Source organism: Toxorhynchites rutilus, chromosome 2 (genome assembly GCF_029784135.1).
Source record: "Toxorhynchites rutilus septentrionalis strain SRP chromosome 2, ASM2978413v1, whole genome shotgun sequence".
Classification (NCBI taxonomy): Eukaryota; Metazoa; Arthropoda; class Insecta; order Diptera; family Culicidae; genus Toxorhynchites; species Toxorhynchites rutilus.
In genome coordinates this window covers 292,458,506-292,595,159 of record NC_073745.1, presented here as the reverse complement: position 1 = coordinate 292,595,159, position 136,654 = coordinate 292,458,506, and the positions used below count along the sequence as shown (strand labels likewise).

General features: G+C 38.0%; 2 protein-coding genes across 5 annotated transcripts; one reads left to right on the top strand and one right to left on the bottom strand.

Annotated features, from left to right (window-relative positions):
* The first annotated feature begins 17,508 nt into the window (after nucleotides 1-17,508).
* LOC129771826 (sodium/nucleoside cotransporter 1-like) lies at nucleotides 17,509-132,717 on the top strand. 4 transcript variants are annotated; one of them, XM_055775894.1, is made up of 10 exons: nucleotides 101,692-101,784; nucleotides 103,010-103,086; nucleotides 109,103-109,247; nucleotides 109,327-109,377; nucleotides 109,627-109,813; nucleotides 129,451-129,637; nucleotides 129,699-129,852; nucleotides 129,913-130,526; nucleotides 130,592-131,100; nucleotides 131,161-132,717. In XM_055775894.1, exons 3-10 carry the CDS (start codon nucleotides 109,209-109,211, stop codon nucleotides 131,241-131,243), a joined length of 1,824 nt encoding a protein of 607 aa, XP_055631869.1. In that variant the 5' UTR covers nucleotides 101,692-101,784; nucleotides 103,010-103,086; nucleotides 109,103-109,208; the 3' UTR covers nucleotides 131,244-132,717. The 4 variants fall into 4 exon arrangements, with proteins under 4 accessions (XP_055631870.1, XP_055631867.1, XP_055631868.1 ...); XM_055775895.1 differs by lacking the exons at nucleotides 101,692-101,784; nucleotides 103,010-103,086 and adding an exon at nucleotides 17,509-17,733; XM_055775892.1 differs by lacking the exon at nucleotides 103,010-103,086 and having other exon boundaries at nucleotides 101,661-102,155.
* LOC129766962 (uncharacterized) lies at nucleotides 75,601-79,809 on the bottom strand. The gene is made up of 2 exons (XM_055767559.1): nucleotides 77,872-79,809; nucleotides 75,601-77,799 (listed from the first exon to the last, which is right to left on the bottom strand). The coding sequence occupies exons 1-2, from the start codon at nucleotides 79,807-79,809 to the stop codon at nucleotides 75,601-75,603; spliced, it is 4,137 nt and encodes a 1,378-aa protein (XP_055623534.1).
* Nucleotides 132,718-136,654: the final 3,937 nt, after the last annotated feature.

Genomic DNA, 136,654 nt, shown 5'->3' with positions numbered 1-136,654 from the left:
GGCGACATCCCGGACCGAACTTCTCGGATCACGTCTAAACTGCTTAACTACGCGCTTGTGATCTTTTTCTCTGACGGAGCATCCATTTTTGTCGTCCTTCACCTTCCGGTCGATGGTTAGGTTCTCGAAGTATCGTTTTAGTACTCTGCTGACCGTGGATTGGACGATTCCCAGCATCTTACCGATGTCCCGATGTGACAACTCCGGATTCTCGAAATGAGTGTGCATGATTAATTCACGACGCTCTTTTTCGTTCGACGACATTTTTCCAAATTTACGAAAAATTGACAGTGAAGCATGGCCAACGTGATCTATACACTCTTATCTTATCTTATAAGCGAAAGCTGAAGATATAATTCCTAAAAATTAAATTTCTACAGCGTTTTTTCCGTGATGTAATTTCATGTGACACACCCTTTATGATTCAGAACAGTAGTTTTGTTCTTTATCGCTAAACATTAAGGCCCATTTATACGTTGCTAGTAGCTGACTTCACAATGAGCAGCTATTGACCCGGTGAACTCGCTTGACAAATGGTTGACTCGCCTTGTCCGTTCACACAATGTGAGCTGCTGGCAAGAAATTAGATACTACGGCACGGGTTTACCAGAGATGCCAGGCGATTTTTCAAATGTCCATCAAATATTCAGAAACAGCAATCAGGTCCGAATTTGTCAGATGATTGATCCGAAATCGACTTCTTTATTGGCAGTTTTCGTCTTAGGTTTTCAGTTGAATTTATCATAACACAATTTTATCGCGAAACACGCACTGGCCGTGTTTAAAAATACTTTGTGCTGAATTTCTTTGAACTGAAGGTATCCGAAAAAAGCAGAAAGAAAAAAGGATTCGGGCCAGGAATTGGATTCAAAGGAAAGGAGCAACAAATACAATATTGAAGGAACTCTACGATGATGATCCCCGAGAGTACAGAGCAGTGTTGAGAATAACACCTGAAAAAGTGAAAAAACTGTTGGATTTAATTGCTCCACAAATACAACGCCAAGATACACTCATGAGGGTTGCTATACCTACAAGAGTGAAACTAGAAATGATGTGCCTTTCTTCTAGAATATCGTTCAGATTATTGTCGATATTTTTTAGAATCTCGAAAGCATCCATAGCTAAAATAATTCTGAAAATATGTGATGCTACAAATATCAGTCTAAAAGATTTTTCAAAATTTGATTTATTTCGCCTTGACAGCAGCTTCGTGTACTAATTTGTGAAATTAAAATGATAGTAGATTTGCAGGAGGAATAAATACGCGTCAAAAACTAAAATAATGAATGAAAATCTACTTTTTTAAATCGAATATGTATTCTGTTTCTTAGAACAATATTTTTTTTGCAAGTTGTGAGTGAATTTTGAATGAAAATTGTGCCCGATAATGATTTTATATTTAGATTCCCAAGAAAACTATCTCAAAAAGAAAACGTGTCCCGCCAGCGTGCAAAACAAAATAACAACGATTTCGTTTAGGAACTATGAGGGTTTTATTTGTTTTTCCAATAATTTTCAAGTTTATAAATATCTTCGCATATTTTCAAATATCTTAAAAATAGAAAAAAAAATCTTTACATTTGGCATCCCTGATTCGAGCGCTAAATTCTGTTTTGACGTTTTGAGGGATGCGAGTGCGAATAAATTCAAAAAACTTTGAAGTAGCTCGCACGCCGAATCACACATGACACTAACTGGCATGATGTGTTCACACGGTGTGAGTAGCTGCACTGCAGTAACTGGCTAGACCGACTCGTATGCTTACTCGCACCGTCTGAACGTCTGAAAACATGATTCAAACCTTCTGCAACTGTAGTATTTTTCCAACTAATTGGCTTTAATTTGATATGTCGACCATCTGAATCGGTCCAGTAGTTCAAAAGTTATGATTTTTTGAAAAAGCCATTTTTGGCAAAAATGGGAAAGAATGGATTTTTCGGACCACCCTAAAATGGAAATGGGCACCCTAACAAAACAATAAAAAATAAGGGTCTAATAATTTGCGATAAAAAAAGTCACAGGAGGGTTGTGTCCGAGATATGGCCGCATTGTTGACGTAGGATTCCGTTAGGTTATGTGTTGATTTTTGTTATTTTTGAAGAATTACGTCGTTTGATAATGATTTGGTAGCCCTGAAAAGGGCCGTTTTGTCTGGTTTTTGGATATTGTTTATTCGAGTGATGATGACAGAAGGATGCTAAACAGTCGTTGGATGGTGCGTATCAGATAAAAGATGTCGAAGTGGAATGAGATATGATGAAAACCATCCTCTGTGACCCTTGACGAGATGCTTTCTGTGTTATGCATGGATGAAATAAAGAAAAGAAACTCATGTAATATAAGATAATTACCAATACCGAACACAAGTATCGATTTTTCTCATCAGTAAAAACATGTTACTTTAATATAGACAACCATATTTGAAATGGAAAAAGGTATTTTTTTATAATTTTTATTTTTTGAGTGTTTATTTAACCCAATAAGAATTTTTATTGGCCTAACAACACCTAATACTATATGTAAAGCATATGAGAAATCACTTTTTCTTTTTTTTCACTTTTCCAATTTTTCTCGCCGTAGAAACTTTTCCTGGGTGAAAATGAACTCAACAAAACAGACAGCTTAAACCTAACGACCCGTTTCCGAGCGCGAAAACCCCTTGGTTTTAATTTAAGGAAATTGAAACAAATCGTTTCATATATCAAGTCATTTTTAACACAACTGCTACCATATACAATTTGACACTTACACTTGTGCTAAATTTGTCACAATACATGGTCGGTCATTGATATGAAATTTCTCCAAGAAACCAACATTAAAGTTCCAAATTTAAATTTTATTTGCAAGAATTAATCGTATTACTCACCTTACTTGCAATATAAAAATGCCCCCGACTTGCATATATTCGCAATGTTGATTTCTCCCGGGCTTCTTGGTTTTGTTGTCTCTGTTAGGGAACACATTTCGGTGCGAACAAAGGTTCCACCTACCTTCATGTATTTGCAATGCCGATTTCCCCCAGGCAGCTTGGTTTTGATGTCTCTGTTAGGGAACCGCCGCATGTGTCGTCAATTTCGACAAATCAGAAGTGGTAATTTCCGTTAGGATAGGGGTTGAGATTTTTTAATTGTTCGATAGTTATTTTCATGACATATTTAATTTACTTCAGTATAAAAAATTGTTATCAAGTGCCGGAATCGATTGACGCGAAAAGTTCATCAATCCATCATGAAATGACTGAGCAATAAGCGTATAAAATTGGACAGTTTTAACAATGTGTTCGATTTTAAATTTGTACCCCAATATGTTCCCGAAAGACGTAATCCTAGGTAAAAAAACTACCACTTTTGACGAAAATCTGAGTATCACTATTTCGGTTTGGCATGGAATGTCTGTATATTGACGTTCTATGTGAAAACTTGAGAGCGTCGATGATGTAAATGGGACTGGAGGATGATTATATCTTTCAACAATATGATGATCCAGAACATACGGCGAAAAACCGCAAGTATGCTTCCGATCGACCTGCAGTAAACCAGGAAATGACCACTCCAGAATCCCGATTTGAATCCAATTGAGAACCATTAGGCTATCCTACTCTTCCGGGATGATTTGGACCCACAGCACCTTCTCGTGGGAAGTGTATAAGCTATTGGTAATTAAGACCAAAAGAGGTAACATTGACTACTAATTATTTGTTTTGATTGGTTTTTGTAGAAATCATAAATCGGATTTTGTAACCTCAACCTCATTGTCTAGAAGAGACACAAAACTAGCAATAATAAGCAAAACAACTGAGCACATGACGCAAACGGCTCCCGCGACGGTACACGTTGACGACGATAGTGTGATGCTAACGCGAGAGCAGAATATGTTTGTCTTCGCTATACGAATCAGCCAATCACTATTGGTAGATCGGTTCTGTATGAGTTCGAGATGAGCAAATATCAGTTTTCCTTCGCGCCTCCAATCGCACTTTTCCTAGCCGTTGTCACTCGCAACAGAATAAGCCAACCGCAATCATCGCCTAATCGCGAAGATATGCCTTTCCCGTTAAAACTCTATAATGTTGATAGAAGGAAATATATCGAAGATTCCTACCGAGGAAAAAAGGAAACAAACCAAGGACCGAGCCGCAAATCAACCAAAATACATTCTAGTTGGTCTAGTCTCGAGTTAATCTAGTCACGGCTAGACTGTCAACAGTCTGCAATAACAGGAAACCGCAAATATTCCATCGTTAGAATGGGTAATTGTAACAAATCTTGCGCACAACAAGACAGTCGCCAGTGAACCCGCGCTCGATCACTCAATTTGGGTTACCCTAGGTTGTCCGCGACGCTCTAGCCAATTACGGGACAATTTTTGGCAGTCGAGACGGCTAATTTGCCCGGCCACTGGCGGTGTCTATTCTCACGCACTCTTGCGTCTTGGAACAGTGGGATATATAACCGAAATTTTCTGTCATTTCTAAATTTCCAGATTTTCTCGCAGGAATAAAATTGGAACCGTTGGTTCCGGTAGGGCATAGTTGAAATTTTCTTCCAAACATTGGAAAACACTACAAACACATCCAAATCAAGCGGAGGAATACTATCGTCTTCCCAACTTCACCGCTTCACTGCGCAAACTTCTACAATGTGCGATTCGCCGCCACTGAGTCTAGAAGGGAAGCGCTAGTTAACGCACAAATTTGTTTCAATTTCGGAAACGCATTTTCTAGTCTGAACTAGCCAGTCATGCGTAGGATTCAGACCTTGATTCGTTCAATTTAACATGTCTTTGACTGACTGGCTCAAGTGGTAATATCGCAATTACTCTGATTAAAATGATAATCAAATCAGCCCATACCCACGATTTTCTTATAAATAAGCGTTCATCGGTATTTGATCCAACATGAGCTTTTAATCGCTCCGATTAGCCTGCTGTCACCGCAAAACTAGCGTGAGCTTGATTCTCAACAGAACTGGTGTCTAGACGTTCAATTACGATATGCTCTAGTCGTTGAAGCGCATATTCCCAGTCAAAATAGACAATTGACTCCAAAGTCGTAGCTGATTTCGACGGGCAGCATCAGATCTACGATTGCATAATCGGTTTTCGTCTAGCACCTATATTCTCGCCTAGACAAACGTACGATTTTGCTATTTTACTATCATGACTGTGCGCAGCCTTTCAAGTCGATAAGCCGCGCTAGAAGCTAGGCGCGGTGATTTATCAAAACACAGATGCGCAGACGGGCGACTTCCGTTCAAGGTCTGCAACTTCGGTGTTATCACACAACAACTAGTTTTCTTTTCTAGACGAATCGGATCGTCCGCAATGTTTGCGTTTTTTCCGTTCGCTTTTTTTTTTGCTTTGGACAACTAAATCACTTTCATCGCCTATTTGATTCATTGAATCAAGTGTGAACAAGCTGTTGGGCCTATTTTCCTATTAAGACTATATTATTTGGAGAGTTTGGGAAGTTCAAGATCGTCGGTGACTGCTTTACTGCTCGGTAGCTTCTAGGTAAACTATTTATAAAATCCGTTCAAATATACAGTGGAATCCGTTTATAATGACATCGAAGGGAATCGATAAACGCGTCATAATAAGCGGACGTCATACAAAGCGTTTATTTTTCCAAAATATATATTTTATTCAGGCACATATGGCGTTAGCCTGACGGAGCCGGGAGTTCAATATTTTGGCAATTTTTATCTTACGACTATGTTAGTAATAGGTAACCGATTACTCGCGGTTGGCTCGAGGTTAGTATTACAAAGATTCTCATAATTGTGATGTTGCAGTACTCTGTACTCTGTAAGTGTAGCCGACACGGGATACTTCCTATTGGGGTGCAACTGATCATTAATCAGCGACGCCCGCCTTACAAAGCGTTTTGTTTCTTACAAAGAATTTGAAATGAAAACCGAACTTCGTTTGTAATTACGTCATAATAGTGAACCGATCGCGCTCTGTATTTCAATAGAGTTGTTGATTCAATAAGCATATTAACAACACCTTTAATAATCCCCTCTGTTTACCTATCACAGTTTCTGGTATAGGAATGAAGCATTTGAACGAGATATATATTTTTTATTTATCTGTAAAATTATCGGCTCATTTTCTTTATCATAAAATAATTCCACGCCGAATCAGTCGAAAAACAGTCGACTTTGACGCATCCCTCTACGATTTTTTCAAAAGCTTGTACAGAAGGTCGCAGTCACCCAAAGATATTAGGTTTACCGGTATGTTTCTTCGGTTTTACAACAGGTGGCGTAACTTGATTATTATTCCAGTGAATTAAATTTCGCTCATCTTTTCCAGTATATGTCAAAAAGTTGAAGCGTAAGCAACATAGTTTTTTACCACTTCAAATATGTTGAATTTCGTACCAACGAGAGTGTTTTTGTGGCAAGTGTTACTTCATTACTTCAATATAAAGAAAAAATTGTAGAAAGTCATCACATTTTGGTGGAAGTTTATGGTGATCATGCTCCAACTGAGCGAACGTGTTAAACGTGGTTTGCACGGTTTAAAAGTGGTAATTTTGTCTTGGAAGACGAAGAACGTTCCGGAACGCCAAAAAAGTTTGAGGATGGAGAATTGGGGGCTTTACTCGATCGAGATCCGTCACAAACGCAACTAGACCTTATAGATACACTTGAAGTAGCTCAGCAAACCATATCCGATCGTCCAAAAGCAATGGGAATGATCCGAAAGATAGGACACTGGGTGCCATATGAATTGAAGCCACGAGACGTCGAACGCCGTTTTTTCACGTGCGAACAACTGCCCCAATGGCATAAAAGAAAGGATTTTTTGCGACGAATCGCTACTGGCGATGGAAAGTTACGACAATCCTAAACGTCGGGTAACGTATGGATACCCCGACCATGCACCAACTTCGACGGCCGCGCGGAAGGTTTTGCTGTCTATTTGGTGAGACCAGCTGGATGTGGTGTACTATGAGCTGCTAAAACCGAATGAAACCATTACGGGGACCTCTACCGACGACAAATGATGTGTTTGAGCCGTGCACTTAAAGAAAAACGGCCACAAAACGAGCAAAGACACGATAAATTCATTTTGCAGCCCGACAATGCTCGGCCGCATGTCGCGAAACCGGTCAAAACATACTTGGAATCGCTGAAATGGGAGGTTCTATCCCACCCGCCGTATTCTTAAGACATTGCTCCGTCCGATTACTACCTTTTTCGATCGATGCAACGTGACCTGGTTGACCAGCACTTCTCCAATTTTGATGAAGTCGAAAATTGGATCGATTCGTGCTTAGCCGACAAACCGGCCGATTATTTCCGCAAAGGGATCCATGAATTGCCAGAAAAATGGGAAAAAGTTGTGACTAGCGATGGGCATATTGCGAATATTAAATATGTAACCAATGTTCCAGAATAAAGCATTAATTTAAAAAAAAAACAATCAATAAACATACCGGTACTCCTACACAATTTTAATTATCTTATTTTATTATCAATTATCACAAGAGGAGTGGCTTACAATATAATTCTTCGCTTGTATCCAAATTATATTCCGCTGTTACTCTGGTTTCTTCTTTTTGGTCGTAAACGTTTGAGGAGCACAAATTGGACCAATCAAAACGAAACACATCTCAAGAAAAATAAAATGTTATTCTTTGTGATATATGCACAGAAATATTTCCTATCACTTGATGCAAACATGTTTGAACGCTTATAACATTATAAGCTTTCATTTTTTCCTACTGATTCAGTGTTTCATTTACCCCCTATATATCCCGTTTAGACGTAGTCTTACGTCAAAATAGAATTTAGTATTCAAAATTTTTGAAACTCAAAAGCCTCCTTTCGATATTCTTCTATTAATTTTAATTGAAAAATTATTTCAATTTAAGAAAGTTTGACGTACAGTTGTTCATTACGTACGGAGATAATTTCTCGACATCCGCTAGTAGGATTACACAGCCATTTCCAACTAACATATGGTTCAGTTTAGTTAACCGGAGGTTGCTATTTTGGATTTCACAATTACCTCAGATGTCGATACTAATTTCAAGACATTTCTCTCGAAGTCGTTTTTTTCCTCGTACTTTCGCTATCGATATATTCTTTGATTTATTTAAAGATCTACTTATTCCACCTGCTATCCCTTTATTAAGAGAGAAAAACAATAAACTATTAACTGATAAGCCATTTTTGTTTTCGCAATAACGGAACAAAAATCTCGTTGTCGTCAACGTTATTTCCAATTGAAGAAATGAACTCCAAAACTAGAAGACTTTTCCGCTCCACTTTTCTCCCGCTCTTTTGTGATGATGAGTTATACGTACGAGAAAAAAAACTTTGTTTTGTATATAATTTATCAAATATATAATGGAAATTTGTAATCCCAAATCTTCCAGCAGAACATTTTTCTTTTTTTCAGAATTGGTACTACTGTCAGTCGTTTAAAACAAGTTACCTTTTTTTTTGCTCGGCGATTTTCATATGGATAATTTCATTGGTGGAAGATTGTGTGAAATTTTATGTTGCAAACAACATTTCTTGTTCCGAATCATTTTGAAAATGTGGCAGAATACATTTGGTGACTCAACTATGTCGAAAACACGAGGGGTGTTATAGGGCATTCAAAGACGGTCGAGAAGAGATGAACGATTTGCCACGACAAGGACGACCATCCACCTCTTGAACTGAAATAAATTATATGAATAGTCCATACAATTACCAATAGGTCATACATACAACGGAACTTTTTTTTTCTGTAAATGTGGCCAACTTCATTTACAGAAAAAAAGTTTCTCAAACAGTAGTTTTAACATAATAGAATATTAATAGTATTTTTTCAAAGAAAACATGAAAAAGTTGTTTTAGGAAAAAGAGCCCTTCTTCTGATTTATGGGAGACTTGTTGTTATTTATATGGACTACTCATACAATTTTCATTCGAAGTTTTGAAATATGTTTTTGAGAAATTATTTTTTTTAAATTTTGGTTTTTCCATCAATTGATTTTTTTTAAATTGTCTGATATTTTTCAATAAAAGACTAAACAATTTCCTATAGTTCATTCTTGTCCCGAAACTATGTGCAATTTCCTACATTTCATTCTTTGACCAAAATTTTGTAGGTGCCGTCATCCAGGGACAAATTGATCACCGGGATGAAATTGATCAATACTAATCAAAACAAACTGAAATTTTTGAAGGTATTATTCAACTAAGTTCAAAACATTTTTTTTAATGATACGTTCAATAATCATCTGTAGGATCTTTTCCTCAGTGGTTCTCATCGAATCGCTTGATAAATTATATAAAAAAAAATGTTTTTCTGAATCGCATTTTCGTTTCTATTTTGAAGCACGGCAAAGAAACATATTTTCAACACTTCGAAGCAATGTCAATAAATATTACTATTAAAACAATTGAGAAAAATCAATTCTACCAAAAAGCACCATAAAAGTGGTAGTGGCTACGTGGCTACTTTGTTACCTAACCAGACAACCAATGTTGCGAAACATTCAAAACATTTCATAACGTTTTGTGACTTTGGCATCAGTACTGGCTTTAAAAATAATTGCGTATTGATTTAACAAAATATTTCGGAAATATTTACATTTTTCTGAAAATCGTGATCAATTTACCCCCGGTTTACGGTATTATAGTTTTTTTTATCCCATTTGTTTATTTGTTTAGGCTCATTAGCAATTTAGCGGTAACGGATCCGAATTTTATCGTGTACATGTAACATTTTTTTTATCGTATTTATAAATTGTACATTACACAGTAGCCATTTTAGGCGTAAGAGTATTCCTTCTGTACCATTGCATTATATAGTAGTCATTTCGGCGTAAAATTCCTTCTATTCTACAATTGTTCAGTTTATCCGACAGCAGAGACAGTTGATATGATCATTGTTGTGTTATTTATAGCACAACTGACCGATGTTTTTGCAGAGCAGAGCAGTTGTATGGATGAATCGATCTTCAATAAAAATTTGTTATGTTGTGTCTGCTAGCTCGTTCGCAACTGAGGTTACATTTTTGTTTTTAAGAGGTTTTAAATTTCTTCAGTTCATTCTCCGTGATATCTCGGCATCTGTCCAATCACTACAACCTAAACGCGCATCTCTATCGCATTGGGCTTGCAGCAAACAATCTTCGTGATTGTGGCGATGGCTACCACGACATCGAGCATGTTGTCTGGTCGTGTATCCGGTTATATGCTGCCCGCTCTCAGCTTTCCATAGCATTGAGGGTACTAGGCAGACAATCGGATATCCCCGTCCGGGATATCTTAGGTAGCCGTGATCCTGATCTTCTGCTTCATCTATACCTGTTCCTCAGAAACGCCGATGTCAACGTTTGATGATGTTTCCTTCGTTGTGTCCCTGTTTCATATCCCTACTATCCGATCTATAAACTTTTACTTAGTCGCGGCAATACATACACACACTCTTTACGGATATACGGGTCAAAGGTTGTGCAGTCCACTGATCACTCAACAAGAGCCAAAGGTTGTACCGCTCATGACAACTCTACACGATCTGATGCTTGTGTCCTGGATTCCTCGAGTCAAGACGACGCACCACGCTAGATATGGGATACATACTAGGGGGCCGTTGCTGATTAATGGTCAGCTGCATCCCAATAGGAAATATCCCGTGTCGGGCACACGTACAGAACATTGGAGACAGCAACATCACAATTACGAAAACACTTGTAATACTAACCTCGAGCCAACCGCGAGTATTACTAACATAGCTGTAAGACAAACATTGTCGAAATATTGAACTCCCGGCCCCGTAAGGCAGACGCCATATGAGCCTTAATAAAAACATATATTTTGGATAAAAAAAAATGAGCCAAACTCGAGATACAAGGTACGACTGGATGGCTAGTAAGACTGATTGAAATCGTCCCTCAACTGGTCAGAGTTCGTGAAATGACTGGGAAAATAAGATGAAGTGTATGGGTAGCACCCATCAAAAGCAGTATATTAAAGTCGCGAATGAAGATAATGCTGTCCTCTTCCAATATTAGCTGCATAATTCGTCGTGAATACGTTCCTTACGGTCCAATAAAGACTAGTAAATTTTATGTCGATGCCTTCGAGCACCTATGACTCCGTATTTTCGTGTGCCTCAACATGTCATTGAGACCAAGGAACGAACAAGAAGTAAGTTCTAAAATTCATATTTCCTCGCTTATAATTCTCTGAACAGATTCTATTTGTAATCAGCATTTGAAAAACAGACGACTATCTTGCACATATCATCTATTGATTCCTCCTTGAAATATTTATCATGAGATGTCGACAGCCTTTCAAATCTCATACTCTTCTTGAATAAGTGATTATGAAGAAATATAATTTTAATTAAATAGTACAAAATTTATCCGTACTCATTATAATAATTGAATTGTAAGTTGCTCCTTTTTCCTTGATAAAAATTCAATGTCGTTCCAGTTCCCTCGTAAAGAACAATCAACCGTCAAAATAAAATGATAACAACGAACTCTGGTTCCTTCCAAACAAGTTCACTGACACTGGCGGTCAGAGACTGTTCTAGCAATCTATTAGATTTCGTCTGATTTGCATAGTTAGAAACGCCACCGCAGCACAGCCCCTCTCACCAATAAATCTGAGTCCCCTGGAGACTCGAGGACTGCAAACATTATCACATAAGTTGAAGGCGTTGCATCTTTCAAATATTCAGACGAATAGATGTTAGTTTTTTTTTCGACTGCCACACAGCTTGAAGTGCAATTTCCGTTCGTAATAGTACATATCCATCCATGCACACACAAACGCTACTTCATCCAGATAATTTCTGAGGCAAAGAAACTCGAATGAACTTGTTATGCTATTTCGGTAGCCACACGCAGTATCATTATTACCGACCACATCGTGAAACACCATGCGTTCTCACCCTTACCCACCTTACCCACATCGGAAACGAAGCCCTCTGGAGAAAAGTAGAAAAGTCAAATCACTTATAATTAATAGCTTTGACATGCATGTCTTGATGGATATAAACATTTCGCCTCGTTTAGCGGCGTGCCTGATTACACTGATTGAGTTAAAAGCCTATCATCAATATAGAGCGATCTGGCCGGCGGTTAGGCCGATTGGTGTCTAGAGCGTCTAGGCGTAACATCTTGTGCTGATGGGAAAATTGATGCCGATCAATTCTTCTCAACTTCTCTGAGCCAAGAAGGTGGTGGAAGTAGTCACCGATTCACCTGCAATCGGTTGGTGTAACTAGTTCAATATATCTATTAACATATACTCGTTTTCTTGAGAGATCTGTTATTGCAGGATAAAAACACAAAAAAAAATATTGCAAAAGCTTCGTGGATAGATGCATATTAGGGTGCCAATGAAAATGGTCATCTCTAATTTCAATAAGTTACCCCATAAAAAATGTTCACCACCTCGAAAAAACACCCTATGCCAAATATCAGCTCAATCGGACTTGAGGAAGAGTGGTGCAAAGCGGTCAAAGTTTGAGTTTTTTTGAAAATTGAATAATCACCCAAGGGGGGTGTAAAGGAAATCGGGGTTTTCGAAAAATCTATTTTGATGCCAAATGTCTTAAAATTGCATGAAACGTCGAGATCTAGTGTCAACTCGAAAAATATTTTTGTCAGAAATCGACACTCTGGGACTTTTACCGGAATACGAAACGAAACGTATGGTTTTAAGTGCCAATAAAAATAGTTATCTCGATTTTTCATTCGGAACTTGCTGCGAAATGTAGATTTGCACGATAATATACCCTATGCAGTATTAGTTCATTTAAACTTCATTTATTAGTGTCACAGACGTTAAAATTTGAGTTTTTTGAAAAACGAAAGATCACTGAAAATCGAGGTTTTCAAAAAAACAATGTTGATGCTAAATGTCTTAAAATTACATTACTAGTCAAGATTTAATGTTATCTCGTAAAAAAAATTTTGTCAAAAAATTGTATTATGACTTACTTCCATCATTTAAGGATCAAAACGTCCTGAGAACAATCGTATTATTAGTCCTCGGAAATAGCAGAATTTTCAATGAAATATTGCGTAATTGTAAACTTTTTTTCTCAAATCACATGCACTGGTACTGGGGGCCTTCAAAATATCATCATATCATCGAGAAAATAACGAAAATATGTTCGTTTCTATGAAGGTGAGAGAGTGAAAATGGCACACAAAAATATCACTTTTATTCATCTTTTCCGACATCATTTCACAAATAGCCACCGCACACTGTCACATTATACTCATATTCAGTGGGAACTCCACGAAAAGAACTGTTTTTAATTGACAAAAAAAGCTGAAAAAAGGGTTTTCACATGGATGTGGAAGGCAATTGAATGTAAACACAAGTATTGATGTTACAATGTGAAAAGTAGCTATGGCAGCGCATGCTATCACGCACACTACGCTCGTAAATTCTGCCATCTGCTCCACCTGATAATCCTTCTCATGGGAGACAAATTCCGTTTACACATATAAAAATCAACTTTGAAACAAAAAACGTGGTGAAATGAAATTCGAAAAAAATTAGTCACCAATAAAATAAAGTTTTTACTGAAAACAGAATACAAAAAAATATAAATTTTTCGTCAATAAAATTGAATTTCTCAAAAAAATCAGAACAAATGCTAAAATTTGAAAAATAAATCAGGACACCCCAACAACATCTCAAAAGCAGGACATGTCCTGCTAAATCAGGACAGATCGTATCCATAAGTTCTACACCAAATAATAGGGTTAGCTAGATATGACATTCAGGTTTACCTGATGATATTAATAGAAATATGTATTTCGATTTACATATATCAGGAATGGCCAAACGGTAGTCCGCGGTCTACCGGTCGCCCTCGTAGGTATTCCTAGGCGCCCGCCAGCTGGTCTAGGATAGTGTAACCTCCAAACGCAATTTATTAAATATCCTTCCACCTTTTGCCGTGATGTTTATGCAGACCTCAATGAAACATATTAGTCGTAATAGTAGATATTTCTTCATTAAAGTTTCCGTTCTAATATTTTCTTTCAGATTGGTAGTTATTTAATATTAACACATCCAGTTGTTCGAATAACTTGCAATAAAGCAATAAAAAATCACTAGGAACAATTTCAACAATGCTTTCTCCAGGCATATCATTCGGTAAATGACCAATTGAAAATGCTGGAAATATCCAGCATATGATTTCGAGAATCAATAAAAACAATTTTTTTTTGAGAAAAATTCGCCTTTGAAAACTGCGAATGTGAGTTTTAATGGAGTATTTTTTTTAAATTTAAGACTATGATAAGTAATGTGAATTATTTGTGCATATTTCTTACAAGAAATATAGTCATGAATAGAACTACAGTGAAGAATGAGAAATTATAAATTTCTAAAATTAAATGTTGGGTCCTGTTATGTAATTCTATATTAGTTGAACAGAATTTTTCTCGTTAACCCTATTTTGCTGTTATAGATAACGTCGAGTGAAAGCTGTCGGCATGATTTTTCGAGCTGTTTAGTTTGTTTGTAGCATTTCTGACGTTTTGTTTTGGAAAACATCTCGTTTCTAAATATGCAGTTCGCCAACGCTCGGGAAAAAACTCGATTCTATAGGATTCTATCGATTTACAAAATACGAAAATTTGTTCGGTGTGATAGTTATAGGGATCGAATCGACCGATCGATTTAATTCACATAAAAGGGGCCAATATTTCCAATAAAATGTTCTTATACCTCTACTGCCGTTCTACGCGTAGTTGTCCCATGGTACTTTTTGACAATTTTCAATTTTCTTCATAAAACGATGCTCTATGCCTAATCTTAAAACTTATTGTTTTTTTCCCCAACTTTTATAAAACCTCAAGTTCAATTGTCCCATGTTGATATTCTAGGCCTCACTGTCCCACCATGAATTTCTGAACACCTAATCAAGCTTGATTGATTCAAGTGAGGGAAACTTTTCTCATTTCATAAAATAATAGTTTACTGCATATAAAAAAAACCCGGTATATTGCTAAACTAAAATGCTTAAAACTTCTGATAGAACAATATGGTAGAAAACTTTGATTGCATTCTTCTCAGTTGTTGATTTTGGAACATGGGGCACTTATGCGTAGTACGTTATGCAGTCTAGGTAGTTGAGGAATATGATAATCATCTTGGGTGTGTTTTTATGGAAAATAAATGCTTTGTATGTTCATAAATGACATTTTCCTTAAAAAAATCAACGATATTGGCTGACGAGACTTTACAGAGAATAAACTTATTAATTATTTAGCAAACGATAATTATTTTAATTTCATAAAATGATTTATCGTTGAATATTCATTAGTATGACCTATGCTTTCCTTTGAATTAATCCTCCTATATTCGAACATACGGTCTCACAGACCGAGAACCAATAATGTTGTTTTGAAGAGGCTGAATTGAATGACTGTTGAAACTGAATGAAATTGTTCTGGATTTTTTTTTCATTTAATTATATCTTTTTTTTACTTTGAATAAACACAAATTACAGAAATACACAATAGCAAAATTGAAATTAAATTTTTAAAAATCTGTGACATTGAGCGCGAATAATTATTTTTCGCATGAGAACAGGAGGTTTAAAACTTGATTTTATCGTCAAGTACTAGATTCATTTCCTAATGACTTTTTGATGCAGTCAACGTTAGTAGACCGCAGCCTAACATTTGAACAATAAGTCGCCCGTAATTCCCAAAAGTTTGGCCACCCCTGACATATATGGTATGGATGGTAGGGTATGGAATTTGGATTAAATGTCGTTCTTTGGACTTCGAAAATTCTCGAAATCTGCAGTCATTTGGTGGTTATCTAAAGTTTCTGTTCGTGAAATATACACATCGAAAATTATATTCTGATGGATTCCGCTAATCTAAACCAATCCAGCACTATTTCGGCGTAACTCGCGCGACCAAATCCCCCGTATTGTCAGTCGTACCGAAACATAGCCGCGAACAAATATGCAACAACGAACCAAACATGCTGTTTTCCTCCCGTTTGTCAATAAAACCGTCTGCATCGCAACTATGGACGAATGCTGTTCTCGCGCTCTGCCGATGCTGGATGCGCACCGCAACAACTGGCAGGACCCAGACGACGTGTATGGTCATAAAGTAGATCGGAGACGACACGACGTTTTGGCGAAAACTCCAGACTGTGACTCGGATCCTGTCTAGCCAAAAATGAGTCCGAAACCTGGGCCAGACACATATATGTGGTTATAAAACGCCAAAATAATTAGCACAAACGAGAAAAGTGTGTGCTTATTAAAAGTGAAAAATAAACATGAATACAATCAGAAAATAAAAACAAACGAGGTTTTCTGTTTCGCTCATTCATGTTCCCTGATTCAACATTTGATTTTTCCTTCAAATGGGAACTGGGTGTTGCAATGAAACTAAAAATAAAAACAGAAGTAAAAAAAAACAAAACAGATCTTGCAGAAAATTGCCCGGCGCAGTTTCCTCCGGTTTGTCCCCATCCGAGAGACAGCATAAGAACTGGAAGTAACCGTCCAAATATCTGCACTGCGGAGGCTGGGGCACAAACAAATCTGGACAGACAGAACTTGTTAAATTAGGTGAGGACCAGTTTCAATTCAATTTTACGATTGTTGTTTTTGTCCTCACATCCTTTCGTTATGCATATGATGTTCTTATGAAGGTTCTTGCGTTCGACTTGTACCTAACATTCGCCCGCTCCAAGACATCGCACGATATGCGTGGACGCAATTCAAGTGCAGAAAATCATTAGTTGAATCACTTTTTCTCAGCCGGGTCAGATTTGTGTGTATTACATAAAACTATACACTTATTTCTCGCTGGGTTGTGACCGGTATCTCCGCGATGCTGTAGCACCAGTAGCCGGCTGCAAGTGAGAACGCTAGCAGACGGGCAAACCGCAGCACATAAAAGCTTTAATTAACTTGGATGAGATAAGTGACACTGACAATGGAAATGCAAGATGAATTCACCTTTTCCTGCCCGTGGAAAAATATGGACAGCAATTTATCAAACTTGTCCTCCCTTAATTGAGGGAACATTATTCGGGAATTGCGTGGTTTGAAATCGCAACCAGATTCGGGACCACATTTGTATCGAATCAGTAATTTGAACAGCAACCTCCACTCGCAGCATCTAGCAATTAGATGCTGTCGTTGGGTGAGACATCCATGATTAATTCATAGCTGCGCACCTATCGGTTTATCGGTTTTTCGCCTTGACGTATTCGAGATGCTCAAATTTCAGAATTCAGGTGGTTCCGCCATTGGGAGACGAGGTCAAAACACCAGTTTCGGACGAACTCGCACAAGCTCCGAAAAACTCCAGACGGTGATCGATTAGAAATTCTAATACGGAACATTTCAATTTCAGGTCCCAAGCAAACACGGAGGAGAAAAAGGTTCGCCGCATGTCAATCGCCTTTTTGCAAATTTCCAAAATCTCAAGGATCTGTAAACTATGGATGAGATTCTCGGGTCATCACTTCGCTGACATCCAAATGATCTCCGAAGATTCGGGAAAAAACGGTCTGATATATTCCAATGCAAATCAGCGTCTGGAGGAATGATTAACGAAAGCAATCGTAAACAATGTATTGAAAACAACAAGGCAAGAAACAAATTCAGCAGATAATGCGTGTTTAGTTGGGGTTCGGTGCGTGGCATTTCTTTATAATTCTGGACATGTGATTAGGTTGCTGCATTTTTTAAAGAATACAGTGGAAAGTAAGTCGATTATCATGTGTAGTATCATTTCTGTTTGTTTTTCTGTATAAGCACAATACATAAGTCTAATGACGATTTTCAAATGTTAGTGTTAGGTTAGGCTTCAGCGCAGACTATTGGATTCCTTTCCCCGGTCTTTCTCAATAGTTGCAATGAAATAAGATCGATTCATCCATACAACAATCGATCTTATTTCGACCATGGATCAATCTACATCGCTGATGATTGTTGCGTGGACGTAGTTATTATGTAACAACACAAAGATAGTCAATGAGGGCTCTGAGTTTTGAACTCACGATCGATCGCTTACTAACCGAACGCGCAACCAATGTGGCTACGAAAACCCCCTATTACAGGCTGAAAAGATACAGGTTTTCCTAACAATTACTGTCAAAAGGTTTCAGATACGCCTATCAAGACCGCTGCTGTGAAATGAACAGCGATACCTTAAATGAGCCACCTTGTTGTCGTACTATTAATCCCTATTTATAGTGACCTGGTCAATAAATGCAGAGAGCACTCCGTAGCTCCTTCTGCCCTTAGTTTTCATTCGTTGAAGATGAAAGATCCCAGTTTTTAATTTATTTGACCTCACAATTTAATACACTGTATTTTCATTTTGTACATTCAGTTACTAAAGGAATAATAAATTTCGCGCCAATTTCTCTATGGGATTAGCCACAGCCTCTCGAAATCAATTCAAACTTCGTGGATGTGATGACGTTTGTTAATCACGGATCTTTGTACATTATTTTTTCCACGAACATTTATGTGATTTTTTATAAATCGATGCAGCTAAAAAACGGAAATTCTACTGGAATGTGTTCAATGAATGAATTATGGGAAATTGTCTTTACATTTACATTTTTATGACTTTATTTTACATTTCACATTTTTTCATAAATTAATATTACTTAAAAACGGTAAATATAGAACATATTTAACATATAAGTAACTTTTGGGAAATTGTCTGCGGGAGCACCAAAACAAATCGCGTAATTTAGAGCAAATCGCGTGAATAAATTTTCATTGTTCAAAATCTGTAATTTTTACTTTTCTGATACATCAAATGCCTGGGGAAATAGTTTCTTAAATCAAATTATATCCTTTAAATGGGTAGGATGAGGTGGAATCCGGAACCACATTCTAACAAACCCACGAGAAACTCGACACTATTTGAGTTTTTTGATATCGATGTTCAAAAATGTGCACAAAATACCATTAAAGTCATTACCACCCTTTTCTTTCATTCATTTCATTATGCAGAAGATAACAATGAGTCAATATTTATCAGAGCATTTTTGAATAAAAGTTTGAATAGGTTAGATTCACATAGATATAAACATAAGTCTAAAAAATCTATAACTACAGAAATATAGTTGTAATAACTTTATAGCCAGGTGACCTTATATAGTATTTTATTGCCATGAGTACTCTCTTGGGAATTTCGTGTAGCTGCTGTAGTAAATTGATCTCATTGAGTGCTGAGCTCTGCTTAGGGAAGGGAATAGAGAACGGACAAGTGAATTCAGGCAAATGAAGTGGGCAAAATAATAACATAATTAATTCTAAGAAAGACATACGGGCAAACCATTTTTTGTGCGGAGGATAGGGACCGCTCAAAAAAGTCACATAAAAAAAATCGAGCAAAACTTCACCAGCAGCTTAAAAAAATCGTGTTCGGTACACATTTTGAAAAATATTTTTTTGTGCGATAGATAGGGACCGCATAAAAAAAGTTTCTCTCAAGAAAATAACTCAAATCCACGCCATTCACCGTTCAATTTCCTTTTGTTTCCCAGCTTTGCAATGGGACACTATGCCTTGTCGGTTGCGCAAGGCTGTTTTGTGCTTTTAGTTGCATGTCGAAACGTGTTGCTGTTAGAAATCAAGTCATGCAAAAACTTAGAAAAATTTAGAGCATTTGATGAGAGGAGGAGAATGATTTCAAAAGTGGATAATTGAGACGCAAATATACTTTTTTCGCACTGAAATGCATATAAACTATCGAAAAACGACGATAACTTCGTCAAATATGCTTCTTTTCATACACCGCACAAAAAAAACCGCACAAGAACAGAAAACCGCACAGAAAAAATCGCACAAAAAAAATCGCACAGAAAAGACCGCACAAAAACAGGTTTTACTGTATATGGATAACATAATATTAAGATCGCGACTACTTAAGCTATCACGATCTGACGTGTGTGGGTATAGCCTTTCGAACCTCTAAATCAGCCGCCAGTTAAATTGCATTTTCACATTACCAAACAACATGCTCGATTTCATGATATATTTGAACACATCTACATAAATTGTTAGTAGCAAGGTCTACACGATAAAAACGCGAATTGAGCACGAATTGATTGGACAACATACAATACAATAACTGATAAATGCCTATTATCGTCAAATGGAGAATAATTCATTATGCGCATCGACTCACATTGTGAGCTAACGCCCGAATGTAGGAAAAAAGATTGCTCGTAGCGTTGCACAGTAGGGCCGTTCTGAAAAAAGACGGTAAAAAATCTTTTCCCATCTTACCTTACATTTTAGAGCTTGGGTGTCTTCAGAAAAGTTGTTCAGAATGTTGTTTTGGTTAATTGGACGGTTTCATTTAAACTCTTATTAAGTTACAGTAAAACTTAAAAAAAAACTAACTTTTTATACTTACGATATAGTTGAGTTATGTCTTCGGCAATATTGTAGAACTATAAATTTCATGAAACTTTGCTGAAGATACACAATATCTATATATCATTCCTTCAGAGATATAACTGTTTTTTTCTGGGGAGACTATCTCAAAACAAGTTTTTAAACTTAAGTTATGCCTAAACTACATTATATCAACTCAACATGTTCCACAAAGTTTTGGATAACATGAAAATATATAACATCGCTGAAGACACTATTAGTATTAAATGACACCATTGCGATGTACAGTGGTTACAGTGGCATTTAGGCAGAGTAAAATCGAGTAAATTGCGCTGTAAAAAGTGGTATAAAAAGTGATGTTCCCGAGAGTTCCCGGGTTAGAAAAGCAGTTTTCCGTACACTCCAAACCCTGACGAACAAAATGACGTTGAGTATTGATGCACAGACATGCACATTTTTGAATAATTTTATGAATAAAAGTGACATGTTTGAGCTTTGTAACCACTGTACATCGCAATGGTGTCATTTAACACTAATAGTGTCTTCAGCAGAGTTATATATTTTCATGTTATCTAAAACTTTGTGGAACATGTTGAGTTGATATAATGTAATTTAGGCATAACTTAAGTTAAAAAACTAGTTTTGAGATAGTCTCCCCAGAAAAACAGTTATTTCTCTGAAGGACTGATAAATAGATATTATATATCTTCAGCAAAGTTTCATAAAATTTGCAGTTCTACAATATTGCTGAAAACATAGGTCAACTATCTCGTAAGTATTTTTTTTTTTTTTTTTTATCTGTATTATAGTGATTTTCAACTCATTTGGCTGGTTCGTCACTTTTACTTCCATTTTGGAAGAATGTCGGGAGTGAGAATTGAACTCGTGACCTTCAGCGTGAGAGGCATGGATGTTACCACTACGCCAGATCGCCTCCCATCTCGTAAGTATAAAAAGTTAGTTTTTTTAAATTTTTACTGTAACTTAATAAGAGTTTAAATGAAACCTTCAAATTATCCAAAACATCATTCTGAACAACTTTTCTGAAGACACCCGAGCTCTAAAATGAGAGGTAAGACGAGAAAAGGATTTTTACCGTCTTTTTTCAGAACGGCCCCACTGTGCGTTGTGGGGGAAAATGAGTGGTTAGTGAAATCGAATTAACATGCCCATTTTAATCGGCAAATTGTTAATTTTTTTACTATATTCACCGTTCATGTTTTAAGCGAAAAAATGTTGGATAAATTTCCTGTCTAATGGTGTACAACATGACATATATCGCAATAATATAATATGCGTTTGAAATCTCTTAATGAATCGTTACATACCTCATTTTCAATTTCGTAGAGTGACCCCCTATATAGAAATCAAAGACATAGTCCTACGTCAAAAGAAATCTGGGCGGAACCGTGTTCCTTTGAGCTTGAGCTGTGAGCTTGGGTAGACTGTACAATTCGTAGTTGCTCTCCGTGATTGACCTGAACCAATCAAATTGCACAACTGGGCGGAAACCGTGTTTCTTTGGACCGAAAAGTTATGCGTGCCTACGCCAGTAAGAAGAGTGCATCAGGTTCGGGATCTGACCATAAAGAATCGTCTCTTTGTACCATCCATCGTGCCAAGGTAAGATCGGGTCTGAAGACACATTCGGCAGGAGAAGCCGGAGTGGAATCAATCTCAGAGCTCATAAATCGACTATTGAGTTTCCATTCGGTGTGCGTTCCGGGTGACCAGTATTACACTGTTCGTCAAGGGATGATGGACGATGGATGAGACGAGGTATATAATTATTTACCGGAAAGTCCAGTAAAGAGGCGTTTTAACAAACCATTTATAAGTGTGGCATGCTTTTCTAGCCGATCGCATCCACTGACACAATGAATACCGCTATTTACGTCCGAGAGTGCCTGAATCGGCCCTATGATCCAGAAGCATGATTACTGAGTACTTTTTTCAAATTTGGCATCAGTGCACTACTCAAAGGACACGGTGGCCTGGTACCAATCCAACGAATCCCAGTTCATATCGAAGAAAATGAATCCGTCAAACTGTCCTCAGACGAGATCAATTGAGACTTGTGGGGGTCTTACCGAATACTTGAGAAAACATGTGAAACCAGCAGATTTCATCTTAAAACATTTTATGCCAAACGCTCGAAAAATCGAACAGTAACTTTTATAATTTTTCATGTTTTTGGAAAGTAACTATTTGGTAATGTTTTTGCACCAAACAACATACCATCAATTTCATTCAATTTTGTATAACTTTATTGGGCAAGAAATTTGATTAAAAACCAGTATGTCTAGGTGTTTCCAATGTTTGTTTTTTTTATTATTATTATTATTTTATTGTCATCAATCAAAATTGTACCAGTACATTCTTAATACTACTTAAAACTACTTACTTAAAACTGAAAAAAATAATCTAAAGAGAGCTGGCTGGATAATTTATCCGTTTAATTCAAAAGACGATTTTAACACAATTTTTTTATTTATTTATTTATTTCGTCAAACCAGTGTAGACTAAATATGCTGCCCAAATATTAGAGTGAAATTTAACTATATCTTATTATATTCAAATAGTCATTGAGCATTGACCTTGGCATGGTTACATCAATTAATTCACACTGTGTTCGTTACAGAGGCTCATCATACGATTAATAGGACTATATTTGGCATAATTCGTTCTTTTTTTTTTTATCTGTATTATAGTTACTTTCAACTCATTTGGCTGGTTCGTCACTTTTACTTCCATTTTTGGAAGAATGTCGGGAGTGAGAATTGAATCTATGTACAAAATGTTAGGGTTTCTCAGGTGCCTAATCGGTGCGTAAAAATTTAGGTTTCCTAATATTTCTTCTGAGTCCACTCGTATATAAATAGAATCATGACAGAGTTCCGACGTTCTTTTAAGCTTTTCATATTGATTAGCATGCAACGTGCCTCATATGGAAGGAGATGGTATGAAGACCAACCTAGTTTACGAAGTGCAAATAATAGAAATTGTTTTTGTACAGATTCAATTCCGTCTTCGTGTGAAGTTATGTAGGGGGACCATACAATACTACAGTATTCGAGGATTGATCCGACGTATGTTATATACAATGTTTTTATTGTGTACGGATCGTGGTAATGGTAACTAAAGCATTTGATGAAGCTCAACATATTATTTGCTCTATGGATGATTGTATTATAATGATCAACGAAGGTTAGTTTTGAATCTAAGACCACGCCTAAGTCTCTTACTCGTTGACATCTACTGATGGGTTGATTTCTCAGCTTAACACCATTATTCAATGATGTTCTTCTTCTCGTAAAAGTAATCAAAGTGCATTTCCTAACATTGAGCTGTAATAAACTCTTAGTGCACCAATTATAAACTATGTTAACTTCATTTTGGAATGTTTGAGAATCTTCATCATTCTTGATTTCCATGTACAGCTTCATATCATCTGCGTAGATAAGTGCAAACGTCACTAACAAATAAAATGAACAAAAGTGGCCCCAAATGAGAGCCTTGAGGAACTCCGGATGTAACAAATATTGGTTTTTAAATTTTCCCATTAAACCTTACTATTTGCGTGCGGTCAGTCAAATATGATTCTAGCCATTTCAATAGCTTGACTTCTATCCCTATTTTTTGAAGTTTAAGAAGCAGTAATGCTATATCAACACGATCAAAAGCCTTACTAAAGTCAGTGTATAGAGCTTCAACTTGATTACCATTATTTACCATTTGAGGCATCAAGCTTATTTAATGCGTCAAAAATTTGAATGTAATTTAGTTTTCTGACTCCAACATCACATGGAAATTCTGGAAGAAATGTAAAGAAGTCACGATCTCGGTCCTCCTCAGCTGTTTCAATATAAACTTCTTGAAAAAATGTTGCAATTTTTTTCTGGGTCATTCCCCACGGTATCGTCAAGGTGCATGCGTGATGGAAAACCATTGCTTTTTAATTTTGTTTTTATGTAATTAAAAAAAAATTTCGGGTTAGACTTTATGTCCGACTCTGTTTTTAAGTTGTAATCTTCAAAAGCGATTTTAACAGTTGAGTTGAGCTGTTCGCAAATGTTTAGATATTTTTCGAGATTAGCGTCAGATTTGTATTTCTTATAAATTTTATGTGCCTTCTGTTTTTTATTTTTTAGATTCTTTATGCTTTGATTAAACCAAATCGGATACTTTGAGTTTATATTTCTCCTTTTTCGTCTAGTTGGTATCTCCTCCTCTATAATTTCATTGATCATCGCGTAAAAAGTCGTCAATGTTTTCCACACTTCTAAATATATCCTGCCAATTGATATAGTTAAGCTTACACCTAATTGATTGGTAATTTGATCTCAATGAATAAACTCAATAAAATACAAATATATGTTGACTTTTCGACAGTATTACTTTGATACAAGAATACACATTGTGATGTTGGACAAAAATCATACGATTGAGCTTCCTGCGGGAAAATAACAGCCGGAGAAAGTGAGTGTTCGAAAAATCGAACGTTGGCCATAACCAACATTTTTGTTCTGTTGAATCAGTACCAACATATCTAACCTTCGCAGCACATTCTGGTTTATTTACTTTGGAAGACGGAAGGGTTTTTCATTTATTTTTGCATTTTCAATTGATAATGTTTGTATGTATCGATGAATTTACCAAATATTGCCGAAAAGTTACTTTTTTGATGATTCTAATGAGATTGCTGTTGTGAATATCCTTCCGGCAGATCATTTGGACGATCTTATCAACGAAAAAACCTTAAATTGTGATTCTTTCCTCCCAATTCTCAATACCATTGTTTTATGGCAGCATATTTGTGCTCTGCAGGTTTTGGAAAATGTTCGTTTTTTTGGGAAATGGATGATCGGAAAGAAATAATTCTTAAGCATTGACATTTCTCCACCACCAACAATAAGAATAACAGCAATAGGTTTCATTTTAAAAGAAAAAGCCTACCGGTATTCAGTGAAAAAACATGCAACAAGAAAGGTCACATCATTGATTCAGGTTTATACTTTCATCCATCTATGCTGGTTCGTCCCGGAATGTAAAATTAATACATTTATGAATGCCGTTGTTTGCTAATTGAAGTGGCTTTTGCTTTGCAATATGTTTGTACAATGTTTGGTTTATCGAACAGTCATTTCCCGAAAAAAGGATGATGGGAAAAAATAATTCTTAAACATTGGGGTTTCTTTAGCGTCAATAATCACAATTACACCAATGGCTTTCGTCAAAAAAATAATTGTTACGGTTTGTTCGTTAATGGATTAAACTTCACGAAAGACTGGAAATAAGTGGCCAAAAATATTGCAATCCAATCTGTGTCAAAGCTGACGGGCAGTCTTCGATCGAAAATTCGATAACTGACCAGTAATTGATTGGAACCTAATTTAGGATTGAAGTATTGTAATGAAATACTATAGTGAAAATAAAAGTGAAATATAAATTTAGTTTAGTTTGTAATTAAACATGTCACAAATTTATGAAACATTGTTAACGTGGATAACTGTACTTGTCCATGAATGGTTGAAATTATCCAAAAGCATTAAGACGTAGACAATATACTTTTTTTCCGTATGTCTAAATTGAAATCAAAAGGAACTTCCCCAGTGACATTCAACCATCAAAACTGCTCGTGCAGTACTTTTTCACTTGTCCGCCACAGATTTGACTTTCCAATCTCAAAAGTTCTCCTGATTAGCAATACATATAAATCTAGACTTCTCACTTGATCTCTCGGTCACCACTTGCGTCTTTTCGACATTTTTCCGGACTGTAGAACCCATCCGTCATCGACTGTTTACCATTTCAATAAATGCAATCGTTTTAAATTTTATTTGAATTCATCATCATTATGCCCAAATTTTCAGCCGTCTGCAATTCGTCTGCTGCGACATCCGACGGATGTCTGAAACGAACTTGCGATGACACTGCCGTTTATGATTTAGTTTCGTTTTTTTTTTCAATGTCTCCACTGGATGACACAGACATACGACGACCAAAAAGTCACCAAATTTCATCAGCCGCATTACGGACTCGTAAAAACAGTTACGAAGTGATGAAATTATTCTCATATTATATTTTATCTTCGATATAAAAGAAAATTTGGCTTTTCTGGCTGGTAGCGAGAAGCGCAAGACGATGTGCGAACGGGCCCGCAAATGCAAATGCAATTGCAGTTCACTCGATATTCACACGCTAGACATTGTCAATCATCGTCAATCAGACGACCAAAATTTGCACGTTGCAATGCTACACTTCCAAGCGAGAGAGGACAGAAGGCACCGGAGCAGTTCGCGAACGCTCCGAGGTCTTTTCCCGCTGCGATGAAAGAAGCGAAAAGCGTGGGGACAAATGTTGAGAAGTTGTCTCAACGTAGAAGTCGTACAACATAAGAACGGCAGAACAGAGCGTTAGAAAATCTTAGTGGAAGAACTTGTCTGGCAGTACCTGGACCGAACTGGCCAAGAGGCAGGAGACCTCTGGGTCTGGGTTTATGGTCCACACAAGTGTCAGCACACAGTCTGGGCCGTCCAGTCTGGGTCTGGGTCTGGGTGATTAATCAACAGCTCAGTCAGTCTGGCTGTCTGGCCGGTTTATTAAGTCGGTTACTACCGTGTGTGCCAGACAGACGGAGGCCGACCGGCCAGAATGAGCTCCAAGTTTCGCGGCGCACGGCGAGGCGCTGTCATTTACCCATTTATCCGTGGTGTAGGAAAATAGTTAGGAAGGTACCGAAAAGCACATCATGGAAGTCGGCGCGTGTGGAGCGCGGAGATATCGATAAAAGGCAAAGCAGAAACTACTTTACTAATCAATGAACGTACTTATCCGCGGAAAAAGAAACAACAGAGAAGCTGTTGATTTGTTTCTGTTCGCGCCTTGAGAACTAGTCTCTAATTGATGATCGACGGTGCTTCGATATTGGAATGGTAGTGAAATATGGAATGTTTTTCAAGCTAGGATTTAGAAAACAATCAAATTTACTTTTTCGAAAGAAATTCAAATTTGCTGACCCAATCAAGTGATTTTTAAAGTAGTATGCTTCTAAAAACACCCTATATAAGACTTTTCATTCCACGTGCTGGATAAAAGATTCAATTAGAATCCAAAATTTCCGCCCGTTTCACAGAAAACAGATCACATTTTTATGAAATAAAGTTAACATTAATAACTATTTTCACTGTAAACGAATTCTCATGATTTGCTTACCAATCGAATCTGAAATTCTCTAAGATTTGTTACAATTCGCTTACCTCTAAGCGGTTTAAATTCATGAAAACATTTTGTTTTGGTTGTTGAGTATTGTTTGATCACTCCACCAGTGTTTACCGAGTGATGATGACAGAAGGATGGTACGTATCAGATAAAAGATACCGAAGTGGAACGAGATATGATGAAAATCGCCCTCTGTGATCCTAGACGAGATGCCTCCTGTGTTATGGATGAAATAAAGAAATAAAACTCACCAATGTAATACAAGATAATTACCAATACCGAACACAATCATCAATTTTTCTCATCAGTAAAAACATGTTACTTTAATATAAATTATTATAATTTTAATGGAAAAGCTAATTTTCTTTTATAATTCTTACTTTCAGAGTGTTAATTCAACCCAATGCGAATTCTAATTGGACTAACAACACCTAATACTATATGTAGAGTAATCACTTTTTCTAATATTTCTTGACTTTTCCAATTTTTCTCGCCGTATAAACTTTCCTTAGGTGGAAATGAACACAACAAAACAGACAGCTTAAACCAAACGACCCGTTCTCGAGCGGGAATACACCTTGGTTTTTCATTTATGAAAATTGAAATAAATCGTTTTATATATCAAGTCATTTTTAACACAACTGCCACCATATACAAGTTTACACTTACATTTGTGGTTAATTTTTCACAACACATGATCGGTCATTGATATGAAATTTCACGAAGCAACCAACATTAAACTTCCAAATTTAAATTTTATTTGCTAGAATTAATTGAATCACTCACCTTACTTGCAATATAAAAGTGCCCCCAACTTTCACATATTTGCAATGCCGATTTCCCCCGGGCACCTTGGTTTTGATGTTTCTGTTAGGGAACACATTTCGGTAGGAACAAAAGTTCCTCCTACTTTCATGTATTTGCAATGCCGATTCTCCCCAGGCAGCTTGGTTTTGGTGTCTCTGTTAGGGACCCGCCGTATGTGTCGTCAATTTCGACCAATGATAAGTGGTTATTTCCGTTAGGATAGGGTTGAGATTTTTCAATTGTGCGTTGGTAAGTTTCATGACATATATTATTTCCTTCAATATAAAAAATTGTTATGGAGTGCCGAAATCGATTGACGCAAAAATTTCATCAATCCATCATGAAATGACTGAGCAATAAGCGTTTGAAATTGGACAATTTTTACGATGTGCTCGATTTTCAATTTTCATTTTGTACCCCAATATGTTCCCGAAAGACGAAATCCTATGTCAAAACATCTGGCATCCAAGAATTGTATTTGTTTCGCTCAGAGAGGTTAGATATTTGTTTTGCTACAGTCAGTGCAATCGTAGCTGCTGCTGCTCTCTGCGCTTTCAGTTGTTGCTCTGGCTCTGGCGCCGGCGTTTACCACGGCTTCTGGAATGGATATGTAGTTCTATGGTGATGACTCGCTGCTAGATAGATGAAACCCAAGATCCATGTAATAGATATTTTAAGGAGAAAATTGATTTCATGTAATGGAAATATTTCCGGAGTGCTGATTCGTCCGATCGAGGGATAACAGATTTCACAAGAATTTTAAACTACTTGTAATTCGTCACTCGCACTGTGAAAATTGAAGATAAATTGATTTTGTTGATACATACAATACCATTACTATCGATTGTTTAAGACCAAAAACGACGCTTATTATTTCTCTTCCATTTTTCATTTGTTTTTATGCGCTGTCGACACCTCAAGACATATCGACGATTGTCCCCTAGAAATTTCAGTTCATGTGACAATCAGAGTTCATTCAAGTGAGATCTCTCACGACATACGCCTGGTGGGATTGCAACAGCAAGGATTAAGGAACAATTTTGTGTCTCAGCGACCGTTAATCCGCTAATCAAACGTTTGGAGTTCGCCAATAAATGCGTCCGCAAGTCAATCCCGTTCTGGAAAAGGTGCTGTGGTCAGACGAAAGCAAATTCGAGCCTTTCGGAGCGAAACAACGACCCAGAGTATGAATTAAACGAGGAGTGGAGCTGCTTGACAAGAACGTTCAGAAGACAGTGGAACACGGCGGCGGCGGATCGGTGTCAGAAACCTGGTTCAGATTGATGGTAGGGATAGTGGGGGCAAATTCTTGTTTGGTAGTAAAACTATTGACTATAAATGCCGATTTGATAGTCATCTTATGTTTGAAGAATTTAATGACTTTTGTTTCACCCTGTACTTCAGTAGAGCTGTCGCATGTCAAAATATAAATAAAAACAGAAATTGCTCTCTCGATAGCCATTAGGCCGTAGTTCTGTACGCATGCTATCTAAGGATTTTCTCGTGAAACTTAATTTATTCAATCTGATATAGTGGACAGATCATCAGTTTAGACGACTGATTACATATTCTAGGAGAGGTGAACTTTGATGTTTGGGGGCAAAGTGGTCATAGGTGAATAACGACTTACAATGTTCTGTTTACTAAAGCTGATATACTGCATCACATTCTGTTCTTGAAGAGGATCCTGTTGTGGCTTGGACCTTGGATAAATATGCCACTCTAACTGAACTAAGCCTCATTATGCGGAACATTATGTGTTTCTTACAACGTTTTTGTATGCATGAGAAAGTTTAAATTGAAACTCTAGGCGAACAGGCCAAGCTTATTTCAAACATGTATCTACTATATCAAATATGATTTGAACAAATTTGGACGAAAAAACGCATAAATCTATCCCATTTAGCTTGATATGTGCGAGTGACCACTTTACCTCCAAGCAAAAAAAATCAGTATTTCACATTTTTTTCTAATAATGAAAAATATACTATTTTGAATTTTTATAGTAAAAGTCGTATGCTAATAAAGTATCAAGTTATCTGCAAAGAATATTAAACTTTTTTTCTGTTAAGGATTTTCTATGAATTTTTTGTAGATATATTGAAATAATTTTAGTACTAGTCGAGTAAGGACAAGTACCACAAATTCAAATAATGAACTATATCTGGTATTCGGCCTATTAGTGAATATTGACCGGATAGGCCGGATATTGTATAGTTACCGAATATCCGCTTCATCTTTAGTTCTTATACCTCTAAGTAATTTAAGAATATAATAATTTTCTTGGGTATATTTTTATGAAAAATAAATGCTTTGTATTTTACTAAATGACAATTTACTTAAAAAAATCAACGATATTGATTGATGAGACGTTACATAGTATTACTTATGAACTATTCAGTAACCGACAAATATTTTTATTTTAAAGAATAATTTATCATTGCATATTTATTGATTTTTGACTCATTAACGCTCCCATATTCGGTCTCACTCACCGAGAATCAATCATTTTGTTTCGTGAACAATAGAAAAATATAACAGTCTGCGACACTGCGAGCGAGTATACAAGTTATCATTTTACACGAGAGTGCAGGAGGGTTGAAACTTTGTTTTATCGTTTACATTCAATTTTTGATGACTTTTTGGTACAATCAACGTTGGTAGACCGCAGCTAACAAAATCAGTCACCCGTAATGCTCAAAAGTTTGCCAACCCCTGGTATAATGAATGCTGTCAAGTACATGTGGATCCAGTACAAAATTATTGATGTAAAATTCCAATATTGTTGTTTGTCAATATAAAATGTTTTTTTTACATCACTTCATGAAAAATTGTTAGAAACTACGGTCACCATGGAAAATTCTCAACTTAATTCAAAATCAGTTTCCAGCATAAGTGAGTAGAGGTTTCATGACTATTCAGATTTGTTGATGTTGATGTTTTTTTCAATTCGTTTATTTTTACAGGCTTAGTTACATAAGTTTAAAGGAGCCGAAATCTCAAATATATTTTTTAAAACTATATATAAACAATTTTCTTAACTCTATGTTTAGTAAGGTGGAAAACCGATTACTCGCGGTTCACTCGAGTTTAGAAGGGTGACATTTAATTGTTACAATGTTGATGATCACACTCAATTCTTAAATCTAATCGTATATCTATAGTATATTTACATTTCAACTTATTTTACTGTTTATAGCAAGAGGGCCAATTGCTCGCAATGAATTAAAAAGAGGGTATGAGGACATATAGACAATCACATACGATGATCGATAGCTTTCACACCTTGATCGCCCCGTCACCCATATTTGGGTGACGGGTGTATTTCCTGGGAGGCCCTGTCACCCAGATGTGGGTGACACTTCTCTCGTTCAAATTGAATAGGATTTTTAAACGGAATTTTATAGAATAGGCATTTAAATGTAAATATGGGTTATGTATGTAACGCCCGAGCGGTCTGGGGAACTTTTCTTTTTTGTCCTATCGAGAGAAACAACTGTTCTTCTCGATGTTCAACTATCAACCCTTTTATGTTTTCTCTCTAATCCTCGATCCCTCTGTGAGGATGTACAGAACTCTAAAAACGTTAGAACTAACTTACTGGCTACCTGCTATGTGTAAGGAATTTTCCACTTGCACAGTATGGAAAATTCCATCGTTCCTGTTGGAAAATCCTTGGTTGGATTCTCCCCTATCTTCAGTAGGAATCTTTCTTATTGTAAATACTTATTCATATTGAAATTGTCTGAGATGTTCTATTCGTGGGAGAGGGTCACTGCATCTCCCCCTACTCAATGAGTTTTAGGGGAAACTAGAAGAGTTTCCTATAAAATTGGTCTGTGAGGTTATTTTTATATATAACTGATTGTATATTATTTCAATTTTTGTGTGTTCTTCATTTGCTATGATATCTGTATTTATTTATCTCAACTCCCTCAATTCTGAAATTCCGCAATTCCAAATGAAAAATAAAATTATCATATCTCCATAAAAATTCCCAAACAGTTTTATCGATCAACATTGTAGAGCCTTCAAGCTACATTGAAAATATTTCCTCGCATACCCGCACAATTATTAAGATCCCCTTGTTTATTTTTTCATTTATTCTTTTATATATTAGAAGAGTGTGTATTGCTCTTCCAATCATTTTACTCGCATTTATTAATTTTCTTCGCATTTATATATTTTTATCTCATTTATATATTTGATCATGTAATTTTATCCCACATTTTCAGTTACTCCTGAACTTTCAAGTAAGTTCAATACATGCATGCCCTTACAGGAAAGAATTCCCGGCTTTCCAGCCCTTCGATCCATTCAAAAGCTATGATTGCGATTGATGGACACATTCTTGTTAAATTGGCTGTAGATTCCACTTTAAAGTGTGTTTGTGAAATTTGAAATCAAACCTGTTTAAATTATCGATAAATACATTTCCCCATCTTTCCCTGTTCATACAATTGAAGTATGGGAGATATGATTGTGTTTTCAAAACAGATTAAACAGTTCTTACAGAATTGAATAACCCTAGTTTTTTTCCTCGCATCTGCTGAATGCATCGTTTCGCATGCATCAGCGATTTCTCGTATTTTTTTAATAGTATACTTTTATCATTTTTTATATATATTTTTTTATAAAATTTTCTAACTATCTTAATTAGGTGCCACTTAGCTTTATTAACGTTTTCCTCCAACCAAAATCCTGCTAGAAGTTCGCCTTCTCATAATACTGGCATCATGATAGCGCACCCAATCCTGCCGGTCTGTAGTCACCGCCACTGACGTATCCCGATATTACGGTGTTTCCCTTTTTTGAATACATCACTGCCATCAAACCGGAACATGGTGGGGCGCCCATCCAGGAGACCTCATTCAGTTGTACAAAACAATGATATTATCAGTGTTAGAATATGGCAGTTTTTGCTTCCGATCAGCTGCCAGGATTCATATTCTCAAGCTGGAGAGAATAAAGGGTGTGTCACATCGAATTGCATCACGGAAAAAACGCTGTAGAAATTAAATTTTTAGGAATTATATCTTCAGCTTTCGCTTATAATCAGATAAGAGTGTATAGATCACGTTGGCCATGCTTCACTGTCAATTATTCGTAAATTTGGAAAAATGTCGTCGAACGAAAAAGAGCGTCGTGAATTAATCCTGTGCACTCATTTCGAGAATCCGGAGTTGTCACATCGGGACATCGGCAAGATGCTGGGAATCGTCCAATCCACGGTCAGCAGAGTACTAAAACGATACTTCGAGAACCTACCTATCGACCGGAAGGTGAAGAACGGCAAAAATGGATGCTCCGTCAGTGAAAAAGATCACAAGCGCGTAGTTAAGCAGTTTAGACGTAATCCGAGAAGTTCGGTCCGGGATGTCGCCAATAAGCTGAATTTGTCAAGTTCATTCGTCCAGCGGACCAAGCAGCGGGAGGGCCTGCGCACATACAAGGTTCAGAAGGCTCCTAACCGCGACGAAAGGCAAAACATGGTGGGGAAGACGCGAGCCCGGAAGCTGTATACCGAAATGCTGACGAATCCGCATTGCCTGGTAATGGACGACGAAACCTACGTCGAAGCGGGCTTTCGTCAGCTGCCGGGCCTGTTGTTCTTCTCCGCAGAGGACAAATTCAGCGTTCCGGAGGAGATTCGCAAGCAGAAACTATCCAAGTTTGCCAAAAAGTACATGGTGTGGCAAGCGATCTGCTCTTGCGGAAAGCGGAGCGCCCCCTTCGGCACGGTAAACGGGCAGGTTTACCTTAAGGAGTACCTACAGAAGCGCTTACTACCACTATTGAAGCAGCACGAGGGCCCGACCATCTTCTGGCCGGATCTCGCTTCGTGCCACTATTCAAAGGACGTGTTGGAGTTGTACGAAGCCAACGGGGTCACCGTCGTGCCAAAGGAAATGAACCCGCCCAACGCGCCGGAGCTTCGCCCAATAGAGAAATATTGGGCGATTATGAAGCAGGCCCTCCGGAAGAACCCAAAAGTTGTCAAATCGGAGGCGGACTTCAAGAGAAAATGGATTTCTGTTTAAAAAAAACTACAACCTGACGTTGTACAGAACCTTATGGACGGGGTAAAGAGGAAGGTGCGAGCATACGGGCTTGGGTTCGAAGTATGAATAAAAAGAAAATGCCAAAAGTTGTTTAGTAGTTTTTATTTTACTGTCTAAAATTTTCAAAAGGATCGGTCTACTGGGCGAATTTCTACAGCGTTTTTTCCGTGATGCAATTTGATGTGACACACCCTTTACAATATCGTTGCTTGCGTATAGCAATGGGGTGTTTGCATTCGACACATACGATGAGTCTCGAAGTCTTGGCAGGAGTACCCCCGCTTACTCTTCGATTCGACTCTTCGACTCTTCGAGAATTATCCTACAGATTTCTCATCCGTTGCAAGATCATGAATCCATTGGTGATTGATAACTTCGAAAATCTACTCCAACTGACTCCTCAGTCAAGTTTTATGTCTTTATACCATGATTTCCTTACCCATGAAGTGCACCCTTCACCGGGCATCTCCAACCAAGTTTGCTTCCCATACTTTTGCAATTCCTCTGTCAATTTTGATCTGTCCATGCGACAAAAAATCCATGGAATCCCAGATCATCTACGCTCCGATTCTATTCTGCCGATATTTTCGGCAGAATATGGGAAAGTTAGATCTGATAAAATGTTCTTTACTGACGGTTCATTCATAAACGGGTCCATTGGCTTCGGCATCTTCAATGAAAATTCCAGTGCCTCTTTCAAACTCAAAGATCCTTGTTCCGTGTATGTCGCTGAACTGGGTGCGATATACTACGCACTAGGGATCATTGAAACATTGCCCATCGACCATTATTTTATTTTTTCAGACAGGCTCAGCTCAATAGAGGCAATCCGTTCAATGAAAGTTGATAAACGCTCATCTCATTTCCTAACAAGAATAAGACATCTATTAAGTGTTTTGGTCGAAAAATTATTCAAGATTACCTTAGCATGGGTTCCCTCTCATTGCTCGATTCCGGGGAATGAGAAAGCGTACTCGCTAGCTAAGGTGGGCGCTTCAGAAGGCACACTTTTTGAAAGGCAAATTGCTTATTACGAATTTTTTCACATTCCTCGTCAGGTTACACTCGTTAGTTGGCAGCGCATGTGGAGTGGTGATGAGTTCGGTCGTTGGGTCCACACGATTATCCCTAAGGTCTCGACGAGTGCATGGTTCAAGGGATTGAATGTAGGTCGTGATTTCATTCGCGTGATATCTCGGCTTATGTCCAATCACTACAACCTAAACGCGCATCTCTATCGCATTGGGCTCGCAGCAAACAATCTTTGTGATTGTGGCGATGGCTACCACGACATCGAGCATATTGTCTGGTCGTGTATCCGGTTCCATGCTGCTCGCTCTCAGCTCTCTAGAGCACTGAGAGCAAAAGGCAGACAATCGGATATCCCCGTCCGGGATATCTTAGGTAGCCGTGATCCTGATCTTCTGCTTCATCTATACCTGTTCCTCAGAAACGCCGATGTCAACGTTTAATGATGTTTCCTTCGTTGTGTCCCTGTTTCATATCCCTCCTATCCGATCTATAAACTTTTACTTAGTCGCGGCAATACATACACACACTCTTTACAGATACACGGGTCAAAGGTTGTGCAGTCCACTGATCATTCAATCATTCAAAGGTTGTACCGCTCATGACAACTCTACACGAGCTGATGTTTGCGCCGGCTAGTGACCATTCTATACTGGATTCCTCGAGTCGAGAAGACGCACCACGCTAGATATGGGGTACAGACTAGGGGGCGTTGCTGATTAATGGTCAGCTGCATCCCAATAGGAAATATCCCGTGTCGGGCACAGGTACAGAGCATTGGAGACAGCAACATCACAATTACGAAAACACTTGTAATACTAACCTCGAGCCAACCGCGAGTAATCGGTTACATATTACTAACATAGTTATAAGGCAAACATTGTCGAAATATTGAACTACCGGCCCCGTCAGGTTGACGCCATATGAGCCTTAATAAAAATATATATTTTGGATAAAAAAAAAAAAATCAAACTGCTTCCATTTTAAGTTATTGCACTTGATCAACAGTTTTGCGTTGAGAGGAACCGTCTCTTCCACAGCATTGCCTTCCGTCACATGTTTCGTCTTATTCATTCTGGCTGTTGTAATATTTTTGTACCGTTTCGTTTAATCCAATCTGTTTTGATAGTTTCTATTCAAACGTTTTTTCACTTGGTGGGATAACCACTTCGATTCAGATTTTGGTTTTCTGGTTTTGCTTCCATACACTTTGGAAGATCCAATGTCACTTGACCTGCTGTCAAGTTAAAATTAGTTTTAACAAAAGTTAAAAAATTAGTGATCGTAATATTTTTTAACTTTTGTTCCACAATGTTTCTGATACTTTTTTTTCATTGATCATATTTTTGATTCGATTCTCGATTCGAATTTTCTTCTCACACTTTCGATTGAAATTGTTCCCTCACAAAAACAAAAGATCCTTCTTGATTCGAAGAATAAAATGCGCCGCGTACACTGAAATTGGTTGTCGATAACGCACTCGCGCTAGCATCCAAATAATCACTTAATGGGTGGGCTGCTGTCCCCACTTGGACAGCATCCCACCGCTGTCACCAAATGTAACGCCCGAGCGGTCTGGGGAACTTTTCTTTTTTGTTCTATCGAGAGAAACAACTGTTCTTCTCGATGTTTAACTACCAACCCTTTTATTTTTTCTCTCTAATCCTCGATCCCTCTGTGAGGATGTACAGAACTCTAAAAACGTTAGAACTAACTTACTGGCTACCTGCTATGTGTAAGGAATTTTCCACTTGCACAGTATGGAAAATTCCATCGTTCCTGTTGGAAAATCCTTGGTTGGATTCTCCCCTATCTTCAGTAGGAATCTTTCTTATTGTAAATACTTATTCATATTGAAATTGTCTGAGATGTTCTATTCGTGGGAGAGGGTCACTGCATGTAGAATAATAAAAAAATATAGTTTTCATACTACATACATACAACGGTTTTATTTAGCATTACCTATTGTAAATATGTTTCTATGTTCATCTGTAGGGTTGTTCCACATCAATAGCCTCTTTCCTGTTGACCGATTGGTCTGAAATTTGGAGCACGCCTTTATCTCTACTGCCGTTATAAAACTGCGTATTCCATGATCTTGAAAATGAAAGGGCTTGACTAGTAAAACACAGTTATTTATGAAAAATGTAAAACCAAAATGGCCGCCATAAAAAATGGGACTTTTTTTCAATTCATCAATATGAGCATCAAACGAAAGGGCTTGACTAGTAGAACATACTTATTTGTGGAAAATCACATTTTAAATTTACTGTTAAAAAATAATATCTTTATGTCGTCTATAGTAAGTTCTTCTAACATATCGTCCAGGTCTCGGAACTCGATGAGAGAATACTCGAAACATTTCTTCTAACGCTTCGCACTACAGGGAAACTTCGATATAACGTACCCTCGTTATAACGTACCATCGATATAACGTCACTCGATATAATGTACATTTTACCTCGATATAACGTACACATTTCCAAAGTGTAAAGGAAATTTTTTTTCAATATTTTTTTCTGATAGAACAATGAATTATCTGTATTGTGATGCTAAAACAAGTTTTGTACCTTCAATCAATCCCGAAATACAGATAGTTTTGTGATTCCTGATTCTAAATGAATCAAGCTTTAATCAACAGTACGAAGGGAAACATCATGAGAAAGGCTGGTTTCGTCTTCTGATTGAAGTTATTCATTAACTTTACTAAAACAGCAACACAATAATGTATTATAGAGTACGTTTGTGAGTAGTTGATTATGCTTCGATATAACGTACAATTCGATACAACGTACAATTTTGAAAGTGAAATGTACGTTATATCGAAGTTTACCTGTATTTCGTCGTCACTACTTTGGAACAAACAGGAGCCTACCTGAGTTGCGCAATTTTCTTCTCATTATCAGAAAATGGAACGTGCAACTTGCTACTTCTTTTAGCTTTTTATTTACCAAGCGCAAAGAACAATGAAAACAAATCACGTGAAAAGTCGGAGTTGCCAAATTGTTTATGACGGTTGTTTTCCCACAAAAGTGACATATGTTCTTAGTATGATATATTCACAGAATCTTCGCAATTTATTGAACAGAATATCCCATATTCTCCAATAAAATTGTTGTTATTCGACGTCATCGAATATAGCATATAAACCAAGTACGTTCGGTTGAATTTGGCAAAATTTGGGAAATTGGCAACGTTGCATAGTTGACTGAAAATTTATTTTTAATAGTTTTCTAATCAGCAGTCGGTTGATTTCGTTCGTATTCGACAGAAAAGTAGTCCTGCATCAAACCCGAATTCATTATTATTGCTGCCCGCTAATTTCTCTAGCGCACCGACAGTTGAATTTGGGCCCGCAAGAAACTCGTCCGAATCGCACTGGACGTCGAAAGTGTTACAAACATATATTTGGGACATGTAATCAAGGTCTAACCGGGCTAATACATCTCTCACCAGCACATTGGGTTGTCTTCCTCGGGCCCGAAGGGAGGTTTTCAAATTCGATCTGGCGACAAGATACACCTCGCACGACTAAACAACATGCTCGATGTCGTGATAACCCTGACCACAAACGCAGAGATTATTGCTGGCAAGATTGAAACGAAAGAGTAGCGCATCTAACGAACAGTGATTAGACATAAGTCGGGAGGAACGTATCGTTCAACTCTATTGAAAATATAAGAGGAGCCCCGAACACTTTCTAACATCAACCAATACTTCCTTTGCACAACGCTCGTAACAACATCAGAGAAAATTCTTCTCGGTTTTTCGTCAAACACCCGCTACCGAGCTGCCGAGAGGTGTTCGATTAGCGGCCGGTCGACCAGCTAAGCTACATACTCGCACTAAACGACGCACAGAAGATGATGCGGTGGAGAAAGGATGAAAGAGAGAGACGGTGGGAAAAGGCGAGAGAATCGCATCGCATGTTCCACAACATATCAGACGTGTGTTGCGTTTGTGCAACATTATAATAAATATGATTTTATGCGTCTGAATGTCTGGATGGAAAGGAAACAGCATCGCGCCCAAACATCGGTTGATGGTGGCTCAGAGGAGCGTCTCACATTGGGAAGCGCGTGTGGAAAGCAAATAAGATAAATAACTCCAGAACAGATGCACCCGAAGGGGCCACAAAACGTGGATCCCATTGGCGGAGCAACAGATGACGATGCTTCGGGATGCAATGCGAAGCAAGGTAGAAAACGAATTACGAATTGCAATGCTGAAAAGGAAACCGGGAAAGCCAATTCGGTAACTGGGCGACAACGCAGGGCAAGGTTTTTTTTTCGAGCTGCATGAGGATGAAACGTAATTACAAAGTAGTACCAGAACAGAAACGTGATAAATCAGAGTTGTAAATCTTACCAGCCTGTGTTATGTGTTGATGTCTGCATTAGTTTTTCAAATCATTAAATTAGTCAAATATTTCCCCGACTTAGGTGTGATTCGAGACCAGACGGAGCATTTTGTTTGCTAGGAATTTTCCGCGGATTGCATATATATTCATGATTTGTGAAACTGGGTCACCTTCCAGACACCACCGTATTTCAATTGGTAATAGACTCGCACCTAGTGCTCAAAACAAGTTTGAAAAATAAATTGCATTCGTCTGCGGCCTCGAATTAGGTGACATCTCGGAGAGCTCCTTGCTCGAATAGCTTCTTGTTTATTTCTAATTCAAATCAACTCTGTAACGATGATATGCATGTCACTGCCAGTACGACTTGTTTTGACCAAAGTGATGCGAATACTCTTACTATTACCGGTCATTACCGGCGTCTGCTGATTGTGTTAAAAAACGTGGTGCGGTGATCAGGGAAGATTGTAGGTTTCTGATTACAATTTCTAAACTGTCTTGCCGGACAGGTCCGGGTTGAGCAATCTGGCGAAGGATGAACAGGAGTGCGGCTATGGTTACTTTGTGGCATATCGTTTCGTTTGGAACTGAATCAAAATGGGCCCTGTCCACCCGAGCAGCAACCAATTACAAAATGAGAAACGCAATCAATTGAATTGCAATAATTTAAACTAAAAACATTTTCATAGGAATAACAAGCAATATATGTAGGTATTTTTTTATATTGCTACTTTGCCGTCTTCATCAATTAACATAGAGGTATGTCCTATCTTGATTGATCAGGAAGTTGATTGTTCAAATTTTTGTGAAGTGATTAAACGAATAGGCCGATATTTGTTGCAGATTTATTATCCTATTCCACTAAGGCGAGCCCTCTCGTAGCGGCAACATGTCTGTTGTGCACCAACTGCGTAATAAATACCATATCACGGATCACGGAAGAATTTGAATTGCAATCACACATTTTTCCTCTCACTTACTAATGTTTCACAGAAACATTCGTGTCTCGTGGATTCCATACATACTAATTGATGTAGTATTTCAATATTGTGGTATGAGCGTATAGTTTAGCTTAAATGGAAATGTATGCCTACATGTGCTTTTACGATAGTTCATGTCAATCTCTAGGCTGTTAAGAACATTCAAATACGTCGCTCTTGTGTTTTCATTATATAGTCACTGTTGTATAATATTGTTGTGGTTTCCAATTTCACATTTCTCAAACTCATTCCTCATGGTTTCATGAATATCTTAGCTCTAATTCGAATTTAGGGTTTCCAGCATGTGAACATGGCGTGTCTGTCACACTATGTACCATCCGTCACCATAAACCACTTTCAACGTTAATTTCATTTCAATTCATGCAAATATTAACGCTCCGGATACAAGTCCAGCTGTTATTTTCCTAGAGAGATATTATTTTTTCTTTTATTCAGGGGAAAATAGATGCAAACAGTTAAGAATTATTTGGACTCCAGAATGCATATTGACAGCACTGCCAGCTATAACTGTCTCGCCATACTCGTTCATTCCACCTTTTATGTATGCCCCTTTTATAGCAACCCGTGAGCTCGGTCTGAACTAGGTAGTGCGGACTGAATCAAAACGGCTGTCAAAAAAGATCCAATTGAAATGTCAAAAGAGATCCAACGATCCTAGGTAGTGCGGACTGAATCAAAACGGCTGTCAAAAAAGATCCAATTGAAATGTCAAAAGAGATCCAACGATCAGGAGTGTTATTTTTCTTACGATAATCAACACTATAAAAGAGGTATTGTTGTCAAGGGCAAAAGTAAGTAAAATTATTAAATGAACGAACTACATTTTTCCGTCAATTGTTTAATTAACCATTGCATCTCTAAAAGACCATCTCAGCCTTTCACTGAGCAACGCATTTTTAATGTCCCCTCTCTTTGTCATAACGTTTTTCCGAACGTAATAAAAACAAACAAAGTCAGAGTCACGTAAATGTTTACTCCTGCGATTTGGAAATATTCGATAAAAAGTGGAAGGAAGAGCTGCCAGATGATTTTTAAAAAAAGTCTGTAAAAACATGTGAATGTCTGTTAAAAATGTGGAAAAGTCTGTAAAAGTGTGCAGATCTATAGAAATGTCTTTTAACGTTAATTTTCACTTATTCATTAATACTTTGTACATCACGATGCACTTAAGATTGTATTCTGTATATATATATATATATATATATATATATATATATATATATATATATATATATATATATATATATATATATATATATATATATATATATATATATATATATATATACAGCCATTCCATGCCAAACTAATATAGTTGTTCTCAGCTCTTCGTCAAAAGTGGTAATTTTGTTCTTTATCGCAAAACATTAAACTCGTATTTTTTTAATTTGTCATTAGGGTGCCCATTTCCATTTTAGGGTGATCCCAAAAATCATTTTTTCCACTTTTTCCCAAAATGACTTTTTTCAAAAATTTATAACTTTCGAACCACTCAACCGATTTAGATGATCGACATATCAAATTTAAGCCAATGAGCTTTAATTGAGAAATATTTAACTTGCATATAATATGGATCCTATTTTTAATATGGATTGAAAGCTGAGAACTTTTGCATAAAATATCTCGATATCAGAGATGCTATTTTTTTCGTTTTTGAAATATGATTTTGCAAAACTAATCGATGGTTCGAAAAACAATTTTTCCCCATTTTTCCCACTACAAAAAGTCATAACTTTCGAACTATTGGACCGATTCAAATCATCGACATATCAAATTGAAGCTTACGAGATATATTTTTTAAAAAAATATTACTTTTGCGAAAAAATTGAATTTTGTTTTTGTAATTATGGATTGAGTTAGTTTTTCATAGTTTTCTCGGTTAAAGATAGGAGCGCTATATTTTTTTATATTTTTTATGGAAAGCTGAGGAGTATTTACTTAACATATCTCGATATCAGAGATGCTATAATTATCGTTTTTAAGTTAGAATTTTGTAAATTTAACATGTTTTAAGTCTTCGATCAATATTCATATGTGACTAAACTAGACCTATGCTACTAGAATCCAATCTTCCCGCAAGTGTGAGTTTTGCTTATTGGCTTCAATTTAATATATCGATCATCTAAATCGGTTCAGTAGTTCAAATGTTATGATTTTTTGCAGAAAGTTATTTTTGGACAAATGGGGAAAAATGATTTTTTTTTAAAATCATATTCAAAAACCGAAAAAATAGCAACCCTGATATCGAGATATGTTGTGTAAAAAATCCTCAGCTTTCAAGAAAAAATATAAAAATATATAGCGCCCTCTAGTCCAAAGTCATAAAAAAAATAAAAAACGACTACAATCAATAATTACTAAAATATAATTATGTATTTCGCAAGTTAAAATTTTTTTTTATAAAAGGCTAGATCAATTTTATATGTCGATCATCTAAATCGATTCAGTGATTCAAATGTTATTAATTTTCATTTGTCATTTTTGGGAAAAAGTGGAAAAAAATGATTTTTCGGACCACTTAATAACTTATGTGCTGTAAGTGTGTTTAAATGTTTCAACGATCTACACATACATACATACACATACATACACAAACATACGCGTTGTTAATTTTTATAAAACACAGTATTTCTCCGTTGATATATTGGACATCCACCAAGGCTTGCGGTCTTGTCGTTTTTATTTTTAAAAAAATGCAGTGTATATTTTCCATCCGCCATGCAAGGCTATACAAGTTTTAGACCACCACACGGCCATGAACCATGTCTGTCGTAACAATATCGAACAGTAACCCATATTTCGTCATAAGCAGACCCAAAAGCAAATGTAAGTTGTTGAAAATAGAATGAAAATTTTTATTCGATGTTGTTTAAATACATAGGTTGCATAGTCCTGACCCTAACTTAACTATTTTTCAATAAATCTCCTTGCATTTCAGCAAAACAATCTTGTCTAGAACAGAAAATAATTATCAGAGACAATTTTCGTTCAAGATTTTTCCTTACCTGCAGAGAATGCAATTCTCGCGTAACTTTTGAAAAGGTCCTATGTAACAAATGTAAACAAATCGAGTTAATGGATGCACGCTATTAGTTTTCAATCATTGAATGTATTACAAAAACAATCGTTCACGTATCTATCTTCTTCATCTTTTTGTCGCCGATACAAAAAATATCCAATGTACAGATTCGAATTTTAAGCACCCGGCTATTACTTCGGACGCCACTTTCCTCCGACGGCCGAAACGTCCGAAGTAACAAAGCAGTCAAAACAACTCGCAGTCGTACTTCGGTCGTTTTGGAATTTGTTTCTTACAGGTGTTGTTATCGATTTCAGTGCAATTCAACGAGTGATAACAATAGTAATCAGTCTTTAGAACGAAATGCTGATATTTGGATTGTTGTTTATTAGTTAGTTTCAAATTTTTATAGTGCAACGTAATATGTCCAATGTGCAAACGCGGGCAGTCAAAACGTCCAATGTAACATTTTTCGCTCCGAGGCTTCAACCTTAATCTCAAATCACGGAACAATAGTTACGATTGGTTTTACGAAGTTATTCTTGACAGCTAGTGGTGAAAACAGTGATAAAGATTGATAGCTTTTAAGACAATTCGCGAAATAATGTTCGGGTCTTCAACTACGTTTTTCTCGAGTTGGCGAAAATGTTACATTGGACCTTTTCAAAAGTTACGCGAGAATTGTTCATTAATTGTGAATAACCGTATCCTCTTTTTCGTCTGCAATGATGTCAAGGCAAAAGTACTTATGTGTATGAGTTCCAAACATCATACACACCAGATGGGCCAACAAGAAGGACTGCCGGGCCGCAGGTTGAGTATCGCTGGTCTAACGTCATGTGTATTGATATATACTAAATATAATAACTTTTCTGTATTAAAACTATGGAAAAATGTCATATGGTGAGTCAAATATTTTTGATGTGATGAATAGATGTGATGAATGTTTTACAGATATGTCTGTAAATTTACAAACATATTTGTAAATCTGGCATCTCTGGTGGTCTGAGAATTTATTGCAAGAAATCGCTTGAAAACATGCAAGAATTTGCTTGAGAATGAAGTGGATTGAGTCCGCACCACTTAGCAACGATCAGGAGTGTTATTTTTCTTATGATAATCAACACTATAAAAGAGGTATTGTTGTCAAGGGTAAAAATAAGTAAAATTATAAAATGAACGAACTACATTTTTCCGTCAATTGTTTAATTAACCATTGCATCTCTGAATTAGCATCTCAGCCTTTCACTGAGCAACGCATTTTTAATGTCCCCTCTCTTTGTCATAACGTTTTTCCGAACGTAATAAAAACAAACAAAGTCAGAGTCACGTAAATGTTTACTCCTGCGATTTGGAAATATACGATAAAAAGTGGAAGGAAGAGCTGCCAGATGATTTTTAAAAAAAGTCTGTAAAAACATGTGAATGTCTGTTAAAAATGTGGAAAAGTCTGTAAAAGTGTGCAGATCTATAGAAATGTCTTTTAACGTTAATTTTCACATATTCATTAATACTTTGTACGATGCACGTAAGATTGTATTCTGTATATATATACAGCCATTCCATGCCAAACTAATATAGTGGTTCTCAGATCTTCGTCAAAAGTGGTAATTTTGTTCTTTATCGCAAAACGTTAAACTCGTATTTTTTTAAATTTGTCATTAGGGTGCCCATTTCCATTTTAGGGTGATCCCATAAATCATTTTTTTCCACTTTTTCCCAAAATGACTTTTTTCAAAAATTATAACTTTCGAACCACTCAACCGATTTAGATGATCGACATATCAAATTTAAGCCAATGAGCTTTAATTGAGAAATATTTAACTTGCATATAATATGGATCCTATTTTTAATATGGATTGAAAGCTGAGAATTGTTTTACATAAAATATCTCGATATCAGAGATGCTATTTTTTTCGTTTTTGAAATATGATTTTTCAAAACTAATCGATGGTTCGAAAAACAATTTTTCCCCATTTTTCCCACTACAAAAAGTCATAACTTTCGAACTATTGGACCGATTAATATCATCGACATATCAAATTGAAGCTTACGAGTTATTTTTCTTTGAAAAAATATTACTTTTGCGAAAAAATTGAATTTTGTTTTTGTAATTATTGATTGAGTTAGTTTTTCATAGTTTTCTCGGTTAAAGATAGGACCGCTATATTTTTTTATATTTTTTATGGAAAGCTGAGCATTATTTACCTAACATATCTCGATATCAGAGATGCTATAATTATAGTTTTTAAGTTAGAATTTTGTAAATTTAACATGTTTTAAGTCTTCGATCAATATTCATATGTGACTAAACTAGACCTATGCTACTAGAATCCAATCTTCCCGCTAGTGTGAATTTTGCTTATTGGCTTCAATTTAATATATCGATCATCTAAATCGGTTCAGTAGTTCAAATGTTATGATTTTTTGCAGGAAGTTATTTTTGGGCAAATGGGGAAAAATGATTTTTTTTTAAATCATATCTAAAAAACGAAAAAATAGCAACCCTGATATCGAGATATGTTGTGTAAAAAATCCTCAGCTTTCCTCTAGTCCAAAGTCATAAAAAAATAAAAAACGACTACAATCAATAATTACTAAAATATAATTATTTTTTTCGCAAGTTAAATATTTTTTAATAAAAGGCTAGGTCAATTTTATATGTCGATCATCTAAATCGATTCAGTGATTCAAAAGTTATTAATTTTCATTTGTAATTTTTGGGAAAAAGTGGAAAAAATGATTTTTCGGACCACTTAATAACTTATGTGCTGTAAGTGTGTTTAAATGTTTCAACGATCTACACATACATACATACACATACATACGCGTTGTTAATTTTTATAAAAAACAGTATTTCTCCGTTGATACATTGGACATCCACCAAGGCTTGCGGTCTTGTCGTTGATGAAATTTATAAAAAAATGCAGTGTATATTTTCCATCCGCCATGCAAGGCTATACAAGTTTTAGATCACCACACGGCCATGAACCATGTCTGTCGTAACAATATCGAACAGTAACCCATATTTCGTCATAAGCAGACCCGAAAGCAAATGTAAGTTGTTGAAAATAGAATGAAAATTTTTATTCGATGTTGTTTAAATACTTAGAAGACATAGTCCTGACCCTAACTCCTCTCCTTGCATTTCAGCAAAACAGTCTTATCTAGAACAGAAAATAATTATCAGAGACAATTTTCGTTCAAGATTTTTCCTTACCTGCAGAGAATGCAATTTTTCATTAATTGTGAATAACCGTATCCTCTCTTTCGTCTGCAATAATTTTTTTTATTAATTTGTTTATTTTTACAGGCTCAGTTACTTAAATTTAAAGGAGTCGAATTCTTAAATATAATTTTTAAACTATATATATATATATATATAAACAAATTTCTTACATCTATGGTTAGTAAGGTGGAAAACCGATTACTCGCGGTGTACTCGAGTTTAGAAGGGTGACATATTTTTAGGAGAAGGATGGGATATAAGGAAATTGTAACAATGTTGATGAACACTCAATTCTTAAATCTATTCGTATATCTATAGTTTATTTACATTTCAACTTATTCTACTATTCATAGCAAGGGGACGAATTACCCGCAAAGGAAGGAAAGGAAGGTATAAGGATGTAGGGACAATCACACACGAAGATCTATAGCTTTAAGGAAAACATATATATGGGACATGTAATCAAGGTCTAACCGAGCCAACACATCTCTCACCGGCACTTTGGGCTGTCTTCCTCGGGCCCGAAGGGAGTTTTCTAAATTCGATCTGGCGACCAGATACACCTCGCACGACCAAACAACGTGCTCGATGTCGTGATAACCTTGGCCACAAACGCAGAGATTGCTGCTGGCAAGATTGAAACGGAAGAGTAGTTCATCTAACGAACAGTGATTGGACATGAGTCGGGAGAAGGTGCGAATAAAGTCCCGACTCAAGTCCAGACTTTTGAACCACGGTTTGAGGCTAACCTTAGGGATAATCGAGTGAAACCACCGGCCCAATTCATCTTCATTCCACTTGCGTTGCCAGTTGATATTTTTGCGAACTAAAGAATAAAATTCATTGAAGGCGATTTGACGCTGATATATATCGCCTTCAATTGCACCTACCTTTGCCAATGAGTCAGCCCTCTCATTACCCGGAATTGAGCAATAAGAGGGGACCCAGACAAAGGTAATGACATAACAGCGTCTGGATAAAGCACTCAAAATTTTTCGTATTCTCTCAAGGAAGTACGGCGAGTGCTTTTCCGGCCTCACTGAACGGATAGCTTCGACAGAGCTAAGACTATCCGTTACAATGTAATAGTGTTCAACAGGTCTTGAGGCGACGCTGTCAAGCGCCCAGTATATCGCTGCCAATTCAGCAATATATACCGAGCAAGGATTCTGAAGACTGTGTGAGGTGCTAAAAAATACGTTGAACACTCCAAATCCTGTGGAGTCATTCATAGAGGACCCATCAGTAAAGTACATATTATCACAATTGATACGCCCATACTTTGCATTGAAGATCGTAGGAACGAACCCCAATCTAAGATAATCTGGATTTTCATGGATTTTCTCCTTCATGAACAGATCGAAATGTACAGAGGAATTGATGTAGTCAGGGAAACAAACACGGTTGGGAATATACGAAGAAGGATCAACCTGCGTGGAGATGAATTCATGATATGAACTCATGAATCCAGAATGAAAATTTAGCTCGATCAATTGCTCAAAATTTCCGATCACCAATGGATTCATAACCTTACACCGGATGAGGAACCGAAGAGATAATAAATTGAAGCGATCTTTTAGTGGGAGTACGCCTGCCATAACCTCGAGACTCATGGTATGCGTTGAGGGCATATATCCCAACGCAATACGGAGACAAAGATACTGAATTCGCTCGAGTTTAATGAGGTGTGTTTTGGCAGCTGATTGAAAACAGAAACTGCCATACTCCATCACTGAGAGAATAGTTGTTCGATACAACATAATAAGATCTTCGGGATGGGCTCCCCACCAGGTGCCGGTAATTGTACGGAGAAAGTTTATTCTTTGTTGACATTTTTTACTCAGATACCTAATATGAGCCCCCAAGTACATTTGGAGTCGAACCAGACCCCAAGATACTTGAATGACATAGCATGAGTGATCGGTTTACCCAAAAGTTGAAGCTTTGGTTTTGCTGGTCTATGCTTCCTAGAAAAAGCCACCATCTCTGTTTTCTCCGTGGAGAATTCGATCCCTAGCCCAATGGCCCAGGTTGAAAAATTGTTCAAAGTATCTTGTAAGGGTCCTTGCAGGTCGGATTCGTTTGATCCTACGACAGACACCACTCTATCATCTGCAAGTTATCTTAGGCTGCAATTTTGTGTAAGGCAATTGTCGATGTCGCTTACATAGAAGTTGTACAAAAGGGGGCTTAAACATGAGCCCTGGGGGAGGCCCATATAAGAGACCCGACTTACTGCCGAATCTCCGTGAGAAAAGTTCAAATGTTTCTCACAAAGCAAGTTATATAACATATTATTCAATAGAGACGGTAGACCCCGAGAGTGTAATTTGTCTGACAAAACCTCTATTGAAACAGAATCAAAGGCCCCCTTTATGTCCAAGAATACTGAAGCCATTTGTTTTTTTCGGCGTAAGCCATTTGAATTTCTGAAGAAAGCAACGCAAGACAATCATTCGTCCCCTTGCCCCTGCGGAACCCGTATTGTGTATCTGAGAGTAAGCCATTCGTTTCAACCCATCGATCAAGGCGAAACAAGATCATTTTCTCCAACAATTTCCGTATACAAGACAGCATTGCTATTGGGCGGTACGAATTGAAGTCGGACGCGGGTTTTCCGGGTTTTTGAATAGCAATAACTCGTACTTGTCTCCAATCATCTGGAACAATATTATTCTCCAGAAACCGATTGAATAAGTTCAACAAGCGATGTTTTGCCACATCAGGGAGATTTTTCAACAAGTTGAACTTAATTCTATCCGATCCCGGAGCAGAATTGTTACATGAAAGGAGAGCAAGAGAGAATTCTACCATCGAAAACTCGGAATCAAGATCGCACATATCTTGTGGTATATCTCGAACAATTTTTTGCACAGGAGCGGAATCAGGACAAACCTTCCGTGCAAAATTAAAAATCCATCGATGTGAATATTCTTCGCTTTCATTCGTTGAAGAGCGATTTCTCATGTTTCGAGCCACTTTCCATAATTTTTTCATTGACGTTTCTCGTGACAAACCTCCCACGAAATTTCGCCAATAAGCACGTTTTTTCCCTTTGATCATGTTTTTAAATTGATTTTCAAGGTCCAAATACGTCTGAAAATTTTCAGGGGTTCCACGTTTTCGAAAAGCTTTAAATGCATTCGATTTTTCTACATAAAGCTTGGAACATATGCTATCCCACCATAGATTGGGAGGCCTTCGACGAATAGTGGAACCTGGGACGGGTTTCGTTTGACCGCGAACCGCGCTGTCATAGATCAAACGAGAAAGGAAGTTATACTCCTCCAATGGAGGTAAACCATCTCTGGAATTGATGGCTAGAGCAATCGCGTCCGCATATTTTTTCCAGTCAATGTGTCTTGTGAGGTCATATGCCATGTTTATAGATTCAGAAGAATTCGACCCTATGGTGATGGAAATTTTGATTGGCAAGTGATCACTACCGTTGGGGTTCTGGATTACATTCCACTTGCAATCTAACGATAGTGAATTCGAGCAAAGCGAGAGGTCAAGAGCACTTGGGTTAGCAGGAGGTTTAGGCACACGTGTTGTTTCCCCAGTGTTCAAAACGGTCATATTGAAGTTGTTACAAAGGTCATATATCAACAATGAACGATTGTCGTCGTACTGTTCCCCCCAGGCAGTTCCGTGAGAGTTGAAGTCTCCCAAGATCAATCGTGGCTCAGGAAGGAGTGAGCACATGTCATCAAGTTGTTTGCGGCTAACCGCAGCTCTCGGAGGCCAATACAAGCTGACAATACAGAGGTCTTTGCCTCTGATGTTTGCATGACAAGCAACAGCTTCGATCCCTCCAATAGGTGGAAGGTCAATTCGAAAAAATGAGTGGCACTTATTGATCCCCAATAGCACCCCTCCGTATCTGTCATCACGGTCCAAGCGTATAATATTAAAATCGTGGAAAGAGATATCATCTCGCGAAGAAAGCCAAGTTTCGGACAGAGCAAAAACATCACAATTGAAGTTATGAATTAAAAATTTGAATGTATCCAATTTAGGGATAAGACTACGACAATTCCACTGAAAAACAGTGATATCTCCGACCTCTCTATCTAAATTAGACATCAAGAGAGATAATCATTGCAAGGAGGGGCCATGTTTGCATCAATTGTTGCAAAATTGTCTTTAATACTGGAAGCATTGAGATGACAAGGGTTCTGATGGAGTCGGAAGCATTGAAACACTTGAAGATTTGATCCAAAAGGTCAGCCAACTTTATAAATCCCGATTGGGAAGTTGAGCTGGACGGAAAAACAGGGACAGTTGGGGTTTTTGATGTCCCCTCGAGTGCTGGGTCGTTCGAAGGTAAACTATTCCCACGGAAGCCAGGAGGAACCTGATTTTGCTTGTCCGCTGCACTCGATTTTTTAGGCAAGCTAGCTGGGGGTATCACCGGGGGGACTTGTTCTTGAACTTTGGGAGTGGTCACATTTTTGCGCCGGGGATTCCCTTTGAAAATAAACGGTGTGCCCCGCTAGCTGTGTCCGCTTCCATTTCATCAACTGGCAACGTGGAAAAGGTATTGTGTGTTGAGATTGGTTGTTGTTGTTGTTGGGCCAGTGGAGAAGCGCCCTTTAAAATTTCCGCAAAAGTGCGCTTCGAGTGTTCCTTTAAAGAGCGCTTCTGTTTCTCCCAGCGACTCTTGTAAGTTTCACAAGCTGAGAGCGCGTGTGGGGATCCTCCGCAATATGGACACTTATGTTCAGTCGCACTGCAGGATTTCCCCTCATGTTGCTCCCCGCAAGTGGCACAGCGCTCCTTGTTGGCACAATAATTTGAAGTGTGACCAACTGACTTGCATTTGTTGCAAGTCATGGGCTTTGGCACGAAGAGTCGCACAGGTAGTCTCAATTTGTCCACCATAACGTAGTCAGGGAGGGCGGCACCAGCAAAGGTGACTCGAAACGAGTCTGACGGCGTAAATTTAGTTTGGTCCCCATCATGGGAGAGTTTCCCGAGTTGGCGACAGTCCAAGATCTTTACTTCCATTGAGGGAAGCTTCTTGAACTTACCTTTTCCTTCTTTTTTTATTTGTTCGCTCGTCAGACCCGTTTCAGTTATCACCCCCTCAATTTCTACGTTATAGGAGGGTATAAATGTTCTATATTCGAGAGTGAAGTGTTGGTCAGCAACAATCTCGTTTGCGTGTTTCCGTTCATTCACGACAACCCGCAATTTGTTCGGTCTAACCCTGCGAATTTCAGATACAGAAGAGTATCTGGCCAGATCTTTCATGATCTGAATCACGTTAAGGCTTTTTCCTTTTGGTTTTGGCCGGAGGAAAACAACCCAAGGGCCAGTTCCAGGTGCATCTTCTGGATAAACTCTGACACGCGGAGCGGAGACAACAGAGGGAGAAGACGAGGACGAAGACGAGGACGAAGACGAGGACGAAGACGAGGACGAAGACGAGGACGAGGACGAGGATTGGGTTGGATCGGAAACATCAGAAGGGGGAAGCGAAATCGATGATGGGAGAGGGGGAGTGGAAGTAACAGTGGGTTCAGAAGGGAGGCTTGCTATTTTCTTAGAGGGGGGTTTGGAAGGATGAGCAGATTCGTCCCCAGAAGAATTATCTTCTTTTTGAGGGACTCGTTTATGTTTTTTCCCAGATCTTGTATGGGATTCATTATCGGAGATCTCCATCTCTGGAGATTCTCCACTATTCTCCATTTTACAAAAATTTGTGTCTTATTTTTAATCTATTATTGATTTTAACAATAATCTCAAAAAAAAAATGACAAAACAAACAAAAAAAATTATGATGATAATGTTAAGCAATGAACATATGAGTTGAATAATAATATTAATATTAAATATGTGTACCTTAATATAAAAGTTGTTTCGATACTGCGCTCTACTGCCCTAACCAGAGAGAGACAGAGGCTACGCGCTATGGATCAACACAATAGCGCAAGAATAGCTCACACGGTCACGCGATGATAACGTTAACGACAGCCACACGATGGCGATCCCGTTATGCCGATGTTCAACAGCCGCCAAGGGCTGCCAGCTGCAAGAGCGCTGCTTCCTTTGTTCCACTTCACAAAAGGTCAATTCGAAAGCGGACAGCAATGACCTTCACTCGTACACTATACCAATAGCACAATAGTAAAAGTGGCAACGCACAATACCGACACTGAACTTTACTCGTCAAGAGTTGGATAGCGAATATGAGTCTGCAATGATGTCAAGGCAAAAGTACTTATGTGTATGAGTTCCAAACTTCATACACACCAGATGGGCCAACCAGAAGGACTGCCGGGTCGCAGGTTGAGTATCGCTGGTCTAACGTCATGTGTATTGATATATACTAAATATAATAACTTTTCTGTATTAAAACTATGGAAAAATGTCATATGGTGAGTCAAATATTTTTGATGTGATGAATAGATGTGATGAATGTTTTACAGATATGTCTGTAAATTTACAAACATATTTGTAAATCTGGCATCTCTGGTGGTCTGAGAATTTATTGCAAGAAATCGCTTGAAAACATGCATGAATTTGCTTGAGAATGAAGTGGATTGAGTCCGCACCACTTAGGGTCTGACTTGTGCTCCCGTGGCCGAGTGGTTAGCGTCATAATTAACATGCCGGGTGTTCGGGTTCGATTCCCGTTCTGGTAGGGGGAATTTTTCGTCAAAGAAATTTCCTCCGACTTGCACTGTGATCACGCGTATTCTAGAGCTTGCCACTCAGAATGCATTCAAGGCGTGTTATTTGGCATAGAAATCTCAACTAAGTACTAATAAAAAATGACGCAAGTAATACTACGTTGAGACGGCGAAGTTCCTCTAGGAACGTTAGTGCCATTGAAGAAGAAGAAGAAGAGCTCGGTCTGACAGTTTTTATGATCACGGCACACGGATAATATTCCTCTTCCTTGTAACAGCCATTGCAGAGGTAAGATGTGTTTGCGAGTCCCGGGGAAAAGTAGCATACCCCACGGAACCCGGTGATTCACGCAAGAATTGTGAGGTGTACATGAGGCTTGACAACATTGAAATCCTTCCCTCTTCTGGTAGTTGTCATACGATGTAGTCGGGAACACTGCTCGACGCAACGTCGGTTGACATCCTCGGTGTTCGGCCTCAGTTTCGCCGACAGAACAATGAGGTAAGGCATATCGAGCCGTAGTATCCCTGTGTATGATGATCCTTGTTAAATACGAGATGGCCACCGGATACGCTTCCGGATCAATACCGTATTCACATTTTCGATCCTGCCAGGAGATATTCGTTTTTTTATAAAAGAATGGAATAACTTTGCGTGGAGTATAAATCGCAGAGGGAAAAACCGACAACGAGCAGTGGAAAGGAAAAAAATCACCTAACCTAAAGTTTTTGGAGTGTTGAGAAAACCGCCAGGCCCGTGATACAAGATGCGTAAGGAAAACGATCCGATAATGGTATGTTTGAATCCGCGGTGCGTAGGGAAAACCACCCAAATTGAACTTCTTGGCGTGTTTGGACAACCACCTGATCCATATTTCAGGATACGTAAGGAAAACGATCCGAAAATGGTCTGTTTCAATCCGCGGTGCGTAAATAAAATCACCCAAATCGAACTTCTTGGGGTGTTGGAACAACCGCCTGATCCATATTTCAGGATACGTAAGGGAAACGATCCGAAAATGATCTGTTCGAATCCACTATATCACTATATCTAACGATCCAAAAGTTGCCTGTTAGGGCCGAAATCTACGATGTTTAAAGAAAACCATATTGGCGCATAGGGGCAACCACGAGACCTAGGATCTGAAACCAACAGGATGTAAGAAAATGGCGCGTCGCAACGACCCCCAGCACTAAGATTTCGCAACAAATAAATTACTTGATGGTGTAACAGCTGTGGTCGGTATATGTGTGTAGAAAACCACAACCAGGTTGGTCTCCTAAGCAAAATAAAGAAAAAACTAGATAAACAAGATTTGTGTTGATCTAGGAAATACCATGTCAACAGGAACTCTACTGACGAAGATGGATGGTTCGACAGGCTATAGAAAACCTGAAATTGGAAAAAAAATTAAAAGCATATAACACGAGCGCGTCTGTCGGTCGGAGCTTGCAACAGAGGCCGAAGAGTGGGTAAAATCAAGCGAGATCAGAAAAACTAACAGCTATGCATTGTATGTTAGCCCTGGAAGTGGCAAGAGACAATAGGTCGTATGAATAAAAAAAAAGTATTTACTTATTCTGCCCGTTTCCAAGTAAAGTAAACTTTACTAATTTGATTTTCGATTTCGAACATAGTTTTTACTTTGTCAAACAGCTATCAACTGATTGTTTAGGTTTCGTTTCAAAACGTTTTTTTTTGGACAAAGCGTGAATTCGCGATGAAAAAGAAATAGTGTCGACGACTGGTGGCGACTTTCAATTAGGGACCATAGTTTGAGTACCTATCTCGTTAGTGTAATACCTATCATATTAGAAGACACGAAGCCAGTTTTCAAATTTTAAAATTTGAATGAAAATCTTCACATCATGTTATTTAATCACTTAAAACACTTTTTTCTGACTTTTATTTAACCCTTTGTCTATACATTTCCAACATCATTACTGAAACTTTTCATTATAATATAAACTTGTCTTCAAAAACAATATCGTACAAGATTTTTTCACCACCTGCAAACAAAAGTGTTTTTCATCATCAGACACAATTCCAGTTCAATATTATGTAATACTGCATTGCATAGAATACATATTCGAAATAGAAAAGCAAATTTTCATTAATTATTTTTTATTTTAGAAGTGTGTTAATGTCATCCTGTAAATTAATGGCTGTAGAGTGGATTTCACATTTTGACACACCTGGTAGTATGTTAAGCGCCTTGATTTACACCAGCTTGAGAGTTTGGCAGTTCTCGCGAGTGACAGTGGTCGCAAATTGCGTTTGCGACCCGGACATCACAGCAGTGGAACTCCATAGGATTCACTAACTAAAAAGTGTCCACATTTTCATCGCTTGTTTACGTGAAGAATATATTTTTTTCAGGCACACTTGATTTGAGAGTGTATGAATTTCTAGCTGTCTTGAGGTCTTTAATGAAGAATGAGAAGATGGGAAGGTTTATATAAACATGTTTATAATTACATTAGTTTATTCAAATATTAATATTGCCCTTATTTAACTATTCAGTGCAATTTTATCAAAATTTGAAAGAGAAATTAAAAAAGGAATGTTTTTTTTCAATATTTTTCCGAGATGGTTATTAAAAATCCATGATTACCTTTGCTTTATTATTTACCCCCCATTGTTTGTTAATTTTTCCTGCTTCTCGTTCTTTGGCCTATCATTTTGACAATTCAATTTGAGAGGTTTAAAATTGCGACAAGATAAAAATGGTGTAAAAGTGTGAGTTGTGGAAAATTAAGTCGCAAATTCTCTAAGCTTTATAATTAAAGTTTTTCTGTAGTATTTAATTTTTGAATTTGTTTGAATGACAGATTGAAGTTGATTCATAGAAGAAAAAGATTTCATTTGATATGACGATTTTTGAAATCGACTCAATGGTTGTAAAGTTATGATGTTTTGGAAGAAATCTTACTTACTTAATCAGCAAAAGGCCCCAGTGGCATGTGCTGTACACAAAAGACGTCTCCATTCACATGAATTTTATTTTTTTCCAATTCTCAACTTTCAAACTTATTTCAAGGATCAACATATCATATCTTTCCATTATTCCGCAAACATGCCTATTAGTAACTTAAAAAACCAAACTCATAAACGACAAAAAGAGTCTTCGATTGTATATTTTTTTTCAGATTTTCGTGAAAGTTGGTAGCTTGTTTTCGTTATGGTAAAACATTGAACCTGTATTTTTTTTTGGTGATTCGATTTTTTTCATTTTTTCCCAAAAATGACTTATCAAAAACTCACTCACAAACTCACTTTTGAACCACTAAGCCGATTCAGATGACTTTTGTTTTCGTAATTCTTGATTGTATCCGTTTTTATTGTTTACATGGTTTTGGGACCAACGGCGCTATATTTTTCTATATTTTTTCTCGAAAACTTTATTTTTGGAAAAAAGGAGAAAATGATTTTTTAACCATCGGGTAAATTTGAAAAATCATTATTTAAAAACGAAGAACACATTATTGGATATGTTATCTAAGAAATCCTCAGCTTTCGAGAAAAAATATAGCGCCCTTGAATGAAACTATAAAGAACAATTACGATCAATAACTAAGAAAACAAAATAATTTTTTTTGCCAGTATACTATTTTTTCATCTGAATCGGTTTAGTAGTTAAAAAGATATGAATTTTCGAACCACCCTAAAATGAAATGGGATCTAATATTTAACGATAAAGAACAAAAATACCAATTTACACGAAAATCTGAGAAACACTATGTCAGTTTGGCATGGAATATATATACTACTAAAAAATATAGTTTGGTGTTAATTTCCCCGGCAACTAAAAAGCTGATTACTAGAAACTAATTGACGTTAACGTTTCATTACCTTGTAAATTCTAGATACAATACCAACATAGGGTATTTAAAAAAATGAAAATGGCTTTTTACGGGGTGTGTTCGAAACTGGAAAAAAAAACAATTTATTCAGGAATAATATTTTTATGTTGTTTTTTAAGCGCACATACATTATTTAGTCGTATGATTATTGTATCATTCAATTTATTCCGATGAGAATGCTTTAAAATATTTCAACTGATGCTCATTCCACATTTTAATTTTTTCATTCAATTTTTTCATTCAGTTTTTATGGCGAAGCTTCATACATTAATTACACATTTGTCATTATTGGTGGAATACGACCATAAATGTTGTTATGAATAGCATAGCAAGTAATGATTACAATACATATGGGTTTATTTTGATAATGCATTATGCATAAACTGATGAAAATGCATTATAATATTTGTCCATAGCGTTTCAGCGTGTATATGTATATTTTATTCAATTTTCAGTTCGTAATTTCTATCCCATTCGCGTGTATATCATGATGATGGTAACATTAATAACATTATATACGAACCTCCCACCTTATATATATGATGTCTCCCACCCTTTTAGAGACATCTTAACATTATGTTCAATTTTTAGAGCGTAAATCATCTGTCAATTTTTTCACTGTTTACATTTTCTTGCCACAAATCGTTGCCACTTTTTTCTCTCAAGTTCCACTTCTCTTCTCTGCGGACATGTTTGACGCTGTCAAATGCAGTGTATTAGTATATGGATGCCCTAAGGCCGGTTGAGTCAGTTGACAATTAAATTAGCCACCTGGACACACAAGACTGAATTTAACACTGAAAAAAAAAATATTCATGTTTGAAAGATAAATCATTCCTTATTGAGTGTATGAAAATTATTACAATTTAACGAACGTTAGATTGGTCTTGTATGGTCATTAGTATTATTTTATCTACCTATAACATTGTTCTGTTCGTTTGTGTATGGTTCAAAAACTCGCAAACGTGGCAGGGTAAAGATAGTTGTACATATATTTGTGACGGGTGCAAATGGATTTAGTAAAAATACAGGGGCTCCATCAATAAGGAGGTAACATAAATAGAGACATACAGGTTCAGTGATACTATGAAGTATAATTCGTGATGTTAAGTTTAGGCGCCATATTGTATCAACACCAAACGATAATAAGCAAAAAAAATATATATAATTGTTGACAGTGAACTGAAAACTGGTTATTATCTCAGATTTGCATCAATTCCAATGAGCTCTGACTGAATGTTAACTAGATGAAAATTGAAAACGCAATTTAAATAAGAATTGTTATTGTTTTGTTCTGGAGAAGAGAGAGAATGTGAGGTGTACATGAGGCTTGACATCATTGAAATCTCGCGTAACTTTTGAAAAGGTCCAATGTAACATTTTCGTCAACTCGAGAAAAACGAAGTTGAAGACCCGAACATTATTCCGCGAATTGTCTTAAAAGTTATCGATCTTTATCGCTCCTCTCACCACTAGCGATCAAAAATAGCTCTCCAAAACCAATCGTAGCTGTTGTTCCGTGATTTGAGTTTAAGGTTGAAGCCAAGGAGCGAAAAATGTTACATTGGACGTTTTGACTGCCCGCGTTTGCACATTGGACATATTACGTTGCACGATAAGAATTTGAAACTAACTACCAAACAACAATTCAAAAATCAGCATTTCGTTCTAAAGACAGATTATTATTGTTATCACCCGTTGAATTGAACTGAAATCGATAACAACTACTGTAAGAAACAAAAACTCAAAACGACCGAAGTACGACTTCGTGTTGTTTTGACTGCTTTGTTACTTCGGACGTTTCGGGCATCGGAGGAAAGTGGCGTCCGAAGTAACAGCCGGGTGCTTAAAATCCGAATCTGTACATTGGATATTTTTTGTATCGGCAATAAAAAGATGAAGAAAATAGATACGTGAACGATTGTTTATGTAATACATTCAATGATTGAAGACTAATAGCATGCATCTATTAACTCGATTTGTTTACATTTGTTACATAGGACCTTTTCAAAAGTTACGCGAGAAATCCTTCCCCCCTTTGTCAGTTGTCATACGATGTAGTCGGGAACACTGCTCGACGCATCGTCGGTTGACATCCTCGGTTTCCGGCCTCAGTCTCGCCGACAGAACAATGCGGTAAGGCATACCGAGCCGTAGTATCCCTGTGCATGGTGATCCTTGTTAAATACGAGATGGCCACCGAATACTCTTCCGGATCAGAAATTCAAAATATACCGTCAAAAGAATCTCATTTGAATATGTGTTCGCGTTAAGTGACATGTTTCAAATCTAAAGTTCTGTTTCTGAAAAGTATCCGAAAAATTCAGTTGGGCGCGAATAGACGTTCACAGTTACTTAAAGTTTATCCCGCCCAAAATTTATTTTCCGTTATCACATCCACATTCTCTTACTAAGCGCACGTAAATGGGTCCAATCACTGAACTGTTCATTGATTGATCTTCTAATCAACCCTTTAAAATTATTTTTTACTATAAAATTTCAGTACTTCTACCAAAACTCGACATTATAATATCAAATTATTTTCAGACACAATTCTTGTGTAAGATTTTTCATCCATTTGCAAATAAAATGTTTCTCCGTTGCATGGAATAAATGTTTGATACAGAAAATATGATAGAATGAAGGCAACCCTAAATCGGACAATCCCTTTCTCGAGTTTTGCTCTTATCAACACATTCGGCGATTCATTTTTATCTATATAGATAGAAGACAATATAGCAGTGCGTTTTATCACATTGAAATCCATTTCCACTTTCGAACGAAGATCAATTTCGTTACCGCAAACATCAAATGGACTAACAACGCTTGTCAATATATAATTGTAGAACACATGCAAATTAATTTTTTCAAATTTTCCCATTTTCCCTCAGAGTTTTCCGAAAATTTTCAATTGTCATGTTTGGTTGAAATATGTGCATTATTTTTATGGGACCCCCTCTTCTTTCCAGAGGAGGAAGGGGTGTCATACCATCATAGAAATATTTCTCGTACCCGAAAACCATCACATCCATTTGCTTTATTAGTTCTCTAGTTATGTAGAAGTTTGTGTTTCATTTGTATGGCAGCATCCATGCCCTTAGAGATGCGGTAAGTGTGTCGAGCCACCATAGAAACGTTTGGTGCCCCCTAAAACCTCCACATGCCAAATATGGCTCAATTTGCTTGTTTAGTTCTCGAGTTATGCAGAAATATGTGTTTCATTTGTATGGGAACCCCCCTTTAGATAGGGGAGAGTAGTGTCGAACTACCACAGAAAAGTTTATCGACCCCTAAAACCTCTATATGCTAAGTTTGGTTCCATTTGTTTGATTAGTGCTCGAGTTGTTCAGAGAGAGGGGAGGAGTGTCTCTTCACCATAGAAACGTTTCATGCCCCCTAAAACAGAGTCTTGCGATTGATCGAATTCAAAGAAAATTCGTGCGTTTCGCTTTGCGCTCTCTCCCGTGAAACGATCCGGTCAATCTACTCTGTTATGCTGTTATTGTATGGGGCAAAATGAGCCACCACCGGATAACGAGTTACGTGGTCTGGAGCTGATATACCTTATCACATGTTGCCCTTCAAGGTGTTCCTTTTATGGCTTTGACCCATGGAAAATATGTCCCCAAACAAAACCAAACCTCAATATGTGAAGCGTTATGTGTTTCTTACTATGTTTCTAATTATTACTTTAGGTGAATAGGTGAATATTTCATGGATACCTACTTTCTCAATAATGATTCAAACAAAATTGGGCATGAAAAAACGTATTAACCTTATCCATTTAACATGATATGTACAGGTGTTCATTTTACCTCCACCAGGTGATCATTTTAACCGCACACTAAAAAAATGTTTGATTTTACAACTATTTTTCTTTTGAAGAAATATGTACTATTTATATTTTATATAATAAAAACCGTTTGTTATGTGATAGTTTGATATGACCTTTATTTTTGAGATAACAAATTCAAGACATTTGGCTCCAAACAATTTCTTAAAAAAAAACCGCTTTGCGCGGTCAAAGTTTGTACAGATAAAATTTATGTAGTGTCGCGAATGCTGATTATACATGCAGTTTTAGGAAAATCCACGTACTGAAAATTCTTCTATCCTTCCTTCCTTCCCTCTGGCGCTTACGTCAAAATGCGAGATTACGGCAGAATAGCGGTAGAGCAAAGTCACCGCCAAAATTCGAGGGATCAGCGAGCCACGCCAGATAACGTAATCGGGACCCGAAAAAACAACGAAAGACATCAGGGGCAATGAAAACCGACGGTATCAAACACCACGAACGGTTGTAATGGCTGTCGAAGCTCGGCCGATAGATGGCCTCCTCCTTGTCATCGTCTCTCTCTCTCTCTCTCTCTCTCTCTCTCTCTCTCTCTCTCTCTCTTCGCGCTCTCTCTCTCTCTCTCTCTCTCTCTCTCTCTCTCTCTCTTTCGCTCTCTCTCTCCTCTCTGTTATACTGAAATATTAATTTTCATTCAGTCCCGGTTGAAGCCCTAAGCAAGGCTTGTATAAAGTTTTCATCCACTATGAATAAATTCCACGCATGCTACCTGCTTTTATACCACCTAAACGTGTGATGTAAGCTCCAAATATTTGCTTACCTTTGGAAAAAAAGTACAGGCAAACCTTTTTTTTTGTGCAGGGGTTAGGGACCGCACAAAAAAAATCGCATAAAAAACCTGCAAAACTTCACCTGTAGCTTTAAAAAATCGTGTTCGGTATACATTTTGAAAAAAAAAATTTTTTTACGGTGGATAGGGACTGCATAAAAAAAGTTTCCCCCAAGAAAACAATTCAAATTCACGCAGTTCACCGTTCAATTTCCTTTTGTTTCCCTGCTGTGCGATGGGACAGTTTGCCTTTTCGATTGCGCGTGGCTGTTTTGTGCTTTTATTTGCATGTCGAAACTGTTAGAAATCAAGTCATGCAAAAACTTAGAAAAACTTAGAGCATTTGATGGGAGGAGGGAAATGATTTCAGAAGTGGACAATCGAGACGCAAATATACTTTTCGTACTGAAATGCATATAAAACTTCGATAAAAACTAAAATATCCTTTTTTTAAAACCTAAAATATGCGTCAATTATGTTTTTTTATATAGCGCACAAAAAAACGCACAAAAAAAACCACACAAGAACAAAAAACCGCACAAAAAAAAAGCACAAAAAAACGCACAAAAACAGGTTTTACTGTATAGAGAATGTGTCGCATATGCACTCGATGTATGTACCAATAACGTTATTCTGAAGCAGTCGAGTCGGGCGTGAACAGCGCACATTCACTAAGAGCACATATTGGATGAACAACTGAAACTGAATTCTAGGTTTTCGGAGACATGTAACATATGCGTCGTACCGAATTCTCTACACAGCAGATGCACTGGATGTGTGGGCTATGATTGCTTTTACGAATCGACCAAACAGATCCCGGAACTTCTGTTTGGATAATGATTGAGATTTTTTGAATTTTTTGATAGTTAGATTCATATAATATATTATTTCATTCATTGTAATTCATTGTTATTGAGTGCCCTAATCGATTGACGAAAAAATCTCGTAATTCATATCTGGAATCTTCCAGTCTTTTACGGATTACCCAGACATCCAGACTGTCCTTTGTCTTGTTATGAATCATCCAGATTTCTTCGGATTTATCGCATTAAGCTAAAATTTCCTTTTTGGCTGACTTCAACTTTCATGACGGTTGATGAGTTTTTAGCATTTACTCAATGACATCAATTTAAAGCATAGGTGGCCAAAGCGTAGTTCGTGGTCTACTGGTATATGCCCCGTAGATGAATAATGATTCTGATGATTCGGTAATACAGCCAGCGTTGGTAGACCTCAGTCTGATATTTGAACAATTAATCGCCCGCAATAACCAAAAGTTTGGCCACCCCTGATTTATAGCAACCTAAGCTGTAGTCGCTTATGAATCAGCATTGATGGGATTTACGAGTTTCTGAAAATGAAGCATCTGAGGATGTCGCATGTCGATGTCAAAGATGGCTGTTATTAGAAGCAGTTGCGTTGGTTTGATGCTCTACGAATCTTTTTTAGTTTCGTGATAAATATTAATTATGCAGAGTAGGCCTTAGTGGTATCAATCTATAACTCGTTTAACGATCAATTTTATCAGCTATATTCGACTTATTTGTCAACATCAATGACGGAAGGAGAGCGAAAAGCGTTCTGGAAGAATGGTTATACCACCAAATATTGATGGTTAAAGCTAAGGAAAACATTTTTCCGAATGGTCTTATTATTTTAACTTCCAACTATGCTGCAAGGACAAATACATTTCTCAAATAATTTAATAACAATTAAATTTATTATTTTTTGAGCACGGTATCGATGCATCTTTCATCGCGGGCTACGATTTGCCTCAAGAAAGGCGTGTTTTCGTTGTGTTTATACGGTGAGTCGCAGATGGAGATGCGATCCATTGAATGTTTTTCGGTGAAATTTAGTGGTACCCACAAATCGTAGCGATTAACGTAATCAAGCTTGTTCACCTGATGCTCACGAACGGTGTTTTTAGATATCTGAAGTGAATCTGCTATTTTACGTTTTGTATATATGATTGTGTACATGATTATCCTTGATCAGCGTCTCGATTTGGTGACGCCACGAACTCGTCGGTCAACCCAATACATGCTGTCTAGAACATGAACCAGTTGAAAGGGGATCTGATGAAAAAATGGCAGACAGGAATTGATTTTCTTGATGGAAATACGCCTGCACAGCGTAATTGTGGTCATATTAATTGGTTACCTTGGATTTTGGGTTTGTTTTACTGCATTCCTTGTTATGTACGGAGAATTGTTTTTAACTAATCAAATGATGGTTTTCCGAGTTTTGTTTTTTTTCAATAACAGAAATGAACTTTCGATTCATTACAATGGTGGTTCAAAATAAAAAAAACTTCTTAGCGGAGCTATTGCTGTATGAATAATTATTGGAATACTGTGTCAAGTGAATCAATATTATTGATGATTTGTTTTGTCCAGTTCGTTATGAAACATTCGAAATTAAAAATAATCCCAGAGTTGATCATAATAATTATTAGATGTGAAACATCAGACTCATTACAAAACTATCACAATGCTTAGTTGTAAATGATTGTTCTTGTTCCAAATATTCATGAAAAATCTTTCAATAGCCACATTCGTGACAGCAGGAAGTATTAAATTGATAGGGTGATTCTGTCGCGATATATCCTAATCAGATAGGTGACACACAAAAGGACAGAATCATCATGTTGGAAGACCAAATTATAGCGTATTTGAGTCAGACAGATCACATACATCACTGGTAAAAAAGCAATTAAACTACATGTTTCATAACATGGATTCAATGTTCACACATCTTGACATAACTCAGACTCACATTTGCGATTGCAACACATCGGATATTTCCCTTCCCCTTTTTTTGAGTTGTTCCTTTATTGCATAATCCTAAAAGCATTCATTTAGAATTGTATAATACTAACACACATTTTAGTGGCAAATGTGGTGCACATCATTGATGCAACAGCCAATGGATATGATGACGGCAGTGGCTGAGATGTCCTCTTCTAATGCTCTTCAATGAATAATAACGATGCACTTTTCTGCGCCCATTCGCGATCTCGTTTCAACCCCTCCTCTCCTGCAGTCGCAATAGTACGAGTATTTTAGGAGACAAACTCTAATGCATATATCCATCAATTGTCGATGGAGACTGAGAACGAGAAGCTTCCGAAGTGTGGAAGCACGTCTGTCCCAAAACCCAGAGCGAGGAATATGCGCGCGGCTGGCTGTTGCCTATTTGCAGACCTACATATGCAAATTTATTTGCACTGTCTGCCCCGGCTGTGCCGGTCTCGGATGTTATTATATATGCAATTGCAACTGCTCCTCGGGAGTCAGGTCTTTCTTCCAGAGAGGCCGACACGAACTGCATATGGCACAGTAGCGCTTAGCTATTTCAAATAATAGGTCCTCACGCGTCTGGGCCTGAGAGTTTTGCGATATCAAGTATTGCATTGGAGCATTGGGTGGGGGAAGATTCCGTTTTCGTTATCACCGCAGCAGACGGGCCCCAAACGGGTGGATTGAATGTGGAGCAAGCACAAGTAGCAGCAGCAGCGAATGCATTTGAGTCTGGCGAGACAGGCCGGCTCACTATCGTAGACGACGCGCATTTGCCTCGGATTGGTGGTTTATTTTTCCTTATTCTTCTATCTGTTCTTATTCTTATTGCATGGCTGCAGTAGTTTGGGGGCGTGTGAAGATTTCCATTCGCTATTATGTTGTATGAAGTAATGTTGAGTTCTACAAACACTACTACAAATACTCGTTACCGCGAGTAATTGAAAACCAAACCAGATTTTCGAGAAACATATCATATTTAAAATGTCTGTGTCAACTTACGGTCGAAAACAATTATGTCTCTAAAATGACGGTGGAAATGGATGTTTAGGTAATTAATAGGTAATACTAGATGTTCGTTTTGAAAGTGCACCAGCTCATTAGGTCGGGGTTCTGCCAGAACATTTTTTGAGATATTTTAATTTGAAGTTTGGGCTCCCACTAATTGACCGTGACTGATTAAATTTATTACTTTATCACTCACGTATTACAAACAGGATGCCTTCGAAGCCCTGAGACTATGAATGTTTTTTATCTGTATTATAGTTACTTTTAACTCATTTGGCTGGTTCGTCACTTTTACTTCCATTTTTGGAAGAATGTCGGGAGTGAGAATTGAACGTGACCTTCAGCGTGACAGGCATGGATGTTACCACTACGCCAGATCGCCTCCACTAGACTATGAATGTCTGTAAAATAACACATGAATATTATAAAAAAGAGTTTTAATTTTGGTATGCATGACTCATTTCACTTTGGCAGAATGAAAATTAAAGAACATAGTTTTCAGTTCAATGTGGTTGGATGTATTTTTAGTATGAATCAGGATGGCGCATAAGTCACGCAACCTTTTTGCACAAAAAAAATCGTATAAAAAAATGTATCACGATACCAAATCTTTATTCTCGAATCAAAACCGATACAAAGTCGACAGCTGAACCGCTTAGGAACCAACACGCTCGATAGTTGCAGCGCGATTGTTATTTTATTTTCCTTCAGATAGCGTTGCGTGACTTATGTGCCACTCTGTACTTTTAAAATGGTTAAGGAAAACTTAGGATTCTTTGTCGCTGATCAGGTCGTACTCAATATCAACATTGTTTTGATAATCGGGAACCAGTTTATGAAGAATTCATGGTACATAATCCATCAGATGTTGAATGTCGTTGTACTTCGCACGAAAAATTAAATTTAGATGTAAAAGTTCCATTTTGGTTTGACTAAATTAATTCCCAACTTACTCTTCCTCAAGTCTAACTCAAAGAATGGATCATCTTGGCCCTGGCTATACATAGACATAGGTATTCCAGGTTTCGATTTCCCCACAAAAATGATTTTCATATTCAGCCAGTTCAAATTTCTTTGTTATTATCCTTTTTCCTATTCATAATTAACTTTTGCAACGCTTCAGTGGAGTAAAAATCGTCGCTTGTTATTTTAGTGACAACAAACCTTTTTCTTGTTCTGAAGCAACCACTGAGATACCTTTCTTCCACTGATCTGGATCGGAAACCCTCCTCCGTTGAAATATTGAAATACGAGTTGATTTGGCAATAAATGCTGTTTGTGTTTCTCACGATGCTTTTTAGTAAAACTGTTTGAAGTTTGACAAACGTTGCTCAAAAGACTTTTTGTTATAACAATTTTTCGAACAACCACAGACGTAATCGGCTTGAATCTTCTTAGCCGCAACTACCGTGTTGATGTTTGATTTGCCTGCATTTCTATTACGCTTACGTGTTTTTTTCTCCTAAAATTGAGAATCAGCATGCTTACGTTTTTGAGACACGGCGGCGAATCTACGTTCTCCTGATGGAAATCCGAGATTTGTTCATTTGTTTCATTTCTTTCTTGTTCTAAAATGTTATGATCGAAGATAATTTTAAAAAATGTTCAGCCAGAGTAAATCAAGTCAAACAATGTCACCTAGAGTATTATTGCATCTTAAATTTCTGTCTCCCATAACCAAGTCTTTCTCAATCACATCCTCCCTTTCATGCTGTGAGCCTACATATTTGTTAATTTCGGATTCAGCATCTTGAACAAAATTATGTAGCTGCTGGACACGCTAAACTTCATTATCTTTGCTCCTGACATCCATCTTAAGGTTTACCATTTCAAAATGGAAAGATATACCAAAATTCGGATTTTCATCGAAAAATCATCTTCAGCGATGAGGCTCATTTCTGGCTGAATGTCTTCGTCAATAAGCAGAATATTCGTTATTGGCCAGACAGCAATACACACATCCCGAAATCCCGAAAAAAAACGGTTTGGTGCGATTTATGGTCCGGCGGCGTCATTGGGCCGTACTTTTCCGTGATGATCAAGACCGGCACGTTACTGTGAATGGGAATCGCTACCGCTCAATGATAACCGAATATTGACGTAGGACTACGTCTTTAATTTCTATACGTGTAAGTTCAAAGTTTCGAAAACGAAAGCGTTACCCCGGAGAACGGGATTTTGAGCGTTAATAGCTCCTAAACAGCTGAACGAAATAGCATGATAAACACTTCATTCGAAAGATAAAATGTCTACGCGTTGTATACTTGTTACTTGTTTCAATACTTGATCCATAAACTTGTTTCAATAGTCCTAAAATTGCTTTAAAAACAGGACATTGGAATCACACCAATCGGTATATAAGCGAGTGCCACCCGGAAATCCACTCAGTTATGATTGCGCAACGATTGAGGTACGATCCCTGAAATTGATGGATGTTTCCCTAACACAGATTTCAAAACCACGGAGCCTGTGGAAATCGGCATAGCAAATTAGATGCAAGCAGCGGTATTTTTTGTACTCGTTTGCATTTTTGCAAATTGGAATGTTTCCCTAACACAGACTTCAAAACCATAAAGCCTGGGGAAATCGACATTTCAAAATAGATGCAAGCTGCGAGTACTTTTGTACTCGCTTGCGTTTCTGCAAATCGGAATATGTTTTCCCAATACAGATTCTGAAACCAAGAAGTTGGGAAAATTGGCATTGCAGATACATTCAAGTCGGCAATACTTTTATACCCCCATGCATTTTTACACTCCGGAATTAGTTTTGCTAACACGGTCTACAAAAGCGGGTACAAATGCAACGCTTTGGCTCGATTATTCAAGACTACATTGGAAGATATTTGTCGCCAGCTCACTGAACTCCTACGCGTACCGTTTGATGATTAGGCAAAATGTTGACAACTATCTACTGCGATAACTACTACCATACAGTCAGCTCGCGCAGTCCGAAGCCTCCGGACGCAAAGTTGTTCGTGTCCGTTATTGTGTTGGAACAATACCGTTATCGGTTTCGCTGAAGTGATTGTGTCGCTCTAACGGTGTTTTCTTTATAGCGAGAGTGAAGTGATAAGTAATCACAACCAGCGGGAGGGAGAAGTCCTCCACTGCGGGCGCTGTGAGCGTGTGCCGTTCCTCGTCATCGTATTGTGGTGCGATACACCATTGCTGTTGTGCCAAGCGATCATCACGTGGTTCGATTGGAGCACCGTTACAAATCATCCGCACCGTGCGCTTCAAGTATTTTAGTTTATATATATATATATATTAGGTTAAGGATTTAAAAAAAAAAGAAAAAGTATAATTGTATATCTGCCATAATGGCAGAGTGCGATCCTCCTGATATGGACATTGAATCTGATGTTTCCTCCTCACTAACTACTGGGAAGTCGCTTAAACGCGTTCCCCCCTCAGACGATGTCTTTTCAGAGGAAGAGTTAATCAACCTCAACAAGCCCCCTTCAAGAAAATTGGCAAACTTTTCCACTTCACCCCCTCAATCTCCCGCTCCCGCTTCCGATTATCTCCCGAACTTGCCTCCCAGCCCAACTGTTCCCGCTCCCGCTCAACAATCGACCTCGTCCTCCCCCTCAGTTGTCCCCTCTCCGCGTGTCAAGGTCTATCCAGAAGATGCATCTGGATCTGGCCCATGGGTTGTTTTCTTCCGGCCAAAACCCAACGGGAAATCGCTCAACGTCATTCAGATCATGAAAGATCTGACAAAAACTTATTCCTCCGTGGTCGAAATTAGAAAGGTTCGACCGAACAAACTGCGTGTTGTCGTGGCTGATCGGAAGCAAGCTAACGAGATTGTTGTCGACAATAGGTTCGTACTAGAATATCGCGTCTATGTGCCCTGCCATAACGTAAAAATTTCGGGGGTGATTACAGAAACGGGTCTGACGAGCGCATTAATAAAAGAGGGAGATGGCAGATTTAAAAAGCTCCCTTTGACGAAAGTTAAAATTTTGGACTGCCATCAATTAGGAAAAGTGTCCCAAGAAGAGGGAAAAACAAAATTCACGCCGTCCGACTCGTTTCGAGTAACTTTTGCTGGTTCCGCCCTCCCTGACTACGTTATGGTGGACAAATTGAGGCTTCCGCTGCGTCTCTTCGTGCCAAAGCCCATGACTTGCAACAAATGCAAGTCAGTTGGTCACACAGCAGACTACTGCGCCAACAAGGAGCGCTGTGCCACTTGCGGAGAGCAACATGTGGGCAAATCCTGCAGTGCGACTGAGCATAAGTGTCCATATTGCGGGGTGACCCCACATGAGCTCTCAGTTTGTGAAACTTACAAGAGTCGCTGGGAGAAACAGAAGCGCTCTTTGAAGGAACGCTCGAAACGCACTTTTGCGGATATTTTAAAGGGCGCTTCTCCACTGGCCCAACAACAACAACCAATCAACACACAAAATGTCTTCGCCACGTTGCCCGTTGACGAAATAGAAGCGGACACAGCTAACGGGGGCACACCGTTCATTTTCCAAGGGAATCTCCGGCGCAAAAATTTGACCACTCCCAAAATTCAATCACAAGTCCCTCCGGTGAAATCCCCTGTTAGCTTGCCCAAAAAAACGAGTGCAGCGGACAAGCAAAATCAGGTTCCTCCTGGCTTCCGTGGGAATAGTTCACCTTCGAACGACCCAGCACTCGAGGGGACATCAAAAACCCCAACTGTCCCTATTTTTCCGTCCAGCTTAACTTCCCAATCGGGATTTATAAAGTTGTCTGACCTTTTGGATCAAATCTTCAAGTGTTTTAACGTTTCCGACTCCATCAGAACCATTGTCATTTCAATGCTTCCAGTATTAAAGACAATTTTGCAACAATTGATGCAAACATGGCCCCTCCTTGCAATGATTATCTCTCTTGATGTCTAATTTAAATAGAGAGGTCGGAGATATCACTGTTTTACAGTGGAATTTTCGTAGTCTTATCCCTAAATTGGATACATTCAAATTTTTAATTCATAAGTTCAATTGTGATGTTTTTGCTCTGTCCGAAACTTGGCTTTCTTCGCGAGATGATCTCTCTTTCCATGATTTCAATATTGTACGCTTGGACCGTGATGACAGATACGGAGGGGTGCTATTGGGGATCAATAAGTGCCACTCATTTTTTCGAATTGACCTTCCACCTATTGGAGGGATTGAAGCTGTTGCTTGTCATGCAAACATCAGAGGCAAAGACCTCTGTATTGTCAGCTTGTATTGGCCTCCGAGAGCTGCGGTTAGCCGCAAGCAACTTGTTGACATGTGCTCACTCCTTCCTGAGCCACGATTGATCTTGGGAGACTTCAACTCTCACGGAACTGCCTGGGGGGAACAGTACGACGACAATCGTTCATTGTTGATATATGACCTTTGTAGCAGCTTCAATATGACCGTTTTGAACACTGGGGAAACAACACGTGTACCTAAACCTCCTGCTAACCCAAGTGCTCTTGACCTCTCGCTTTGCTCGAATTCACTATCGTTAGATTGCAAGTGGAATGTAATCCAGGACCCCAACGGTAGTGATCACTTGCCAATCAAAATTTCCATCACCATTGGGTCGAATTCTTCTGAATCTATAAACATGGCATATGACCTCACAAGACACATTGACTGGAAAAAATATGCGGACGCGATTACTCTAGCCATCAATTCCAGAAATGGTTTACCTCCATTGGAGGAGTATAACTTCCTTTCTCGTTTGATCTATGACAGCGCAGTTCGCGCTCAAACGAAACCCATTCCAGGTTCCACCATTTCCCGAAGGCCTCCCAATCTATGGTGGGATAGCCAATGTTCCAAGCTTTATGTAGAAAAATCGAATGCATTTGAAGCTTTTCGGAAACGTGGTACTCCTGAAAATTTTCAAACGTATTTATCCCTTGAGAATCAGTTCAAAAATTTGATCAAAGGGAAAAAACGTGCTTATTGGCGAAACTTCGTGGGAGGTTTGTCACGAGAAACGTCAATGAAAAAATTATGGAAAGTGGCTCGAAACATGAGAAATCGCTCTTCAACGAATGAAAGCGAAGAATATTCACATCGATGGATTTTTAATTTTGCACGAAAGGTTTGTCCCGATTCCGCTCCCGTGCAAAAAATTGTTCGAGATATACCACAAGATAGGTGCGATCTTGATTCCGGGTTTTCGATGGTAGAATTCTCTCTTGCTCTCCTTTCTTGTAACAATTCGGCTCCGGGAACGGATAGAATTAAGTTCAACTTGTTGAAAAACCTCCCTGATGTGGCGAAACATCGCTTGCTGAATTTATTCAATCGGTTTCTGGAACATAATATTGTTCCAGATGATTGGAGACAAGTGCGCATTATAGCTATTCAAAAACCCGGAAAACCCGCGTCCGACTTCAATTCGTACCGCCCAATAGCAATGCTGTCTTGTATACGGAAATTGTTGGAGAAAATGATCTTGTTTCGCCTTGATCGATGGGTTGAAACGAATGGCCTACTCTCAGATACACAATATGGGTTCCGCAGGGGCAAGGGGACGAATGATTGTCTTGCGTTGCTTTCTTCAGAAATTCAAATGGCTTACGCCGAAAAAAAACAAATGGCTTCAGTATTCTTGGACATAAAGGGGGCCTTTGATTCAGTTTCAATAGAGGTCCTGTCAGACAAATTACACTCTCGGGGTCTGCCGCCTCTATTGAATAATATGTTATATAACTTGCTTTGTGAGAAACATTTGAATTTTTCTCACGCGGATTCGACAGTAAGTCGGGTCTCCTACATGGGACTCCCCCAGGGCTCATGTTTAAGCCCCCTTTTGTACAACTTCTATGTAAGCGACATCGACTATAATCTAAGGAATCGAAATTCCCTAGATGCTTGCTATGAAGGCAAGACTTTTCGCTCGTCCTCTCTCGAGCGCTTCGTGATTAATCTAGGGAACTTATTTCCCTAGATGTGGGCAATTGAGGCCTAAGAATCACGGATTTAATTAAAGGCAACGAAGCCAGGGAGCCTATTTTCCTGGACTTGTTTTGGTCTCTTACGGGCTATGCCCCTTCCAAAATTCCCGTAATCGCGAATACGTTTCAGTATCAGACGGCTCCAGATTGGTCCGTCCGAGTGAAACTCGCAACTACTTTTCGGTGGGGGAAATTTTGGGTGTGTGTGTGTGTGTGTGTGTTATACCTTTACTCGAGCTCCTTCCTTGTTAGGAGCTCTGGCCTGGTGCGTGACGCCTGGTTGCCAATTTGGGGGTATCCGGATTCTGATGCGTGACGCCTGGTTGTCAACGCTTAGTGGGTTTTCGGATTCGGATATTTTTAACTTGAACTATTTTACTTGATTGAACTTTCCGTTTTTATTTGAACTGATGCTTGAACTTTGAAGTGAACTTAAATTGAATCTTGACTGAACTGAAATTGAACGGGAATTGAACTTAAATTGAATCTTGACTGAACTGAAATTGAACGGGAATTGAACTGACTGAAACTTGAACTCAATTCCTAGGCCAGAATCCCGAGTATATATACCCAAGAATTCATTCCTAGGCGCTAAAACTATAAAGGAGAGAAGAGATCTCTCTTTCCTTCTCAGACAACCGAGCCCATATCGATTGTCTGCCTGCTATTTCCCTACATGTAATTACTACCCGCTTATCTCTGCGGACCTCTGTCGCTCTCGCTAGAGGGGTACAATTTAGAAAGTTTATTACTCATCGTCGGCTTAAAATGTTATTTTTGTTTATAGCCCTTCGTATATTCGATAATGGGCGAGGCCAGGCTTATTACCAGCAATAATCATCTTTCGCCTGGTGTCTTGTTGTCTTTGTGTATTCCAGGCGCCTTATCTGTCTATGCTGCCTGCTCACGGTCCCAAATGAACACGTGATTTCCTATCTTGTATGCCTGCGCTACACTATGAGTAATACGATCTATTCAGAGGATCGTGCGGGTCACAAATTTGTTTATTTATTTGTCCCTACTTTCTGGTGTGTCATGCACCGCTTGTCTGAAGCTATACAAAAGGAAAAGAAAAATAAAAAAGGGATGAATCACATGGCCGTATCTGGTGATTCATTGGGCTATAAATTTTCTATGCGCTCGTTTGCGCTTCAATAACATTATTTTGTTTATTGGCCGGCCTTGCTATCTAAATTGGGTCCGTAACATTCCGGCCCTGATAAATCTACTTGTTCGATTTATAAAATTCCTGAACGGACCCTATGCTACCTGTGTTACTTATATCTCTATTTGTTTACATGTTTTCGGAGCATCATTTATTTTACATTCATCCTTATATTCTAACAGAGTTTAAAAACACTTTTAAATTTCAATTCTTCGGCACGTTGCCTGGTTCCAACGGATGTCCTCTTCAATGCTTGGTCCTTGGAAACTTTCTTCATGTTAACTCTGGTACGAGTTATCTTCATTGACTGCAACTTTCGGATATTAGACAGCTTGTCCTCCTCAATGCTTGGTCCATGGATCATACATCTTAGCTCTGACGCGAGCTTACATCAGTTGGCTGCATCTTTCGGATATTGGTGCTCTGGTGCGAGCACTGACGTCTTCTTCCTGATTAGTTGATGGCTGGATCATTTCCCTTGATAATGTCCAGTACTGCAATTTTAACTGCCGGTCGTTTCAGGACACCTTTCGCGGTTTGGATCTTTGCTTGGCGAACTTGCCCGTCGCTCGCCACAAACGTTTCGATGACTCGTCCTTTGAGCCATTTTCCTGGTGGTGCGTCGTCGTCCGTGATTAAGACGATGTCGTTGACTTTGATCGGTTCTACTTTCTGCGTATTCTTATTACGCTTTAACAGAGTTGGTAAGTACTCCTTCTTCCATCGGTTCCAAAACAACTTGGAATAATGTTGAATGCGTCTCCATTGCGCTGTGTCATACTGACTGGTCGTTGGTGCATACGGTGGGGCATACTCTCCTGCTCTTCCTATTAACGCGTGGAATGGCGTCAACACTTCATCGTCGATGCAGGAGACTGGTATGTGTGTCAACGGTCGAGAGTTGACTAAAAATTCCGCTTGGATGAATGCAGCTTGCAACGTTGCTGCTGATGACTTTCTCCTACCCCAAACTTTCAGGATCTCTGCTAGTGCTACTTTGACGTTTCTTATTAATCTCTCCCAAGCGCCTCCAAAATGTGGTGCTGAAGGTGGGTTGAATCTCCACTGGATTTCCATTTTTGCTGCTTCATTTTTGCCCATCTTCTCGTTGATTTCATTGACTAGCGACTTTAACTCTCGCTCTGCTCCAACGAAGTTCGTTCCGTTGTCGCTGTAGATACTGGTGACCTTTCCTCTTCGGTTCTGGAAGTTCCTTAACACGACCATGAACGCATCAGTACTGAGATTTTCTGCCATCTCAATATGTACTGCTCTTGTTGAGAGACAGGTGAATATGACGCCCCATCTCTTCTCGAGCGATCTCTTTACCGCTACTTCGAAAGGTCCGAAGTAATCTACTCCGCAGTTTGTGAATGGAGGTATATGCGCTTCTGTGCGGAAATGTGGTAAATCTGCCATCATCGGCTCTACCGGAGTTGCACGTCGTATTTTGCACCTATTGCAATTCTTCTTGACGTTTGCTAATATTGTTCTTATATGCAGTATCCAATACTTCTGCCGTAATGCTGCTATGACGGTGTTTTCGCCGTGGTGGAAATATCTTTCGTGTGTTGCTTTCACGATCAAATACGTATATGGATGCTTTTGTGGGAGCAATATTGGCGTTCTTGTAGTCCATGTGTACTGACATGGCTTTCTTCAAACGTCCACCACTTCTCATTACCCCTGCCTCGTCTAGGAAGGGTGCGTAACTGACCAATGGTCCTGACGCTATTGTTCCGCCATTGAATAAAGTTTCCATCTCTGTTGGAAACGCTTCCCATTGCATCTTTCTATAGAGCACGTTCTCAGCTCTTTGGTAGACTTTGTACTCAATGTCTGGAATATATCCACGACGTAATCTTTCCTTTGTCCTGTTTAATACACAAAGGTTCTTCACCAACTTCCACCAATCTGAGTACTCCTTGTACTTATCGATGAAACTAAGTTTGCTTAGTTCTTCGTGAACTAGCACTGTTTCTCTCAACTCTTCGTCTTTTTCCTTCTCTTCAGTGGAAGGCCATGACGATTCTGAGAGCTTTAGGAAATCAGGTCCTTCAAACCATTGTGATTTTCCTAGCTTTTCCTTTGTGCCTTCATCGGCTGGATTTTCATCTGTTGGCACCCATCGCCATTCATTTTTCCTGTTATCTTCCAGGATTTCACCTACTCGATGCATCACAAATACGCTTCTTCGTTTTGGACTCTTGATCCATGACAATACGGTCTGTGAATCACTCCAAAATGTTTTGCTAACAATCTTTAGTCTTGTTTCTTCTATTATCGTTTTGGTTAATCGGCTTCCTAACACGGCTGCTTGTAGCTCTAGGCGTGGTATGCTCAATGGTTTGACTGGTGCTACTCTAGACTTTGCTGATAGAAGTCTTACGTGTGGTGTGTTTCCAGATATACTTCTTACGTACACACATGCACAAAATGCTTTCTCAGAAGCATCTACAAAGGTATGTAGTTCTACTTCACCTGTTCTTTCTTCGAGGATGTATCTTGGTATCGTTACGCTCTCAGCAGATTTAATAATTTCTAACCAGTGTTGCCAGTCTGACTGCAACTTCTCGGGAATTTCGTCATCAGAATCTATATTTTCTATGTGCAGCCTTTGCATGAGGATTCTTCCATGCACAGTTATATTTGAGATGAGTCCAAGTGGATCGTAGACACTCATCACGAAAGCTAGTACCTCTCTCTTTGTTGGTAAACGTAGCATTTGTGTAACATCACTTCCTAGCTTGTCTAATTTGATTTGATAGCCGAGTGTGTCAGACGTGGTGTTCCAATATACACCAAGTACCTTTTCTGTCATTGAATCTTTTTCTTCGAACATTTTGATTCCGGAAATTTGTACACGTTCCGAGGGTAAACTTTGAAGAAGTTCTCTGCTGTTTGACACAAAGTTTCTGATGTGGAAACCCGCGTGATCGTGAATTTTCATAACATGTAGTACTATCTCTGCTGCCTTATCGAGCTCTTCAAAACTATCCAGATAATCGTCGACGTAGTGTTGCTTTATGATTGCTTCAGTCGCCACTGGACAATATTTCCTGAATTTTTCTGCGTTGTGGTTTTTAACCGCTTGTGCACATGACGGTGAACAGGTTGATCCGAATGTCATCACCTGCATTACGTATACAGCAGGTTTCTTACTGCTATCACAATCTCTCCATAAGAATCTCTGAGCGTGTTGATCTTCAGCTCGGATTCGTACTTGATGGAACATCTCTTTGATGTCTCCACATACAGCAATTGCTCCTTCTCGGAATCTTACTAAAACGCCGAACAATGACGTAGTAGCATCCGGCCCCGATAACAGTTCCGTGTTGAATGATACACCTTGTATCTTTGCCGCCGCATCGAAAACCAACCTTGGCTTAGGTGGCAACTTATTTTTGTTGTGCACAATAAAGTGTGGAAGATAATACACTCTTGATACCGGCTTCATAATTTCTTCCTCTGACAGTTTGCGGATGTAGCCTTTCTTCTCGTAATCCGCAAATGTTTCTATTGCCCATTTTTTCAACTCTGGGTCTTTCTTTAACATTCTCTCACTTGTTGTCAGCCTTTTTGCTGCATTGTTGTAGCTATTTGGAAATTTCGTTTCCTCATCTTTCCATAGCAGTTCAACTTCGTATCTACCATCCTTGTATTTCATAGTACTTTTTAATATTTCATCAGCTCTTTCTTCTTCCGCTGATTTTGGTAGATTCTTGACCAATTTCACACCGAAGTCTTCGGTGGAGAAATATTTCTGCAAAGCCTTGTTCATGTCTTCTTCTTGCTGTATGACCATGATGTGTCCGCCTTGCACGTTGGACGATATGTTGCCGAACATGAACCATCCAAGTTTGGTTCGTAGCGCTGTGGGCTCGTTCGGTTTTCTCATTCGCCTTTCGAATGGAATTAACAAATGACTGTGACTCAGTCCAATCAATATTGTCGGGCGTATACTGCTGTAACTGCTCAACGGCAGATTCTTGAGGTATGGATACCTTTTCTCCATCACCTCCTTGTTGAAGCTTTGCTCTGGGAGTTGGAGATTCTTTATCGTTCTCACTCCTTTCATGACGTATTCTTTTTCATTGTTGCCGTTGATTCGTACCTGAACTCTACGGCTGTTTTGTTCGTTTCTCGTGACGTTCTGCGTCCACTTTAGCATCAACGGATCAATTCTTCCGTTGAGCCCTAACTTGTTCGCAATCTCCTCGTCTATAAGAGAGAGTGATGACCCCGCATCCAAGAAGGCAAACGTGTTGATGATTTTGTCATTATTTTTCAGCGTCACAGGAACTATTTGGTAGAATACGTTGGATTTTGTTATTTGTTGGTGATTGTGTATCTCACCCTCTCGTGTATTTGGACTACTTCGTCCTTCCGATTCATTTTGACCACTTGTATTTCTCTCTTGAGATTTATGAATCAATGGATGATGTTTGAACTTACATCCATTAATTCCACATTGTTTTGCTCTTTTGCAGTCTCGCATCATATGGTTTGTAAATGCAAGACAGCTCAAGCATACCTTTGCCTTAAAGGCTAATTCATTTCTTTTTTCAGGCTTCATAGCCTTGAATCTGGTGCATTCGAGGAGTTTGTGACTTCCTCGACATGCTTCACATTTTTGTTGGTTTGTTGGTCGGTTCTCCTGATGCGTATTTATATTGACTCTACGCTCAGGCCTTAGTTCTCGCGGCTGCGGTCTATTTATTTCTCGCGGCTGCGGCCTGCTGGTTCCATTCAGCAGTCTATTGGTTCTCGAATGAGGCTTCAGCCACTCATTGAGATCAGCCAAAGTCTTTGCCCCGTCGTACATCTCTTCGGTCCACTTCACCTGTAGACCGTAGGGCATTTTCCTTATGATCTCTTCCACCAATCGGTGGTCAATCAGGAATTCTTCTCTATCCATAAGAGAAACATTACAGACGAGATTATCCAGTGCTTCGGATATCTCGGTAATCAAATTCCGACTCTCCCTTTTGATATTGGTGAGTTCGGCTAGTAATTCTTTATAGACTAGTTCGGGTCTTCCGAAATTATCTTCTAGTCTATCAATTATTTGGTCCATATTATTTGGATCCATCATTAGCTGTCGGACGCTCCTCTCTGCGTTTCCGTACAGCACTGTTTGCAGGCGATTCAAATTTTCAAGCCTGTTAAATTGACCTTGTTTTGTGGTCTCATCAAAGCCTTTTTTAAAATTTGGCCATTCTCGTGCCGCGCCTCCAAACCTTGGCAAGCTCATCAATGCCTGCCGTTTCAGGTAGACAGTCCATTCTGGTTCTGCCTCCTGTTCTTGACCATCGCTATTTTCAATTTGATTTGAAGTGCTTGGTTTTGATTCTAAATTTACTGTCCTCATGGACTTCACCAGAGCTTCCATTGCCGCTCTGTTCTCTTGCAGGATTTCCTGCAAGCTATTTCCGGAAACTGATTGTCTTACTTTGACCTTCAGTTCCATTAATTCCTTTTCCGTGCTCATGCACTTAGGGCATATCCACCTTTCCTCCTTTTTAGGTAGATATGTGAGTCCCACACATGATATGTGGAACCACCGATCGCATTCATCGCATGCGACCATGTCCTCTTTGGTATTTTTATCCGTACACAGACGGCAGTGCCCATTTGGGTTGGCTTTATACGCATATGTAGCCATTTTAATTAACGTGATTCCTTCTTGAATACACGTGAGTTCAATTCAGATCTTTTTTGAGTGCTTAAATTTTCAAGTCTTATCTCTTTCTTATAAACGTGATTCCCTTTTGAATGCACGTGTGTTCAAATCAATTTCTATGAGTGCTTGAGTTCCAAGTCTTATCTCCTCTTACAACGTGATTCCCGTTTGAATACACGTGAGTTCAATTTCACTCTCTGGCGCGAGAGTTCGAATTTCAATTCTTGACTTCTTAGTCTTTTCAAAAAGGCGTGATTCTGAGCCTCCCGATTTACTCCTCTTGCGCGAGGGATCGTGTTTCTAGATCTTTGGTGAAGGTGTGAGTTCTAAATTTCCTCTCTGGAGCCACCAAAATATAATCTAAGGAATCGAAATTCCCTAGATGCTTGCTATGAAGGCAAGACTTTTCGCTCGTCCTCTCTCGAGCGCTTCGTGATTAACCTAGGGAACTTATTTCCCTAGATGTGGGCAATTGAGGCCTAAGAATCACGGATTTAATTAAAGGCAACGAAGCCAGGGAGCCTATTTTCCTGGACTTGTTTTGGTCTCTTACGGGCTATGCCCCTTCCAAAATTCCCGTAATCGCGAATACGTTTCAGTATCAGACGGCTCCAGATTGGTCCGTCCGAGTGAAACTCGCAACTACTTTTCGGTGGGGGAAATTTTGGGTGTGTGTGTGTGTGTGTGTTATACCTTTACTCGAGCTCCTTCCTTGTTAGGAGCTCTGGCCTGGTGCGTGACGCCTGGTTGCCAATTTGGGGGTATCCGGATTCTGATGCGTGACGCCTGGTTGTCAACGCTTAGTGGGTTTTCGGATTCGGATATTTTTAACTTGAACTATTTTACTTGATTGAACTTTCCGTTTTTATTTGAACTGATGCTTGAACTTTGAACTGAACTTAAATTGAATCTTGACTGAACTGAAATTGAACGGGAATTGAACTTAAATTGAATCTTGACTGAACTGGAATTGAACGGGAATTGAACTGACTGAAACTTGAACTCAATTCCTAGGCCAGAATCCCGAGTATATATACCCAAGAATTCATTCCTAGGCGCTAAAACTATAAAGGAGAGAAGAGATCTCTCTTTCCTTCTCAGACAACCGAGCCCATATCGATTGTCTGCCTGCTATTTCCCTACATGTAATTACTACCCGCTTATCTCTGCGGACCTCTGTCGCTCTCGCTAGAGGGGTACAATTTAGAAAGTTTATTACTCATCGTCGGCTTAAAATGTTATTTTTGTTTATAGCCCTTCGTATATTCGATAATGGGCGAGGCCAGGCTTATTACCAGCAATAATCATCTTTCGCCTGGTGTCTTGTTGTCTTTGTGTATTCCAGGCGCCTTATCTGTCTATGCTGCCTGCTCACGGTCCCAAATGAACACGTGATTTCCTATCTTGTATGCCTGCGCTACACTATGAGTAATACGATCTATTCAGAGGATCGTGCGGGTCACAAATTTGTTTATTTATTTGTCCCTACTTTCTGGTGCGTCATGCACCGCTTGTCTGAAGCTATACAAAAGGAAAAGAAAAATAAAAAAGGGATGAATCACATGGCCGTATCTGGTGATTCATTGGGCTATAAATTTTCTATGCGCTCGTTTGCGCTTCAATAACATTATTTTGTTTATTGGCCGGCCTTGCTATCTAAATTGGGTCCGTAACATCGACAATTGCCTTACACAAAATTGCAACCTAAGACAACTTGCAGATGATGGAGTGGTGTCTGTCGTAGGATCAAACGAATCCGAACTGCAAGGATCCTTACAAGATACTTTGAACAATTTTTCAACCTGGGCCATTGGGGTGGTTTTTTCTAGGAAGCATAGACCAGCAAAACCAAAGCTTCAACTTTTGGGTAAACCGATCACTCATGCTATGTCTTTCAAGTATCTTGGGGTCTGGTTCGACTCCAAATGTACTTGGGGGGCCCATATTAGGTATCTGAGTAAAAAATGCCAACAAAGAATAAACTTTCTCCGTACAATTACCGGCACCTGGTGGGGAGCCCATCCCGAAGATCTTCTAATGTTGTATCGAACAACTATTCTCTCAGTGATGGAGTATGGCAGTTTCTGTTTTCAATCAGCTGCCAAAACACACCTCATTAAACTCGAGCGAATTCAGTATCTTTGTCTCCGTATTGCGTTGGGATGTATGCCCTCAACGCATACCATGAGTCTCGAGGTTTTGGCAGGCGTACTCCCACTAAAAGATCGCTTCAATTTATTATCTCTTCGGTTCTTCATCCGGTGTAAGGTTATGAACCCATTGGTGATCGGAAATTTTGAGCAGCTGATCTGATGTGCATTTTGATCTGTCCATGAAGCAGGATATCCATGGAATTCCAGATTATCATCGATCGGTGATCGTTCCTACGATTTTCGAAGCAAAGTATGGGCGTGTCAATTGTGATAATATGTACTTTACTGATGGGTCCTCTATGAATGAGTCCACAGGATTTGGAGTGTTCAACAAATTTTTTAGCACCTCACACAGTCTTCAGTATCCTTGCTCAGTGTATATTGCTGAATTGGCAGCAATACACTGGGCGCTGGACAGCGTCGCCTCACGACCTGTTGAACACTATTACATTGTAACGGATAGTCTTAGCTCTGTCGAAGCTACCGGTTCAGTGAGGCCGGAAAAGCACTCGCCGTACTTCCTTGAGAGAATACGAGAAATTTTGAGTGCTTTATCCAGACGCTGTTATTACCTTTGTCTGGGTCCCTTCACATTGCTCAATTCCGGGTAATGAGAGGGCTGACTCATTAGCAAAGGTAGGTGCAATTGAAGGCGAAATTTATCAGCGTCAAATCGCCTTCAATGAATTTTATTCTTTAGTTCGTAAAAATACCATCGTTAACTGGCAACGCAAATGGAACGAAGATGAATTGAGCCGGTGGCTCCACTCAATTATCCCTAAGGTTAGCCTCAATCCGTGGTTCAAAAGTCTGGAATTGAGTCGGGACTTTATTCGCACCTTCTCCCGACTCATGTCCAATCACATCCCATCCTTTTCCTAATGAAAATGTGTCACTGTTCGTTAGACGCGCTGCTTTTTCGTTTTAATCTTGCCGACAGCAATCTCTGCGGTTGTGGCCATGGTTACCACGATATCGAACACGTTGTTTGGTCGTGCGAGTTGTATCTTGTCGCCAGATCGAATTTAGAAAACTCCCTTCGGGCTGGAGGAAAGCAGTCCAATGTGCCGGTGAGAGATGTGTTGGCTCGGTTAGACCTTGATTACATGTCCCAAATATATGTTTTCCTTAAAGCTATCGATCTTCGAGTGTGATTGTTCATACATCCTTTTCCCCTCCTTTTCGTCCTTCGCGAGCTATCGGTTCCCTTCCTACTAACATTAGAATAAGTTAAATTGTAAATACATATTAGATGTAAGGATAGTTTTAAGAATTGAGTGTGAAGTGTCAGTGTGAATGAGAATGTGAATGTGAATGTGAGTGCGAGTGTAAACACACATCTCCTTACATCCCACCCTTTTCCTAATGAAAATGTGTCACCCTTCTAAACTCGAGTCGACCGCGAGTAATCGGTTTCCTATTTCATTAACCATAGAATTAAGGAAACAACATGTTGATATATGCTAGTTGAAATATAGTTAAGAGTTTGGCTCCATTAAACTTATGTAACTGAGCCTGTAAAAATAATAAAAAAAAACTACTACCGTAGTGCATGAATTGACTTAAATTGGGACTTGTTGCAATTGAATTCGTAAATAGTTTAATTCAGTCACTAGTTTAATCAATAATTTAATCAATACACACAAAAGATAGCTCTGCGCAGCGGCGATATCGTACCCAATGAGGAACAAGCGAGGTGGAATTATTGCTAATTGAAGAAATACAATTAATTACAAAGCCAACGGCAGTCCTACGTCATCCTTGCGGTTATATCATAGGTATAACGCATCCATAGTTTTTTTGGTCCGAATTGGATGATATAGGCTTGGATAATATGTGGATTCAACTTGATGGAGCCACAAGCCACACAGCGAATTTAATAATCGATTTACTGAAAACCAAGTTTGGTGAGCGTGGTGACTATGCAAAAGAAATAGAGTTCCATACATAATGGCATCAAATGTACTTCCACACGAATAAAGAATTTCATTGATATCCTAAACCGTCTTGCTTTATTTAAAAAAAAAACTTTTGAAGCGCACTTATTGAAAAACCCGATATTAATATAATATTATCACACAACACATTAGTATTTTGAAACGATTATTGAGCAATTTGATAAATAGTATATATATTGACTCACTTTTGCTGTTTTTGACAAAATAATATCTTCAGAAATGAAAATAAATTAAATTAAACATGTGTTATACTTGGTTCGTTATGGCTGAACGCAATTTTGAGAAATGCAGGTCAGCTCACTTAGCACGATTTTAAACTTCAGCGCAGTGCTTTGTCTATATAACTTACCAGATCCCGACAACAACTGTTCCCAAGAGCTGTCCGAAACAGAAAAATCTGATAAAGATTCGGATAAATAGGAAAAACTGTCTTTTTGAAGAAAACGATCACTATCCTCCAATGCCATGTTGTTGGTTCATGGTTCGCTCTGGTTGAGTGCAATTTCGTCTTTTTCGCAGCCTGCTATACAGAATTTTCGTTTTGGAGCCGAATGACACGGTTAATGTATTGTCGATAGATTATCAGTTTCTGCATCCAGTGGGGTAAGTGGGGAGAATAATCTTGGTTTGTGACACTCTAAGAATTTCCACATATTTTCAAAACCTTTGTCTTTGACTCCAAATCGTTACAGAATCTCTCTTCATCTCTACATTAACCATTTTACAGAATCTGTTCATCATTTATTGAGTAGAACTTGAATTTTGATAGAATGCAAAAAAAATAGTTTTTAGTTGAAATTAATACTAAAACTATCAACGATTTTTATATACTTTTTTCACATAACCGATCATTTTGACCGGTATAATATTTTGTTGGAAAAATATAAAAATTGAGAAATTTTTTAAAGAAAACAAAGTATATTCCATTCTAATATTGCAAGTACACTGAATTCTTTTTTACCGCAACTGTTTCGTGCACTCAAAAAATAAAATTGTTTTATAAAATCGCGTAATTTCGAGAAAATCGCGTAAATAAAAATCGCATAATTTCGAGAGAACACGTAAAAAAGATTGTCCCATGCGAGTGTGGTTGCACGAGCTCGTCATAACCACACTCGCAAACGCTCTCGGGCAAAAGAAAATCACACATAAAAAGAATACAGAGTAGGATAACACGGGGTGAGTTGGACATACGGGGTGATTTGGACCATCCCATTATCTCAAAAAGTACGGATCTACTTGGATTTTTTATAATGTCCTTCTATTGTTGAACCGTATGTACCTAACGTAAAAAAAACTTTGGTAAAATTCGACAGGTGGAAGGAAACAGTAGCATAGCACAACAAGCACTTTGATTGTCAAAAAATGTGAGTTTTCCGATCATGGTTCTAAGGTTTTTCCCGCTGATCAAACAAACGTTTCGTGTACTGTGCAGTAAAGTTCTGTTCGTCTACAGAAGAGGAACAATTTGATGCAGCGAAACTGTCAGTTTGATAACAATAAATGGAATTAATTGCATTTTAATTTTTGCATGTTGTGTGGGGTGACATGGAATGGACATGTTTCTGTGGGGTGAATTGGTCCTACAGGTTTGAGGCTTGTTTTTGGTCTCATTGATTCCAGATGCCGCTAAATTACAAAAAAATTATGGGCAGACAACGTTGGAAGAAGGGAGAGCTTGAAAGAGTAACGCAAGCCATCAAGAACGGATTTTCTTTGACCAAGCATCGAAAGTGTTTGAAAATGATCGAAAAACAGTGAAAAAATCCATGCAGAATTCGAGATGGTCTCAATCCAATTTTCTGGTCTGGAATCTAGCCAAGATACCTGGTATCGATCCCGGAGCACTGTTACTGATTGTAACATTATCCCAAAATACTTTACATAAACATAAGTATGTTTTTTTTTCGATGGAACACGCACTGGACCAAATCACCCCACAGACGGTCCAAATCACCCCGCATAAAATTTTGATGTCCAAAAATCATCTCTCTTATTTATGATATATTTGGTAATTTGAAGCTTGATATAATGATTAAACATTATTGATTGAGATAAAATAAATGTAGCTCAGTATACAATGTGACATTTTTTATTTAGACTGTATTGGTTTGGGAATATTAGGCGATTTACTTAGGTGGTCCAAATTCCCCTTTTTTCCCGTTTGGATCAATTTTGGACAATTTTTACATTAAAAGATTTTTACAAGGTGTATTTACCACAAACATGTTCTTGCAACAAGCACATATTTTCAAAGTTTTGTTTTCATAACATAAACCTATTTGGGATTATGTTTATATATGAGAACTCTCGGGGGTCTTCAAGGAGTCATTCAAGTTTTCGTTATACCCTGCGGAAAGCTCTCCTGCTAGTTAAAGGAAATACATATTTTCTCGATGTATATCCGCCAATTGCCGTAATGCATCGAATAACGGACAACTAGGCGCTTACGATGACAACTTCAACTACTAAAAAGTACTGACATATAGTAGCATGAAAAATTACCGTTCTTACAGAATCATGTAATCACACTCATGTAAGTTATAAATCACTGAATTCCACAAGATCATCTTATATTTAGTCAAAATTAGTGGATTTTTTCATCGTGCCGTGTTTTGAATTCCGGACACTTTTGCCTTCAATTATTAATTTGTTATTATTTTATTGTTATTGAATTAAAATCTTAAAATCGATTAAAATCGAACATCGATGATGCACATAATTTTATTTTTATGATTTATTTATAGTCGATAATAACCATGAAGGGGAACCGGGGTAATACGGACAGTGGGGATAGTATGGACAGGTGAATGATTTGTATAGTTACATTTTGAATTTCAGATTTCCGTTAATGAAAACACCTTCTACATGTTATTCTGTAATATTTAAGCCACCCTGTGGCAATGAATACTGATCAAAAGTGGAAAAGGGAAACAAAAACTGAAAATCATACATGATTCCGCGTATGGATGTAATTTCAGCTGCTTCGATATTCAGAATTTTGAGTGGTTCAATATCAAAATTCAATTCGCTGATGGTTATGGTTTTGTGTTTTGTGGGTTAACAGAGAAGTGATATTAGGTATGTAGGGTAACACGGGGTGATTTGGACCACCCCTTTATCTCGAAAAGTACGGCTCAACATGGATTTTTTATAATGTTATCTCCTTCTATTGTTGAACCATATGTAGGGGAAAAGGGGGGAATTTGGACCACCTACGCAAATCGCCTAATATTTCCAAACCAATACGGTCTAAATAAAAAATGTCACATTGTATACTAAGCTACACTTGTTTTCTCTCAATCAATAATGTTTAATCAATATATCAAGCTTTACACTACCAAATATATCATAAAATAAAAGAGATGATTTACAGAACAGAAGTTTACTGCACAATACACAAAAAGTTTGTTTAATCAGCGGGAAAAACCTTAAAACCACGATCGGAAAACTTACATTTTTTGACCATCAAAATGCTTCGCGGAATTACGAAAAAAGGATGGACAGACAACGTCGGAAGAAGGAGCTTGAATGAGCAACACAGGCCATCAAGGACGGTTTTTTTACCAAGCATCGAAAGTGTTTACTTTACATAAACATAAGTATGATCTTTTCGATGAAACACACACTGGGCCAAATCACCCCACAGACGGTCCAAATCACCCAAAAATCGCCTCTTTTATTTTATGATATATTTAGTAGTTTGAAGCTTGATATAATGATCAAACATTATTAATAGAGAGAGAACAAATGTAGCTCAGTATACAATGTGATATTTTTTATTTAGACCGTATTGGTTTGGAAATATTAGGCGATTTGCTTGGGGGATCCAAATTCCCCCCATTTCCCCTACGTACAGTTGTCAGTAGGAGTGAGATGGACTGCGAAAATACTTTTTAATCTATTCCTAAGGAATGCCCTGCGTCTATAAATGGAAATCAAATCGCCAAATGTGGGCTGTTTAGAAGCTGACTGGAACCAAAACCAAAATAGATGAGGGTTTGAACGTTTATACTGCTGAAAAGCACGATATCACTTCTAGGTGGATTAATACCATTTTTTCATCATTTAACGGACATTCGTGATGAGTTCAGACCTTGGTTGAATAGAATTATTCCTCTCGTGATCGATAAACCTCTACGCTCCATATGATACAAACCTGTCCCCCCACTATATGTCCATATTACCCGCACCAAAAAAAAAAATTGAACTTTTAGGTCTGTTCTAAATTCAGTAAAAAAACATAAAAAATACTTTTTTGAAAAATATTTGGCCAATTAGGTAGGAAAACAATATATTGAATTGCAAGAACCTGCATCAAAGTTTTGGGAAACATGAGTTTCCAAAGATATAATTGAAGTTCTTCTTAACATGTCCGTTTTACCCCCACCTCCCCTACGACTATCGTCTTCGTACACAACTAGCCGCTTGACCATGTTATTAGCAACGCGCTTGGAAAGTTATCAAGTTATTGATCCATTCTGCTCAGATGATAGATTTTGGGGGTATCCAACTTTCTGAGATTTTCGACGACTTTTTCTAACTTTTCCACTCGACGACAATTCCTTCTTGTTCGTTGGAAAGAATGATGCTGCATCTTTTTGTGAATGAGTAGCCTTCCCTAACACGTTCGTCGTCCAATGTAATTCGGCTGAGTTTTCTGCGAGGTGCAACTTAGGTCAAACTTCGTCTGTAGACAACTTTTACATGATTTAGCAATATTTTGTCCATTTTTAAGATGAATTGATAACAATAATACATGCCAATGTCATATTTTATGGGTTTCGCAAAAAAAACTGCAGTACAAACCATCCGGATTATAAATTAATAAAAAGTATAGTAAAAACATTATAATTTCACGGTTTTGATTTTATTATTTATCTATACATCTTATACTTATATTAGGCTGCAAGGTCCGGACTATACGGCGGATGCCTCCCATCCGAGCTCCCGGAGCTTCTGGCGCGTCACCAAAGAAGTGTGTGGCCTGGCGTTGTCCTGATGGAAGACAATGCGGCCTCTGTTTATCAAAGATGGCCTCTTCTTCATGAGTGCTACCTTCAAGCGTCCAGTTGTTGGCAGTACAGGTCCGAATTGAGCGTTTGGCCATAGGGAAGCAGCTCATAATAGATTTTTCCTTGACAATCCCACCAAACACACAGCAGAACCTTCCTAGCCGTTAATGAGGGCTTGGCCACCGTCTGAGCCGCTTCAGCGGGCTTCGATCACGACCGTTTGCGCTTCACGTTGTCGTAAGTGACCTACTTTTCATCGCCAGTCACCATCCGCTTCAGAAACGGGTCGATTTTGTTGCGATTCAGCAGCGATTCACATGCGTCGATACGGTCAAAGATGTTTTTTTGCGTCAACGTGTGTGGCACCCATACATCGAGCTTCTTTGTGAATCCAAGATTCTTCAAATGGTTAATAACGGTTTGATGACTTATCCCCAGCTCTTGGCCGATGCTACGGCTGCTACTATGCCGGTCTTTCTCGGCTAATTCAGCGATTTTGTCGCAATTTTCGACGACAGGCCTTCCGGAGCGTGGCGCATCTTCGACGACCTCTACACCAGAACGAAAACGTTGAAACCATCGTTGTGCGGTGGAAATGGAAACTGTATCGGGTCCATAAACTGCACAAATTTTATTGGCAGCTTGAGATGCATTTTTGCCTTTGTCATAGTAGTACTGTAAAATATGTCAGGTTTTCTCTTTATTTTGCTCCATATTTGCGACACTATAACTCACGAACGACTTAACCAAACAAAACACTGTCAAGGACTATATTATAGCAAAAATACCTTTCTAACAAGCTATAGTATGACTCGATACAATGAATACAACTAGAACTACGCGCTTACAACGACACCTCGCAGAAATACCGCAGGACTTTTTTGACAGCCTAATATTAGAGTGCGTATTCCATCAAGTCTCTTTTAAAAATCCTATTTGATTTGAACAAGCATAGTGTAAGTGTATATCTGGGTGACAGTGAGACAAACGTGTTAATCCGATCTGCCAGTGTACTCGTTGGTATACCGGATCGCAAATCTTTGTGAAATACTTTCTAGGGCTTGTAACATACTCTTATGCAACTCCTACAATAAGAAATTTCATCGTTGAATTATGATCCGTCTGGATTTAAAATCATCTTCTGAATGTGTTTTTCTATTCCGGGCATGAGTTTGTGAAACGCAAATATTTGTTTTGATTTTTTACAATTTTATTCCAACATCCAGGTACTACACCCAAACTAGCGTTGGTAGAAAACATGTCATCTTTGGCAGAGAGGATGCCATTTCCTGTTCATGAGAGTCAAATGCGCAAATAATGAGCTATTTTGAAAGCTTAAAAATGGTTTGTATGTATGCGTGCAGACATCTCTTTCTGTTTTCTTTTCTCTTTTCATTTGGGATTGTGCAAAAAAAAAGTCCATGCGACGTCAATGGGGATCGAACCAAGGCTGGTTGGAATGCAAGTTACTTTACACTTTACACCACACTATCCATATAGCTGCCAGTGCTGTTATAAAGAAGCATGATAATATTACACCACATCATAAAATGAAGTTGGAAAGTGTTTTCTAAGAGGATAAAGAAGAACATGAACGAGAATATATCTTTCTCTGTCTGGGCCGTGTATTTGCCAAACTATACGAAAAGCTTTCATATGATTTCATTCAAATGTGTCTCCTGTTGCGCTCCCTCATATTGGCTCTAGAATATATATTATACAAATGATATACATGTATTGGGGAGTAGAACATTTTATGTTATCTTTCAGCTCATTTAATGTAATAAATCGGGATGCCAGAACATGTGCTAAAAATTAACTTTGGGTGTATGCTTGACACTACACTTAATTGCTACAATAGTAACTATCAGCACATTAACATGCAAAAGATATTATGGTTTTGGTATTAAATTTAATGAAAAAGTGTCCAGATTGAAAATCTGATTCAAAAGCATTACAGTATATCATTGTTAAAATGATAAACAATGTTAAAATAAAATGTGAATGTTTAAAAAAAAAGTGGAGGCCATCTTCGTGATCCTGATTTTACGCTATATTTTCTAGCCATTTCATCCGTTATGTGTACTCCGAATTTGGTTTCTCATAGAATATGACAGCTTCAAGATTTCTTTTTTTTTTGTATTTTTCAATATTGGACGAATTTTATGCCAGCTCATATGACAGCACCATCTCAGATTGCAGTGAACGTTGTAGGTGTTGGTAACATTGGTAATTTAACCGACTTTGCATACTTGAAAAAAAAATTAGACTAACTTTTGGAAAAAGCCACAGTTTTTTCTCAAATTTCTATAAACATTTCTTACTCAAAAACTACTTAAAAACTACTTATTAGTACACAATTTTTCGCAGAGAATTAAATTTAGGAAACTGTTTAAATTTTCTTAAACAATTTTGCTTATAAATAAAAGTTATTTTCTAAATTGAAATTAATTTTTTTTTAATTCTCAAAAATTTTACGCTATAACGCTATGATTTTACGATTAACTCTGGTATTGTTTCCTACTTTAATTGCTTCTGTATCATGACCATACTTCAAAATGATTAATGAAGCAACTCTAATAAATAGAATAATCTTCTTTAAAATAAATAAGTCGTTAATTCTTCTCAAAAAACATGATATCTGCGCAACACAATTGGAACGAACAAGATGAATAATCAAAACTGCTCATCAGAAATAAACATAAACGACTCTATGATTATAATTCAGCATATCCTAATCTAGAAGCTACGGATATGCTTGCTATTATTTATTAGATGAATTATACAAAGAAACTACGCAGTTGCAAAATCCGTCTCGTTTGAACTGTTATCCAAATTATAGCTTGGTAGCTATGGAAGCTATCATTTGTATCGAATGTGTTCAATTTCCAATTTCCTGTTCCAAATAAGCAGAATATTGGGTAGTGAAGAGTTAATTGTATGGAAAAATAAATGATTTATTCTCAAAGAAATGTTCACTATATCAATCAATCTAATCAATCGAAAAACTGTAGAATAAAGATTTAAATCGAACCCCAGTTTGACGGTTTCGCAGAGTTCATGAAATTCAAAATTAATCCGCCATTCCACATAACTCGCGAACACGAGGGCCGTATGTCGGAATCGCCTGCAGCGTATACTATATGTGTAATACCTGTGTTGTTCTAAACAAAACTTTGGTATAAAATTAGACCTCGATCGTGCTGCCAGATATTCGGTTTCGGCAATGTGAATTTTCTGGAAACTAAATGAAACTTATTTCATGTGTCGTTATGAATTAATCGACCCATTTACTTCATTTTTTCGTGTAACTTTCAAACATTTCATTACGATGGCACTAACGTTCCCAGTGGAACTTTCGCCTTCTCAACGTAGGTATTAGTTGCGTCGATTTTATTAGTAGTACTTAGTTGAGATTTCTATGCTGAAAACACGCCTCGAATGTATTCTGCTCTAGTGACATTATCTAGAATACGCGAGACAACAGTGCAAGTCAAAAGAACTTTCTCTATCGAAAAATCTTCCGGCCAGAATGGGAATCGAACCCGAATCCCCGGCATGATAATGTGTGACGCTAACCACTCGGCCACGGGAGCACTTCATTACACAGAATATGTCAATTGCACATCTTGAACTAGGGTTGCCACATATACAGAATATTCTGTATTTCACAGATTTTACGCCAAATTTCAGATACAAAATCTGTATACACCCAGGTTTTTTAACGCGGGGGATACTTACCTCGTAAAAAAACCGCGTTAAAAACCTGGGTGTATACAGAATTACAGATTTCCAGCCAGGATACAGAATTTGCAGATTTTTTTTAAATTAAATTTTAAATATTGAATTTATTACAGTGCATACCTTGATTTATAAAAAGGTTGAACGCAACGCAAAGAGATGGCTTTTGTGGGAGGCAGAGGCGACTCCTGAGCGATTTGAAGAGCTTAAACTATTTTTCTCGTTCCATAATCAATTCGCCAATCGTATATTGACTCTGTTAAACGATCCTATGACTAAACAGATTATGCTATTCCTAAACTTCGTTCTACCGCTCATTAATAACGTACATTTTAATTAGAAAGTTTTCAATTTTGGGAGCTTTAGAATGAGACAACAATGTTATTGTTGATCATGTTCAGAGAGCTACGTGCAACGATTCGTAGATGCTAACATTGATGTGAAATATTTTGAAGACTTTCTGAAGAAGCCTGTTGATGTTTACGTTGGTAGCGATACAGAAGAAGCTGAAAAAGGATTGGATGTAGCTTGGAAGCTGACCTTCAAATCGATTTGTCGTGACTTCTATATTGAACTCGTTAAACAGAATTCAAAGCGATTTGATTTCAGCGACCCGCAAGATTTTGTCAAACTATCAAACCTTAATGATTTGATGCCCCAATTTCTTCGTTGAAGTATTAGCTTCTTCATGTCTATTACTATTAGTCTACTACTACTAATAGTCTACAACTATTGAACAAGGCTTGGTAACGAATTCAGGCCACTCAAGACGAATCTCATGGGGCAATAATTGAGTGATTCAGATATAAATTGATCCCAGCTGTTGGATGTTAAAAGGCGTGATGAGAAATTTTTGTATCCATTGCTAAGGTCATTTGTAAGACACCGTTTGATAACATTCATCAGCGTGTGTTGAGCGAACATTTGTCAACAGAAGCCAACAAAACAAAGTTCGGAAATCGGTTGGCACCCAGAATTATAAACTCTATTTTGAAAACGAAGATCTATGTATCGGCTCAAGAAGCTCCTCCCACGGATGAAATTGACGAAAATTTTGAAGGCAAAGTTCAACAAAACCATGTATAAACATCATACAATTAAGAGGATTACCTTTTCATGATTTATTTTGTTGTATTGATACGACTTCAATAACCCATTTACAAGAAAAACAAATTCAAAAGAAATTAAACCTTTGTTTTGTTTTTTTTCCTTAATTTTCCGATACAAATTTTTTACATAGTTTTTTTTTTTTGCTCAAAATACGAATATACAGATTTTTTCAGAAATTATTACAGAATTAAATGCTCCAAACCCTTGAACATATATCTCAAAGTCATATAAAGTACTGAGCTCAAACAGGTTTTTTTTTATCAGAGGGAAGTAGAGAAAGTATAGATTAACCCTTCGTAAGGCCGTAGCAACTATATATTATTTTCGTTACACTTGGGATATTATTTTAATGTTTTACTTAACCAAAAACTTCTTACGGTATCTAGCAATACTCCATTTTTTTGGGTAGCTAAAAACGTACGATATTAATTTGGGAGTCATTTTAATGAAACAAAACCACTATTTTAGTGCACCGGCAGAAATTTCTATTTAAATTCGTTGAAAATGCAACAAGTTGACAAGTTTTTCACTGTAAACGTACTGTTTAGGATTTACTATATAAGATCATGCAGTTTTTTCAATAAAAAAATGGTGTATTTGATGAAAAATACAGGTTTTATTTTTTTTCTTTGTAACTTTGTAACTCTGTAAAAAACACATTTATTTGCAAAAATATTGTTATGATTTTTGCATTTTGCAAACACGCTAAATATAAAGTAAATTTACAAGGTAGCGGTATACAGTGTTTTTGGGGTTAACAGTTGGGGTTTTTTCCAAAGATTTTGTGTACTAACACAATTTTTTGTCAACTAACTCAACAGAAAATCCAATTAAACTTATCATTTGGTTCCTAGAACTTTCCTGTAGAACCATTCCATATAAAGATATTTCAGTTTGAATGAAAAATTACTCCTTCGACTTTGATGATTCAATAAACAACCATCAACCAGCAAATCGAAAGGCAGTTTTAAAATTAGTGGGAATTGAACCGAGAAAATAAAAATTTGTTCGTTATGATTATCGTTGCTCGAATCATGAATACGCTTATTTTCATCTTCAGTGACCTTCCAGTTTTACTATAACTCCAATAAATTTGATAAGTTTATTAATCTAAAGTTCGCGCAGTCTAATGAGGGCAGTATATAACGAAAGTTATCTGTGAATAAGTCCAAGGAAGTATACAGACTCGGTAGCCTACGGTATTATTTATGAATGTCAATATTGCACCTAGTTTTTTTTTGTGTGTATGTCACATTTTATTATTTTATACTGTATTTACAAGTGAATGCATACAAAATGACTTTTCCCTTATTTGGTTTTACATTTGGCCACCAGGAACGTTTTCGATTTGTCCAGTACCTCATTTCAGCTGCTAAATCGTATTCTCCAAAATATGTTACTTATTTACTTAAATATTTTAATTGATAAAGACAAAATCTGAGACCGAATCTCAAATTATACAGTATTGCCAAACATCCATGTGTAACGCCGATCCAAATAATAATGCTAATGATTTCAATTCGCTGTTATCAACTGTCTCCGATATCATCTGAGCGATCTTAAATGCAGAACACTGTAATCAGTATAGGTGAAGTTGGGGTAATACGGACATGCTAAGAATAACCTCGATTATACAGGGTTTTCCAACTTTAAATTCCGAAAGTAAATTGAAATAAAACACACTTAGAATTCGAATTTCGATGAAACTTTTATTTCAAATTAAAGTTTGGTTTATGCCATTATGTGTGAAATACAACATCATTCAAATGTCCACCTAGGGCTTCCTCGCACACCTTGATCTGGAACAGGTAATTTTCGATGACTTTTCGGCACATATGGGGCGGTATCTCGGTCATAACTTCACGAATGTTGTCTTTCAAATGTTCAAGAGTTTGCGGAGAGTTGGCATAGACACGGTCTTTCGCATAACCCCACAAAACAAAGTCTAGCGGATTCAAATCGCATGATCTGGACGGTCAATTAGCATCACCAAAACACGAAATTATGCGTCCCTCAAATTTCGTTCGCAATATGGCCATGTTCGGTCGTGTTGTGTGGTACGTGGCGCCGTCCTGCTGAAACCACATGTCATCCGTATCCATATCTTCAATTTGTGGCAAAAAAAAATCGGTTAACATGCGGCCATAGCGCTCACCATTCACAGTTACCGTCTCGCCGTCCTCATTTTCAAAGAAATACGGCCCGATGACTCCACCAGACCATAATGCGCACCAAACAGTGACTTTTGGCGGATGCAATGGCCTCTCAACAATCACGTGTGGATTTTCTGAATCCCATATACGGAAATTTTGGGTGTTCACACAGCCACCGAGCTCGAAATGTGCCTCATCGCTGAAAAAATTTGATGTGAAAATTCAGCATTTTGCTGCTGTTGTTCGTTCACCCAATCGACGTATGCCCTACGCATTCCATGGTCACCACGCTCTAATTTTTGTACCAGTTGGACTTTATATGGATGTAGGTGCAAGTCCAAATGCAAAATTCGCCACAATGATGTGTTTGACAAGCCCAATTGCTGAGCACGCCGTGGAATCGAAACATTCGGGTCATCCTCCACACTGGCAGCAACAGCAGCAATATTTTCGGCCGAACGCACATTACGATGATGCACAGGTTTCACAATATCCGCTACGGATCCAGTTTGTTCGAGTTTACGCACTACATTAGCGATTGTGTACTCTGTAGGCCGTCCATGACGACCAAAATCCGTCCGTAATGCTCGAAAAACATTTGCCGGTTTTTCATCATTTTTATAGTATAATTTAACAAAATTAACACGTTGTGCGATGCTAAAACGATCCATATTGTAAAATGGCAGACATTCAACTAACGATATGACGCTTTGGTTGACAGCTATGTCAAACGGTTGTCAGCGCAGGGTTGTATACTTTCGGAAGCCCGAAATGGAAAACCCTGTATTTTTGGAAACTTATGTTTTCCAAAACTTAAATCCAGTTCAATATCCTGTTTTCGAATCGGTCGAATGTTTCACAAAAAAGTGTTGTCGAATGTATTTTACAGAAATCAAAACAGAACGAATGGTAGAAAAATGTTAGTGATGCACGTAAAACGAACATATAGTGGGGGTGAAGCGAACAGGTTTATAATACACTAAGCATAGAAGTTATTTGAAACATCTTTGTAGAATCAAATTTGTTTTTGTATCTCTTGAAATAATTGGAAAATGTTGGTATTGATAAGCTCTAAAAGTCGTACGAAGACCATTTTGGTGTAGAATTTTAAATATAAAAGTTAGAGTAAAAAACGTTTTTTTATTGGTTACTGGCAACTGTCCGCTTCGTCTCTCCAGTGCAATTATTTCATTCGTAAATGAATGGGATAATTGTACTTTTCTCCAACAAATGAATTTACCTGTTGGTACATACCTAGCATTCCTTTGATGTTTACTTACACATCACGGAAAACAATCAGTGTGGATTAAAATTTACAACTAAACCTTGCTTAATAATGAAAGAAGAAAAATAAATCCACACGCGGAAGCACTAATTATTTTTTTGGGTTTCATTATAGGATGGTTCAAATATTATAGAATAACATGTAGGAGGAGTTCTCATCAACAGAAATATGCAAAATTATAATGTAACTATACAAATAAATCGCATTTCCTTCTTACCCACGTTTTACCCGCACTTTCCCTAGATTGGCTACAGGGACTGAAAATGGCAATGGAATAATGACCTTCTCGTATGTTCAATACTGTGTTAACGCTACGAGTTCGTCACTAGTCCATTTCCATTTCAATCATTATAATGTTTCATCTCGCAGTACGTGTCAAATCATAAACTATTAGGCATTAGCGCAACCACGGAGTTTTTCACAATGAAACCCGTTAAATTGCAACAATGTGACTGACGTCACCGTTGATAAGATAAATAACGGAATATGAACATATAAATGAACTTCCAAAAAATACGTCAATCTTTATCATTCAGTGTCAATAAATCTTATCCTGCCAGGTGGCAGAAGAATTCCTCAACAATCTGTTAAACAAAAGTATGTTTCACTCGTTATCAGCTGCTTATTGTTTAAAACTCATAGATTACATCCCTCCAGCGAATACGATCTGGTTGATATCATCGCAGGAGAAATCAGAAAGAAATAAGCTTATGCAAATTGGCATATAATAACTTTTAAGAATTTTTCAACAGGGCCATTATAAACATTCATTAAAATTTTTGACAACTTTGTAGAACATAGAACATAGAGCAATTCAACGCCAAATTGGCCAACCACTGCCCCGAAGAGTTTTCAAAAACTTCGTACATATGGTGGTTATCCAGAATCAATTTTTTTTATAATCAGATGACCAAGCCAAATTTTTTCTTGTATAAAGGCGTATTCAAAATCATTCATCTTTTCTTAAAATCGTAGCCCTAAATCCAGATGTCTAATTAAAATATGATGTATGGCAAAGTTGTTGGGAAATCAAAGCCGTTTTAAGCATACTTTACTTTTAAAATGATGCGACAAAATTTAGGACCAGTTCCTCGTTTCGGCTGTGTGTGTTGTCTCGACCGATTTTTGAAGAAAATGGATTGTTTCTCGGTGGTATTTTGTGTTTTTCGGATCCTGGTAACTATTTAACATGTAAATAGAAAGTATGTAATGGTATGTATGGGTCGCGCGCATAATTGCACGGAAACACAGCGGATAGTCAACCGCAAAATGTCCAAGACAGGCAGCAGCCAACGCAAAATCGCAGAGTACAATGTTCGAACAATGCCAATGAATCATTATAAATGGATTGAAGCACTGGATTGGATTTTTTTTTAAGTTTTGTCACTTTCTTTTCTTGCTTGAGCAGTGATCTTAACGACACTTTACCTCAAACACCCCCTCTTCGATATTTTTTTAAAATATATTTTCATCAGAAAACTTTCAATTTAAAAAAGTTTGACGTTACGTGTCGGACTGACCAAAATAAAAAAAATTCTTTCAAATTTATGAAAATTTAATTCTGCGAAATAATAACTGTTTGGGAAAAGTTGTATAAAAAAGGAATCTACATGCGATTTTATATGAAAAACTAACCGTTCTTAAGATATAACTAATTTTATGGAATAAAAAATATTTATGAAATTACTATACGATGTTGAAACCTTAGTTGTAATATTCAGTAACAGTATGCTTATTTATTATTTCATGAACATGACTTTGATTATTGATATATCAAATTTGTTATATCTCGAGAATTGTTTGTCCTAGGACAAAACTTTACATATAGTTTCTCGATGTTAGTTACAAGTTACAGGATTCCAGAAATGATCTCCATATCGGGGGTTCAGTTCCAGTTGTCTACGATGAGCTGCCATCGGACCACTACTGGTGGTGTTGCTGAAGTTGGATGGTTCTACTGATGCCATTGACACCGCCCTACCTTTGGATTCCCCTATGGAGGTTGATCTGGCGCTGGAATCCCTTCAACAAGCAATTGCAGTTGCTCGTGATCATGCAGTTTCGGTTCAACAATATCAGGCGAGTAAAGCAAATTGACAACATCACAAAATATTTGATACGTATTAGGAATACTTACCGGCGCCAATACCAGCGTACTGGCGATCATGATAAAAAAATTCTTTCAATAATCTGACCATAATCCGGGAAAGGTTTAAAGATCTTAGAAATAAGAAATTTCAGAAAAAACTTCAACAAATTTCTCCCCACTCTAAACCCTTCTGGTCTTTAACAAAAATATTGAAAAAGAGACCTAAACCAATTCCTCCCTTGTTCTCGTCAGGGGGCTCACGTGAAAGAAGTCTTCTGCTGACTTCCACTGAAAAAGCGAATGCGCACAATCTTGGACAATCTTGGACGAAAAATAAGTTCTTATGAGCAGGCTGTCGCTGAAGGGGTTGCCATGGTTGATCAATCGAACAATTCAATTCCAGAGGAATCAAGAGTCACGGCTGATGAGCTGATAACACTTACCAAATCTTTCAAGAACATGAAGGCTCCTGATTTCGACAACACTTTCAATATCGAGCTCAAACACTTGAGCCATGGCTCATTTGTGTTTGTAGCGAAAATTTTGAATAGATGCTGGGAGCTTTGCTACTTTCTTTCAGTATGGAAGCTAGCTAAAGTTATACCAATTCTGAAACCGGGGAAAGATCCTTCTATTCCTAAGAGCTGTCGGACCATCAGCTTGCTCTGTGCACTCTCTCAGTTGCTCGAGAAATACATCCAAAGTCGAATTCTTGCTTTTGCAGATGAGCATGGTATTTTTCCTGAGGAACAATTTGGTTTCCGTAAGGGAAGGTCTACCATCCATCAACTCACTAGAGTTACCAATATTATACAGCGAAACAAGTCGTTGTCCAAGACGACAGCAATGGCGCTGTTAGACATTGAAAAGACCTTCGATAATTTGTGGCACGATGGTCTAGTGTACAAGCTGCAGCGATTCAATTTTCCAATGTAACTTATTAAGATCATCAGAAATTATCTCTCTGATAGGACATTTCGGGTATGCCTTCATAATGTGTCAGAGCATTTCGATATAGATGCAGGTGTGCACCAAGGAAGTATCTTTGGGTCTATCCTTATCAATGCGGCGAAGACTCAGGTTATTCTATTCCCGCATTCGAGATCTCGTAGACTTGTTCCGTCTGATAACGTCTGAATCGGTTCGGTGACTCACTTATCGAATGGTCCTGAGAAGTGGTCTACTTAGGACTCACTCTAGACAGTCATCTGATTTTTAGGTCTCACGTTTATAGAATCGTAATATTCTGCTCCGGTCGTTGTATTCGTTGATTGGCATAAATTCTGAATGTTGTCTGAAGAATCAGATGGCTGTCTATAAACAGATCATTCATCCTGCAATTGAATATGCGGTTCCAGTCTGGAGCGGCTGTGCCAGGACACACAAACTGAAACTCCAGCGCATTCAGAACAAATTCCTCAAGATAATTCTGAATCTGCCCCCCTGGACGAGAACAACGGAGTTTCACAAAAGAGCCTGCCTGGATACCCTGAAAGTGAAATTCCACAAATATATTCAAAAATTTGGAGAGAGGTGCTCCTATTCCGAGCATTTGATTGTCCGGAATCTGTACAGTAACTTCATAGGTTTAGGTTAAGGATAGGTCAAATAGGTAGTTTGTATTAATAATTCAAAAAGAAATAGAAATGTCTAACATTCAATTAAAAAAAACATATCAAATAAAACGAGCATTTAAAAATAAAATTTATTAAGCTAGAATTAAGATGCAAAGCATATGCTGTTCACTGAACTTGTAAGAACTTTATATAAAACAAGAATAAAATGACATAAATATATATTTATGTAAAAAAAGGATTCCAGAAATCCGGGTTCGGTCAACCGGACTCTTATACTTACTCGGTCGACCAGATTTTATACTAAGTGAACTTTAAAAAAGTGTTTTTTTATAATTAATTCACACGCATTCTTGTTTGACCAAATTTTGATCATAACACCCATTAGACATACGAAGGACTGTTAACTGTTCGGTTTTCAAAAGGATAATTCTGTTCAAAAGTAATTCATTATGAATGAAAAACTAGTTAATTTTGGTTCCTATGAAAAAAAACTCATTATAATACTAGAAATTTAAAGTGTTAACCTGAGCATAATCTTTTCATCAAAATCGGAACAATAGAAACTCGATTACTCGACGAATCGTGTCAAACCGTGATGTCATATGGGCATCTAATGACCAATTCAATACGCACACAGTTGCGTGCTATCGACATTTATAGCAACACGTGAATAACCGCACAGGTGAAGCACACGCCGTTTCGGCAATATAATATACTTTGGAATCAACACAACGCGACACAGTCACTTGCGCGGCAGTCGTTCAGCCGACAGCATAACAAATCCAATGCTTGTTTCTTGACCGCGCGTAACCGTTTTCGGCCAAGGTCTGCTAGTGAACCGCGGTGTAGGAGAAGGTGGTGACACGCAAAATAAGGGTAATCCCCTTGATTTAGTGAATCAACTGGTTGGTTCGAACGGATGGGTATTTCTTTGTGAATGGAAATTACTGGTTACCGGTTCGGATTCGGTATAATTACGCGTGAAAGTGAAAGACTTGTAGAACGCAGTGTAGTTGTGGTCAGTGATATATAATTGACATAATTGTCAATAAGAGGAAATAGAATGATGTGGCGAGGAAACTCGTTGAATGTAAAGTGGTTTTGACAGTGACATTGATGTAAAAAGTTGAACAGCTGGGAAGGCCAGAGAAAGCAAATTCAAATTTATATACCTATCATCATACGGAAATCCAGCGCTGTGATACTCACTCAACAAGTTTTGATTGAGTTGGGAAATGTTTTGAAAAGTGAGTTCTAAAGTGGATTTGGACTAGAATACTAAATAGTGTTTAGTCTTGGACTATATGAATGATATGAACAGAACAACTTTTTTTCCGAAACGTCATCAGGATCACAATGAATGCACATCATTTTTGAATACCAGATTTTTTCTTGTATTCTTTACTGAAATAAACAGTTTACGGTAGATTTTGACATCGATTGATATTCAATCCAGCTGCGCTGGAGTCCACGGAAGATTGACAGGTGACAAGTTGACCAATGCTCGGCGTCTTCCCTTTTTGACGACAATCTTCATACTTAGGACGATACCGAAGTGGCGATGGCGGGAGAGACCCTGTTTGAATTTTTGGCCAGTCTGATCAGAGGATTAGCTCTGATCTTTTGCTCCACTAAACCGAATGATGTGAAAGTCAACCGGGAGTTCGTCGATGGATCTATGTCCAACCTTTTGCACCGAACGTCGGTCACACACCAGTATCGTCCTGGGTCTGACGATTGTGGTCAAAGAGGAAAGACTCCCAGAGAACGCTATTTCTCCCCGTACCGACTTGCTGTGGGCTTTAGCGCCGCTGGAACCGGGCCACGCCGCACAGTGGTCCCTGAGAAAATTTGAACGGCCAAAACCCAAAAAATGAAGTTGCATAAAAACACAAAAATCCTACAGTCTCTTACTCTAGGATGTTAAAGGCATCTAGGATCACGTGTTTCACCCCATTCCGCGCTCGCATCATTGCTCTGGCAACGCGATAAGATACCAGTTTCGCATGCTCGCCGGTGCCACTATTTCGCGTGTGTTTTCCTAACATGTGTTTTGGTGAAGTTTTCAAATGATTTTTTTGACTCATTATGTTTCTTGAAGCATTTTTAACGGAGAATTTGAATTTGTTGTCAGTTTAAAAAATCGGTTGGTTGTAGTATGTGTTAACTCCACACAAAGTAAGTAGTATTTTGGAAGTTTAATTTTGCTTCGGATGGACTTATAAAACTTGACCCGCACTCCCCGCAAAACTTTTTCAATGAAAGTGTTCCTCAAAGTGTCTTTTATCACTCAGCACTTGAGTTTTTCACCCGAAATCCCCCCTTTTAGATTTTTATCAATATTAACCCGAAAGTTAACCGATAGTTCGAAAAATCAATTTTTTCCTCTTTTTTTTAGTGAAACCAAGTTGAAAAATGAGCTCTGCATATCCGACTACCAAACACGATAAAAACTGAAAATTTTGAGCTTTGCCCCCTTACCCCTCCCACCTTTTGGTTTTGGTGAAACAGAGTTGAAAAATGAACTCATACGAAAAATGAACGAATCCGAAAACCCCAGTCTTCCAAAAATTGGGTTTTTATCTAAAAAATCTGAGTTTTGGCTGCCTAAATTTTCTCAAGGACCACTGTGCGTCGCATCAACCAGTGTTGATCAGAATGTTCGTCTCTCTCTCTCTCTCTCTCTCTCTCTCTCTCTCTCTCTCTCTCGCCACCAAGGAAAGGACTCCAAAATCGTCAGAAGATGAAATAGTCCCACTCTCTTTCTTTTAGTTTTTCAAAAAAAACCAGCCCCAATATGAATCAAAATTTGAACTAAACTTACATTTAAACTTTCTATTACCTATCAAATTATTTAAACTATTAAAAAGTACAAAAAGAAGTTCATTCTGCCATACAACATCCTTATTTTTATTAAATAAAACGCCTGTTTAATAGTTTAACCGTTTGAGTGCGGAGCAAATTTCGAGAGCATATACCAAAAATGCGGATTTGGGTATATTCAACTAAAAAAAGTAGATAACTGATTAAGTCACAGAAGTTGTATTAATGGAAAAAACACATAAAAAATGGGTTTTAAAAATTTATTAACATTACTTCTTTATTTATATTTATCATTTTGTTTTTTTCAAATAATGAGAAAATTATATTCACTCAATTTCATTCGCAATTATGATTCGCTGCACAAAGCGCGTGAAGTTCTTTTTCACAAATCTTCTCGAAAGATAAAATCCCGCGTTAAAAGATGCCAAGTCAGAAATTTTTACATAAAACAAGAAGAGCGCTATTGCTTCCCCCAGTTTCAAAGGGTTGAAATAGTACGACACAAAAAATCCACTTTATGTTATCAACAACGATAAATAAAAAAAAATCAAATCTAAACAAATATTTAGTAGCGAATGTGACCGCATACGGCCTCAATTACCAATTGCAGAGCTTTGAAATAGGGTTGTTTGTTTGTCTCACTTGTTTTGTTCACCTTGTTGTCGAGGATAGCGCAAAGATTTGCAATTGGATTAAAATCGGGACTCTGGTGAGGTCATTCCAAAGATTTATTGCCGGTCGATCGGATGAATGCTTTTTTGCAACGCGTTTTGAATCGTTATTCTTCTGGAACTTGTAATTCTTCCAGTCCCATCATCGACTTTTCCAGGTTTTTGCATAGAATGTCAATATGTCCTCTGCCATCATTATTCCCATTGATTTTGGCCAAATTTCCCACGCCAAACCATGACAAACAGTCCCAAACCATGGACCGCCAAAGGCGAACCTGCCAAGGAGGCTGAAAGTCGTCTTGTTTCACGACTGGTTTGGGACGTGTATCGTACTTCTTCTTCTTAAGCAATTCCACGCTAAATCGGCCGGCCGCAGACCCAACCCTCCGATTTTTTTGGAACATGGTACTCATGTTTTTTTTTCTCTATTATAGTGACTTTCAACATAGTTTGGCAGGTTCGTCACTTTTACTTCCATTTTTGGAAGAATGTCGGGAGTGAGAATTGAACTCGTGACCTTTAGCTTGAGGGATCTGCATGTTACCATTACGCCAGATCGTCCCCTCGGTACTTATGATGGAAACTACCAAAATCACCTAAAATTTTCATTACAATATGACCAATCTAAATTCCGAACGATTTTTTAAAATAGCGTATTCAAAATCATTGATCTTTCTTTCAAAAAATCGTAACTCAAAATCCAGTTGTCTGATTAAAATATGATGTTTGACAGAGCGTTATTTTTTCGTATATTTTTTATTGGAAAGCACTTCTAATTTAACAAAGTTTGACTTATAGTAGTGCCGTGTCGAACTATCCAAAATGGAGATATAAATTTTAGAAAATTTATGAAATTTCTATACTTTGTGAAAATGACACCATTGAAGAAAAGGAATATGAATAATATAATCTACATGCGATTACATGAAAAACTGTACATAAAATATGATTCTAGAACTAACCGTTCTCGAGATATAACTAATATCTTATAATGAAAATAATGTTAGTAAAATGTCAAAATCTCATTCATAGTGTCCAACAGCTGTTTGTATTTTCTGATATTTCACGAACATGATTTTCTATGCCAAATAACACGCCTTGAAAACATTCTGAGTGGCAGGCTCTAGAATATGCGTGACCACAGTGCAAGCCGGCGGAAATTTCTTTGACGGGGCGGACTTAATTATATACAATCTCTTTCTTTTCACTGTATATAATCGAATCCAGTATATAATCGACTTAAAAAAAAATTATTTGTTTTTTTAAACTTATATATTTTGTTTTTGGATATAAATATATAAAAACAACTTCTTCTTTACTTTCTTGGTGACTAAATAAGCGAAATAAACTCTTTTTGTTAATATCAACAACCTCGAAAACAGTAGCAATGCTTCATTATGATCAATATTAGCGCAAATGCAATCCTAGTTGAAGGCAGTTTTGTGACTGGCACGCGACCCAAATAACTTATAACATTCTAGTAAGACATTCAAGATGCTTGGTATTCCCCAAGTAAATTTTTGGCGCAGAACCTTAACGCCTGCTTCGCCATAACATCAGTTTAATGCATTGATGCATTCTCAAAGGCACGAACGAAGCCCTTATGATAACGGGAAACAAACAATGTTAACTGCTTGTAAAAAGACTGAATTATGCCACACATCTTGTACTCTGCTGTAACACCCATCGATGCGAATTTGCTGATGAGTTTGTCAAGAGCGGCCGCCTTCACCACCAGCGGGGGGAGCATGATTTTGGTTGCTGCCTGGGTAACGGCGTTTACATTTTCGACCGACGCGCCGAAATCGCCTACTTCGCTGTTGTTCGATGCGGTGTCACACTCGCGAAGGCTCGGTTTAGTGCGAGTGCTTTTCACTGCACCAACATCGCGTGCATCATTAGATCACGTTTGCCTCGAAATTTTATTGCCCCTGGCAATGCGTTCGTTTTTTGCAGGGCTCGAGCCTGTCTTCCTCTTCTTCTTGCTCATCATTCTTCTACTTTTCCTTTGTTCACGGAGACTATAAATCCTACGATTTCCCCTCCGTTGGTCGTCGATAAGTTGCTCGTTATTGACAGCTCTGTGGACAGAACAAATGTATGGGAAAATGGAAACGCTTAAAGTTTTCATGAATTTTAACCATTTACAAACCAGGGGATTCTAATGTATAGCATATTGAACAAATCTTAGGGAATTTCCGATTCGTTTAGTATGTAAATCGCCAAAATCCGTTCGCGGCAAAAATAGTTATCAACGTTAACTTTATTTCATAAAAACGTGACCTGTTTTCTGATTTGGCACCCTTAATGAAAGACGTAGTTCTACGTCAAAAAGTGAGAATATTACACCGCATCATAAAATGAAGTTGGATCTTAAAAGTAACAGTTCGGCTGATGTTCGGTCTAGATGGCGCCTCTTGCAAAAATCTACTTGACTATCACAAAGCACCATCTTTCAATGGATACGTGTCAAAATTTGACAGCAATCGGTCGACTGGTTCGTAGGTTATAGCATTGAGAGTGAAGCAACTTTTGTTATTGTGAAAAAAATGGAAAAATCACAAATCAATGAAAACGATGGCAAAACCATCATCTCCAGTTATCTCAAAAATATCGACCGAGGGCCAAAAAATGAATTTTTACTACAATTTGTTTTAGATAATAGTAAATATCGACGTTTTGGGAAATTATAAGACATTTGACATCAAAAAAATCTTTGAAACCCCCGATTTCCGGTGATTTTTCGGGTTTCAAAAAACTCAAACTTTGACCGCTTTGAGCCACTCTCCCTTAAGTTTGATTGAGCTAACACTTTGCATTGGGTATATTATCGTGCGAATCAACATTACGCAGCAATTTCCGAATGAAACATCGAGATAACTATTTTGTTTGGCACCCAAAACCATAATCGGCATGGCAAATACATGAAAGTATGGGGACTTTTGTTCTCACCGAAATGTGTTCCCTAACACAAACTTCAAAACCAAGTAGCGTTGGAAAAATCGGCATTGTGAATACATGCATGTCTGGGGGAGTTTTGTTCCGACTGAAATGTGTTTCCATAACACAGATTTCAAATCCATGAAGCGTGGGGAAATTGACATTGCAAATTCATGCAAGTCGGGAGTATTTTTGTTCCGACTGAAATGTGTTTCCCTAACAAAGACTTCAAATCCATGGAGCATAGGGAAATTGATATTGCTGTTTGATAGAGGCAAATGAACTGCAAAGTTCGAAGCCTCTCAAAAACAAAAAAAAATCGAGGGGTTGCATCCGAGATACGACCGCTTAGTACGTAGGACTACGCAATCTTTTTTTTTAAATTTGTTTATCATTTCGGATGTCATTAGCGAATACGTCGAAAGTTCATGAATAACTCTTTGGTAAAAAGTTCCGGGGGCCCTGAAATGGTTGAATGGCTTGCGTGGTTTTGTAGAATCATTTCGAGAAGCAACACTTATTGGTCATATGTCGCAATTTGTTTCTTTATATCAATGTACGAATTGTACTGAGTATTTAACGAGAGGCATCTTCCGTGCATCGCCATTCAACAAGCATCAAACACGCGTCTAATGGCGGGTTTACATTAGGGAGATCTATAGCTATAGATGGATTAATTCACGTGAAAATAGGTGTGAACGGGTGAGAATAAATATGATACACTTATTCGAGGTATATATAACTTGAATAAGTTCAGCATATGTAAACGCTTGTGAATTGCTCACTGGTGAGAAATCACTAAAGTTAGATGCAGTTCTACTTCAGGTGAATAAATTCACCGAAGATATGAATATATTCATTATAGAAGTTCACGCTAGTGTAACCGGTTGATGCGATTTCTATATATCTCATCATATTTCTTCACATGAATATATCCCTAGTCTAAACCCACCCTAACAGATGCACACAGTTGCAGCGATAAACCTCAAGTAAAAAATTCGATAGCGTTCACAGCTCGAGGGGAAACATAAAACACAAAACGATCAGAGGAGATGTAATACTTATACGCTAGCGACAGCTTACTTACTTCGCAAATATTCTCTTTTCGCTTTCCCTCTTCGTTGTTTCTTTTCTTCTTCTTATCCTTTGTTTACGGAGACTTCAAATCCAGCGATGCATACGTCTCCGACTGTTTCTATTCTAGTGGCTGCATAAGTTGCTCGTTAACAAAATAAATGTGTGGGGAAATGGTAATGCTTCCAATTTTCATCAATTTTAACCATATACATACTATGGGATTGTAATGTAAAACATATCAAACAAATCTTAGAACATTTTCTATTCGATTGGTATGCAAATCATTAAAATCCGTTCGCAGCAAAAATAGTTATTGACATTTACTTTATTTCATAAAAACGTGACCTGTTTTCTGATTTGTAGTGTAAGACGTAGTCCTAAGTCAAAAATCGAATCATTGCAATTTCATGCAAGTCGGAGTCATTTTTGTTCCAAATGAAATGTGTTTCCCCAACACAGACTTCAAATCCATATATATATATATAAAAATATTTTAGCAACCAGTAGGCGGTGAGGGCGTCAAAAATGGTCTTTCTCAAGGCTGAGAGTTTAGGTCAAGTTTTATAAACAGATCTTTTTCAAGACTAGAGGCGAATGAAAAACAATAACAATAACAATTTTCCAACAAACACTTATACAATTGATTTTTTAGAATTGAAAAATTGTTTGTATTTCTCCCATAGCATTACCATCATTAAAATGAGTACCAGCTAGCGAAGCGCTTAGGGCCCACTGAGATTCACGCCGGATTCTGCAATCTGAAGTTTAATAACGAAACAAGACAGCACAATGAGTGGCATTCAAAACGAAGCGTTTGACCATGACGGGGTAATTCAACGAGTGCTCCACCCAACAGCGCAAATCTTATCTAACCAACCGTTTTCATTCATCTCTTTATCGTTCGCAGAATGGCATCCAGTTATCACACCGCAAAAGTGGCACAATTATCAACACAGAGGTAAGTTGAACAAAAATGGTCAATAGCGAAAAACAAACGTATTCTACAAGGGCGTCGTAAATTACTGTTTATCTACAGTCGAAATCCCGATTGCTGCAGGTTTGCGTGTGCAAGTCTTCCATAAATATCACAGCTCTTTAGTGGTACTAAATTAATTCGACAGTTAAACAACCCTCGATAAGAGATTCGAGATTCGCTGTACGCATCGGCGCAATTAATATTTGCAATGTGTATTTTCTATTTTTCCAGACTCCGGACAGCTTTCATTCGGCAATTTCACAACCCGCCGCCAACAAACCCGGTGAAACTATGCTCAGTAAAATACAGGACCAGCTGGAGCGCCACAGACCCCACATACGGATAGCGTGGCTGGTGGCACTTAATGTGGCGGTTATCATTTTCTTCGGCTTCGCCACTAATCACTATCTCGAAAAAGGTGGGTGTGTGTTGACGTTAGTGTTTGCACAGGTGACCAGTTACCGAAATATTTCCGGAGAAACAAGCGCGAACCTTATCGGTTGTTTTGTTTGTCTTTTTTTTGGAGCTTGATCCGACTTCGGCTTAACACAATCGTTTTGTTTCGAGATAAGTATTGTGGTATTGTTATTGTTATTTATCGGACAGTGATTGGGAACAGATCGATGCCAAGCTACTGTGAAATTGAAATTTCAATATTTGGAAACCGGAACACACACACTGGTCAATAAATAAATAAATTTTCATAATTTCACACAGGCTACACCGTTTTTTTTAATCTCAGTTGAAAATTAAGAGCTTTCGAGCAAAAAAAGATAACCTCTTTTATATTTTATATTTATTTTGACGAATCGGTTCATATCACCAAAACACCTAGTCCAGCCCAGAGTCCTCACTTTTTGAAAAAAAAAGAATTCTTCACTTCCTTTTCGGGTATTTCACCGGGGATCGTTAAGGAAAACGCACTCGGAAATTATTAAAGAAAACACTGCAGAGCACTAATAACACCATAGTTCGTTGGGAGAATTTGCCGCCAACTGAATATTTCTGACTTGCTAATGAATCACTAAGGGGTGGGGCTTGCGATACAGTTTCCGCTTCTCTTCAGGAACTGAACACCTTGCAATCTGCACCAATGTATGCTAAATTCTCTCGATTATACTCAACAGCCGCCGCAGCTTGCGTATATCGTCAGTGAGGATAATGTTTTGAACTTTAGAAGCTTGAAAAGGCCAATTTGGAAAACTTAAGCAAGAGCCGAGTGAACTCTCCGCTAGACCAAACATTAAAAATTAATACAATGATTGGAGCCTTCAAAAACATGTGATATATGTGACGCACATCAACAGAAAATCAAGCTCAAACGCATATTTCATTCCACAGTTCCGTGTTAGTATTGAATGACCAATCAGAACAAGGGGGTTCCTATACATTTTTTTTTTTCCAAAAATGACTTTTTTCAAAAACTCATAACTTTTGAACAATTTTTGAAAATTCTGACTTTCGAAACACTGGACCAATTCAGATGTTCGACATATTAAATTAAAGCCAATTAGCTGGTCATTTTTGGAAAAACATTACAGTTGCAGAAAATTTTAATCATGTTTTCGTTATTACTGATTGCATTTGTTTTTTATAGTTTTCATGGTCTCAGGACCAAAGGCGCTATATTTTTTATATTTTCCTGGAAAGCTGAGGGTTTTCCAAATATCATATCTCGAAACCAGGGAACCGTTTTTTTTCGTTATTGAGTTATGATTTTTCAAAGTTAATCGATGGTCCAAAAAATATTTTTTCCCTATTTTCCCAAAAGTGACTTTTTTCAATGTATCAAATTAAAGCCTACTAGCTAGCCTTTTTTCAGTTAGCATACATCCAGTCTAGTCGCATAGAAATATTGAACGAAAACCGAAAACATGTTAACTTTGAAAAATGAAAACATGAAAAGGAAAAATAATACCTCTCTGGTATTTGGATATATTATGCGAAAAAACCTCAGCTTTCAGGAAAAAATATAAAAAATATGGCGTCCGTGGTCCCGAAACGATGTAAGATATAAAACATATATAATCAATAATTACGAAAAAAAACTTTTTTATTCACAGTGTAATATTTTTAAAACAAGACTAGCTCATTGGCTTTCATTTGATATCGATCATCTGAATCGGTCCATTAGATCAAAAGTTATGATTTTTTGTTGTGGAAAAAATGGGGAAAAAAGGATTTTTCGGACCAACGGTTAACTTTGAAAAATCATAACTCAAAAACGAAAAAAACGCCTCTCTGGTTTCGACATATGTTATGTGAAAAATCCTTAGCTTTCCAGAAAAAATATAAAAAATATAGCGCCTTTGGTCTCGAGACCATGAAAACAATAAAAACGTATACAATCAATAATAACGAGAGCAGAATTCAAATTTTCTGCAGTTATATATATATATATATATATATATATATATATATATATATATATTTTTTTTTTTTTCGATATATATATATATATATATATATATATATATATATTTTTGACGTAGGACTACGTCTTTCATTTCTATACCGGGGTGTAAAATCAAAGTTTCGAAAACGAAAGCGTTACGCCGGACACCGAGATTTTGAGCGTTAATAGCTCTTAAACAACTGAACGAAATGGTATGATAAACACTTCATTCGAAAGATAAAATGTCTACGCGTTATATACTTGTTACTTTTTCATCTAAAAACTTGTTTCAATAGCCTTAAAATTGGTTTCAAACAGGCTATTGAAATCACCAATCGGTATATAAGCGAGCGCCGCTCGTAAACCCACTCAGTTATAATTGAACAGCGATTGGAGCATGTTGTCGCTGTTGTTGTGAAGCTCTTCGTTTATCATGAAAGCGCTGATGAACGGTGTCACCAAGAGCCTGTTTGTGTACCTTAGGCCAGAAGGGAATCCACCAGAAGGAGAGTGATGCCACGGTTCCGCTTGAAACATCGGAGCAGCCGCCACACATACATACACGCGCGGAACCCTCGTTCCGCGTTCCGCGTACCAGTTCCCCTGGGAATTGAAAAATACATTCATGCGAAAGAGTTTATTTTAATGTTTTCTATTCATACAACACTGCAACCAAATACATTTGGTTTTGTGATTTTTCAATCAATCGCAATTGACAGGAAAGCTTCTGAATATTATTTTTCCCCATCAGTAGATAATTTTCGTATCCAATATTGGATGCATAACATGAAAAACGGAAAATGTTACACATCGCGAAAATCATGTCATTTTCGAGCGATTATTTGCATCCTACTCATATATTGCTGCGACCAAATACATTTCGTTTTGGATTTTTCAATCAATTGCGATCAACGTAAGACCACGTCTTTCGGCAATTTATTAGAGGTGCAATGAATCTTTAGGAATTCCCGCTCTACGCGCACTGGCAAACGATGTTTACTCAACAGTTTCTCAAACGAGAAATGGGTGTTGTGAGAAAGGATTAGCGAACGTAAAAACAGGAAGTGGGTTATATCTATGGTATAACCGCAAGGGTGACGTAGGACTATCGTTGATTTAGAGATCATTTGTATGAAGTTGAATCTGAATTCATTCTGAATGAATGAATATTTGGAGAACTTCGAAAACGAGAGCGTTACGTTGGAGGCACAAGGTTTTTTTTTTCTTCAAAAAAGACCAGGTGATTGGCTTTAATTTTATTTGTCGATCATCTGAATCGGTGTAGTGGTTCAAAAGTAATGAATTTTTGAAAAAAGTAATTTTTGGAAAAAAGAGAAAAAAGTAAATTTTTTAGACAACCCTAAAATGGAAATGGTCATCCTAATGAAAAAAATTTAAAAAAAACGGGTCTAATGTTTGCGATAAAGAACAAAACTACCAATTTTCACTAAAATCTGAGAACCACTATATCGGTTTAGCATGGAATGGCTGTATAGATAATACTTGACATACTTCAATTGTTCGATAGTTAGTTTCATGAAATATATAATTATTTTTATTGTTATAAAACTTTATGGAGTGCCCCAAATCGATTGATGCAAAAATCGCGTAAATCCATAAGGAAATGACGAAACGCTTATTGTTCGAAGTTGAACAATTTTCGCGATGCGATTGATTTTTCGTATTGCAATTTGCAACTCCAACATGTTCCCAAAAAACTCAATCCTACACAAAAAAAAAGAACCATAGGGTGGGGAAGTTGCTTCTTTTCCAGGATAAATTTCATACATTTTTCACGTAGCATTACGTCTTCCTGGAACACATTGAGGGGTGCTGATTAAGAATACAATATTGTCCCATTTTGAGCGCTCGTTGCTCAGTTATTCTTGATAGATCTATTATAGCATATTTTCGACGTAGAACTATGCAATTACATTATGCAATCCACTTGTTTACCACTTCGAATATTATTTTAGAATGCATCGAAATTTTTGTAATAGATCATGTTCTTCGTTACAATTAAATTTGATGAACATCCTTTTACGTTTGATATGATGCCTAGGACTACCAAAATATGTGAACGGAAGAATTTTTAAACGATCATTGTATGTTACATTTCCCTTTGAAATTATTTACATCTCATGTTCACCTAGTTTTCGAACCGCGAAAGTTCATTCACCTCTAGTATCTGAGATGATGATTTTCCCAGGCTTCTCAGTTTAAAAGTACGTTTTGGGGAAACATATTCCGGTCTGCACAACGACAAGCGAGTACAAAAGTACTCAACACCAAAAAATACCCCCGACTTGCATGTATTTGCAAAGCGTCCCCCAGGCACATTAATTTTGAAGTTCGTGTTAAGGAAACACAGCCCAGTGGGAAAAAATACCTCCGACTTGCATGTTTTGACAAAGCGGATTCCCCCAGACATATTGATTTTGAAGTCCGTGTTAGGGAAACACAGCTCGGTGGGAACAAAAACACCCCTGACTTGCATGTATATTTGCAAAGCGGATTTCCACAGGTACATCGATTTTGAAGTCTATGTTGGGGAAATCGTGAATCGGGCCAATCAAAACTTGGCAGTTAGGGCGTTTAGATAACGCTTGACATTTTACAGTTTTTCAATTGTTCATCTAATAAAAAATTACATTTTTTTTTTGATAGTGATAGACGCGTAGAAATTTTCCCTATCAATTGATGCAAACATCTCTCCGATCTGTTAACAAATGTTCGAGTTAAAAGCATTCGAAATACGGGTAGGATTAGCACACAAATCGACAGAACAAATGTATGGGAAAAAAAGACGGGTGGGTAATGTCGGGACATAACCGGAGTGACGTAGGACTATACAAAGGAGACAGTTAAATATTGTTAAATATATATATATTTTTTTAAATATATATTTTAAATATATTGTTTTATTTTCTTCTCCTACCTGAATACCTACCTATCTACCTGAAAAATGGATTAGTGTACTGTTTACTCTTTATGAACATGTTGGTGGTTCTGAAAAGAACCTTTGGCGTTGTGTTTTTGCGTTTTTTGGTTTCCCTTTCGACAGTCCCCTCTGGGCTGGTTTTATTGTGGCTCTCCACTGGGCTAGAGGCGAATGAACTTCAAAGTTTAAAGCCTCTTAAAAACAAAGAAAGAAAGAAAGAAAAATACATTCATTACGATTTGTTCGCTCGTTGGATTCACATGCAGGCTAAAAAGGGTCCTTTTCAGGATCACAAAATTATCTTCAATCTAAAGAGTTTATTGTTTTGTTATCACTCGATATCCCCATCTTGTTCGACTAAACCTTTCTGTTTAGCGATTGCGTTTGCCACTCGCCACAGATTTCACAGTTGGAAAATTTCTTCCCATCCAGCTTGTGACATATTGTACAGTAAATTACATTCAATGGCATGTCGCATTACCACCACTCAGTGTCGGATTGGAGGTAATTTTAACCTGTAATTGAACATTTGCGATGACAGTGGTACAGTGTCGACTTTCAATGTGGGGTCATAATTTGGACCCCGAACTCTATGTTTACAAAAATGTCCAACTAAATATGTCGCATTACAGGTCCGTCCAATTAGCTAAATGTCGAGATAAGTGTAAATTACTGTACTTTCAATCTAGAAGCAATTTAGGAATTGGTGAAAATCAATAAGCTCAGAACAACTGCCAAATTCACATACTCATCATATCCTGGCAAACAAATTATGAAAAAATCAATTTGTGTTTTATTATTATTTTGGATATTATTTTAGAAAGCATTGAACTGTATTTCGTAAACTCTTTTTTGAAAGGTTTAATGGCCCTGATAAGCGCCGTGTTTTATGGAATGGTTCCAATTTAGAAAACTTAGTACTCGTGGTTTTGAAAAAAAAACCATTTCGAACGCCCTCGATGCCGCCTTGTTCTGGATTTGCCACCAAACCAGTTTGTATAAAGAACAAACTTTTTTCTTCTGCTACCTGATGCCGTTTTGCGATTGCGTTTGCCACTCGCCACTCGCTGCAACTGCCTGTTGTTGTCTTGATGTGTTCTGTTCTGAATGAGGGTTTTCTTATCGTCGCGAGCAGCTTTACCAGCCAACTCGATCACTTCGGCGGCCGAAACTATATAACGCCGGCTAGGTGGACTGGTGCACTGGTACTAACGCGCTCGGCCTAGCTACCCTTGCGGGGAACTCCAGATCAACACGTTTCGAGCGGGATTTTGCCTTTCCCTTCACTTTTCCTCCTTTACCATGTCCAGCCATGGCTGCTTGGGTTGGTTTGTTGATGTGTTGTGATGCGAACCGATGTGGTGTACGGTTTGAATCTGAGAGAGAGGAGCCAGCTCGCGTTTGTTGTGATCACCCTGATGTCAGCGCGAACCAGTCACGGTGAACCAAGGGGAAGTATTGAAATATGTAGAAAATTTCAACATGACATTTTTTTGCAAGACGTTTTATGTGAAAATAATGTTGACGTCGGACTACATCTTTCATTTCTATACTGGGGTGTAAGTTCAAAGCTTCGAGAACGAGAGTGTTACATTGGAGAAACAGGATTTTGAGCAATAAACCCTCTTCGCCGGTTGAAAGAAATGGTATGATAACCGCTTCATTCAAAAGATAAAATGTCTACGCGTTATATGTGTGTTATTTATTGATCCAAAAACTTGTTTCAATAGCTCAAAAATTGCTTTGAAAGCAAGCTATTGATATCACAAAAATCTGTATATAAGTAGGTGCCAGCTCCACTCAATTATAATTGTACAGTGGTTAGATCATTTTGGAACAGTTACTGCTGCAAAAAAAACAAACTTGCTGCTGTGAAGAAGGCGACCAGCAAGAAGAAAGCTGCTGCTACTGCTGGTGTGGCTGCCCGAAAGCAAAAGTCAAACAAATCCTCAAAAATCGTTGCATGCAAGCCGAAAACGCTGAACTCATAGAAACCAACAGCAGCTTCGAAAAAACCTACCATCGCCACACATAACGCACAACACGAGAGAAAACAAGATATTGTTTTCAGCAAATCAAATCCAGTTCTTATCAGAAAGAGTTTATCAAATACTGCGGTCAAATACATTCTTTTTGTAATTTCTTCGATCAAGTGCGATCAACGTAAGATTACATCTTTCGAGCACTTATTAGGAGTACAATGAATCTTGAGAAAGACAATTCATTCCTGCTCGAAACTCGCACAAAAAATGTTCACTCATCAATGTCACACACGGGAAGAGAGAGTGAGCGCAACATTTATGCAGACTGATTGGAAGCGACAGATATGTTGTATATGGGAAATGGTATACAAATTATATCACACATAAAGGGGAGAAAGAATCTTGACCCTTTTAGTTTTTTTGACAAGACTATTGGTTCACCTTCACTATCGGTCAATTCGATTGGATCTTCAGTGATACTGTAGCCTTGATTAAACCTGCATGTCAAATTTAAATATTGCATATGAATGGTCCATCAGTGATGGGCAGGAATATCATGGCAAAGATGACGAGAGACTGGTAGTATAATTCTCATCTTCATACGAATGCCTGTTAAAAATGCAGACACAGCATCCTTTTTAGTCAACCTAGTATTATTTCCTTCCGACACAAACAAAATTCCCTCAAAATGCACCTGAGAGAAATCAATGTTGGCTATTTTCATTGGAAGATTAGCTCTTATTTTAAGTATTCCACATACACACAGGTTTTTTTTTATGCGGGGGATACGTATCTCGTAAAAAAACCGCGTTAATTGGAAAATCCGCGTAAAAAAACCGCGTTAATTGGAAAATCGGCGTAAAAAAACCTGGGTGTACGCTGCATATTCAAATTGCATCGGAGATAGATAATCATCGCCCACATTGCAAAAGTCGATTCGTCGAGCTTGCAGCAATAGATCAACCTTCTTCTTCTTCTTCAATGGCACTAACGTTCCTAGAGGAACTTCGCCGTCTCAACGTAGTATTACTTGCTTCATTTTTATTAGTACTTAGTTGAGATTTCTATGCCAAATAACACGCCTTGAATGCATTCTGAGTGGCAAGTTCTAGAATACGCGTGATCACAGTGCAAGTCGGAGGAAATTTCTTTGACGAAAAATTCCCCCGACCAGAACGGGAATCGAACCCGAACACCCGGCATGTTAGTTATGACGCTAACCACTCGGCCAAGGGAGCACATAGATCAACCTGGAACCAGTGAAAGAATACAAGAATTCGCGAAAACTGAATGAACGATCGGAAAAAGTCACAAATAGGCCCAAAACACCCATAAATTCACACAAGATCTCCACCGACAAACAAATCATAAAAGTCAGTTTGCTTCTAATTTCGGATTTTGTTTTAGAAATCATCGAAATAATTCTTTAGGACAACTATATCGAAATTATCAAAAGTAAAAAATGTTTGAAGCCATGATGTGGGCTGACCTGGTACATCTTTTATTATTTCCTACATGATCATTGTTCAAATTTTTACCCCCCATATATTCCTGTTAGACGCATTCCTATGTCAAAAATCAAATCGGGGATAAAACGCACAAATGTACTCACTAACAAAGGTTCACGTCAAGTTTGAACACCTTTCTCATAAATGAATGACAACAACTTGCTTGATTGAAATTGTCAGTTTGGAATTTTCTTGATGAGAATGCGTAAAAAGAAGAAGAAGAAAACAAACTATTTGTCATTCAGCTGGCTCCTCTCTCTCAGGTTTGAATGAGAATGATCGTTACGTCCGCTGCCGCGGGGATTTTTAAGCTGACTGGCTGGCTCGAGAATTACGCATGTGTGAGACTGCGACCAATGTTTCGTTCATTTTTTTCTTTTTCCTTTCCAATCGTGCTTCATTCTATTTCGCTGCTGCTCTGATTGCCCGTTTTGGTCGGTACGATTTGAGGAGCACAAAATGGACCAATCAAAAATGGGCACATAGTGCATTTTGACAATGCTTGATATTTCACAATTATTCAATTATTTATCTCAAGAAAAATTATATGTTATTCATTATGATAGATGCGTAGATATATTTCCTATCAATTGATGCAAAAACCTTTGCGATCTATTGAGAAATGCTCGAGTTATAAGCGTTCCAAATCTTGCATTTTTTCCTACTTGTTCAGTGCCTAGATTTCCATTTCACCCCCTATATCTTCCGGTTAGACGTAGTCCTACGTCAAAAAAGTTCTTCCAGTTTTCTTGAGTTTAAACCGTGTAGAGATTAGCGAATTGTAATATATAGCATATCAAACAAATCCTAGAGAATTTCCGATTCGATTGGTGTGCAAATCATGGGAATTCGTTCACAGTGAAAAAAAAATAGTTATTAACGTTAACTTTATTTCATAAAAACGTGACCTGTTTTCTGATTTGGCACCCTTCCTGAAAGACGCAAATGTAGGGAATTATGTCTATTCATCACTTCGAATATTATGTCCTTTTAGTTGCTCTGAAAGGTTTGCGTGGTTTTGTGGAATCAGCTGGAAATGGTTGATTTGTGATTCATTCTTTCCCTCACGAGAATAATACGACGAGCACAAGAGTGAACAGCATCGCGAGCGCTGTTCTACTTCGCTATGACAGCTTTCGCCGCGGTTTTCTTCCAGTTGATATACATACGGTCACAGGCGATTATATGTTTTTTACGACGCCTGCATTATTTCACATTTATGATAAACAAAACATTAAATGAGGGGCTCAGAATGAAAGGGGTGTAAATGATTTGATCGATTTCTCTTCATCAACTTTCCCTTTAGTTAAAAACTTAACTGTAAAAACGTTCAAAATTGAGTTTGCTATAGAATCCGATAGAGGCACTGACCTACCTTCCACATTGTCAAATACAGCTGAGAATGTGATTGCAGCTAAGTTATGACCAAAAGAGAGAGTCAATGTAGAGAAATTGATGATTTCACCTACACCCAGTGTTTGGATTTCGATCAAAATCAAATGATACACAATGTGTCATGCAAGTAAACTCTCACGAACATATAACCAAATATGAGAGGATCATTCAGATACTTGTATGAATGTCAGTAATCACATGTGTAACATTTAGTGATTAAACTAAGAGAGGAACGAAGACTGTTGATTGCATATCCGATCTGTATCAAACATCGCATACCATTTTCGAAGCCTGCATACAAGTTTGAACCGCATATATCGTCCCATTTTACTATAGCGAAACCCACTCCACAGAAAAGTGCAAAGCAATAAATGATACAAGAAAAATTACGTCATCATTCAGTCACCATTTGCGGAGAGCAGCGAATGGGAAAAGAGATAAAACGCGAGAGTTTTTGCTTCTCACTGGAGTGGTGTTGCTAGTAAAACTATGCGGTCTATATGAATATACACATTTCAAGGGATAGCGGCGTTAAAAATGGAAAATATAATCTGACTACCCTTCCCTTAGCCTCTATCGAGCTAAATAATCATATAGTTTGCACTCTCTGAGACTTAAAAATCAGGATCTGCTACATTAGCTGAATATGAATATCTTTCGCTTTGCGTTGTCCGTATGATCCTGCTGTTTCATGATGCATGGAGAGGTCGGTATGCATATGTTAGAGGCAAAAAAGAAAATAAGCTTTCTGCACTGAAAGCGTATATGATAGCTTTGCTTGCATGCTGGTGTGCAATGAAGTGCGAGCCAATGCAGAGTTGTCTCGTTCTCTTTTGTGTCGTGATTTTCAGCACATAACAATAATAGAATACCGCTGGGGGAAATGTTTCCTGAAAGATCATATTTGAACGAACGAAAGCGATTTTTTCAATGAGTGGATCATTTGGCAAACACTGCCTACACCCCTTTCATTTTGAGCCCCTCAAATAGTAAATAGCAACATTGGTAGCTATTTCAATCTACAATTGGCAACGCATAAAAACAACAACATTGTGCGCGTCTAATACGAAAATACACAAGCGCTCTCCACCAGACGGCACGAAAACCGACACTTTGTATCATTTTATCGAGTTCTTCGATTTGAAATTATGAAAAAAAATCGCACCGCGATTTACTTCTTAACACCCAACGAAGTGATTCTGCTCTTGCATCCTTTATTCAGCAAAAAAGCTTCGTGTGGAAACAGCATTAAAAAAGACGGGTGGGTAATGTCGGGGACATAACCGGAGTGACGTAGGACTATACAAAGGGGACAGCTTTTGTTAAATATATATTTTAAATATATTGTTTTATTTTCTTCTCCTACGTGAATACCTACCTATCTACCTGAAAAATGGATTAGTTTACCGTTTACTCTTTATGAATATGTTGATGGTTCTGAAAAGAACCTTTGGTGTTGTGTTTTTGTTATCACTAGATATTCCCATCTAGTTCGGTTAAACCTTCCCGTTTAGCTATTGCGTTTGCCACTCGCCACAGCTTTCACAGTTGGAAAATTTCTTCCCATCCAGCTTGTGACATATTGTTCAGTAAATTACATTTAATGCAACGTGCCGGAGAAACACTTTGCCACTCACTGAAACTAATTGTTGCCTTGATGAGCGCCGAACCGAAGCTGCTCTGTTCTTGATGCGGGGTTTCTGATTGTCGTGAGCAGCTTTGCAAGCCAACTCGAGCACTCCGACGGCCGAAACTCTATAATCCCTGTTAGGTATACTGGTGCTCCGGCACCAATCCGTTCGGCCTAGTTACCCTTGCGGAGCAATCAGTGAATGCGACCAACAGGGAACTGGAGACCTGTACGGTTCGAGTGAGACTTTGCCTTTTCCTTAACTTGTCCTCCTTTGTTACGTCCACGATGCCGATGCCGTAAAACCACACGGGTTTACGGTTTGAAAGAAAATAATTTTTTTTTTTGTGGTCCGCGTGTTTTATACTCTAGCGGTACACACTCACAGGATAGAGACAAATCGGCAGACTCAGCCAGAGGGGCGAGTCCAACGAGACAAACGAATGAGCGTTAAAAGGGAGCGATAGCAAAAAAATACATTCATTACGATTTGTTCGCTCGTTGGATTCACTTGCAGGCTAAAAAAGACGGGTGGGTAATGTCGGGGACATAACCGGAGTGACGTAGGACTATACAAAGGGGACAGCTTTTGTTAAATATATATTTTAAATATATTGTTTTATTTTCTTCTCCTACGTGAATACCTACCTATCTACCTGAAAAATGGATTAGTTTACTGTTTACTCTTTATGAATATGTTGATGGTTCTGAAAAGAACCTGTTTTTGTTATCACTCGATATTCCCATCTTGTTCGGTTAAACCTTCCTGTTTAGCTATTGCGTTTGCCACTCGCCACAGCTTTCACAGTTGGAAAATTTCTTCCCATCCAGCTTGTGACATGTTGTTCAGTAAATTACATTTAATGCGACGTTCCGGAGAAACACTTTGCCACTCACTGAAACTAATTGTTGCCTTGATGAGCGCCGAACCGAAGCTGCTCTGTTCTTGATGCGGGTTTTCTGATTGTCGTGAGCAGCTTTGCAAGCCAACTCGAGCACTCCGACGGCCGAAACTCTATAATCGCTGTTAGGTATACTGGTGCTCCGGCACCAATCCGTTCGGCCTAGTTACCCTTGCGGAGCAATCAGTGAATGCGATCAACAGGGAACTGGAGACCTGCACGGTTTGAGTGAGACTTTGCCTTTCCCTTAACTTGTCCTCCTTTGTTACGTCCACGATGCCGATGACGTACAACCACACGGGTATACGGTTTGAAAGAAAATAAGATATTTTTTGGGGTCCGCGTGTTTTATACTCTAGCGGTACACACTCACAGGATAGAGACAAATCGGCAGACTCAGCCAGAGGGGCGAGTCCAACGAGACGAACGAATCAGCGTTAAAAGGGAGCGATGGCAAAAAAATACATTCATTACGATTTGTTCGCTCGTTGGATTCACATGCAGGCTAAAAAGGGTCCTTTTCAGGATCACAAAATTATCTTCAATCTAAAGAGTTTATTGTTTTCTTATCACTCGATATCCCCATCTTGTTCGGCTAAACCTTTCTGTTTAGCGATTGCATTTGCCACTCGCCACAGCTTTCACAGTTGGAAAATTTCTTCCCATCCAGTTTGTGACATATTTTACAGTAAATTACATTCAATGGTACTTCGCATTACCACCACTCAGTATCGGATTGGAGGTAATTTTAACCTGTAATTGAACATTTGCGATGACAGTGATACAGTGTCAACTTTCAATGTGGGGTCATAATTTGGACCCCGAACTCTATGTTTACAAAAATGTCCAACTAAATATGTCGCATTACAGGTTCGTCCAATTAGCTAAATGTCGAGATAAGTATAAATTACTGTACTTTCAATCTAGAAGCAATTTAAGAATTGGTGAAAATCAATAAGCTCAGAACAACTGCCAAATTCACATACTCATCAGATCCTGGCAAACAAATTATGAAAAAATCAATTTGTGTTTTATTATTATTTTGGATAATGTTTTAGAAAGCATTGAACTGTACTCTTTTTTGGAAGGTTTAATGGCCCTGAAAAGCGCCTTGTTTTATGGAATGGTTCAAATTTAGAAAACTTAGTACTCGTGGTTTTGAAAAAAACCATTTCGAATGCCCTCGATGCCGCCTTGTTCTGGATTTGCCACCAAAGCAGTTTGTATTAAGAAAAAACTTTTTTCTTCTGCTACCTGATGCCGTTTTGCGATTGCGTTTGCCATTCGCCACTCGCTGCAACTGCCTGTTGTTGTCTTGATGTCCACCGAACCGAATGTGTTCTGTTCCGAATGAGGGTTTTCTTATCGTCGCGAGCAGCTTTGCCAGCCAACTCGATCACTTCGGCGGCCGAAACTATATAACGCCGGCTAGGTGGACTGGTGCACTGGTACTAACGCGCTCGGCCTATCTACCCTTGCTGAGCAATTGGCGGATACACCTACGGGGAACGGCACACCTGCACGGTTCGAGTGGGACTTTGCCTTTTACTTAACTTGTCCTCCTTTGTTACGTCCACGAGTCCGATGCCGTACAACCACACGGGTTTACGGTTAGAAGGAAGGAAGGTATTGTATTATAGAGACTTTAAACTTTCGCAGTTCATTCGTCTCTAGCCTTGAGAAAGGCCCTTTGAAAACTCTACTCTACTCTATTACTCTACTCCAGCGCTACCACCCCCGCCCTCTTGCCTTGAGAAAGGCACTCGATCCCTCGCCGTCCAGCCCGTCCAGCAACGATGTTGTCCAGTCGGTGTCCACACAAAGAATGACGGTTTGAAAGAAAATAACATTTTTTTTTGGGTCCGCGTGTTTTATACTCTAGCGGTACACACTCACAGGATAGAGACAAATCGGCAGACTCAGCCAGAGGGGCGAGTCCAACGAGACGAACGAATGAGCGTTAAAAGGCAGCGATGGCAAAAAAATTCATTCATTACGATTTGTTCGCTCGTTGGATTCACATGCAGGCTAAAAAGGGTCCTTTTCAGGATCACAAAATTATCTTCAATCTAAAGAGTTTATTGTTTTGTTATCACTCGATATCCCCATCTTGTTCGGCTAAACCTTCCTGTTTAGCGATTTGTTGCCACTCGCCACAGCTTTCACAGTTGGAAAATTTCTTCCCATCCAGCATTGTGACATGTTGTACAGTAAATTACATTCAATGCGACGTGCCGAAGCGCCACTCAGTGTCGCATTGGAGGCGATTTTAACCTATAATTGAACATTTGCGATGACAGTGGTACAGTGTCGACTTTCAATGTGGGGTCATAATTTGGATCTCTATGTTTACAAAAATGTCCAACTAAATAAGTCGCATTACATGTCCGTCCAATTATCTAAATGTCGAACTAATTGTAAATTACTGTACTTTCAATCTGGAAACAATTTAAGAATTGGTGAAAATTGTATAATCAGGAAAGTCCCTCAGAATTAGGAAAGCTCAGAACTACATTATGAAAAAATCAATTTGTGTTTTATTATTATTTTGGATAATGTTTTAGAAAGCATTGAACTGTATTTCCTAAACTCTGTTTTGGAAGGTTTAATGGCCCTGAAAAGCGCCTTGTTTTATGGAATGGTTCAAATTTAGAAAACTTAGTACTCGTGGTTTTGAAAAAAACCAATTCGAACGCCCTCGATGCCGCCTTGTTCTGGATTTGCCACCAAAGCAGTTTGTAAAGAACAAACTTTTTTCTTCTGCTACCTGATGCCGTTTTGCGATTGCGTTTGCCACTCGCCACTCGCTGCAACTGCCTGTTGTCTTGATGTCCACCGAACCGAATGTGTTCTATTCCGAATGCGGGTTTTCTTATCGTCGCGAGCAGCTTTGCCAGCTAACTCGATCACTTCGGCGGCCGAAACTATATAACGCCGGCTAGGTGGACTGGTGCACTGGTACTAACGCGCTCGGCCTAGCTACCCTTGCGGGGAACTCCAGATCAACACGGTTCGAGCGGGATTTTGCCTTTCCCTTCACTTTTCCTCCTTTACCATGTCCAGACATGGCTGCTCGGGTTGGTTTGTTGATGTGTTGTGGTGCGAACCGATGTGGTGTATTGTTTGAATGAGAATGATCGTTACGGCAGCGGAGCGGGGATTTTTAAGCTGACTGGCTGGCTCGAGAATTACGCATGTGTGAGACTGCGACCAATGTTTCGTTCATTTTTTTCTTTTTCCTTTCCAATCGTGCTTCATTCTATTTCGCTGCTGCTCTGGTTGCCCGTTTTGGTCGGTACGATATGAGGAGCACAAAATGCACCAATCAAAAATGGGCACATAGTGCATTTGGACAATGCTTGATATTTCACAATTATTCAATTATTTATCTCAAGAAAAATGAAATGTTATTCGTTATGATAGATGCGTAGATATATTTCCTATCAATTGATGCAAAAACCTTTGCGATCTATTGAGAAATGCTCGAGTTATAAGCGTTCCAAATCTTGCATTTTTCCTACTTGTTCAGTGCTTAGATTTCCATTTCACCCCCTATATCTTCCGGTTAGACGTAGTCCTACGTCAAAAGGAGGTTGACCACTCGCTGTCTGAAGTAAGACTGTATAATAGAAGTAGCAAGCGCTTTGCATTTACGCTCTGGCCGTATAAATAAGTCGCCATTGAAGTGTGAAGTGTATCAATTCTCCTGAAACTTTATTATTATTTTCGCTTCACAATGACAGAACATGGAGTTCAATGGCATCAACGCAAAAAATCCTTTATTCATGCATCAATTGCAATAATGCAATAAAAATCAAAATGAAAATATGAAAAAAATTGTCCAAAATTTTACCACTCGAGAGAAAAGATCCTCTTATTGCAAAAGCATTAATCTCGTGAAATACAATCGGCTAAATTTATTTTTTTGTTTCTCCAGAAAGTGACTCATTTCGCACACCCTTACTGAAAGACATAGTCCTACGTCAAAATCAGGTACCGCGATGATTCAATCAAGCTGCGACCATTCCCGATTCATCAGACACTTGACGAGCAATCGGATTGCGGCGGTATTCGAGGCTTCTCAAAAAGCGTTACTAAAAGCCGGGAGAGAGTGTTAGATTTAGTTTTCCAAAATGGCCTTTTTCAAATCTAGTGGCTTATAACTTTAAGAGTCCCCGCACACTGCAGACTTTTTTTCAGCCGATAGTTTGGTCGGGTTGGGTTGCTAGTGCGCACACCGAGCCAACCAGTCAGGTTGGTAAAGAGTGCGCACACTAGCCAACTGTCGGACGAATATTCCCGAAAGACTATATTTAATTTGTGTTTGACAACGGAGAAGAGAACGGTGAAGGAAAATCAAAAAGAGCCTCAGTGATTCGCACGGCACGTATGTCAGATGCCAAAATTGAGAGCGGATTGAGAGCGAATTAAACTGTCAGCCGATAAACAATCGTCGTGTGTGCGTAGATCGATGCTATCCAGTACTGATTAAACGGTTGACCGACCGAATAGTTTGAATGCAATCGGAAACCCTATCAAACTTTTTTATCGGCCGGTACTGAGTTGGTGTAGTGTGCGCATATACATATCACTCCATACTGATTGAGTCGTCCAACCAATCTATCGGCCGACAAAAGTCTGCAGTCTGCGGGGGCTCTAAAAGTTTAAGCCTCTATAATACAAAAATGGAAGTAGAGACGCGGTAGCAGCCACTCGATTTATTAGTCATCCAGCTGCCGACCAGACGGCAGCAGTAGTGAGGCTTCCTAAATAGGCCGACAGTATAGCTCAGTTTTCTAAATTTACCTTTTTAAAAGATAGAAGCGAATGAAATGAAAAAGTTTAAAGGCCTCTATAATCAAAAACATCAGCATCATCATCATCTAGCTGTATCCACATTCGCGATTCATCAGTCATCCATATAGCGACCAGACGGCAGCGATTCTCGAGGTTTCCCAAATGGCCATTCCCAATGCCAAGAGTTAGAATAGGTTTTAATTTTCCTAATTGTTTTTTTCATGACTAGAGACGAATGAACTGAAAAAACTTAAAGCCTCTATGATTCAACACTACTACTACGAAACTTCGGACTAAGTTTTACACAAGGGGTTGCTAAGATGGCCGCCTTTTTGTAGCCAGCATAGAAAATCATGAGCAAAGAAATCATAACCTAAAATTAAACATAAGATGCTTCGTTCGATCCTGCTGCAGTATTTTATTCGAAAACCACAAAAAAAGCTTCCGGATGGATATCCAAACATCTAAGAACTATCCACTTAATCATTGGCTACAGGTCATTGCAAATGCTGCACATATTTGCTTCAATATTGACTCCAAATAACAAAAAATGAGTGAACCCCTTTCGAGCCCTAGCTTTATCCTGCCTATGCTCAATTTGTGTTGGTTGGGATAGGGTTGCCAAGGCCCCGGGTTTATACCTCTTTAACATAAACAAAGATGAAATTACTGCCAGCGCTTTGAAGCCGAGCGAAAAAAAGCATCATAAAAGAATTCGTTAACCTATTGATAGTCTATGGGTACTGCAGAATTTTACTTCGTGGCTATAAAATTATTGAAACCGCAACATTACCTATAGAAAGAATAACCGAAGAGGCTCAATAGAAAAGTAATAAAGTAATGAAGTAATAAAGTAATAAAGTAATAAAGTAATAAAGTAATAAAGTAATAAAGTAATAAAGTAATAAAGTAATAAAGTAATAAAGTAATAAAGTAATAAAGTAATAAAACAATAAAGTAATAAAGTAATAAAGTAATAAAGTAATAAAGCAATAAAGTAATAAAGTAATAAAGTAATAAAGTAATAAAGTAATAAAGTAATAAAGTAATAAAGTAATAAAGTAATAAAGTAATAAAGTAATAAAGTAATAAAGTAATAAAGTAATAAAGTAATAAAATAATAAAGTAATAAAGTAATAAAGTAATAAAGTAATAAAGTCATAATGTAATAAAGTAATTAAATATGCCCTAGAACATTTCATCCATAAAAATAGTCGAGAAAACACTAATCATAATATAGTCAATCATCCTCTTATCTTATCCAATAGAAAACATTTGTTTTTAAAAGGAGAAAAGTAATTGTTAAAAATTTCCTGATGAGATTTCTATTGATTACAATTGTTGAATCAGGAAAAGATGACGATGAATCTGATGACAGTTATGAAGAAACAGAAAAAGAAGAAGATGATGATGATGATTGTTTTAATCTGTAATCTAAAGAAAATCTTTTTTATTTATAGCAGAATTGCTTGATTTGAGGGGTCGTCCATAAACTATGTGATCTTTTTTTCATTAGGGATCTTGTGATCAAAGGTCATAAAATTATGTAAAAAGTATGTAAAAAATACCCTCCGGTGCCATAGAGTCCCAAAACAATGGATCATGTGCTTTATGGACGGCCCAATAAAATGGATTCCAGTTTCGTATCCAACATCCTGAAATTATGTAAAAACCATGTTTTTTCGCATTTAACGACATTTTTTATGCTTGACCAGTCTTTGAATGGAGTAGCCCACTGTGCTATGTGGTGGATCCATCTTTCTGTAATGTAACGTTGTCGATTTTTCTTTTGATTCATAGCTGCAATGTGATACAATCTTAGGCGTCCGGTTGTCCGAGCGCGATCGTTCCATAATCTATGATTTCGGTATAGTGTTTAAATATTCACACCACTTTGAACATCCTATATTTTGTCAAGCCCAAGTTTTTAAAAAAATGCTAATCGCTATCAAACTCAGAAAAGGGTTAACTTTTCGTAAACCATGATTTTCGGTATTTGTTGGAAACATTTCCCCTCATTGCGTATGCGCAGTTTCAACTAAGTTCATACAGTGTACTGGTGCTATATCACTGCTGGTTGAACAGCGTGGTTAACTGAATTGAAAATAGAGCCAATTCCGCACCCTCCTTATTCCCCCGATTTTTGTTCTTGTGAATTTCATTTGTTCTTCTACTTAAGGGATACGTCAAAGGTAATGATTACGTCTCAGACGATGAAATGAAGACAGCTGTTAAGGCCAGGATTCAAGAAAGGCCAAGGGAATTCTTTGCTGCTGTGAAAAAAAAGTTTCACGTTGGAAGAAATGTGTTGCGTTAATGGCGACCAATATGAGAAATAATATATGTTTATGAAGCTTAAGAATTGTACTTCGATATACTTTTAGTCCAAACTTGATAATGATTTGGTTTCCCACCCTGTTTCGCCAGCCTTCGTATATTTAAACAATACCAATTGATTGGATAACTATACTAACTAATAACATCGGACCATTGAAACATTTTCAGAGAAAACATGCCTCAAAAACTGTGGCATGCAGTGGTGCGATGGCTACGGAATGCTGATCCTGCTCCTGGGCTTCATATATTGCGGACTGGTTTACTACAACATAGTAAAACCCCTTCTAGGCAAACCATTCAAACAATCCATCGTTAGACCGTTGCGGACATCGGTGCGGCGAACCTTTGAGAGCTTGTAAGTATATGGATGTGGTTTTGAACCAATTCCATGATTCCTGATGCCGATATTTGTTCAGATATTCCAAACTAGCCGCCATCGGTGTGGTGCTTGTTGGCTTTGCCATTTTCTGCTTCTTCGAGACGAGAGATGAACCTGAACGATTGATGTCTCTAATCGGAATGGTCATTTTGTTCCTTATATCGTTTCTTTGCTGTAAGCACCCCACAAAAGTGAGTTATAATCCATAAAATATAACGAGACATTCATGAATATGCCACCATTCCATACAGATCAACTACCGCCCGGTAGTCCTCGGCGTGATATTCCAATTCCTCCTGGGACTGTTCTGCATTCGCTGGGAGGTCGGGCGTAGTATATTCACCTGCTTCGGGGACAAAGTGGCAACATTCCTCAACTATTCCAAAGCGGGTGCATCATTCGTCTACGGTGACTTCATCGTCAACCAAGAAGCGGTGTTTGGTTTCGCCGTGTTGTCTGTGATATATTTCTTCAGCTTCTTTATATCTATTCTGTACTATCTGGGAGCGATGCAGTGGGTGGTCATGAAACTAGGGTGGATACTGCAGACCATTCTGGGATCAACGGTTTGCGAGAGTGTGATTGCCGCCGCGAACATCTTTCTCGGTATGAGTGAGTCTCCGCTGTTGATTCGACCATACATCAAAGACCTGACTCTCTCAGAGATTCATATGATTATGGCTTCCGGTTTTGCAACCGTCTCGGGAACGGTCCTGGCAGCCTACATCTCATTTGGAGCGGAACCGGCTCATCTCATCACTGCAAGTGTAATGGCCGCTCCGGCTGCTATCTGTTTTGCGAAGCTGATCTACCCAGAAACAGAGGAGAGTAAGACGCGATCCGACAACATTCAAATGGAGAAATCGTAAGTAACCCGGACACGAAACATACTCTGTATCAGTTATCAATTTTAAACTACTTTACCGGCAGGACCGATTCATCTCTTCTGGATGCCGCTTCAAACGGCGCCAACACTGCCACCGCATTGGTACTCGGAATCATTGCTAACCTTATCGCTTTCGTGTCCTTCATTGCATTCCTGAATGGTCTGCTTGATTGGCTTGGAACTCTGGTTGGCCTGAAAAATACCTCGCTGGAAGACATTTTTGGAACCATCTTCCGACCACTAGCATTCGTGCTGGGCGTTCCCTGGGACGAAAGCTTCTACGTGGGAAAGCTCATCGGAACGAAAACGATCATCAACGAATTCGTCGCCTACCAACGGCTAGGGGAGTTCATCAAGGCCGAGGTCATATCACCACGGTCTTCGGCCATCGCTACTTACGCTATCTGTGGATTCGCAAATCCCAGTTCAATGGGCATTATGATCGGCACGCTAAGTGCCATGGTGCCAGAAAAGCGCGGTGCAATTACATCAGTTGCCTTCCGTGCCTTTATCACCGGATCCATCGTGTGCTTTATGACGGCCAGTATAGGAGGTAATCAGTCGCATTATCTCTCATGACCGAATGTCTTATCATCATTGCTTTATATCACAGGTTTACTCATGGACGCTAGTATATTCAACAATATGGGAGGATCGAACGCCTTGAACACACTCAGCACGACTATCGGTGGTTAGATGTTAAGTCGAAACGAAATTATTGGATTAAGCTTTAATAATTAACAACTATACAGTATTTTTAGATTATCGATGTGTGATTGCTCACTACTTATGATTACGATCCCTTATCAACGATAAGTTAATTATGTAACATATCTGTAAATATGTTGAATAAGAGCGCAGTAGCCGTTTATTCGTACTTTCATTAGTTCCCAAAACGAGAATCAGTATAATTAATATAATATAGAATTTTAGTCATTACTGAATTTGCTCGATTCAATAAGAACATATAGTATCAATATCTCTATACAAATGAATTCAACAATAAAAAGTCATAGGAGGGTTGTGTCCAAGACACGACCGCATAGTTGATGTAGAATTCCGTTAGGCTATCTGTTGATTTTGGATATGTTTGAAGAATTACATCGTTAAACTCTTCGATAATGATTAGGCCACCTAATCATTATCGAAGAGTTGTACGATGTAATTCTGAAAAGGGCCGTTTTGTTTGGTTGTTGAGTATTGTTTGGTCATTCCACCAGTGTTTACCGAGTGATGATGACAGAAGGATGGTGCGTATCAGATAAAAGATAGCGAAGTGGAACGAGATATGATGAAAACCGCCCTCTGTGATCCTAGACAAGATGCCTCCTGTGTTATGTATGGATGAAATAAAGAAAAAAAACTCACCAATGTAATACAAGATAATTACCAATACCGAACACAATCATCAATTTTTCTCATCAGTAAAAACATGTTACTTTAATATAGAGAAAACATATTTGAAATGGAAAAGGTAATTTTCTTATATAATTCTTACTTTCTGAGTGTTTATTCAACCCAATGCGAATTTTAATTGGACTAACCACACCTAACACTATATGTAGAGCAATCACTTTTCTAATATTTCTTCACTTTTCCATTTTTCCATACAAATGAAATACAAATTTCAGAATAACTCGAGAATTAATCAAGCAAACGAACCCAAATTTGGCATGTGGCAATTGAAAATTTTCGGAAAACTCTGAAGGGGAAGGGAAAATTCAATTCCCATATGTGCTATAATTACATAGTGACAAGCGATGTTAGTCCATTTGCGCCAACGAAATTGATTTTTGTTCGAAAGTGGAAATGGATTTTAAAGTGATAAAACGCACTCTTATATCTTCTTCTATCTATATAAATAAAAATGGCCGAATGTGTTGAGCAAAACTCGAAGAAGGAATTATCCGATTTAGGGCTATCTTCATTCTATCATATTTTCTGTATCAAACATTTATTCGATGTAGCAGAGAAAGATGTTATTTGCAAATGATTGAAAAATCTTGATCGAGAATTGTGTCTGAAAATAACCTAATATTATAATGACGAGTTTTGGTAGAAGTCCTAGGAAATTTATATTAAAAGTTAATTGTAAAGGGTCAATTAGAAGATGAATCAATGAACAGTTCTGCGATTGGACCCATGATCGTAAGTAAGAAAACATGATTGTTTGGAGGTATTGATAACAAAAAATAAAAAAATTAAACAATCCCTAATGGTTGAGATTTTGCGATAAATTATTTTTCATCAAATATAATTTCCTATAGATTTTGTTATGAGAACAGTTCTGCCGTAATCTCGCAAAGTGACGCAAGCGCCAGAGGGAGAAATTTTCAGTACGAGACTTTTCGCAAAATTGCATGTATAATCAGCATACGCGTACATTACGAAAGTCTGATCTGTACAAATTATGTACAATTGATGGAAATACATTGCCATCGGTTCGATTTTTGAAAAAATGCAGTTTTATTTAAGCTTTGTTACCAACGCCAGTTTGTTGTGGAAACAGCAACTTTTAATCGCTGTTTCCACAACCGATTGGCGTTCATCCATCAAAGTATGGGAGAATCTGTTTCCAAATATTTTCTACCACATGCCACCGTTAAGTGGAGCATGAGGTAGCATCAGGGAGAAGAGTTCTACACATTTTCCGTCATCGTGTGTCGAGCGGGCCAACGTAGTTGAGAACCCGAATGTAACAACTATGGACAGCACTTTCTTTTCCAATCCAAAATGCAATTGAAAACATCCTTGTTGAATAAGATAATGCCGTCCGAAATTATCCGATGTAAAGCAAATACAGTTTACGCGAGGATGTTCTGAATTTTGTTATAAGATGCGTTTCGATGGAGATTTTAGAAGAGTGCAGCTGTTCAGCAAATCCGACATTTACCCTTCGATCTCTCAGCTTCAATTCATCCGAAAAAGACATTGAGCAAGTGAGGTAAGTGAACATCGTCAAGATGCTTTGTCCCTTGATTGATGTTGTTATTTGAAATTAGTTGTCCCTTCTCGTTCATTCTATGCCATCGGAGCGGATTAAAAATCACATCGCATCAGATTCAAATTACGTCACATTATAAGGGAAATGGCGCTTGCGTCACATCACAGTGGAAATGGCGCTTACGCCATTCCGTTTTCAAGCTTTTACGGGGTCATTTTTCCACATTTCTATAAAACTTCGCAGTCGTTTGAAAGGATTTGGTATTCTTTATCGATCTATAACATAAAAAGTAAAATGTCAATTTTGGCGCTTGCGTCACTTTGCGAGATCACGGCAGAGTTAGTCTTAAGATAATAATGTCTGTATAGTTTTTCATAAATAATTTCTTGTAAACTCATCGTTTTGTATTTTTTTTTCGAAAAGCTACAATTTATCAGAGTATTTTTATTTCGTCAACTTCTTGGAATCAATATTAACATTTGCAAATCTCGCGCAAATGTAAATATGAATTCTTAGGAATTTATGCACCATCTACACCTAGTAGTCAACCTTAACACAATTGAGCCAGTATTCTATCAAAAACATACATGGAACTAGGTAGCTGGTTCGAAAAATATCAGAGGGTGATAGAGGATCATATTTGATTAAAAAATGCATATGGTCTACTTCAACTAGGACTCTATTTTAGAAAATATGCTACTTAAAGTTATTATGTTGCTTGACAGGTTGTTGAAAGACAGCAAAATTTCGCATAGAATGCAGTTGTGAAACATTTAGAAGTAAAGAAGACACTCAAAATTTTGTGTTTCTCTCAAGAATGCATGATAAACTAGTTTGTTTTTCCCAGGAAAATTGAAGCTCTCCAATGACTCTACAATTCCATCTTTCAAATGAAAGCAATTGAATCGTTCTAAACAGTGTACTTTTTGAATTGAACACTTCTAAACAGTGTACTTTTTGAACTACACCGATTCAGTATTGGCCGATAAATAAGTTTGAAAGTCTTCCCGATTGCATTTAACCCTTTAATTACGGCAGTGTGCTCCGCCGAAGTGCTACCCCTGTACTGAGCACTGCGCCGAAAAGTATGCATATCGCGTTGGTGTGATCGAAGAGCAATATGAATTTCATGTCGTCTATAGACATGTCGTCTAATTAGTACATGCTTCCTACTTTATCTTTTCTTTTAATTCTTTTTTTATTGATAAGAAAAATCTATACATTTAAAATTGCACAAAAATGCACTTCAAAAACTCGAAAAGTTCGGCACTGAAAAGCTCATATTATGATACAATATACCATCCACTTCTAGGATTGTCAACCGGTCAACATATAGCGCGTTTCCGTTGATAAACTGCATCTATATCTTGATATCCTTTATGTCTTCTCAAGTAATATGAAGCATACTAATACGAAATATATGCTTTTTTTGTTACTCATTTCTCTACCATAAAACCTCAATGTGCCAAAACAAAGCGTGGAAGGTGTACCCTGCTAGCAAAATTCGAAATAAAACAAACTTAAATGGAATTAAATTTAAATTCAGTTGTTTCCTTAATTATTTAAATAAAACAAGAAAAAAAATTGTAATGAGTTGTGTCTAGGACACGACCGCATTTTCGACGTAGAACTACGAAATTATTTTACTCAATCCGCCTGTGATTCATTTCTGACATTATTTTAGTCGGTTCGCACACCGGAGCAATAAGCAACTAGCAAGCAGCAATACGTAATAAGCAACTAAGGCGTCGTGCACAAATTACGTAACGCTAAAAATCCGGATTTTGGACCCCCTTCCCCCCACCGTAACGCGATTTCCTATCTCTAATACACAGAAAGTAATGCTAGGATTTCGGTCGTAGTTGGATCTCTATAGATTATGTTTAACGACGGATTCCAGTAAGAGCGAGCGAGTTCAGCATTTTCAATGGTTCGAGCTTCAATATCTCCTGAACTGATTTAATCCCTTCTTTTCACTTTGAGTTGTGCATTTTCATTTCATTTGAAATATAATGTTTCAAAGGAAATTAATTTTCACGACAGGATGAGTGCACTTTTGAACTTTACTTTGTGCTTTATTAAGAAAAAGATGAACGATGTTTGTTGCTACGGGAGCGGTTTTCGTTTCGGACTTCTTTATAGCGAACTCGTATGTTTTGTTTGAGTATATGCTTTAAGCTGTAATTCAATTATTTTAATTCATTGTTTATATGTTTTACATTTGTTCGTTGCTTACATTTATTCGTCCTCTACTTTAATCTACCCGCCGTGTCGTAACAATATGTTGCGGTCCTGATGTGATTTATTCACCAATTAGACACAATTAATTAGGAACAATTTTAGGAATTCAGAATAACGTTTTTGTAATCAATTTCAAGATGGTTGTTGTTTTTCAATTGATCTCTGAAACTGCCTTATCGATCTTACATTTGTCAGACTTTCGCCCATTCCACATCTCCCTGTGGTACATTGTTAGGGTGATAAGGAACTCGCGAATCCGTGTTGCCAACAATGTTATTTACTTATTATAATAAATTTATAATAAATAATAATATGAATAAAATTGGTAAGATGGAAAAAAATATTATTAACCTCAAGCCACTATTGCAACATTTTTCAAAAATCTATAAATTTTGTATGAAACACCAAAAATTTGTAATCTGCATCTACAGATTCATGATTTAAAAAAGTCTGAAAAATCTGTAGAAATACAGATTATTATGTAGTATGGTAACCCTGTTCGAGATGCATCTATCAGCGCTTTAGGCCTTGTTCGCACTGCAGTGGGGCGTCAGCGTGGCTTGGGCGCTTACGATTAATCGTGTGTTCACCGACGTGATTCTTACCGATGTGTTCACAGCTAGCTGCTCAAGCATATATGGGCCCGTGAATTTATTTAGAATAAAAATGGAATTTTGTTACGTAACGATAACAAGGCTAACTAAATTTTACATTCTTATCCAAACATCAAAAATATTTTATTTTGATTCCCAGCACGAAGGTCACGAAAAAATGAATACACCGAAAAATTGGATTGAAATAAATAAATTAATTACTATACACTCCATGCACTGATATTTTTTTTTCGCTGTTGAAAAACCGGACCCGAAACGGACAGTTTAGTCAAAACGGCCATTGAGAAGGTTCTATTAAAATCCAACGA

Coding starts and splice junctions, on each gene's coding strand:
- LOC129771826 (XM_055775895.1), top strand. CDS start 109,209: ATGAGTGGCATTCAAAACGAAGCGTTTGACCATGACGGG. Junction 109,378..109,626: donor GCACAATTATCAACACAGAG/GTAAGTTGAACA, acceptor CTATTTTTCCAG/ACTCCGGACAGCTTTCATTC. Junction 109,814..129,450: donor TAATCACTATCTCGAAAAAG/GTGGGTGTGTGT, acceptor AAACATTTTCAG/AGAAAACATGCCTCAAAAAC.
- LOC129766962 (XM_055767559.1), bottom strand. CDS start 79,809: ATGGCTACATATGCGTATAAAGCCAACCCAAATGGGCACTGCCGTCTG. Junction 77,800..77,871: donor AAGACTTCGGTGTGAAATTG/GTCAAGAATCTA, acceptor ATGAAATACAAG/GATGGTAGATACGAAGTTGA.